This window comes from Channa argus, chromosome 23 (genome assembly GCF_033026475.1).
Source record: "Channa argus isolate prfri chromosome 23, Channa argus male v1.0, whole genome shotgun sequence".
Taxonomy (NCBI): Eukaryota; Metazoa; Chordata; class Actinopteri; order Anabantiformes; family Channidae; genus Channa; species Channa argus.
This window is the reverse complement of record NC_090219.1, coordinates 1,270,870-1,404,020: the sequence shown is the minus strand read 5'-3', so window position 1 is coordinate 1,404,020 and position 133,151 is coordinate 1,270,870. Positions and strand designations below refer to the sequence as shown.

The following is a 133,151-nucleotide window of genomic DNA, read 5'->3' as shown; positions in this document are numbered from 1 at the left end:
CCACATTCATGATGTCATCTTTCATCTTTTCAGCTGAAAACAGAGAAATTTTTTCGTATATGGAAGTCAGAGGGAAGTTTAAAAACATTAATATACTTTTACACCCTAAATGAAGTTTAAGTTGAAAATAGGCGAAGTTGCGCTTTAAGATGAAAAACTGTTTTGCAATTTGGCCATTTTGGTTAGAGAATGTGTTGAGTAAAAATAAATTTTCTGTATTCATATTGGCAGCTGACTTCTGATTAGAACTGAAACATTTCATCCTTTTATTCTTAGGTGAGAGAGCAGAAGAGAACCGTGAGGCATGTTGTTGATTGGGAATATGTACATTTTTTTTTTCTAAAAAGCTGGACAGAGGCACATGGAATGACGGTGGAGAGCAGAGCCAGTCAAGCTCACCAGGGTTCAAATAAGGCATGCATTTCTTCCTTGTTTCTGGCAGCAAACCTATTGCTATTTTAGTGTTTGTGTACCAGCAAGTGCAGCGTAAGCATAACAGCTTAATGGTTCAAAAGAGTCCTTTGCGAGAATCGAGGATATGACCTGGATGCAGCTTCCTCAGCTTAAAAATTAGAAGTAATTGCAAATCAGAAAGGATTTAAAGAAAAAAAAGGGTAAACCAGGTGTAGTGCATGGTTGGGTGTCAAAGAGAGTCTGTATAGTTGAATCAACTCTGTTTCCTTTACTTTAGGTTAAATTGTCACGCTTCTCTAAAGATTTCACAGGCTACGTATGATTTAATCCCATAATCCCTTACACCAGAAATTCACACAGAATTTAACTGGTTACACTATAGGTAACTGTGTCAGATCAGTATCATAAAAACAATTTGGAGAAATGGTAAAACTGATATTGTTATAACCCATATTTATTACATAATCATAAAACATCATATTGAAAGTAATTCAGGTACTCAACAAATGATGATGCCAGATAATATTGCAACAATCAACAAAAGTCATTTAAAAATTTGCAAATGATTGCACTTAGAGCATTAATCATACACCAAATACAAAGAGGTAACTATGCCCACTTGAAGTCAGCTGTGTTCCAGTGTTTGGGAAGCCAACACCTTCATTGTCTTTTGTCTCTTTTGCATGGCTTGCAGTAGATTTTAAGTAGTTCAAACAACTGAGTAGCATATGGACTGAGACTGAATAATTTTATAATAAAAGAGAAAAGAAAAAAACCTACATGTGATGCTTATCTAAATCCCCCACATTTCCACCTTTTCAACACATTATTTAATTGCTTACATACAGTAATAAGACAACTTATCATGGGTTTTGTCCAGCTCACTGCTTTGCTCAGTTCTGTTCCTGCATTTAGATGCCCAGCTCTTTTCTTACACACACACACACACCTGGCCCCACTTACCCCGATAAGCTTAACTTCTTCCTGCCACCTCACATACAATACCTGTATTCAGTCTGCAGTTAGTCACATTCATTCCTTGTCTGATCCAGCTGGCTAATGTTCATGCACTCATGCCGTTTTCCTCATCAGTTCCTCAAGCATTTCACATACCTTCTTGTGATTCTTGCAACTTAAAATTCCTTATTTGGCAACAGATTTTCCAAACAATTGGGGTACATGCTGCAATGATTGTATGACAAAGGATTTACTGGGGAAGTCTTGTGGACTTTTTACTCTATTTTGAACCCCTCCTTGAATTTTGTCCTCACCTTTGTTTCTGGTTCCATTGTTTGCCTGGACAAGTAAGTGAATCTGTTCCTTTTAAATCTCCTGAGCCTCAGCTATACTTATAGGCATCTGTCTAATACTGATATATTTTATTGTTGCACTGAGCTGCAATCAGTTTATAAAAGTGAGATGGTATTTGAAAAGCATTAGAAGGACTAAACACAGCAGAATTTATTGCCATGTGCTGCCTAAACATATTATACAATTACAAGCAAGTTGTACTTTGACTGTAGATGATACTTGACTGAATACTGTTGATTTAGGCGGTTGATTTTGAATAAGGAACGAGCATTTTAACCAAAGCAGAGTAGCAACAGTAATTTCAGTAACAAAATTGTGTAATTTGTAAGAGTGACTTTAACTTTCCAATTATTTTAACTAAGCTGTGCTATGACCCCAGCAACACTGCAGAGTGAAGCTGCAAGTTTGTCAGAAACAGGGCAAGACTGCATCAGTAAAGACTTATTATGCTAATGCTGTTTTTAAATAACTCAATAACTTGGCATCATTTCAAGAAGGTACCTACATGTGTATGTTTGTAATATGCTAATGCTAATTAGCACATCGGCATACCTGCAACATTAGCACTCAATTGACTAGACAGAATACAAATTAACTCCATTTATTTATTATCAAGCTCTGTATTAAGGGGGACCCAAGTGAAGAGATGGTGACAGGAAGTAACTCATAAACCAGTTTATTGTAAAGAAACCATCATAAACAAACAAAAATCGCTCGTAACAGGAGGGTACAAGGTAAAACAGGTAAGTAATAAAACACACTGGGCTACACGGAAACAAGGATATTAAACCTAGGGCAGGAACCAAAACAAACACTCGAAAAATGACTAAAAGGAGAGAAACCCCATAGGCCTAAACAAATATTCGGGAAAAACGACTAGGAACAGAATATGAAACGCACTAAACCTAGACTGCAAACAAACATACCACCAACCTTAAAATGAACACTCGAGAAAACAAATGAAACAGAATGAAAGACACACCAAGCCTCACACCAAAGTTGTAGGGAAACAGAGTCCAAATCACAGGAGACAAGATTACACGGATAATGACGAGGAACAAGTAAATCACGAGTGGGGTGTGTATACAAGGAGGGGAATGGTGATTTAGCCAACTATAGACCAATATCAAATCTCCCGTTTATCTGTAAAATCCTGGAAAAAGTAGTTGCAAAACAATTATGTGATCACCTTTACAGGAATAATTTGTATGAAGACTTTCAGTCAGGATATAGAGCTCATCACAGTACAGAAACAGCACTGGTAAAAGTCTCCAATGATCTTCTCCTCGCTTCAGATAATGGACTTGTGTCCGTACTCGTCTTACTAGACCTTAGTGCCGCATTTGACACCATTGACCACAACATTTTACATTTAAATTATTAGGAAACATTCCATAAACTTCCACTGCTATGCAGATGATACCCAGCTCTATTTATCTGTGAAACCAGAAGATACTAACCAATTAGTCAAACTTGAAGCATGTCTAAAAGACATAAAGACCTGGATGTCCTACAATTTCCTACTTCTAAATTCAGACAAAACTGAAATCATCCTCTTTGGGCCTAAAAACATGAGAAATATGCTGTCTAACAATATAGTTACTTTAGATGACATAACTTTGGCCTCCAGTACTGCGGTGAGGAACCTTGGAGTTATTTTTGACCAGGATTTGGCATTTACGTCACATATAAGACAAATCTCTAGAACAGCCTTCTTCCACCTACGGAACATTGCTAAAATTAGAAGCATCCTGTCTCAAAGTGATGCCGAAAAACTGGTCCATGCATTTGTTACTTCTAGGTTGGACTACTGTAATTCCCTACTTTCAGGATGCCCCAGTAACTAAAGAGCCTGCAATTAATCCAAAATTCTGCAGCAAGAGTGCTGACTGGATTAGGAAAGAGAGATCATATTTCACCTTCACTAGCTTCTCTTCATTGGCTTCCCATAAAATCTAGAATAGAGTTCAAAACCCTCCTCCTTACATACAAAGCTCTTAATGGTCAAGCTCCATCATATTTAAAAGATCTCATAGTTCTGTATCGCCCGATTAGACCACTTCGATCCCAAAATACAGGCCTACTTGTGGTTCCCAGAGTTTGCAAAAGTAGAATGGGAGGCAGAGCCTTTAGCTATCAAGCTCCTCTCCTGTGGAACCAGCTTCCAATCCAAATTCGGGGAGCAGACACCCTCTCTACTTTTAAGACTAGGCTTAAAACCTTTCTTTTTGATAAAGCTTATAGTTAAACTGCTCACTCAACCTGAACTAGCTTTTCTCTATACATTTACTTGTCACCATTGTATACCATTAATTCTATATCCTACAACCTGTACGATGCTTTGTTGTTGCTTTTTTGTTGTTTTGTTGTTGCTTTTTTGTTGTTTTGTTGTTGCTTTTCTTGTTGTTTTGTTGTTGCTTTTTGTTGTTTTGTTGTTGCTTTTCGTTGCTCTTTTCTTTTCTTTCTCCACTTTCCACTCACCCCAACCGGTCAAGGCAGATGGCCGCCCACCCTGAGCCTGGTTCTGCTGGAGGTTTCTCCCATTAAAGGGAGTTTTTCCTCTCCACTGTTGCCTAGGGCTTGCTCAAGGGGGATTTGTTGGGTTGCTTCTACATACTTGTGTAGTCTGGACTTTATTCTGTAAAGTGCCTTGAGATGACTTTGTTGTAAATTGGCGCTATATAAATAAAGTTGAATTGAATTGAATTGAATTGAATGAGGATCTGGCAGGGAACTCTGGGAAAAGCTGGACCTAAATAGTGAGAAGAACACGTGTAAATAATGACTGATAACGAAAGTTAGGCATAGCAAGGCGGAGAAAATGCTTCAAAATAAAAGTCCAAGGCAGGAAGTAGAACTGAGGGCCAGATGGTGACAATTATTTTTGTAGCTTAGAGCAGATGACGCAGCCATTAGATCGCAGGTTATGAGTCTGACCTGTATGTCAAAAATAATTTTTTATTTCAGTTAGTGTCACATTGTCGCTGTTTTAGTTAACATGGCAGTGACTTCACAGCTCCTGACCTGTGTCCACACTGCACCTTAAAAAGCAGTTTGATGGTCTGTCATATATTTAAAACAGAAACATTTCATAACGTTATCTCAGAGTAAACAGAGGAGACAGGAAAAAAGGTCAAATTAACAAATGGAACCAGCTATAAAATAAGTGACATATATTTTAATATATAGATAAACAGTAAAACTCTGCTCATTTAAGCAGTCAAAATCTCTTTACTGTGATTTGTTTTGAGGAGGAAAAAAATTTATGTTAACAGTTATTCACCCAAATGCTCTAGTTATTCAACCGCAGAACTACTTCCTTGTATAACAATGATATGGCAAAACTTTTGGAAGTAGCTCTGCATAAACCCAGGCCAATCAGCCAATCTGGCCATCACACTCCTGGCACCTCTCAATGCATTTCCATCCTTATCTTTAATCACACTAACCTGCTGCACATCCTTTCCATCTCTATCTCTCTGTCTCGCCAACCTGTACAAATCCACTTCTCCCTCCTTACTGTCAAACCTAGCATACAAACCCTCATATGCTCTTTGTTTGGCCTTTGCCACCTCTACCTTCACCTTACGCTGTATCTCCCTGTACTCCTGTCTACTCTCTTCAGTCCTCTCAGTGTCCCACTTCTTCTTAGCTAACCTCTTTCTCTGTATACAATCCTGAAACTCCTCGTTCCACCACCAAGTCTTCTTGTCCACTTTCCTCTTTCCTGATGACACACCAAGTACTCTCCTACCTGTCTCCCTGATCACATTAGCTGTAGTGGTCCAGTCATCTGTGAGCAGTTCCTGACCATCCAGAGCCTGTCTCAGCTCCTCCCTGAAAACTACAAAACCTTCTTCCTTTTTCAACTTCCCCTACCAATACTTTGCAGTGACTCTTTTAGATTACAACTTTGGCATAAGATGTAGTCCACCTCAGCACTTCTACTTCCGCTCTTATATGTCACCCTATGTTCCTGCCTCTTCTGGAAGAAAGTTTACTACAGCCTTTTCGATCCTCTTTGCAAAGTCTACCACCATCTGTCCTTCTGCATACCTGTCCTGAAGACCAAACCTGCCCATCACACTCTCATCACCTCTGTTCCTTTCACCCACATGTCCATTAAAATCTGCACCAATCACTACTATCTCACCTCTGGGGATGCGCTGCATCACTTCATCTAACTCACTCCAGAATTTCTCCTTCTCTTCTAACTCACTTCCTCACTGTGGTGCATAACCACTAACAACGTTGAACATCACTCCTTCAATTTCCAGCTTCAGTCTCGTCAAGCTATCTCACTTCAAGAACATTCCTCATAAACTACTCTTTCAGGATAACTCCATTTCTCTTCTTACCTGACCATGGTAAAACAACTTGAACACTGCTCCTAAGCTTCGACCCTTGCTACCTTTGCACCTGGTGCAAGACACAATATGTCCACCTCCCTTCTCTGCATCATGTCAACCAACTCTCTAGCCTTCCCTGTCAGAGTCCCTACTGTTAGTCCTACACTCTTGGCTTTCCTCGTTTCTCTCTCTCTATGGACACGCCTTCTTCCTCTCTTTTTTCAACCAACAGTAGCCCAATTTCGTTATTAACCCAGGCCCCGATTCGGTATGGAAGTAAGATTCAGCGTGGAAGTCATGATTCGCATGTTTAATTTGGCATGTGTTTTACGTTGGATGCCCTTCCTGATACAACCCCTATACATTTATCCAGACTTGTGACTGGCACAAGAAGACACTGGCTTGTGTCCCTTTGAGGTTGCATTACAGGCTAATCTGAGCAATCCGCTGTGGCAGACCCTGAACTCATGGGACAAGCCAAACAAGGACAGAAAAAAGGTTTTGAGCTGAATTGTTCTAAAATTGACTTGTTTTAGCGTTTGTATAAGGTTTGCACTAACATTTATATATGTGAGGGGATGTTGATCAGGATATTAAGAAAACTTTTAAAGAAGAAATTTTGTTAAAGAATTCCCAAGATTTCCACATCAATAACAACAGAAGCAACTAACTAGGTCAACTGCTGAAGAAGAAAATTTAGAACACGACAACAGTAATGAGTACTAAAAATGGTATATAGGTGTAATTGTTTGATGCTGCTGATGCCCTTCCAAGTTGGTTGTAAGGACATCCGCAGGTTTCAGAGTTTAGGGTGACTCTCTTGGTTAATCACTCTTGGTTAGTAACTTACACAATCTTTTGAAAAGAATTTGAAATGATCACTTTAACTTTTAATAACCCCACATTTTAATTGTATTAATCACTGTATTGCAATGCTATTTCCTGCTTCAGCTTGGAGAGCCCAATTTTTATTTTGTAAGGACAAGCCATATGGATATTGTGCTCATGTAGAATAGCTTTAAGCAGTTTTGTCATGAACTTTTTTTTTATTTAATTTTGTGATTTTCAGATATTTGACTGGAAACAATGCAACCAGTGGCTACAAGATGGCAAAGTGGGTCAGCATAAGTGGGAAGGTGCGAAGAAAACAACGAAGAAAACAACGGTCGATGTTTGTGTTTCTTTTCTCTTCAGGCAAGTGGACTCAAATGGCTTTGAGCATAGTCATATACTATACAAAAGATAATAACTTTTTTATCTCGGGGTTCTCAAATACATGTAAAACTATTTACTTTTAATAAAAGTTTTTTTTGCAGTTATGACTCCTGTTTTACTCAACAGATGAAGAGAAACTAATGCAATGTGAATTTTGGACCACTTTTGCATTAAGTTGTCATTTACTTCTGACTCTGTATTGTAAAATCTGCTAATGTAAAATGCAAAAATTATCTGTAAAAACATGTTTTGTGAGCTATTAACAGGTAGCTAATTTTTCTATATTTTTATTAGAATACAAGCTAAAGTTGTATACTAGATTACAATTAATTATTGTTGTTCTGTCAGAAAACAGTACATTGTTGTAATGTTAAATGCAACTAAACTCTGTAAAATAGATCCACTTTTATACTATAATTCTTATTCTGTATTACTCTCTTTATTACTACAATAATTAAGTGCAAAATTTACAAGGCTTTATTGGCAACTTTTTTGCCAATTACTGTAAATTCTTCAGGCAAATCGTTAAAGTGCACCATACAGGGACTTTCTTTACAGTATGAACCCCATGATGATGTCCATCAATCTTTAACCTGATTTTCAGTTCAGTGTCATGCTGCATGAATCACAAAACAATAAAAAACACATCAGTAATGCTAAAATTGAGATTTGATGAATGTCCTGGCAGTGCAGAGATTATGTCTTTACAAAATGACCTAAAATGTACTTTTGTTACATAGAGTATGCTGTCTACTGTGCACAGTAGAGAATGCATCTACTGTGATTGTTGTCCGAACGTCACTGCTTACAGTGCTCACAGGCAGCTGGATGTCCAAATCCTGGAAACTCAATGTGGTCTCAGTTTTTTCACATTTTTCCTTTAAGTAAACAGTTTCACCAGCATCTGCATATTCCTTAAAAACCTTTTTATTAATATTGTTAACCAAACATAAAAGAGTACTGCTCGAGCACACAAAGGATGATAACCTTATATTACAGCATATTGGCATCTGCATTTATTGATTATCATTAATTTTGTTTTTAGGCTACGATGAGTTTATGAAGTTATTGCTGCCTCTAATTATTCCATTGAAATGCAAATGTAAAATGTGGGGCTTATTTGAATTTCATTACAAATTTTTTCATGTATTTGTCATTGCATGGAAAACAATAGGCTGAACTGAAATTTCCAATCTGAATATAAAAAACTCCCAAATTCGAGATTTTGTTGCTTCTGAGGAAACTCAGGTCTCTTTGGGCGAAGCGATAATAAAACACTGGGACAGAATTTTATCCATGATACAGAAAGTGACCAACAATCAAATGAAAATGCTTTAATTAGGAGTAAACTATTTAAAGTAACAGCTGTTTAGCCACCCAACCTGGTTCTAATACCGATTTTATAAGCGCACATGTGCACAACAAGTAATTGATGAGAATATTATTTTATTTTTGTGTAAATATGCCAGTGTTAGCCAAAGGACGATTTTCAACTTAAGTTTTTGGAGATAATTATAAAGAGCTGTGTGTATGTTGTTCAGGTCTGCCGGCTTGCACCACTACATAACAGCTCCCTAATTTACCTGCTTCAGCCTGGTTAATAGCAGCACTCAGGTCTCCAGGCCCTGTATGTGTTAGTAACCCAGACTCACTATGAGGTTATGACCTCACTAAAACCGCTTTATACAAACCCACTCTCTTCCTGTACTTTACCTTACTATATTGCAGTGTGGATGGGATGGGAACCAAGGGCCACTTGGTTCTGCTTCTGTGTCAGAGTTAATTACAACATCAGGAAGATCAGACCCTCCATCACGGAATATACAAACTAACTCATTGTACAGGCGCTGGTCATATCTCGTCTTGATTACTGCAACGCCTTGTTGATGGGGTTACCGCTATCTACAATAAAACCCTTGCAGATGATCCAAAACATAGCAGCTCGCCTCATTTTTAATCAGCCAAAAAGGACCCATATCACAACACTCTTTAGATCTCTGCACTGGCTTCCTGTAGCTGCTCGCATCAGGTTCAAAGCTCTGTCTCTTGCTTACAGGGTGGTTAACTCAACAGCTCCTGCTTACCTCAACTCACTCATCCAAGTCTACAATCCTTGCCGTCTGCTGCGGTTTGCTCACGAATGACGTCTGGTGGTCCCAGCCCCGCACAGAAGACACCAAGCAAAACTTTTAGCGCAATGATCCCACAATGGTGGAACGAGCTAACAAACTCTGTACACACAGTAGACTCACTCCCAATATTTGAAAAACTGCTGAAAACAGAACTCTTCCACATCTTTCTATGCGCTTAAATCTATTTAAAAAATAAAAAAAAATAAAATAAAATTCCTTTCTGCTCTTGCATCTCATGAAATGTGAACACTTTTCTGATAGGACTTTGCTTTGGTGTTTTCTCCTTGACTTAGATTTTTGTTTGCCTTGTACCTCGATTGTAAGTCGCTTTGCATAAAAGCATCTGCTAAATGACTAAATTTAAATGTAAATTACACTACTGCTTTCTGTGTCCTCCACTCTTCTTAGTTAGATAGGTTTGACTGTGAACTCAGTTTTGAGTTTAATAGTTAATAAAACCATCATCAGTCAAGCTCTGATTATACAATTCCCAATGGAAACAAGTACCTGTATATAAAATGCAATGCCACTATTTTGTGGATCTAGAAATGTGTGACATTAATGCACATCACAGCTTCAGCATTACAAGAGTCTCACATTTCAAAATGTATTTACAGTAGTATTGTGCAATAATTCATTCTAACTTTTTCTAGAGGTTCTGAAAAGTGTCACAGTATTGTGTTTTGTTCCTCTTCATCTCACCCATCTCCATTAAGTCCTAACAGATAACATGGTGTGATGTAATTTCAAATTTTCTATTGTTAGCAGCTCCCTGATAACCAATTATCATAGACAATATCATGGAAACCAGATAGTTCTTCTCTTCTTGTCATAAGCAGACTTACCATTTGTCTTTTAGTGCAGGTTTTACTTCATCAGCGGCATTAACATGCTTACAGAGGGGAGGTCCAATTCGTCTTTGAATTAAATGAAAGGCCACGTAGAATTCATGGGGATGAGTTTAATTTGTGTTAACTGTGGGAATCACAAATTCATGGAGGGACTGATTCAGTTTTTAAGGGTTTGAATCGGGCTGTCCCTCTGACCAGGCAGACACAAATTTAGACTCTGTTCTCTCAACAGCAAAAGACTTAAAACCAAATTACACAGGTTCTTACATTTCTATTTTCTGTAGATACAAAATAAAAGTCCAAACATTCTAATTCCTTAGTTGCTCTTACTAAAAAACAACAGTGTCATTAGAATTATCGTATATACAGTGTTTACAGTACACATGTAGACGTACACACACACACACACACATTTTGAGGGAGTAATGATGTGTCTGTTTTCCTGAAAAGCTTACATAAGAAATTCAGTGGTCTCTCCCCTCACCTCTGACACACACACAAACACACACTGCATGTGTCATTATGGACTGAAGTGGGCTGATTTTGGCTCAGCCATTATCTTCTTACACAACCCACTACAGTGAAGAGAGTCTCTGTGTGTATGTGTGTGTGTATGAGAGCACATTACTCATGTGCTTATGTGCCATTTCAAGTCATTTAAAATTGCACACTAATAAAGCAGTATGCTCCATCTATCAGCCCTGTGTGCCCTCTTTTTCAGTGGGGCTAGTGAGCTTTATTATGAAGTGGGTTAAGTCTGAAACTGACTGATTGACTGATGCAATTGCTATCAGTTTAAAATCTAAAACACACACAAAAAAAGACTTCCTCACCTGCTGATTCCTATACGCTTTGTATAAAACCAGCATCCAAATTAGCAATGGCTTATTTTACAATATCAATTGATCTGAATAATTATCAGGATAATGAGGATTTCTCGCACATTTTTATGTAGAGCTTAATATATTTAACACTTACAGGTGTTGCATGTGTTTCACTCTATCCACCACATGGTGGTATGATAACCTTAGCAAAAGAATATACTCTATAGACTCTAGGGAGTATAACACACTGTTACACATTGAGTTAGAGCTTTCGTTACAGTCTATATAAACGTATTAGTTGAATTGTTGATGTCATTGTTATGTATCTTATTAATTTAACTTGAGGAAAAAAGTACAGTTTATTCTCCTTTAGGTTTTTCGTGTTCTTTTGTTTTTAGGCATAAACCACCTAGATGGTTGCCTATCGTGCCAGTAGTTGCAGCCTTACTCTTGAACCCAGGAGGCCTACACTTATTTGCATGTAGCTAGAAAAAAACATGCACATACAGTAAATGGGTTTTGTTCTGTGTTATGAGAGTAGTAATAGTCGATAGCAATCAAGGGTCAAAATTTCAAAGTATCAAATAGAAGTGTTTATTCAATAATATATCGTATTGGATCAGTACATGTGAAGTAGTTCACTCAATAAGTTAAAGAATTTCTGTGTGTATGTGATTTTCAGGTAACCTTTCCTCTTTGATTATACAAAAAAGAAGTAGATACTAAGCTAAGTGGCAGCATCTGAGTGGGAGATGACACAACACAAACAATTACTGATCTAATCTTTCTTGCACTAAACAAAGAACATGTCCAGTTTTGTAATGTTTCACACAAGTAATAATTCGAGGCAAATGATTATGAGAACATGATCATACATAATTAGATAAATTAGCAAGTGATTATAGTAAATTAAATCATCATCAATAGTCTAGCAATTCCATTCATGCTTGACATACAACTTAGCCCATTTAAAATACATTAATTACATTACTTAAAATACATGTTCACTTGCATCATGCAAAATTTTCTGTTTCTGCAGTGTAAGGTTCCACTGACTGTAGTGCAGACTTTAATAATGATCAGCTTGTTGTGCTGCAGCTCAGGCTGAGTTTAAATCCATCTGAGACTATAAATAGTCCACGTACAATTCCTGTGTTTAGAGCTCTATTTAACAGACAGATTTATATTTACCTCACACCTACAGTAATATTTTACCTGACACTTACACAGAGTGGGCCACTGTACAATCTCAATGACAAACAGTAAGTTTCTAAGTATGGTCATTAAGGTCCACCATTCCTCCTACAGAGAGCTATGCAACCACAACAGGGCAAAAGCCAATGTCTTCTTGTGCCAATCTAAAGTCTGGATAAATGCAGAGGGTTGTGTCAGGAAGGGCATAAGCTGTGAAACGCATGCCAAATTAAACATGTGGATCATGACTTCCATACCGAATCTGACTTCCATACCGCATTGGTTTGGGCCCAGGTTAACAACGACTGCCACCTGCCTGTTTATCTACAGGGTGCCATGGGAAATTTGGCTACTGTTGTTTGAAGAAGGAGAGGAGGAAGGCGTGTCAGTAGGCAATGAGAGAAGAGGAAAGCCAAGAGTATTGGACCAACAGTAAGGACTTTGAATTTTGGGACTATGACAGGGAAGGCTAGAGAGTTGATTGACGTGATGCAGAGAAGGCAGGTGGATATACTGTGTGTCCAGGAGACAAGGTGGAAAGGTAGCAAGACTCAAAGCTTAGGAGCAAGGTTCAAATTTTTTTACCATGGGTCAGATACGAAGAGAAATGAAGTAGGAGCTATCCTGAAAGGAGTTTGCGAGGAATGTTCTGGAGGTTAAAAGAGGATCAGATAGCTTGATGAGTCTGAAGCTGGAAATTGAAGACTATCACATTTAATCTTGTTAGTGGTTATGCCCCAGAGGTGAGAATGTGATGGGCAAGTTTGGTCTTCAGGACAGGAATGCAGAAGGACAGATGGTGGGAGACTTTGCAAAGAAGATTTTAAAATGGCTGTAGTGAACACTTCCTTCCACAAGATGCAGGGACATAGGGTGACATATAAGAGCAGAGGTAGAAGCACTGAAGTCAACTACATCTTGTGTTGACATTGTAATCTGAAAGAAATCAGTGCAAAGTATTGGTAGGGGAGAGTGTAGCCAGACAACTCAGGATGGTTGTATGATGACTCTTTTGGTGAGGAAGATGAAGAGGACTAAGGCAGAGCAGAGGACAAAGTGGTGGAAGTAGAAAAAGGAAGAATGTGTAGTTTTCAGGGAGGAGCTGAGACAGGGTCAGAGAGTAGACACGAGAACAGGGAGATGCAGCGTGAGGTGAAAGTAGAGGTGGCAAAGGCCAAACAAAGAGCATATGAGGACTTGTATGCTAGGTTGGACACTAAAGAGTTGGATATGTACAGGTTGGCAAGGCAAAGACATAGAGATGGGAAGGATGTCCAGCAGTTAGGGTGAATAAAGATAATGATGGAAATGTATTGACAAGTGCCAGGAGTGAGATGGAAAGATGAAAAGAGAAGTCTGAAGAGGAGAGGAGAATAGGTGACTGGTGTGGAGCAGGAAGGAGCAAAGATTAGTTAGAGTGAAATGAGGAGGGCGTTGAAGAGGATGAAGAGTGGAAAGGCAGTTGGTCCTGATGACATACTTGTAGAGGTATGGAAGTGTTTAGGAGAGGTGGCAGTAGAGTTTAGTAGGCAGTAGACTAGTTTGTTTAATAAGATCTAGGAGAGTGAGGGGATGCCAGAGGAATGGAGGAGAAGTGTACTGGTGCCGATTTTTAAGAACAAGGTGCTGTGTTACCTACAGAGGAATAAAGTTGATGAGATACACAATGAAGTTGTGGGAAAGAGTAGTGGAAGCTAGGCTAAGGGCAGAGGTGAGAATTTGTGAGCAGCAATATGGTTTTATGCCTAGAAAGAGTACAACAGATGCAGTATTTGCTTTGAGGATGCTGAGGGAGAAGTACAGAGAAGGTCATAGGTAGTTGCATTGTTACTTCATAGATTTAGAGAAAGCGTATGACAGGGTGCCAAGAGAGGAGCTGTGGTATTGTATGAGGACGTCTGGAGTGGCAGAGAAGTATGTTAGAATGGTGCAGGACATGTATGAGAGCTGTAAGACGGTGGTAAGGTGTGCTTTAGGTGTGACAGACGAGTTCAAGGCGGAGGTGGGTCTGCATCAAGGATCAGCTCTGAACCCCTTCTCGTTTGCTCTGGTAATGGACAGGCTGACAGATGATGCTAGACAGGAATCTCTGTGGACTATGATGTTTGCAGATGACATTGTGATTTGTAGTGAGAGCAGGGACAGGTGAAGGAAAATCTAGAGAGGTGGAGGTCTGCTCTGGAAAACAGAGGAATGAAGCTTAGAGGTGAGGTAAAGAAGGTGCAGGACTTTAAATACTTAGAGTCAACGGTTTAGAGCAACGGAGAGTGTGATAAAGAGGTGAGGAGGTGTGTGCAAGCAGGTTGGAAGGGGAGAAGAAAAGTGTCAGGTGTGTTACCTGATAAAAGAGTATCAGCAATAATGAAAAGCTGTTTAAGACTGTTGTGAGACCAACAATGTTGTACGGCTTAGTGACAGTGACACTCTACAGGAGGCAGAGCTGGAGGTTAAGATGTTGAGGTTCTCTTTGGGAGTAACGTGGATGGATAGGATCAGGAATGAGTACATCAGAGGGACAGCTCACGTTAGATGTGCTGGAGATAAACTTAGAGAGAGAAGCCAAATTGAGGTGGTTCGGACATGTTCAGAGCTGCATTCTCCTTCTAGTAATTCACTTCAAACAGAGGCTCAGTGGAACTGTTCAGTAAATCAGTGATCTCACTGTCAATATGAGACCAACAATTAAAACAAAACCCAGTTAAGAATAAAAGGGGTAACGGTACCAGATTCCACAATAGTTCTGTCTCAAAATCACATAATCAATGTGAAATTGATCATGACAAGTAACAAATATACTGTAACGCAAATCTGTTCCGTGGAATTGTTCCACTGACCAACATCTTTCAACAGCTTTTGCGATATTCTTTTACTTAGTCCTTAAAATTTTTCAACTGAAGCGCAGAGTTTTGCTTAACTTTCAGTCTTGTTTAACATTACATTTGCAATAGCGAGAAAAAGTGTTGCTATTGAGGCAAAACTTGAAGCTGCATCTACAAGCAGGGAATTATAACATTTATTGATGTTCTCCATAACATGATTCAGTGGCTTTATGGACTGCAACAACTGTGTTAGAGTGAGGCTGAAGTGTATACCAGTATGGTCATTACAAATCTTGTCCACTGAACACAGATTTATTTGATTTTTATTTGCTTTCCAGTTAGAGTAAGATACACAGTGTGCTTTTGAAGTTGTTTATAGATGTATCAAAGCTGTTCTCACTGCTCTTATGTGGAGGGGTGATGTCCCAAGCAAAGGTGCATATGGGGTCTGGGTCAGTCATTCCATCTGAGGATATGTCCCTGTGCTCAGTCTCAGTTCTTAAATCGGGCTGTTCTTTGGACTCTAATTAAGACAAAAGTAAAGTTTTGCATATTAATAAACTTGTCCCACAAAATCCATTTATCCACCAAATAGGCAGCATGCCCCATAATGTAGTATTAGTTTAAGTTTAGACTTAAAAACATTTCAATATTTTGGGAGCATCCTATCTCAATGTGATTTTGCAAAACTAATCATGCATTTATCACCTCTAACTTGGGCTACTGCAAAATCCCACTATTAGGACGTCTCAGTAACTCCCTAAAAAGTCTCTCTATAATGTACTGTAAAATACTGCTGTGAGAGCACTGACTGGAATTAGCATAGGATCATATTAGTTTATCTCCACTGGCTCCCCATAAAATCTAGAATAGAATTTAAACTCCTCCTACAAAGGCTTTATTGGTCAAGCTCCATTGCATCATTTTAAATACTTCATACTACAGTATTATCCAAATATACCACTCCACTTTTGAAATACATGTCTGCCTGCGGATTCTGGAATTTCCCGAAGAAGAATGAGAAGCAGAGTCTTTAGCTATCAAGCTCCTCCTTTGTGGAACTAGCTTCAAGTTCAGGTTTAGAAGGAAGACATCCTCTCTATATAAACTTATTGTTGGAGCTGGCTCAGGTGACTCTGAATCAGTTCTTAGTTATGTTGCTATAGATGTATCCTGCTAGTTTCTCCCATTTTTTGTCCCCACTGTTGGCTAGGGCTTGCTCAGGGGGGACTATGGAAGGTCTCAACATTATTAAGTTGAAAAGATGATTTTTGTTGTGATTTGGCACTTCATAAATTAACTATTTGAACCAGTCATCTAATTAGTCCTATTCAGTATTCACCTGATTACATCTGGCTAATCACAATCTTTAAACCCACTTTTCTGTTACTTACTGCACATCAACAGACTATTATCCTAACACACACCGCACAGTTTAAATGTTTCCAAATTTTATTATTTTTATACCTTTACTGCTCTGGCTGTTAAGGTCCTTTTTGTAAAGATGGGTCCCCCCATCCCCTCTTCCCATGATGCTGTCTTCTGACACCAATGGGTTCCCAAACAGGAAGTAAGTGGTCATCAGTCCTTTACCCTTGACCTCGATTTGCCCACGCTCTTGTATGTTGAATCCTACATCCTTCAACTCTCTAGGGGGAGGTAAGGTGAGGTGAGGGGATGAAGGTGCAGGGCACCCAGAAAGACAAAGAAGCATAGTAAGTAAAGTTTGGGGTTAACAATTACAACTGCTATCTCACTTCCCACTCATCTACAGGTGCGCTGAAACATAGTGGCTGCCTTGGATTTGTGCATGTGTGCTACAGCGCTACAGCATATATACACAGAGTCTTTGGCAAATTTTAAAAACTGGTCTTGATCTGATTGCTCAGTACCTGACCAGTAACCTGCATGCACACAAATGTGCACGAACACACACACACCTATATGTGGAACTGCTGAGGTGAATATGGTCAGGTACCCCATGACTTTCCATTCTGGAGGCTGTGTTAACTGTATCTCCAAACAGGCAGTAGCGAGGCATCTTCTCACCCACCACGCCAGCTAACACTGGGCCAGTATGGAGACCCACACGGATCTGGAATATATATACATATCATGTGAGCACATAACTACTGGCTGGAATGCAAGATAGCAGTGGTGTATACCATGACATAAACCCAAGTAGCAAATGTGATGCTTTCTGCAGGTGGTAGTATCTAAACTGTTTTATTAATTTGGAAGCTGAAATCTCTGACATAGAAGAACCTCACACACTCAAACAATGAGTAAACAATGGAGGCAAGGTGAACAATGGGAGAGCTGGCAGCCGACACACTCCTGCTTGAACATCCATATGTTCATTTCGAATTCATAGAATATTCATGCAAAACACTGTGTGCTTTAAATTATAAAACAAAATTGACAAGATTTCAAAATATCTCACCTGTATGGGTTCGCCTGTTACAGGGTTGGTGACCTCTCTGGCGGCTATCCTCATACCCAAAGCAAAGTTTGCCACTCTGTGAGCGTGGCTTTCTGTAGGGACTGGAACGCCACCCACCACCATATATGCATCACCAATAGTCTCAACCTTTAGGAAAACCAGTAAACCCTAAGGCACTTAAAAAAAATCCGGTATCTGATTCCCTAATATGAAATTCAAATGTACAATGTACCATACAATACACCCTTCAAATATAAGGAATGCTCTTCACTCAAAGAACCCAAGTTACATATCAAATCCAGACAATCTGGATAGACCTCCAGTGGGGATGATGACATGAGAGCTAATACCTTGTAGATGTCATGTACATTGGTAAGATGGTCAAACTTGGAGTACATGAGGTTGAGCATGTGAACAATTTCGATGGGCTCACAGGCAGCGCAGATGTTTGTGAAGGTTACCACATCGCTAAATAAAATGGTGCACATGTCAAACTCCCCTAAAAAAAGACAAGACACTTTAATAAAGCAACAGACAGATATGTGGACAGAGGCAGCTGGTTGATAAATGGGCAGACTCACCTGCCTGCACACTCTTCCCATCCTTGAGCTGATTGGCGATATGACGTGGGAGCATGGCATACAGCAGAGTCTCTGTCTTCTCTTTTTCAGCCTCTAGGTGCCGGGACAGGATTCTTAGTTCCTCCTGTAGACACACATAGACTATAGCATAAAATGTTGAAATCATTTAGAATTTTCTTTAGATATAAAGATATAAATCCATATACAGTAAACTATGGAAAGGGCTTCTTTTTAAAACATTTAAAATAAACTAAACCCAGAAAATTGTCCGCACTTATATAGCGCTTTTTTATCTTACCAGACAAAGCCCTTTACAATGTTGCTAAATAATTAATGAACAATGTTGCTTATATTAGATATAATATAATAATATATGACACACACACACTCACACACCAGTGACAGCAGAGCCGTCTTGCAATACAGTAGCATCAAATTGGGGTTCAGTTTCTTGCCCAAGACACAAAACAGGATTGACTATTGGGATTGATGGGCAACTGCTCTACCTCCTGAGCCACAGCTGCCTGAACTGAATTTGATATAATAATACGCTTTGGTGAACACTGCCGTTGTGAGACTGGAAGTTACATTTACTGTGGATTTACACTCACTAACTACTTTTTTAGGTATTAGCCCAACATATTTAAAATTAATGAGATGGCTGAAACATTAGAACCACCTCTTAATATAATGGCTGCCACTAACAATTATGACCTCAGTGATTACCACATACCTGCTTGTAACCTTGTACAAGATCTACAAGTTTAGAAATGACAAGAAAAATGTGAAAAATTCTCTTTCTCTCTTACTTTTTTCCTCTCAAGCTGGTTGGTCAGCTCCATCTCAGCCAGCCGTTGCTGGTTGAGGAGAACCAGGTCTCTGGTAACATCGTGGTTGGCTAGGTCAGCCAAGTGAAGGCCGACATCTTGAAGTTCCTGGAGGCTCCGTAGCTTTGGTGAACACAGGTACAGCATACAGCCAAGGGAATCCATCCACAACATCTGGCCTACAGATAAAATAAACACAGTCATTTCAGTGATCCCTGATCCTGTTCTTGGTTATTTGCAAGCGCTTGTCAATTTCCATCCATTATGCAAACCGCTTATCCTGTTCTAGGGTTGCAGGGGTGCTGGAGCCTATCCCAATTGTCATTGGGCAGAAAAAAACCCCAGAAAGGCCACAGCCAGCAAGTGGATTCATACCGAGAAACTTCTAGTTTCAAGATGGCAGCACTAATCCCACCACACCTGTGCTCTGATAGGACTTTGCTTTGATGTTTTCTCCTTGACTTAGATTTTTGCTGCCTTGTACCTCACTTGTAAGTCGCTTTGGATAAAAGCGTCTGCTAAATGACTAAATGTAAATGTAAATGTGCTGCTCCCCTTGTCCCTTTCCCTTCTAAAATAATTTTTCTCCAAGGGAAAAGATGTGGACACCAAAGCCTGTCCCTCATCACGATGTAATGCTGTGCAGATTCTGGTTAAGCTGATTTGATTGATTGTGGTGGTGGCTGGTTTCTAAAATGTTCTGAAGTGCAGTTTATAAAAACCCACCTCTTAGTTTGAGCAGGGTGTCTTTGTAGCTCTTCAAGACAAACTGACTGTTGATGAATTTCCTGATGCTCACAATAGTAAATGTCACCTAGCAAACAGAGGTAGAGAGGTCTAAAACAATGATTCAATGTACATGAGAAAAGACCTCTTTATACAGCAGATTTAAACTGCCTGTCCTATGTAGGATTCATGTTCGCACGAAATTGCATGGGATTAAGAAAACAATATATATATGTGATCCAGAGTTACTGTTTTTAATAATTTAATTGATAACACCCTTACAGTTTGCAGCCATATCAGAGTGATAAAAGGGAACTTCACAAATTTTCACCTTGTTTTCTATGGTTTTAGTTTTGTGAGTAAATGTACTTTAATGATTTTAAACTTCTCTCTGACATCCCTGTATTAAAATGTTTCTCTGCCTCTAGCTTAAAAACTCCAAAACAAAGTTTTTCATCAATAGGTGTTCAGATGATGTCATCAGGACCTCTGGAAAAGCAGGTTAACCACGATTACAACATCCATAGTATGAGCACCAAGAAATCATAATCTGAACTGAAGGTGCCTCCAAGTGATGTCATCTTGATGAGTTTTTCAGCTAGAAGTAGAGAGATATTCTATTATAGGGAAGTCAGAGGGATGTTTCATTTACATGTACTATCCACTAGAAACAAAAACAGCAAGTCAAATTACCGGAGGTGTCCTTTACGTGACACTGTATGTATATCTTAATTAACTGAATATATATGTATGTTCAGATTGAAATTTAAATTAATTAATAAAAATTACCAAATTGGTTCATAGACCCTATACTATGTCCTATATATCTTAAGGTATTGAAACAACAGCAATAATATATGTGATTCGGTTCTTCTCCAATTTCTTTTGTCTTTGTACTTTACTACACGCTTCTCTGCTTATGTTTACTGCTGTATGCTATATTGCCACACTGCCATTCCTCTGATTGTAAACTCTGGCTTTGTGATGTTTTTTTTACCTGTGGGTGTATAATGGTGAAGTACTGGTTCAATCTAGCACCTTTGGCCTGGAGACCTGGAACAAACTTCTGTATGTTCACTCCTGTTTGCCTCACTTTCAACTGACAGTCGAGGACAGAGCAGATGATTAGGCAGCAGAAACACACATGATGAGCATGAGTTTGGGCCAAACCAAAAATATTTACATGTTCATCAAAGACAATATGGAAGGGGAAAGCATTGCAGAAAGTTTTCTCTTCCATCCACAGCTTGTCTGGGTAGCTTGGAGTGAAGGTGGGCTGTGGGCTGCCTGGGAAGGAAAGAAAACTCAAGACATTGCACCACTGTAATAATTATATAGTAAAGAATGTCAACAGTGTGTTTCAACTGTTGTTTATGTGTAAACAAGACTCTTTTCCATTACCTTTTTGTGAGAGAACCACAGCTCTGTCCTCCTGCAGAAAAACAAAGTAAAAGTGGATCAAGAATCGATAAAGTGCATGTTATAAACAGAGTATATTAAAAGAGACCATGTACATACACCCACAGACACCCACCCATGTGTCACTTAAATCAGCCTGGGGCCCCATATTGCAAGGTTGGTTGATCTGTTGAACAAAAAAAACAACATGCTCCTTCTTCCCTGTCCGCTCGTCTTCCTCTGATTGGTTAAGAACCACCATAGTCACTTTGCTATCAAAAAACTCACTGGCAACAGCCTCCATAATACCTGCAACAAGACGGAATAATGGAAAGACAATAAACATGGACAGTGGACGTAAATAGCAGTCTACTGCAGAGTAACTTAACGTCTACACAAAAGGTGTAGTGTTAGCAGCCCATTAGCAGAGCCACAGCCACTTCGGGCGAAACAAACATCTGAAAAACGTGGATAGAACTTCTGCATAAGCACTGAACTTAGATCAGGATCAGGATCAATGCTGTACTAAGAATGCCATTTAGGGCGGTTACTTTACCAGGTACTATATGGTATAGGCCTTTCCTGTCCGAATAGTAATGAAGTAGCATCTTCCCATCGTCTGTCATCTCCACTCGGAAAGACGGCGCATTCATTTCCTTAAAAACAGAAGGTATGATATAGATTCCACCAAAAGGTACCGTTAATAAAATGCCTGGTTTGTATGGACTACAGCTATGTAGCTGCATATTTTGTGTACTTTTTAGTTACATTGTAATGTTTGCAGATATCTGGGGAAAATGCTCCTTGAGACCAGAATCTTTACTTTTCATCCAGCTTTCCTATATACAAACTGATATTTATAATGGATTATAACTGTAAATACCACTTATTTTATCTCTCATGTAGCCTCATGTCTGTAGATCCCCCTGGCTCCATGACTATGCAGTATCAGGTCCACATCAAACATGCCACATTTGCTACCAATATCATTTTTTTGTCATGCTTGTGTTGTTCCAGTGCACACAAAAAAATTAGCATGTGAATACCAAAACATTTGCAATTGGAACGATTTTCTGAGAGAACATTGTCTGGCAGAATTGCTAGGGTGTCGATATTTTTGACCATGACTGTATACACATGCATATATAACTATTATTATATTGTGATAGCAAGAAGAAACAAAATAATATTAATGTTAGTAATATCAATAATAATAGTAATAAGAATGATAATGATGATGATGATGATAAACAATAAGCTGATAACAGCAATAGCAAGAATTAAAATGATTAAAACAAGACATAATAAAATAACAATAATAATATTATGATGACAATAATAATGGTGTTTAAAAAAAAATAATTAATTTATTAATTAAAAGAAAAGAAAAAGTTAACAGCAACAATGGTAGTGATAGTTAAGTAGCAGGTAAAAAAAAAATACTATAACTACTAATACTACTACTACTGATAATAATAATGGACAACTACTGCTAATAATAATAATTTTGATGAAATTAATGAGTGATAGTACTGTATTTCCAAAAAGTCGTTTTAACTAAAACTTAAAAAAATGGGTTCCAGGTTTCAATGAAGTTTGATATATTGTTTTAGTATGTAGATGATGTTTACTCGATGATTATGTATTATGTGAGAATATTTGTCCTGTGACTGACATGTAGTGGCTTTTAGATTTCCAGTTTTAAATAATTAATTAGTTGGTGAGTGTTAGAGAGATGATTACTGGGTTTCTTGGATATAATCAACTTCTCTGATGGCCCAAGTTGTGTGGAAGTAATTATCTGTGTTGATTAATCCCATTTTAAACATTTTCCTTTGAGTGATGTGGGTTCAGTGCATTTCCTATATGTGTGTTATTCTCAAACAGGTGGGAAAGGTGAGAATCTGGGTTGTGCCATATTGGGGTATAAGGTGTTAGTGTTGATTTTGTGAGCTTTCCACCAGGCTTTCAGAGTGAATGAGATATGTATTTTCTTAAATTTTTTATTGTTTTGAACTGATTGTGGCACAAGTGAGATCTTAAACTGAAGTAGGTTTTTTTCTAGGTCCATCCATGAATTGTTGTAATTATCCATTTCACTAAGTATTACAGTTATGTTGCTAGGAAGTAGTGTTGGAAATTAGATATGAGGACGCCTTGTGATTTTTTTTGTTTTTACTGTAATGTTGACAGGGAGATTTTGGAGTTTCTGTTTTTTCCAGTAAAAGTTAGATATTAGTAAGTCAACTGATTTAAAAGTGTGGCAGCTGTAGGGAACATTGAGAACAAATAGCTGATTTGAGGTTAAATCCAAAAATATTTACTGTAGCGATTTGTCCAGTGAGTGAAAGTGGAAGGTTGGTCGAGTGGCTGACTTTTTTTAAAAATAGGGATATTGTTGAAATTGAAAAGCTCTGATGGCCTAAGGGAAATATTAATACCTAAATATTAAATATTGCCAATATATAAAACGAAAGATTTCTGTGCTGTAGAATCCCAGGCGTTTTCGAAGGGTCGTAGTTAATTTATTCTAATTTATAATGTAATTTTAGATTACGGAAAATGCATTCTTCTTCTTTTCCTTTCTGCTGTTCCCTTTCAGGGGTCGCCACAGCGAATCATGTGCCTCCATCTAACTCTATCCTCTGCATCCTCTTCACTCACACCAACTAGCTTCATGTTCTCTCTCACTACATCCATAAATCTCCTCTTTGGACTTCCTCTAGACCTCCTGCCTGGCAGCTCCAACCTCAGCATCCTTATAGCGATATATTCACGGTCTCTCCTCTGAACATGTCTAAACCACCTCAATCTGGCCTCTCTGACTTTATCTCCGAAACATCTAACATGAGCTGTCCCTCATATGTACTCATTCCTAATCCTGTCCATCCTCGTCAGTCCCAAAGAGAACCTCAACATCTTAAGCTCTGCCTCCTGTCTTTTCTTCAGCGCCACTGTCTCTAAGCCGAACAGCATCGTTGGTCTCATCACTGCTTGAACTGTCTTTCCTTTCATTCTCACTGATACTTTCATCAAACAGCACACCTGACACTTTTCTCCACCTGTTCCAACCTCCTTGCACACGGCTCTTCACCCCTTTTCCACACTCTCCGTTACTCTGAACCGTTGACCGTAAGTAATTAAAGTCCTGCAACCTCTTCACCTCACCTCTAAGCTTCATTCCTCTATTTTCCAGAGCAGACCTCCACCTCTCTAGATTTTCCTCCACCTGCTCCCTGCTCTCACTACAAATCACAATGTCATCCAGGCACTCCTGAACCTCCTCGTTCCACCACCAAGTCTCCTTGTCCACTTTCTTGTTTCCAGATGACACACCGAGTACCCTCCTACCTGTCTCCCTGATCACATTAGCAGTAGTGGTCCAGTCATCTGAAAGCACCTCCTGACCACCCAGAGCCTGTCTCAGCTCCTCCATGAAAACTACACAGCATTCTTCCTTTTTCAGCTTCCACCACTTCGTCCTCTGCTCTGCCTTTGTCCTCTTCATCTTCCTCACCACCAGAGTCATTTTACACACCACCATCCTGTGTTGTCTGGCTACACTCTCCCCTACCAATACTTTACAGTCACTGATCTCTTTCAGATTACAACGGCTACACAAGATGTAGTCCACCTCAGTGCTTCTACGTCTGCTCTTATATGTCACCCTATGTTCCTGCCTCTTCTGAAAGTGTTCACTACAGCCATTTCCATCCTTTTTGCAAAGTCTACCACCATCTGTCCTTCTGCGTTCCTGTCACCTATGTTCCCTTCACCTACATGGAAATCTGCACCAATCACCACTCTCTCACCGCTGGTGATGCCTGCCTCACTTCATCTAACTCACTCCAGAATTTCTCTTCTTCTAACTGACATGACACACTGACTGATTCGCATTTTTAATTTGGCATGTGTTTTATGTCGGATGCCCTTCCTGACACAACCCTCTGCATTTATCCAGACCTGGGACTGGACCAAAAAGACACTGGCTTGTGCACCCTTACAATTGCATTATTGTGGAAAATGCAACTGTATTAAATTTAATAATATTAAATGCTTCCTGTAGTGAGCTGTAGGGGTCCTGTAAGTCTAGTAGTGAGTCTGCATAAAGACTAATTTTATTGTGTGAATTTGTGTCCTGGATTCTTTAATTAAGCTAGCAGTTCTTTAAAGATGGCAAACAAAGACGGAGACAGTGGGCATCCTTGTCTGCTTCCCCGGTAAAGTATAAAACTCTTTGAGGTGACCCCATTTGTGATTACAGTGGCCCTGGGTGTAATGTTTTTATTCAATGGATGAACGACTCTCCGAACCCAAACCTGTGAACGGTTCTGAAAAGAAATGTCCAGTTAACTTTATCAAATGCTTTTCCTGTGTCTAATGATACAATTAAAGTTTTTGTTTGTTTTTGTTGTGAAATGGTTATTAAGTTAATAGTCTACGGACCTTTTCTGATGGGTTCCTGTTTCGATAAATCGTGTTTGGTCTGGGTAGATTAATAATGGGGTGGCTGTCTCTATTCTACTAGCTAGTGCTTTGGTAAAGTAATGGTAATGTTTAGATCTGTGTCGAAACTTGAGAGGGGGCAGTAACTGGAGAGATGGATTGAGTGTTTATTGAGTTTTAGTAAAAGGGTCATGATGGCTGTATTCACGTGTGCTGGTATTGTTGAGGTAGTTTTTATATCCGTGGTTACTCTGTAAAATAATGGTGACAAAATTTGCCAGACGTGTTTGTCTGAATTTGAATTCTGCTGGAAATCCATCAGGACAGTGTGACTTTTTATTGGGCATTTTAGTTAGTGTTATATGATGTTCATCGATGGCGAGAGGTGCATCTAAGCTGTTCACGTGTTGTGGGTGCGGGATACTGGCCTGGGACTGGGATAGACTGGGATAGCGTTGGCAAGTCTGCATCTTCCACAGAGGATATGCTGGTTGTGTTCATTTCTTCAAAGTGTTTTTTACAATGTCCACCAGAATGCACTTTGGGTAAACCCCAACTTCCTTGTTTGAATCACTTGATAGTTTACTAGAACCTTCTTAAAGCCAACAAAAAGCCCTTCATCATAGTCCCCCCCAAAAATCCTCCATACTTAGTTATTTGGATCTGAGACCACTTGCACAGCAGCTCTTTGCTGTGCGGTTCGTAAGAATGTAGAAGAGGCTTCCTCTCAGCAACTTGCAATTGCATTAAGACGACCCTCTTTGTCTCTGGTGAAAACACAACTATGTTTAGCTACAGGTTTGTGATACCCACCTTGTGTCTCTTACTGTGGGCAACTCTTGAAAGTAAGAGTCCAGAACCAGTGTTGTGCTTAGAGGTAAACCCTATTGTATTTAGTTGGGATCCCTCCAGTTCAAGAAATAATCCTGCCTCCTTCCCCACCAAAGATGTTACATTCCATATCCCTAGAATCAATCTATGAGGCTGGGAATCAGCACAATAAGGTGACATTGTCACTACACCAAGCTTCAGTTGCACCCTAAGCACTAAACACAAATTTTTAGCCCAGCACATAAAGGGCCCACAGGATAGCAGCTCCATGTAATGCCCATGTCCATGTAATGAAGCTTTATGATCTACCCTGGAACTACTTCGAATTAAATGGCTCTACCACAGGGTGCTGTTTCTAACAACACACCTCTCAGAAACACTGGGATATAAAACTTCACCACATTAAAGTTGTAATTCTTGGAGGGGATGTCTTTGCCAACACTGACATCACAGCCAGGTTTTTGAGTAGGGTAAATAAAAGCTGTTTACTAGCCAAAGAGCAGTCACTATAAGAATATTTGACAAAATCTTTGGTTGTTTTCTTTTAGTTATGAGGAGTAATTAGTTATGGGCACACAAACTGGCAAAATTACCCACAAAGGAATACCTGATAGGACAGAGCCAGGTAACTATGAAGAGCATCCAGATTTCCGATGAATTCAATGAGATTTCCTCCCAGTGTCCTCAACATCGTGTCATAGCCCGCTTGCTTACAGAAACTAAAAAAATGTTCTCCAAAAAGCTTCAGTAAAACATCAGCAGAGATATCTGCAACAAAAGACACATAAGAAAACACTGTCCAGATATCTAGATGGTATAAATGATCTTCTACTGTACATCAATTACGATTTTAAATTCTGGTCTCTCAGTCAACATGTTTGTCTGAATATAGTAATGGCAGCAAGCAATATTTAATTAAAGCACAGTCCCAAAAGTAACTATAGTGTGTATAATGAGACTCTTGACATGTCCTCAAAAAAAAAGAAAAAAACAATTCTTGTTATGGTTTACACGTCTGTGCCCAAAGGCCCAATGATTCATAAATTGGACATCTATGAAATTAATTATCACGTAGCCATGGCAGTGGAAAGTCTTCATGCTTTACAAAAGTGTAAGGTAACATAATATAACACAGTTCTTCAGTACAGACAATATAATTGGAAACAAAATGAAATACCAAACTATGTATTTAAAATTATTTTACTGTATAGGATTAAACAAACACTGAACCTGAAACTTTTACAACAGAAATAAAAGCTCCAAGCAAAAATATAAGTATTTACAATCATAAAGTGTTGGTCCAAATTAAGCTTGGAACAACTTGTATTTCCATTTAATATTTCTGTTGATTGTTTTCTGAACCCTGAATAATAAAACAAAGAAAAAAGCCCTTCTGTGCATTGGCATTTCCACTGGGAGTAACCTGTTGTAATTCAACAGGGACATTGTTAACACCTGAGTTAACACACACATACACAGACATGGGCTCACATTTTGGACACCTGCAAACTCTCTTTAATAATAATTATTAGTAATTATTTCAATAATTATTATTAAAATAATGTAGTCAATTGTTTATAACAATTTCTACATTTATGTCACTTAGTTTCTGAAGCAAATATCTGTATGTGTGTTCTCAAATGTATAAAAACTGTTGTGGTAAAAAGTGTGTACACAGGGAAAAAAGTAGGTCCCAGACAAATAACAAGGGAACACGAAATTTTTTATGTTATTTTGATTAATAATCATTATTTGGTCTTTAATCTTTTTTATACTTCTCTTTGTGAATAGATGTCTGATATTTTCACCAAAACCAAACTATAATGCTGCATCTCCTACAGTTCCAGACGTAGTAAAATTAGAACTTACCCAGCAGGGAACAAGCCTCCTGCACCAGGCTTAGGGTAAGAGCGTCATCATAAACGGTATATGTCATAAAGGTATCCTGAACCCCAGATAAAGAGCTATAGAAAAATAGACATATAGACAAATTTGCATTCACATTATCCCAATCATCATCCTGACCCTGACATGCAACCAGTCATTAAGTGTATGTGCCCAAACCTCAACTTATCCCAGGTTTCTTGGCCAAACCTCTCCATCACCAGAGACTGGAGGCAGCTGTTGATAAAACCGTACTGCAAAAGAAAAAAGCACAATTACTTTATAAAAGAATGAATGGATAGAAATGATTGGATAGAAATGTTCATTGATGCATCTTATGTAACACTTTGTATCATTTGCTGCAGTCTTGACGAGAAATAAAGCCCGACAAATATGCACCCATGTCCCCACTGTCACGCCATCTGGAGTATCGAAGTTCAACAACTTTAATTTGTTGAAACAGGAAGGTAAACTCACCATGTCTGTGCTTGGTGTTATCCTACTGAATTCTTCACCCACAGTGGTGCAGACTGTAAAGCAGACTTTATGGTGCTCTCTCTATCTCACCTGTACACAGAAGTCCATTGAGAGCCAAACTCACACCCCCTCTTGCATCTTGCCTCTGTACACCGGTTTCTGTATGCAGATTCTTTGATGCAGAACTTTTAGAAACTGTCTCTAAATCAGGGCAAATCAAATCAAAAATTATAATAAAGAAGAATTTACGAGATTGGATGCTGTTGTGTTAATCTATTTTATTAGTCAATAAATTTTTTTTAATAGTTTTCATTTTGGAGGGACACAATGTATTTTAAACAATTGTGATTATGGCAATTATGGTAAAACATGTCCAGTAATTAATACAAAATAAGGGTTAAATATCACTGTTGGTAAAGGTGGAGCTGATTTTAACTACTTTACGTGCTGACAGGTCGTTAACAATATTTTTATTATATCATTTTATTGCTAATAAAAGTTTATACCAGTTATTAAAGCTAAACCAGATGTTTGCACTATATTGCTTTTATGCAGTTAATTTCTTCTCTAGAATAACAGTTCCAAGCTAACCTCATACATTATGATATGTCTTAGAAATAAAAAAAAAAACAGTTAAGAATAAAGTAGTTATTAAGGTCTCTCATTGCTTTTATATTGAGTTTTAGTCAGATTCCTGATTTCTCTCCACGATGATTATACACTTATACAGTTTGCCCATTGCCTTACTGGGACACCTTTCTTTTCCTCCTGTTCAATAGACCCATTCCAAGCCCGAGTGATCAGAAAAAAAACTCATCATTGCTTTGTTAAACATATTTTTGATGCAGAAGTTCTATCAATCTCACTCCTTTTAAACTCCTGAGAACTCTGTCTCAACTTGTACCTTATACAGTCCCGTGGTATTAAATAATCATAATACGTGCGAAGATAAATCAAATTTGTCAACACAAAAGAGTAAATGATGGTTGAGCAGGAAACTGAGTGGAGCAGGGAATAAACATATGCAGAGACATTGCTTTAGTGGTCAGCAGTAGTGCTTCTGGCTTTACCAGGGGTACTATCAAATACATCCAGCATTGGTTGCACATCGGCTGGGAGATGGAAAGATATGTTACTGCACTTGAGGCTCCAAATGGTTGGTTTGGGTAGGATTATGTGCTTGCTTGAGTTCATTAATGTGTTGGAAAAGAATTGTGTGTTTTCACCTCCTGGTAAGAATTTTCATTCTTGATTAAAAAAGGAGCACAGTAGTTGTCCATGAAACAAACAGCAGTGTTTTAACTCCCAGTTCTGCCTGGTTACATGTCAAAGTATTCTTGGTTAAGACACTGAACCGTAAGGTCTTTTGTGTGCTCCTTACTTATAAGTTGCTGTGAATTAAAAGTGTATGGGAAACTTTATGAAGCAGCCACAAATGTTGTGTACACCGAAGTGCAGAAGAAGCTTTGCACCCTTTGGAGTTTTATAAACATGGTAACTTTGGTGACACTTCAAAGTCGATTCAATCACGTTCAACATGCGTTTTTAGCAAAAAACATCATTTTAATTTCTCTATTACATACCATAAACATAATCTTTATTTTGTCTTTACATATTTAGAAGGTTAGTTCCACCAAGTTCAACAGCCTATTGGATGAGAAACCTGTTAGGTGCAGGCTGAGCCACAACCATGATCTTAGGACCAACAAAAAAGTTGTTCACTAAGAAGACACAGTCATTTGCTGATATTACTTTTCATTTTACACTCCTGCTTTGCTCTCCATTGGTGAGGCAAAGAACAAAGAACTAATATATAACACACTAAAATGCTACAATGTCACACAGGTCACTGTACTGTACATACATGCCATTTGGTTTTAATATAAGATGGGCTTTTCACAAATCTAATAACCTGGCAAAAATGTATTTGCCAAGTCATTATGAACACAATGACTTAAAAAAGTGTGGTTTGCAGGTATAAAATTGGTCACTTCTAGCTTTTACTCAAAGATACTCCGTGGTATCTGAAGCCAAAACGGGTCTTTTTAGATTTTTGTTCGTTTCTTGAATAAAAATTATCCACTAAAGTGTAGTGGTTAATGAATGGGACAAAAATACGTTCCATCAGTGTCCCACAATTGAGGTGAGAGGACAATCAAACACTTGAACTGCGCTGATTTTGTTTAAGCCAAACTGTGTTTGTCTATGTAGAGAACAGGGGGCCAGTCGAAGCAGCAGTGAAGACAGGGCCAGTGTAGAGGCCTGGGCCATCGACAGGAACCTACGAACAACACAAACACAAAACAAATTTAACTCATCTTCTACTTTATTATTAGCAATGCATTTTTAAAATGCAAGATTTGACATGATAAGAAAGAAAACCAATAAGAAACAATACAACTGTTAATGACAAAGGGCTGACTTGTCTGGTTTTTGGTTAAACTTCATTCTCTTCATAAGTATTGAGTGAGGTCACTGTGCCCCTGAAGACTCAAAAACCTTTAAAAATGGCTTTATATCCTTCGCCTGGTCTTTAAGCTTAAGCAATTTTAATATTGATGTCTGCTTATATTCTTTGACATCCTGGCTGAAATGTGGGACTGTATTTGTTTTCACTGTACACTGAAGACATTTTGGTTTTTATTAAATTTCAGTGAAAGGTGATGCCAAATCATAATAATGCATATGCAGGTTGTGCAAATGTTCATTCATTATCAGAAGAATCAGAAGAACAAAAATGGTCAAAATGTGTATATAAAAGTTATCATAAATATTGAAAATTACTTTGGTGCAAAAGTTTGCATGCCCCATGATAAATTAATTTGATAAATTTTTGATGAAGGAACATTTTTGCTAGCTGAGTGTGCATTAAATATTATGTTAATTAAAAAAAAATCTTGTTCTTACTCTTGTTCGCTTTTTAAAATAATGGTATGCAAACTTTTGGACCCAACTCTAAATGTATTTAAAGGCTTCCTCTAATGACTGCATGCTGCATGGGATTAATCTAACCAGAAACAAATCCAGCTTTACAACGCGTCATTTTGGACCGACTTGCCAATGGCTTGTGTTCTTGTTTGTTAATATTACCTCTCCCAGAGCCTGCAGGGCAACTGTAGCTGCCATGGCCTTGGCATGTTTCTTATTGGGACTGGGTGTCTGGGGTTGATAGTCAATGCCATTTACTGTGACCTGAAACAACACAAAATATGGATGGATGAATCCAACCAACAGACGATACATTTTGATGTGTTGGAATATCTAAATTTGGGGTGAAGGTAAACCTCAAACATTTTTACAGGTCTCCTCCTAACTTCCTGTTGCTGTTATGAATCTCAAATGTCTTGAAGGATTCAGGCATTACTGCACTTTCTCTCAAAGCTCCAATATGTAACGAGCTAATGAAAAGAAGTAAAACTAATTAAAATGACCCACCTTGAAGAGGAAATTCTTACGGTGGTCAGGACCACTGTGATGTACCATGACAAAGTCTGGCTGCATTATCCGCCTCTTGTTGCACAACTCGATGAGAGCCGACACTGGGTGCTTCCCTGCACATTAATGAGAAGAATGAAATTTGAGACACGCAAACATCACAAGTAAGGGAAAATCTGAAGGAATTGAACTGATTTATCAAATATTCATATATGTGATTTGCATTAATTTGGTAAACTGGCTCTTTATCTTTATAAGCTGTATAATACAGACATTTTAAATGAAAAAAAAAAAGATCTGTCATTCCTGAAATTACACAAGAGCCAGGAGTGATATGAAGAAATTATATGAAGAATGATAATTCATCAGCTTTAATACTGCTTCTGGCTCCTTGCTGCTTACATTATAGAGTGATTAGGGGCAACTTTACTGCTTTTATGAGGCTGGGCTGGGTGGGCTACTGCATCATTACAACAACAATGAAGCTGCAGATGAGCTGCGACCAAGACCAGACGTCGGACCTGAATTATTCTTCATGACATAATATCAGACAAGTTATTGTTTTGTAACTTAAACATTATTCAGTGGAAATTTAAGGATAATATATTGTACTCCATTTATATATGTGTAAGTGCTGTTTGTATTATTATTATTTTTCATCATTATCCACTGATATTTATTGTGGGGAACAAGGACATTTTGTCCTTTTGATCTTATAACGCCAAATAAGGTCAATTTGATTTTTACGGCCTAGGGTGACACTGTAATTAAATAAATCCCACTTTAATGTTTCCTGAATCTTGACGCTTCCTGTTGGTACATGACAGTGGCTGGGAACTGACTGCAAACTGGTGGTTGAAAGTAATATTTAAGCAACTTCTACATCCACAGCATTAAATATTGTTACATTACTGTTACTATGTTGCTATGTGCTGCGTACATTTTGTATAGTAATTTATCCAAGGTATTTGGTTCTTGTGAAGGCTTCTGTAAATTGTAGACGACTTTTGTCAACATTTTGTGTGCACTCTTCACTCATCATGACACCGGTAATGTCAGAAAGCAGTTCTGCGAGAGAAAGATCATGCTAGATGCAAGATATATTCTGTGGAAGGTACTGTACATGGTGTGACTGTGTGTGCTGTATATTTTACCCATTAGGTCCTTGGTTACCACCAGTCCTCCTGTTTGCTTCTGTGGTTTCTCTCCTTCAGCGACTAGTCCTAGTACACATACACACACAAACTTAACATCATGACTACTTTCAGCATTAGTACCAATATTCTCTTCGTTAATTTTACACACACTAGCTTTATACTACATTTATACTTTAAACTTTATACTACAGACCAGTGACAGCTCCTATTTGTGTCTCAATAAAAACAGTGTAGTGTTCAATATGGAGACTTGTTGCTAAAGCATTTATATGTGCAAAATACCGTTTGATGCACTGGCATCCCAGAGAGCTCCAATTCTAACCTCTAATGTAAACTGTGTTCCCCCTCTCCTATATAAGACCTCCAGACTGACAGAGAAAAACTAATCATAAGGCTTCCATGCCATCTGTCACTTTTTGTATCTTTTATCATTTATTTCCTTCTGGGTCATTTAGTGGCTGCTTTTGGTCATCCTTTCTTTTCTTGTTTTGATAATCGTTTACATCTTTCTGGTCATATCTGAGCAAAGTCACTATACAGTCTTTGGCCCAGTGGCCAAGAGAGATACTATTGAATGACCTCAAAAAGAGCCAAGACATCTTACCCAAGACATCTGAACAATACCATTAAGCTGCAGCACTGTGACAGTGTTCAATAAAAACATGAATGACTAGAACTATTTTTGGTTTTTAGCCTATACACATTTTGTTTGTCTATGCTTGTGACTAGGGCTTAGTGAATCATTTTTTCATCGATTTTGCATTTAACAGAACACAATTGTCAAATTCCTTAAGCTGAGATAAATTATAGATACTTAAAAGAGGGGCACTCCTACAGACTTTACATGCAGCAATCTGCCCCCTCCCGCCTGCATAATTTCCAAAAAAAGTTGGATAAAAAGACCAAAAGAAAACAGAATTAATTTAGTTCAGTTTGTTGTCACAGTTTGGATTCTGAGGAAAATTACTGTCGGTGTGGGAGAGCGGCTAGTCATTTGGAATATTGATAACTTGATTTGCATTGATTTGCATCTTGCTGTTAGTTACCTAGCGTTGGGCAGAGAGGTAGCTTGGGGTAGAGAGAGAGGAAAGGAAAGATATTCATGGAGAGAGTTGGTAGGAAATGTTTGTCCAGGTTATGTTTTTAATGTACTGCATCTGTGTGTGTGCAAATGAACATGTGCATGACAAACATAAAATAGTGGTTTATATGATGACAGGATTCTGTGCTGCACTGGGTTTTTTATTTACAGTGATGGCCAAAAATATCAGCACCATTGCAATTCTTTTGGAAAATGCAACCCTTCTCTCATAAAATTGTTCCAATTCAGGACCTTGTCGAAATTGTAAGAAATAATTGCCATGGCTCTCTATCTTTTTGCATTGAAAAATAAATATAAATGAATATTAAATTGCAATTTAGATGACAATTAGTTATTCAGCAGGAAGTCATTCAAAGGGTTCAAAATGTTTTTTTCTACCTCGATGTGTGCTCACATAGACAGATGCAAGACTAAACTTTATGTGTGCAGTATTTTGTGGGCTCAGACCTTTGCGATCAACCTTGAAGTCAATAATGATTGGCTCGATGCTACCCTCACGGTTCCTCCCTAGACCCTCTCCTGTCTTCCAGCCCATCTTTCTCATCAGGAACTCCCCGACACCCCCTGATACTGGAGCTGCCTTGAGGAACTGGTCCTAAAAGAGATACAAACAGACACAGTGGGACCAAGGGACAGAAGGAAAAAAAAAAAAAAAAGGAAAAAAAGGTTATCAGTTAGAGGTAAAAAGTAATTAAGCGATGAGACTGAGGTTAAATAAGTACACCTTGGAACTGATTGCCAAACCTGACAGAAGAACCCTGGTCCTTAATCTAGGGCTAAATGATATAGAAAAATGATTTTTAAAGTCTATATTGCATTTGAAAATGCAATTTTCAATGGTTCCTCTATTTCTGTATTAATCAGTGGAAACAAACTATAAATGCTTGTCAAGTAAAATTTTTATAAACTACTATTTCATGTTAGTCATAATGACTGTACAATATGAATATAAATATATATATAATACTGTACAAGCATGTGCACGCGTGTATGTGTGTGCACACAAACACACACAAAATCAAAAGCATTCCCTCTACTCCCCACTTCCTCATCTGTACTGAAAATACCAACCAACAACAACATACAAACATGTCATCAAGGTTCCAGCTGACTAGTGTACGCCCAATTGCTTGCTCAGATTAAAGTTCTACAGAACTCAGAAAGTGAATTTTGACAGTAAACTACATTATATTAAGAGTATTTTGATTATAAAGTCTTCAAACACTGATTGGTGTCGGTGGGGCTTATTCAAATGCTAGAAGACATTTGTGGTTACCTTGTGTGTTCATTTCAAGCATCCTCTCATTTAAAACCAAAATATATGCAAATGACCAATTTTACTACTGTTTCGGTCTGACACTACTAAATGATATACAGCCATAAGCCACAACATTCAAATCACATGCCTAACACTGTGTAGGCCCCCCTCTGGTCCACGGCTGGAACAATATAAAGTCAACAGTAGGCCTATATTCTGTGTTTGAACCTTTTATTATGAAGAGATTGGTACTAAAATGCCATTGTAATCCCATCGTGAACAGCATGAAACCAGTCAGTAGGTACAAGTCAAGCAGTTTATGCACACTTTCTACAGCTTCTTTATGTATTCTGTTTGTGTCTCACCTTTTTAAGCCATGCTTGTGGCCCACTGTTGGACAGCTCCTCTGAGGTGAGAACCTGGGCTCCAGTCGAACCAGTGAAGAGACCAGGAACAGTGTTGGATTGGGCCCAAGCATCAACCTGCAAAAACAGGACATTTGTGTCAGACAGTAATAGTATAGCTGAACGTAAACACTTCACAAATATTATGTACATAGAAAGATAGAGAAGGTGGAAATGTGTTGTTATTGTCAAGTCAAACATGAAAGAAACAAGAGAAGCTCATCTAATGACGATGGCCACAGATTTCAGTAGTGAAACAAGAACTTGTGCTAAAGTTACTACAAAGCTAATACCTACAGGACACACAAATGCCACCACTGTGCCATTTCTCCTGCCTTCTCCCATCTCCTCTATCACAACTATTAGGGGGCTAGCCTTGTGTTTTTGCCTTCAGAACATGTCTGGAAAAGGCATGGAAGATGATCTGCACATAGAGTGTTTTTCTACCTACTTGTATTCAAAGCACTTTACACTGCTTCTCATTCACCCATTCGCACTCACACACTTACACTTCGATGGGGGAGCTGCTATGCAGCTGGTCAACACTCACCGGGAGCAACTAAGTTGGGGTTTAGTGTCTTGCTCCAGGACACATCACCATGTGACAGGAGGAGCCGGGGATCGAACCAACAACCCTGGGATTGGTGGAAGACTGCTCTACCTACTACTCCACAGTCGCCCTCAGGTCTTGATGGCATTTGTGCAAAAGCCTTTCTCTCAACCTTAATCCATGACAATTAATCAGTGTAGATCACATGACCTTAGGTTGGATTAACCAAAAAGTTACTGTACTCCTAGACTGTTTTCCTGGCTTTTCTTTTTAAGACAAAAACTGACTTAAAAATATTTTTTTAATTAAATCAAAATGCTGTTCATCTCCAACTAGGATCCCATATGCAATATCAACAAAATTTAGGATACCGAGCATCAAACAGGTAACAGTTTTGGCCATTTACTTACATACTTACTACCTACATACTTTTACATAGCATTTGCCTGACTTTTCCATTTTAACAATTTGTTGACAACCTTTGTTGATTTATGACCAAATACACACAAGAATGATATTCCTTAAAACTTTGGCAGTGCTTTGTGCTAAGTTCTAATAAGCAAACTGTAGCATTGCTGACAGTTCACTAATATTCTATATGATCTAGTATGTGCCTGCATACCTGCTCTTGTGCCCGGCTGAGCATGCAGATGGCACTAACATCATAGGGGTTTTCAGCCAATCTTCTCTGAGCTTTGATCCTCTCGGTTACAGCCTGAGAGATATCTACAGGCTGCAATGACAAAGAGAAAAGGGGTGTGAGAAATCTGTTTGAGAAAAAAAAAGAGAAGGAAGGTAAAGATGGTTTCTTTTAAAAATGTCAAACTTAATCCAAACCTCAGTAAGCAAATTCTTACAAGAGTTAGCTGAGGCCAACTTTATCTTTACAAAATCTTAAAAAAATGAACATGACTTACACCAATCACGCATAACATTATGACCACCCGTACAAATTAATGCAATCCAACAGTTGCTTTGCCACAAATTCTACTTTTACAAGGTTATAATTCCTCAATTTTAAGGTTCAAACTGTTAGAAAGGTGATAAATGAGTTCAAAGTGGATGGCGGAGTCATACTGGAGTGCTTAACATGACCATGTTTACCACTGTGTGGCATCCCCTCTTCTTTTTATAACAGTCGTCTGGGGACTGAGGAGACAAGTTGCTCAGGTTTAGCAATAAGAATGTTGTCCCATTCTTGTCTAATACAGGCTTCTAATTACTCAACTGTCTTAGGTCTCCTTTGTCTTATCTTCCTCTTTATGATGCGCCAAATGTTTTCTATGGGTGAAAGATCTGGACTGCAGGCTGGACATTTCAATACCCGGATCCTTCTTCTACGCAGCCATGATGTTGTAATTGATGCATTATGAGGTCTGGCATTGTCACGTTGGAAAATGCAAGGTCTTCCCTGAAAGAGACGACGTCTGGATGGGAGCACATGTTGTTCTAGAACTTAGAAATACCTTTCAGGATTGATGGTTCCCTTACCAGATGTGTAAGCTGCCCATGCCACACGCACTCATGCAACCCCATACCGTCAGAGAAGCAGGCTTCTGAACGGAGCGCTGATAACAACTTGGGTTGTCTTTGTCCTCTTTAGTCCGGATGACATGGTGTCCCAGTTTTCCAAAAAGAACTTCAAATTTTGATTCATCTGACCACAGAATAGTTTTCCACTTTGCCACAGTCCATTTTAAATGAGCCTTGGCCCAGACAGAACGCCTGCGCTTCTGGATCATGTTTAGATATGGCTTCTTTTTTGACCTATAGAGTTTTAGCCGGCAACGGCAAATGGCACAGTGGATTGTGTTAACCGACAATGTTTTCTGGAAGTATTCCTGAGCCCATGTTGTATTTCCATTACGGTAGCATTTCCTGTATGTGATGCAGTGCCGTCAGATCACGGGCATCCAATATGGTTTTTCGGCCGTGAACCTTATGCACAGAGATTGTTCCAGATTCTTGGAATCTTTGGATGATATTATGATGATAACTTCCACCTCTTTGCAATTTTTCTCTGAGAAACTCCTTTCTGATATTGCTCCACTATTTTGCAGCATTAGGGGAATTGGTGATGCTCTGCCTATCTTGACTTATGAGAGACACTGTGAGACTCTGAGAAGCTCTTTTTTATACCCAGTCATGTTGCCAATTGACCTAATAAGGTGTAAATTGGTCCTCCAGCTGTTCCTTGCACATTTAACTTTTCCGGCCTCTTATTGCTACCTGTCCCAACTTTTTTGGAATGTGTAGCTCTCATGAAATCCAAAATGTATATTATATATTTGCAAGGTATTTCAAAATTTCTCACTTTCAACATTTGATATGTTATCTATATTCTATTGTGAATAAAATATACGTTTATGAGATTTGTAAATTATTGCATTCCTTTTTTATTCACAATTGTACAGTGTGCCAACTTTTTTGGAATCGGGTTTATACACAAACACAGTGACAGGAAAATATAGATTATGTTATTTCTTTGGAATAACTTGTTCTTCTGCATTATTTGGTCAGAAAATGTGACCAAACCTTTTATATATATATATATATATAAGTCACAAATACAGGCAAACACAATGTGCTTAAGCAAATACAGGCAAACACAATGTGCTTAAGCAAATAACAAGCATATGGCCAGAAGAAACCAGGAATTAAACCACTACGACTGTAGTTTTTGGACCATTGTGGGCAGTGTGACAATCCATGTGACTCTCTGATCCATAGCCATCCAAACTGTATTTCAGCACCCCTGAAGGCTTTCATTTGGAGTATATCTACTGTAAAAAATAGGGGACAAAAGACAAAGTACTGAGGCTAATATAAAGCACCAGTGGTACTACCAACCTAAAGTTAAATGTAAATATCAACAATACATTTTATGTTTATCCAGTGAAAGACAACTTAATCTTGAAATTTAGACATTATCCAGACTTTAACTCAAGGGGGTGTCCCGTGTGAACGCAAACATCCAACTCTGGTGGCCCTTAGGATTTTACCCAGCCAGCTCCCTAGTGCAAAGTCCGCATCATCTTCAACCAAGCTCATTTGTGAAAAGAGGAGGTAATACTCAGGAGAATTCACCATGAGTGAGCACGCATGCTGATAACGTTCATTTCCTGCGACTGCCACGAAACCAGACAAATCTAAAAACCCAAAGGTGAAGAACTCACTCATTCGTACGAATAATGATGAACTAGAAGGATAACAGATTTGGGAACTTCTGTCAGTAAGGGCAGACCTGGAAATCATCAAACAAATACAAGGAACAGCACACGATCCTGTGGTGTACAACCAGATTTCACCAGATAAGCTTTTTGCGTCTTGTCCTGCCCCCTGCTCGAAGGGGCCCAATTATACAGAGTATTTCTTTACAAGTGAGAATGCATCTCACACAGGAAACTCCTGACAATGTCATGACCTGATCCTTCTGACACTCCCTAGAGTTCATGTCTGAAACAGGCTTAACACAAAGTTAATAAATAGATAATTCCAAACAGGCCACCAAAAAGGTCACTTTTTCTTGTCACTGTATACAGTGTATGCACAGTATATTCACAGTACACTTAAGACTCCTCACCTGCAGCAGGGGTTCAGGAAACACACTGTCATTATCTGCTGGCTGTTTGACAGCCTCTGTTTCTTCTGTTGATGAGGTGGGTTTTGCTGAGGTACCAGTGGTTAGAGACATTTTGGAGGCTGCTGCAGGTTTCTCCACAGTTTTCTCAACTGGAACCCATTCCCCATAGGCACCCAGTACCTCGCCCTCCTGAACAATTAACACATTACATTAATTATCAAAATGCTTTACTAAATACAGTTTGCAGCACTGGACTTTAAAATTGAAATTTTAACAATTTCAAAAGTTCCAGGTTTAATTAATGTACAATTGTTGTAACCTTTTTACGATGCTGGGACCCTGAAGAAACAGGAAACTCCTTGGCCATGCCTGCATCACTACGGACTGCTGGACGAATTGACGTGTTCTGGAGAGAGAGAAAAAAAAAAGATAGTGTTAATGAGGTTTTCATATGCATAAATAAGCTGAACAAACAATATGGCCATGGGTGTGGATATTACATTGATGCTGAAGTTGATGGCTTTTTGTTCCCGAAGAGATGATCCTCCAAAGGGTTTTCCATCATCTTCTTCATCTGAAACATGAGGCACTGCCACCGGTAGCTCTCCTTTACTGTCTACAATCATCTTGCATTTCTACAAACACATTAATATTAGAAAAGTTGATCTTATAGAATTATTTTTCATGTATTATGCCATTGAAGAGGCAACTAAAGACTACAATAGAGTTTGGGTACATTACATCAGTAAACTCTTTAATGCTAATGCTGTTGGCCTGCTTCACTACTTTCTTCTTCAATTCCTCCAAAGCAGCAATGTTGGGCTGGGCAGGAGCAGCAGGTGGCTTGTTGGTAATGGAAGGTAGTGGTAGCAGTGAAGACAGAGTGCCCATGTTAGACAAGGCGGCTGTCATGGTGGCTATACAGACACACAGAGAAAGAAAGCAATACCAGAGAACCCATTACATCAATGAAGTTGAACTACAGTAGCTTTTGAAAATTTAGATTTCTTCACTTTTAGTGTTATAGAAATGGACAAAGAGTACAATTATTAAACTAACAAGGATGAGGAGTTTGCTAGGGCACTCCAAAAATAGTGGTCTGGTTTTGCCCTTTTCAGATGCTGGACAAACAACTATGCTGCCTTGATTAACCTGTTAAAGTGACGGCTTTTTGTCATTCAGACAGACACACTTTTACGTTAATGTTCCTTCATAGCTTTACAAAGACATGCCCACAGCCACGTTACGGGAGCTCTTTATCTGCCATTACAAGATTATTTTAATTCCTGTTAGCAATTTTAGTTCAGAAAAACAAATTGCCAGTGTGGTGTGAAAAGTAATCGTCTAATCACTAAGAGTTGATAGTTAGACACTAGACTTCATTAACGTGAACAACAGGCTGTTTGTTTCAGCCTTGCAAACCTTTTATTACACAAATTTCATAAGGCAAGACAGTGATTGAAGACAGTTATGAATAGTGATTGAACCATTTACTTCAAGAAATGTTATACACCAGTATCACCAATATGATCAGCTGTTTAACATTATCTTTCAATACCCTTTAATTCAACTAAAAATGTTAGTCTCAGTGATTGGACTGATGGGTTTTACTGTCTTTTTGTTGGATGGTAATTACAGCCTGTGATGCAGTCGTCTTTGCAGTTCTCCAGCTGCTGGATACAGATGATTCTCCCACTGTACTTTTTTCCTTTTCATTTATTTCTATCAAATACGGGAGTTCCTTTAGATGTAGATTTTCAATATGATCTTTCCCTTTGATTTCTATGCCACATATGCTTTTAAATGCTCAGAAACTTTTTTTCAGTTTAAAATTTATTTTGTGGTGAATCATTTTATTTTAGATCATAAAAATGTTTTCATTTTATACATGATAATAACCCTTGCGTCTATCAGTTAATATGACTGCATGCTATTCATATTTGTGCCGTGTTGAAAGTGATTCAGAAAGCTTACTAGTTCTAAGTCTGCCATTGCAACTTTTTTGGGAAACCAGGGTTGTAATTCTGACATGAAACCGACATGTTCAGTTGACGTCAGATTAATAGAAAGCAGTGCATGTCTGAAAAGGGTTATATTTAGCATGGTAATTTTATCTATTGAAAATGAAATCTGCAGCAAAACTAAATGCTTAAAAAGAAGCAGGATAGCAAGGTATCAATAGTTTTTGAAAAACTTGTACAATCACTACAAGTCATGCAATAACTATCTTGTCTGCTCACTAGTTAAATGGAGCTGGGGCAGATAGAAAAAAAATTTAAACACAGGAAGTACTTCTTTTTTTGTATTGATGTATATTCCTATGAGTAAAAATTACTCCAATATGGAACAACACTGCTTTACACTTTTCGGAGAGATGAGAGGTTGGATCTCATTCTGACCACAACCAATCCACTCCAGAGTTTGCGGCGTCTGGGAATGGGCTGAGATCACATTCAGAAAAGGATGTCATTGCAGTTGTCCAAAAAAAAAAAAAAAAAAAAACACTCCAAGGCAGATTACAGCTTAACTAAACCAGACTAAACAAGGTAGGTTTAAAGATGGTCCAAAACAGTTTAAACAAAAACTTTACATACAATCTATAATTACAACAGGTTAAATTAAATAATCCCCCTTAAATCAACATGAGACCCTTTTAAAGGCCCAAAGTGATGATCTCATCACTGGATAGATAGACATTAGAATCAATAAGTAAGTATACAAAAAGTCAAAAACATACCAGCAGTCATACTAGCCATCGCTGCGTTCATGGCCATACTTGGGAGGGCCAAGGGGAGAACTGTGGATCTCAAGCTGGCAGGGATGGGTATACCTGCTTTGGCACACATGGCAGCAGCATTGGCCTTAGCAATTTCCAACAACTGCTCTTTGTCTGAGAAGACACAAAAAACATAAATGTACATTTACATAAGTGCAATAGAAATCAGTGAATTAAAGGATTTATTATTTACCTCTTTCAGAAGGTTTCTTCACATTGACCAGATTTAATTTTGTCTATACTATAGAATTGTTGGTGGTGTTTTTTTAAAGATTGAGCTATTAATGTAAAGTTTTACTAGTAAACACTACTAAAAATAGTAAAAAAAAAAGAAAATAAATAAAACACACAATACTCTACATCCAAAAGTACTACAGTTCACATAAAATGAATGACTGACTGCATATTATCTGACCCAGCTCACTGATGCGTTGAGGGCTGTTGCTCAAGCTGCAGTGTTTCCGGGAGGGCGATCTATTTTTCCGAAGAATGAGCACAGGGGAATGACTTGGCTCTCGTTTCCAGCGGTCCCTCTGGCTGTATGTAGGCCTCCTCTGACTCCTCGACACTGACCGCGTTCTTGAACATGACCTCCGCGATCTCCGACCCCCTGATCTGCACAAAAAATATGTTATTCAATTTAAATGTAGTATGGTTGGCACCAATGGACCATGGGGTGGATAAAGGGTGATACACGTTTCACTGATCCACTGTACTTAGGTTGTAGCTCCCCTGCATTTGTTTTCATGAATGCAGAATGCAGTAGTCTATCCCCGAGTCCAACTCCAGACTAATAAAATCTGTAAAATCACTCCCCCACAAGAATCAGAATGACAATACAGTTAGCTTTATTGACCAAGTATGCTAAAATATACAGTGGATCCAGAAAGTATAACTTTTTCCACATTTTGTTATGTTATGGCCTTATTCCAAAATTGATCAAATTTTTTTCCCTCAAAATTCTACAAATAATACCGCATAATGACAATGTAAATGAAGTTTGTTTGAAATCTTTGCAAATTTATTAAAAATTAAAAAAAATTCACATGTACGTAAGTATTCACAGCGCTTGACTGATACTTTGCTGAAGCACCTTTAGCACCAATTACAGCCTCAAGTCTTTTTGAGTATGATGCTTCAAGCTTTGCACATAGACTTTTGGACAGTTTCTCCCATTCTTTGCAGTACCTCTCAAGCTCCATAAGGTTGGAGGGGGAGTGTCGGTGCACAGGCATTATCAGATCTCCCCAGAGATGCTCAATCACAAGGTTCACAAAGTTGTCCGGTAGCCACTCCTTTGTTATCTTTCTTATCTTGTTGAAAGATGAACTGTCAGAACTCTCTTTAAATTGCGGCATTCATCTTTCCCTCGATCCTGACTAGTCTCCCAGTTACTGCAGCTAAAAATCATCCCCACAGCATGATGCTGCCATGGTACTGAGCAGGTGGTGAGCGGTGCCTTTGTTCAATCTTTGTTCTTGGTCATCTCCCTGACGAAGGCCTTTCTCTCTCGATTGCTCAGTTTGGCCGGCCGGCTCCTAGTAGAAAGAGTACATTCCAATTCCAATCGAGGATAATCAGTGGAAACAGGATGCACCAGAGCTCAATTTTGAGTGTCATGGCATGAATACTTGTCTGATTATATAATTTTTTTCTTTTTCTTTTTTTTTATTAATTAGCAAATATTTCAAACAAACTTCTTTCACGTATTGTTTGTTCAATTTTGAGGAAAATAATGAATTTGATCACTGCAGTATATGTCTATATTTAGGCAGTTCATAACACAGATTATCTTTGTTAAAATCCCAAAGTAAAATGTAAATTGAGTCCGAGCGTTGTTTCGTTAAACTGCGTCACTTAAGCCGGCCTATTGGTAGGATGTAAACACCAACCAGTACAAATGAGAAAAACTCTGGAGAACAAATTGGTGTACAGTTTACAGATAAAACCTCTAGGTTCAGGAAGCAGAGACTACCTCACACTGTGACATCAGTACACAAACTTTCATTGATATTTTAGTAGATTCCACAACCTTTCCCCATTAGTTTCGTTACATAGGCTACTCTGTGCAGGTGAACTAGTACAACTACAGAAAAGTTTAATTCTTTTGTTTTACCCAGTTAGTACATCAAAATAAATCAAACCTTTGAATTTTTCTGTATTCTTCCTAGATTAGTACTGCTAGTACATGCTGTCTCCTTGTGCAAGGTTTAAAGCTAAACACTGTCACACAGTGACACTGTAAGTAGGACAGAAGCAGAAAACATTTTTCAGTGTCAGAAGCAGTACATAAACAATTTAAAATCAATTCATATCAAACTTACTTGTCAAACATTGTTGCTATATTTATATTTAGCAAGGACAAAACAGGGTGGCCCAGTGGTGCAGTTGTTAACACCACCTAGCTTTTCTTCTTACCAACTCATTTCTGTGGTCGAAAATTTCTATTTTAATCGTCTTATCGATGTTTTGGAGCCTTAGTATAGTAGCAACCATTTATTCTGTGAGGTGTGAGTTGCACTGTACACACATTTCCGCTGGTTGGGGATCAACACAGCATCAGATAGACATTCGACATTGGCTTTTATTTGTGTTCAGGACATTTAGACTGGCATAAGGATGCCACTGATATAATATAAAATAATATTAATAAATTAATAATAATAATAATAATAATAATAATAATAATAATAATAATAATAATAATAATAATATATATAATAATATAATATTTAATGAACATAATGAACACTGTAAGCAAATATAAGTTTCTGATCTGAATAAGTATGAACCAATATGTAATACTATGGGTACTGGATTGGACAGGATCCATAAAACTCAATGAAAGAAAAAGCCCTACCTAGATTGTGATCTCTTTTTCCTTGTAGGGCTCCTGGATCTGGATCGCCTCCTGGGGCTTCTACATGGTGACTTGGACCTTTTATGTCTCTTTGATGACCTTCCTTCTTTGCTGCTCTGTGGGGATCTGGATTGTTTCCTCTTCTTTGATGGTGATTTAACGCTGGTAGCAAAGGATGTGGGGTTCTCTGCTCCAAGCTGAGGAAAACTGGCCTCAGTGGTCGTATTGGGTTCAGTAGATAAGGACTGCTTCAGCATGGACTGGCATGTGGTACAACCTGCAGCTTTATCGTGACACCACAAAAATGATGTAAAGGGTTGGCAGTATACTAAAAAGGCATTCACTATTTGCACACAGTTTATTATAATATTGCTCATTGCCATTCTACACTCAGTAATTTATATTGACAATCAAACCCAATTTTCCACATTTGTTGCATATTTTTTAAAGAATTTAAAAAAATACTCCATTTGCAAAGATTCAGATCATTTACTAATTTGTAGGTATTATATACATATTATATATTATATACGTATTATACATATTATAATTTATTTCACACACTAGATTTGGAAAGATTGTCCCATTCTTGCTGGTCCTTCCAGATTGGATAGGACACGTATGAAAACTGTAATCTTCAGATCTCTCCCAAGTGACAACTACAGCACCCCAGTTGGAGGCAGCAGCATATACGGTGCTTGTGGAATGATAATCACAACCAATAGTCAACTTCTCTCTAGAGAACACTGATTATATGATAATGTTTGGCAAAACTTGTACTTTAATTAATAACAAATAAGGGTCAAAGATCGCTGTTGGCAAAGGTGGAGCTAAATTTAACCACATTATGCACTGGTAGGTTGTTACCCATAATGATACATCAGCACTTATGATTTCATAATGTTTATATTAAAACATAAGATTGTTAAAATTAAAACCACCAGTCGGGGTTAATGTTCAGGCTGCACATTTGACTTCAGCTTTGTTTTACTGCTGGTGCTTTGTATCAGCCGGAGTACTTTGAAGTGCATTTTTGCAAAGAATCTGTGTTTGCATTAGCCCAAGTCATTTGATAGCAGATTTATTAAAATTCACGGCTGCTGACATACGGGTGGCTATGGATCAGGTCGGTAACACTACGGCACCACAGTGAGTGTAGAAAAGAATCACCCCCTTTTGAAGTTTTCACCTTTGAATTTTTTGCCAAATTGAATCATGGTTGACTTAATTTGGCTTCTTTTTTTATTATTATTATTAATTTACTAAAGAGACTCGTTCATGTCAAAAGGGAAAACTGATCTCTGTAAACGAATCCTAAATAATTTAAAATATAAACTGAAAATGTGATAAATGTGCAATGTGATGAATGTAACCCATTTAAAGCATCACTAGTGCAGCCTGTTAGTTTCCAAAGTCACACAATGAGTTAAATGGAGATCACCTTAGTGCAGCAAACGAATTCACATAAATACACATACTGCATATCTGGAAAGTCCACTTACTGTTGAATCAGCATCCTGGCCAAAATCTAGGAACACTTGAGTCTAGGAAATCTAGGAACACTCCAACTAATTGTGAAAAGTCTGAGGATAGATGCAAGAACATTTCCTAGTCATTAAATATCTCATGGAGTATATTAAATCATCATTAACAAATGGAAGGAATGTGGCAGGCATGAATTTGTCCAGAGCAGGCCATCCTTAAAACCGAAGGGCTTGTGAAAGAGGCGACAAAGAAACTTATCACTGCTCTGAAATAGTTACAAGCTTCTGTGGCTGAGATGTGAAAAAGACTACATATATCACAACTGCAGCGCAGGTTCTCTTCCAGTCTTAGTTTTTAGTGAGATAGTCAAAAAGCTCAGAGATTAGATTTAATATTTTTTTCTCTTTGTCACTTCCAGATATAGGTGTATTTATAAAACAATCCTTTAAAAACATTCACTGTATTTAAGCGATCTCCATTTAACTAATTGTGTCATTAGAAATCAATTGGAGGCATCAGTATTGATTGTGAGTGGAAAAAAAAGGGGGTAAATCTGTCAGAAAATACCAAACCCATCAACCATGATTTAATGTTGTAAAAAATAATTAGTGAAAACTTCTGAGGGGGGTGATTCTTTTCTTCACCCACTGCATAATCAAGTGTCAAACCTGAAAAACTGTGATAAGGCACTGTGTCACTTTTTCCTCATTTCATTTTTGGTCTTAGGAACAGGTTGCTGACCAGTGGTTAATTAATGCACAGCCACAAGTCCTCGTGCCTGCAAGGAGGACATGTGGTTAGTTTGCCACTAATAAAAGTCAAGGAAACAAGTAATCTTACATACAGAATATTATCAGTTATCAACATACGAGCATACGAGAATTTCCAGAAAAGATGGGATGCTGTGTAAATTATAAATAGGGGGAAAAACTATTTGTAACTCATTTAAAACCCGTACTTGATTGAAAATACTGCAAGCATTTGCTCTTTTGAATTTGATGCCAACAACGCATCTAGTAAAGTTTAGTAGGTAACCAAAACAATTAAAAAAATTTTTTAAAAACTTAAGAATTTGGGGATTTCATCATGTACAGTTCAAAATATCATTCAAACAATCAGATAATCTAGAGAAATATTTGCAGGCAGGACACATGGGCAAAAACTATTACTGCCAACTTTTAAAAAAACATTTCTGAATAGCTGTGATCTTCATGCCCTCAGGCAGGACTGTATTAGGAACACCTAAGAAAACCAAAAACACAGTCTGTCTCTAAGTGTAAGTTCTCTACACTATGGATACTACGGTAAATAAAAACATCTGGAGCATTTTTAAGTAGAAAATATAAGGGCCTGAACTGTTAAGCAGATAAAATTCAATATCAAACAACAATGGAATTTTTTTTTTAAATAACACAGAGTGCTGTTAAAATAAGAGATGATAAAACATAGTGGTAAACATGACCCTGGCACATTTTGTCATTTTTTGTTGCTGGCACCAAACACAAAATGAGCAAATATTTTTCAAAAAGCAACTAAATTTCTCAGTTTCAACATTTATCTGTTTTCAACATTTGATATTAGGGTATAATTTAGAAACAAAAATCAATTTAAAATATTTGCAACCATTTTACTGACTTATATTAATAATTTTATTATCTTTTAATTTTCTTACTTACACTTTAAAAAACTTCCCAACCTTTCTAGAAATAGGGTTTGTAATTTAAAAGACAATCTAAGTCATTCTCTAAATTAATACAAAAAAAAAATAAATCTCGTCTTGGCTATCTGTAGCCTGGATTAGCGTGTTTGTCTGTTCCACTGACCTCCACTGGTGTCAAAAAATTATTAAAAACACGCTAACTAGAAACACCATTCTACTGGATGACACATTTCTTCTCTCAGCTTTGATAAAATTAAACATCAGTTGAGAGCATGTGGGGCAGCGTCTGTTAAAAATATATGCTAACCACACATTTCAATCAAAGAACCATTCCATCCAGTGGAGCTGTGTGTCTGGCTAATGCCATTTTAATATTTTTTGGACAAGACAGAGGTCTAGGGCTAATCCAAGCTACAGGATCAAAAGCAGCCAAACATGTGTAGAGGATATTCAATGTTGTTTTAGACTGAAGAATTTAGACAATTCATTTGGAAAATTACCTGTTCCTCAAGGGCCCCCGTCCTTGCTAGTTTTTGTCATTACCCAACCAGTGCCCTAACTGCTGCTGATTACCTGGATCAGGTGTGTTGAGACAAGAAGTTCAACGTTACCAATATGTCTTGTCTTCACTCACCCGACTCATCTAAGATGGATTCTTCCAACTTTCTGATTAAATGAAATAATGTACTCCAGGTAATGTGTAGTGGATTAGTGCAGGGGTTTTTGGAAAAGTAGCAGGGCAGGGGACCTTGGAGACTGGGTTTGTGAATACCTTGTTTAGACTAACTATATAAAACATTTAAAAAATGAACACAGGCCATAATAGTACCATAAACACTGTAGCAAGATAAAAGGTAAATGTTAATAAGACCGATATTTCCATTAGTTTTACTGTGTTACATGAAGTTCTCAAACATACCTGCAGTGAATGCCTCAGGCACCCTGTTTACTTGGCTTGCAGCTGCTGATTCTGTTTTGTCAGGACCCATTCTAAACCACAGCCTTAGTCAGATACTAAGTGACAGAGTAAAAGCCCCAAAAAGGCAGATTTTTTTTTTGGTCAATAGGCCAAATGGGTCCACGGACTACACCTCAAAGAGAACAACAAAATAACCCTCTCTGCCTGGAAAAGTAAACACCCCATTGTTTTCTTCACTTGACTTGACAAGAGCATATAAATTTTGCCTGCCTCCTATCATACTGTACTTTCTTTTCACTTGGGTCATCTCTTTTGAATATACAACATCCGCCAAGAATCAAAGGATATAGGTTTTATGACAAATAGGTCATACCTAGTTTTTGTGTTGTATCCTCTGCTTTCCCCTCTGTTTTCTCTGCTGGCTTCTCAAGCGGGTCAGGGCTCTGCAGTTCTGCTGTGCTCTGCCCTCTCATCCCCTCTGCTATGACAGTTTTTCTAGTAGGACTGGAGGTTCGCTGAGGTGGCTTAGGGCCATGAATGAACCTTGTGGATTCATCCAAAGCTTCTTTCTTCTGGGAAGTGCTTCTAGCAGCCAAATCAACATACCGAGACAGGACAAAACAACATTGTATTAGCCAACCGGGGTTTTCACAGTTTTTGTTCATGCTGTGCATTGTAAGGTAAGTTAGATTAAGGAGTGTATGTATACTAGTACTGATGATGTCATCAATGAACATGGATTGACTTTTAGGTGTTTGCCTTTGAAGTATGGCTTTTAAGTTTGTTTAACCAGTTGTCAAGGAAACAATGTAGATATAAAGTTGGTGTGGAAAGTTTGTGCAGCTCAGCTATTGCAGTTATTGGAGCTACAGACACTTCTTTTGGACCTACAGACAGCTTTTGGAGCGACAAGATACAGCTGTTGAAGCTGCGAAGGTACACGGTTTCTTACTTTGTTTGGGGGAAATGATTTGTGAATGTGTAGTGTGGAACTTTGTTATCAGCTCAATTGTAGAACGTGGAATTTAATAAATGTTTAGTGTTTGTCATACAACGATCTCTGGAGTGGATAATCTTTGGAACACTGGACATTAGCGAGCCCTGCCTCTACATTAGTAAGAAACTGTGTACCTTCACAATCTGAAGAGGAAATGATTAGTGATCAATGCTGGTTTGAGCCAAGGGCAAGTTTATTCAGAACATTTTGTGACAATGTTGCCCTTTGGGTTAAAGAGGCACATCAGTGCTTAGAGTAAGAAAACAAGGCAAGTGACGATGTAAGCCCTGAAGATGTCTGTGGTGTATCCTCTAGGAGATCCAGGTAATCCAAAACAACTTCTGTTTGCTTTGTTGCATGTTCAGCTTCAAAAGTATGCCTTAAGGTTGAACTAGAAAGGGCGGCTTTATTAACTAAGGCTGAATCATTACAACAATTCCTTGTTAGAGGAACAAGAAGCTAGACTTAAGGTAGAAGAAGCTAAGCTTAAAGCAGAAAAAGGATAAAATTAAAGCAAAAAAAGAGAAATGAGTTTGCGTCTTTCTGCTGCTAATGCTCAAATTCAGATCTTGTAGAAACAAGGGCTCCGTGGTGTCAGGTGGCTCAAACATCAGCAATGACAGTCAACAATGAAATAACTTCCATACGAGATAAGAAGGAAGTGTAGGAACATGGTTTATGACATACAAGAGAAAAGGGAGTGTAAGGCTACATTTAAAGACCTTTTGGAATTTGTACACAAAGAAGCCATGGTCGCACCCCACCTTTTATTTGGGGACCTATGAGACAAACCTAAAGAAAATATGAAGTGTTCTTCTAGTATCAATCCAGCGAAAGCAGGTGGCAGTAAAAAGAGCTTCACCACCACTGCAAAGCAAGTAAATATTCAAATAGGTGTGAGCGTAAGTCTTAGCTCTAACAAGAAAGGCCCTTCCAGTACCATCAAAGACTTGATATGATGGAAAGGTTTGGTACATGTACAGGTTTGATACTTGTATCTGTGAATTTATATACAAGGAAAATTATGCAGGAACTTTGCGGGATGAGACCGGGATGGGATAAGACTGCCTGAACATCGTGTGCAAAGTTGGTTTTATTGAGTAAAACGTCTAGTGCAGTTGTGTGGGCAAAGTAAGAATTTCGTTGTACAGGGAAACATGCGTTCATCTGTGCATATGACAATAAACACTTTGAATCTTGAATCTTGAATCGTGTGAACTTTGGAACTCATAGAGGTTTCAGACTCTTTGCAGATGCTAGCTAGGAGGGATATGGAACAGTAATACTTAGTCCAGTGAAACAGCAGTAATCAAGTTCACACTGCATTTGTGTTGGGAAATGCAAGAGTTTGACCCCTAAAGCCCATGATCATCCCTTGTTTGGAACTTAGTGTAGCAACCTTGGCAGTACGTGTGGACAGAAAGGAAGGAGTTGGAGCTACTATTTGAAGACTCCATATATTGGACTGATAGTACAGCAGTGCTAAAATATCCAGGTTTTTACACATTTGTAGCTAATAGGGTGTCAGCGATTTAGCAGACCTCAACAGTCTCAGCTTAATCCTGCAGACTGTGCATCAAGGGGTCAGAATGTGAATGCTTTTCTGCGTTATAAACTGTGGATATTTGGACCTGACTTTCTTACACAGGCCATCAAGAAATTGCCAAAGAATCCAGAGCTGCAAGAGCTCGGAACAGCTGATCCTGAGGTGAAAAGAAATCTCACAGTGAATGTTCTTGCAGCTAAATAAAGCACAGATACAATGCAAAGTTCGACAGGCTGTGGCATGGCTCCTCAGTTTGAAGGATGTACTTCTAAATTTGTCCAGAAATAAAAAGGAACTATTGTAAATGGTCTGCACTTATACAGCACTTTTCTACCTATTGGCACTCAAAGCGCTTTACACTGCTTCTTATTCACCCATTCACACACACACACACACACACACACACACACGCTCTACCTTCCGGCGCCACAGTCGCAAAATGTAAGGGACAAAGCTAAGCAATGTCTTCAGCTTCAAAGAAAAATGCTGAACTACAAAACCAGAGAAAAAAACCTGTGGATCAGCAGTGCTTCAAGATGGAATACTTTGTGTAGGCGGTAGGCTCAGACGAGCTGCCATTCTGACTAAGGATCATCAAGTATCACAGGTCATATCGCAGGACTTCCACGAAAGAATAGGCCAAGGTGGCCGCAACCGTGTTTTGTCTAATTTATGTCAAAGGGACTGAATTCCAAATGGAATCAGAATTGTAAAACCTGTCAAAGATTACATAGCAACTGGGTGGCAACAAATGGGAGATCTCCAACCTAATAGAGTCTTCCCTGATGAACCATCATTTACCAGGACAGGTGTTGATTGCTTGGGTCCTTTTAATATTAAACAAGGAAGAACTACTGCAAAAAGATATGGTGTCATATTTACATGTCTGGCTACCCGAGCTGTCCACATAGAGGTGGCAGCATCTTTGAACACAGACTCGTTTATAAATGCTCTTCAACGCTTTACTGCAAGAAGATGTCAGGTACTGGAAATATATTCAGACAATGGTAAGAATGACTGAAGTCATCAGAAAGTAAACTTCAATTAAACATGGTCAATGATTTATTATGGAAACTGGCCGTTCCTTTTTTGATTTTGACAGGTAGGTGGGCTAAATATTTTTCTTGCTTGGTATTTACACTTTTGTGTAGGATATTTTATTTGTCTTACATTTAAAAGTAACATAGTTACATCATTTTAAATGATAAAATTATTAAGATAGTATGATAAAGATTCATGCACTTAATTGATGGTTTTCCTTCATACCTGGACCGGGTCCTGTTTGGCTGTAAACTGGAAGAGGTGCAGGTCCCAAAACTTGGGTGGTGGTTTTGAGAGCGAGAGCGTGATCTCCTCCTCACTGAGGAGGAATGTAAATGAGAATGGGAATGTGACCGAGAAGAAGAACGTCGACTCCTGCTGCCATGTCTTTCCTCGTCTCCTCTTCCTTTATTGGAGCTGTCCTGTTAGGAAGTAATCATGTCTTTAATGTCACTGACATATGTGGCATGAGTGCTTTTGTGAATTTAGAACTGGAGTCAACGTTCAGCATGATGTGGACATGGTCAACAATAGTGTTTTGATAACTGGAGAATATGTTGAGTGATGTAACTGTAAAGACTGCACTGTCTTTAGGCTTGTATTTAGGCTTCATCATTAAAACATGGAAAAAGATATATTAAAAAAAAAAAAAACGGATTTATCCAAGGATACATAGCCTAGCTAAATTATGCCAGTGAAAACAAATATTTGGTAAGAAATGCTAAAAACATTAAAAACATGCTGAACACTCTCTGACTGCTTAAATATATTACAGATCCGTTTCTAACAAGTCAGATTCAATATTCAACTTAAATTAAAAGGAACCTGACAGTTAATATTAGCAAAACAATCAATTGCTGAGCTTTTACAGTTTCTCTTTTTTTTTTAAACCTGTTTTGGGATGATATCTGGCAGCTCCTCTTGTCTGCTTGGCGATAAGCTTTGACCACTTCTGCTATCCCTCTGCTTTGACACGTATTCCAATTCAGAATCTGATGAGTACTCTTCATCTTTCCGCCGCCCCTTCTTTTTCTTCCTCTTTTTCGTTGAGTGCCGCTTGTGGCACTTGGCTTTGCTCTCCTTACCCCTACCTGGAGAAATAGTTTAGCAGCTTTGTGCTAGTACAGCTAAATCTTGTTGACATTAATGTATTCCTTAAATTATTATTTCCTTAAATTATGTATAAATATACAAACAAATTGGTTTGATAAGGCACAAAATACACTACACAACAAAAAGATTTGAGTAGATTTTTACCAAATCTAATCAATACATCGCTGTCTAAAAGAAGATAGAGACTTACCTTGCTCCTTATTCACCTCTGTTGGTGTGCCTCTACTGTGGAGCAAAGAGAAAAACTGAGTTTAGACACATTTCAAAAGTGGGAACAAGAACATTTTATTCTATAGCTGTAAGTTTTAAAAAGTAAACCCACAACCATAACCATATTTTGCATACATGCAGTTGTACATATTTGGCCCTTAATGCATAGAAAAACCAAACAGCTGTTTACACCTCATTTCTTCTTGAGGCCCCATGGTTGAACCTTTTAAACTTTTAAATGTTTTAATACCTGTCCAGTGTCTCTCCAGCCCCAAATGCTTTCCAAAAACTGGAGCCTCACAATTTATACACTTTGCTGAGTTTCATAGTTTAACATGAAAGATTATCAAAAAATTACCATTAATGGGCAACTGAAAGGCCAACAGAAAGCAGAACTAATAATTTCACTTAGAAAATTTGTCCTAACCATCTAATACAAAATCAACATTCTCCATCTTAACGTAGGCTACTTATTATTTCTAGAACAATTAGCAAGCTGTATAAAATCTACATCTAAAAAAAAATCTATAGTTTATTTCATAAAAAAAGATAATCAATTAATCTTGAGGAATCTCTATGCACAGATAATAATTTATATATTTATTCCACACACAAAATATATTTGGTTGCGTCTTTGTTTCCTTGATTTCTCTTTAGTTTTATTCTATGGTGCTATGGAAATAACAAAAGAAATCCAGACGCTCAGCCGGTGGATTTGAGATATATTTGGCTTCAAGAATTTGTGGGTGATTTTGTATTTAAAGCATTTGCTGTACATACAACTTGGTCCAGGAATCTGTAAAGTTATGTTAGTGTTACAATCCTCATTATTTTGGTACACATATCCGAATACAAAATGGATTTAGGTATGAAACACTCCAGAGCTTTAAGAGTTTAGAGGGTAATCAAAGGAACTAAACGGGTATTATAACTATTACTTAACTATTACTACTTAAACATATTCGGACAAACTAACATAATAATAGTTTTCCTATTATCAATAGTAATCTAAATGCAAACAGTCAATGATTAGTTACGAGTTCAATATGATTAAAACTGTCACATTAGATTTTGTTAGTTCAGAAAATGATAGTACAGACATTAAAGAGTAATGAGAGACGGTAAAAACCTAATCATAAAACCTCCACATTCAACTGCTTTCAGCTTGTCTCTTCAGGGGTTGGCACAGCAGATTGTGTTCCGCACGTTGATTTGGCATGAGTTTTTAGGCTGGTTTGTATGCTGGCCTTCGTGCCACATACCTCCCATTTTATCTGGGCTCGGGACCAGCACTAAGGTAGCCCTTGATGGCTGGGGTGGGCTGGGCCAAACCTGGTAGGGTGGGATTCGATCCGCATCCCAACCCAAAGCTCTATCCATTATTCCACCAGGCCCCCCTAAAAACTCCATATTACATCTTGTTTTTTCAGCTCCTTGCAATAACAAACAGGCATGTATGATTCATAAATGAATGTATTGTACTGCTCAGTATTGAACCCAGATGAATGATTCCTTAAAATAATACATTAAACAATCAACAATTAAGTGTTAATAATTGCCCGTCAACAATTACCCTTACTTTTATCTCTCACACTGCCTCAATACCCATAATTAGAGGTAATTTTATCACTTTTATTCAATGTAATTTCACTGGGGCACCTCAATTATTAACAGTATTCCTAATCACAATCAGGTAATTTAAGATTATCTCCAGTTCTCAAACATAATTAAATTATAGATGGATGGCTTCGATGTTTGCCATAGCAGGAGGCATTCAAACATAAATTCAGTATAAATCCTGTACCTCTATAATTACAAATACCCCTAAAACGAACATTTTGCATCAAAATTACCATGGGCCTGCATCACCCTAAAAACTGAATCAACGTTTCAGGTTGTGCTTTAATAAAGAACTGCTTAAGGATTCTCACATTTACATGTGTATCAAGGAGTGAGCATCATTTCTGGAAATAAACAACTCTCCAAATACCTCTTCAACACTACTTGGGGAAATAATTAAGGTGGTAATTGGGTGGAAGATCATTCTGTACTCATATCAAAACCCAGGAGAAACCCTGCAAAGCAAATTAGAAAAACATAATAATAATAAAAAAAAAAATGTACCTAGGCAAGAACCCTAAAGATAAAAAATTTCAATGGCTGACATTTCAACAGAAATTGTATAATTGAAAAAAGCGCCAAACATTTGAAATAGGAGGGTTTTACCCTAATAGAGATAAATCCTTTTTAAAAAGAATAAGGTATTCAACAGGAAAAGATACACAATATCTTTCTTTACTTTGTATATTCTCACTGAGGTGGTTTCAATATTGGATATGCAAACCTCATTTCCAGAAAGTTGAGACTTTAAAATTAACTAAAATCTAATTGAATATATACTTATATAGTTGTTCAAAATAACAGCAGTACAATGAGACTAACCTGAATAATCCAGGTTTTCTAGTATATTTTTTATTGCTTCGTGGCAAACAAGCTACCAATAGGTGCAAGACCCAGCATTCATGATATGCACGCTCGTAAGGCGTAATTGCAATTTGGCACTTAGTTGAAACGGGTGTGTTAAAAAAATAGCAGTGTCTGCCGTTGACTGTACAAACTCAAAACTATTTTGTACAAACGTTTTTGTTTCTAGGATGTAGCAATCCTGTGAATCACTAAACTAATATTTAGTACGGCAACAGTTTTTTAAAACTGCTTCACATCTCTGTGGCATGGAGTCAACCAACTTGTGGCACCTCTCAGCTGTTATTCCACTCCATGATTCTTTAACAACATTCCACAATTAATTTACATTTCTTGGTTTTGCTTCAGAAACAGCATTTTTGATATCAGCCCACAAGTTCTCGATTGGATTAAGGTCCAGGGATTGGGCTGCCCACTCCATAACATTAATGTTGTTGGTTTGGAACCAAGACTTTGCTCGTTTACTAGTGTGTTTGGGGTCATGTCTTGTTGAAACAACGATTTCAAGGGCATGTCCTCTTCAAGTATTTTCACATATGCGAACTGATCCATGATCCCTGGTATGCGATAAACAGGCCCAACACCATAGTCCCCATATCATGATGGGGATGTTTCACATGCTTCACTGTCCTCACTGTGTACTGTGGCTTGAATTTAGAGTTTGGGGGTCATCTCACAAACTGTCTGTGGCCCTTGGACCCAAAAAGAACAATTTTACCTTCATCAGTCCACAAAATGTTCCTCCATTTCTCTTTAGGCCAGTTGAAGTGTTCTTTGGCAAATTGTAACCTCTGCTGCACAAGCCTTTTTATTAACAGAAGGACTTTGTGGGAGATTCTTGAAAATAGATTAGCTTCACACAGACGTCTTCTAACTGTCACAGTACTTACAGGTAACTCCAAACTTTCTTTGATCATCCTGGAGCTGATCATTGGCTGAGCCTTCGCCATTCTGGTTATTCTACGATCCATTTTGATGGTTGTCTTCCGTGTTCTTCCACGTCTCTCTGGTTTTGCTCTCCATTTTAAGACATTGGAGATCACTTTAGCTGAACAGCCTATATTTTTTGTACCTCTTTATAAGTTTTCCTCTCTCCAATCAACTTTTTAATCAAAGTACGCTGTTCTTCTGAACAATGGGTTCAATTTTACACAATTGGGTTCAACAAGTTTCTTCAGGATTTCAAATGCATGTTTAACAAGTGCTGGCTTTATCCTTAAATAGGGGCCACCTGATTCACACCTGTTTTTTCACAAAATTGATGACCTCAGTAACTGAATGCCACACTGCTATTTTTTTGAACACACACCTTTCAACTAATTGCCCAATTGCACAGCCTTAAGAGCGTGCATATCATGAATGCTGGGTTTTGTTTGTTTTCTGAGAATCTACTGCACCTACTGGTAAGCAATACACGTAGTATTAAAAAATATACTAAACACCTGGATTATTCTGGTTAGTCACATTGTACTGCTATTATTTTGAACAACCCTGTATATACACACACACACACACACACACACATATACATACACATATATATATATACATATATATACATATATATACATATATATACATATATATATATATATATATACATATATATATATATATACATATATATATACATATATATATATATATATATATATATATATATATATATATATATACATATACATATATACATATATACACATATATATATACATATATATATATACATATATATATACATATATATACATATACATATATATACATATACATATATATACATATACATATATATACATATATATACATATACATACATATACATACATATACATACATATATATACATATACATACATATATATACATATACATACATATATATACATACATATATATACATATACATACATATATATACATATACATATACATATATATATACATATATATATACATATACATATATATACATATACATATATATACATATACATATATATATATATATATATATATATATATATATATATATATATATATATATATATACATATGTGTTTGTGACATAAAAACTCTCAATCAATAAAGGACCACTTGAGTCTGAAAATTATTTCACCCATATAAATGCAACATCAAGAAGCAGGTCAGCAGATGGTGCCAATTTCATTGTTGTCAATGAACTGCCACAACCCTGTTACTATCTAATGGCTGTTTTTAATTTTATTTACAAATTGGTAAAAAATTATCAGAAAGATCAGATCTTTTCATTGTGTCAACAAGCCAAAAACCCACGTTGTCAAATCTTATCTGCTCAACTTTTTAGATCTAATTTATATCAAATCTTTGGTTTTGTGACTACTTTCGGAAGAATCAGATAGAATTCATATTTGTTTTTAACATCTCACTTCTGTAGATCCCCTGCTGTCATTTGACAGGGTCGGCTGCTCATAGTCCAGTAAAAACCCAGATGGGAGCAAAACAGAGGTGTAAGATGAATGCAAAGATGTGGAAGTTTCAGCTTTTGTTCAAGGCAAACTCCAAAGACTCTTAACCGAGTAGTTTTTGAGGAAACTGTGCAATTTGACTGTTGCACAACTGACATTGTCACAGTAAGAAGGTGGCTCACATTAGGTAAATGGGTGGATGCATAGCGTTTTAGGATCCCATTGGTGTTCAAATTGTAGCTAGATGCATATCACCTAAAACATGTATGTGAACCATAAATGTAAACATAAAAAGATCAGAGAAGAAAATGAATCAGTATTCAGTATTAGGCCTATGAACGCAGCCTTTTCTAGTTGAGGCCTTGCCTAGAAGAACAAATTCCCTACTTTCTACTGAATAGTAATAAACATGAAAACATCTGTGATCAATTTGAAATTATGTCTTTAACCATTGATAATTATTATCAGAATAATTATAATTAAACTATTACTAGTGTGCACAGGTGAGTACCATGAGAAACTATGTTATTGTATCTCCAAAATCCAGAATTTGAAGCAAACATACATATAAACAACGTCCCTTTGCTATCAGATTACACAATAAAATGCAATAAATCAAGCACAAAAGCAGTGTTCACCACAGATAACACTAAATATCTGGACATGATCATCTCCCCAAACAGAAATAAATCAGCAATGAATTACACTGATGGTCCAATATTCCCTGCTATTTAACTGGAAGAACAGCAACACTGAAAGTTAAAAATTCACTTAATGACTCTGTCAATTAATACTTTCAGTGAGTCCAATAAAACCTACAGCCAAATGGTTCCAACCACTGATCTCTATCTCTACCAAGTAGTCATATGCCTTGACATTCTTCTTCTTTTCCTTTCGGCTATCCCCTTTCAGGGGTCACCACAGCGAATTGTGCCTCCATCTAACCCTGTCGTCTGCATCCGCTCATACCAACCAACTTCATGTCCTATCTTACTACATCCATAAATCTCCTCTTTGGTCTTCCTCTAGACGTCCTGCCAGGCAGCTCCAACCTCAACATCCTTCTACAGATATATTCCCAGTCTCTCCTCTGAATTTGTCCAAACCACCTCAATCTGGCCTCTCTGACTTTATCTCCAAAACTTCTAAGATGAGCTGTCCCTCTGATGTCCTCATTCCTGATCCTGTTCATCCTCATCACTCCCAAAGAGAACCTCAACATCTTAAGCTCTGCTACCTCCAGCTCTGCCTCCTGTTTTTTCTTCAGTGCCACTGTCTCTAAGCCGAACATCGCTGGTTTCACCGTCTTGAACACCTTGCCTTTCATTCTCGCCAATACTCTTTTATCACACGCCTGAAACTTTTCTCCACCCGTTCTAACCTGCTTGCACTCGCCTCTTCACCTCTTTTCCACACTCTGTTGCTCTGAACCGTTGACCCTAAGTACTTAAAGTCCTGCACCTTCTTCACCTCTGCTCCCTGAAACCTCACCATTCCACCTGGGTTCCTCTCATTCACACACATGTATTCTGTCTTGCTGCGGCTAAGCTTCATTCCTCTGTTTTCCAGAGCAGACCTCCACCTCTCTAGATTTTCCTCAACCTGCTCCCTGCTCTCACTACAGATCACAATGTCATCAGCAAACATCATATTCCATGGAGATTCCTGTCTAACCTCATCTGTCAGCCTGTCCATCACCAGAGCAAACAAGAAGGGTCTCATAGCCGATCCTTGATGCAGACCCACCTCCACCTTGAACTCCTATGTCACACCTGCAGCACACCTCACCACGGTCTTACAGTTTTCATACATGTCCTGCACCACTCTAAAATACTTCTCTGCCACTCAAGACTTCTTCATGCAATACCACAGCTCCTCTCTCGTGCACCCTGTCATATGCTTTCTCTAAATCTACGAAGACACAATTCAACTCCCTATGACCTTTTCTGTACTTTTCCATCAGCATCATCAAAGCAAATACTTCATCTTTTGTACTCTTTCTAGGCATGAAAACAATATTGCTGCTCACATATGCTCACCTCTGCCCTTAGCCTAGCTTCCACTACTCTTTCCCACAACTTCATTGTGTGGCTCATGAGCTTTATTCCTCCGTAGTTGCCACAGCTCTGAACATGTCCGTTGTTCTTAAAAATTGGCACCAGTACACTTCTCCTCCATTCCTCGGGCATCATCTCACTCTCCAAGATCTTGTTAAACAAACTAGTCAGAAGCTCTCCTGCCACCTCTCCTAGAGACTTCCATTTTACACAGAAACCAGTATCAGACGTGTGACATTTGGCGTTAAACAATAATGGTGGTTAAACCACAATGTGCCTTTCCTAATTTTGAACATTTACAACTGGATTCAGACTCAAACCAAGTTTGTGTGTATTAAGTAAAACATTACCATAAATCATTATGGTCATGGATTTACAAACGCGATTCCACAAAAGTTGGCACACTGTATAAGTTGGCACTCATAAACGTCTATTTTATTCAGAATAGATACATAGATGTAACATAGATGACATATCAAATGTTTAAACTGAGAAAATGTATCATTTTAAGGGAAAAATAATTTGATTTTAAATTTCATTGCATCAACAAATCTCAAAAAAGTTGGGACAAGGCCATGTTTACCACTGTGTGGCATCCCCTCTTCTTTTTATAACAGTCGTCTGGGGACTGAGGAGACAAGTTGCTCAGGTTTAGCAATAAGAATGTTGTCCCATTCTTGTCTAATACAGGCTTCTAATTGCTCAACTGTCTTTGTCGCATCTTCCTCTTTATGATGCGCCAAATGTTTTCTATGGGTGAAAGATCTGGACTGCAGGCTGGACATTTCAATACCCGGATCCTTCTTCTACGCAGCCATGATGTTGTAATTGATGCATTATGTGGTCTGGCATTGACATGTTGGAAAATGCAAGGTCTTCTCTGAAAGAGACGACGTCTGGATGGGAGCATATGTTGTTCTAGAACTTAGATATACCTTTCAGCATTGATGGTTCCCTTTCCAGATGTGTGAGCTGCCCATGCCACACGCACTAATGCAACCCCATACCAACCCCAGATGCAGGCTTCTGAACGGAGCGCTGATAACAACTTGGGTTGTCCTTGTCCTCTTTAGTCCGGATGACATGGCGTCCCAGTTTTCCAAAAAGATCTTCAAATTTTGATTCGTCTGACCACAGAATAGTTTTCCACTTTGCCACAGTCCGTTTTAAATGAGCCTTGGCCCAGAGAAAATGCCTGTGCTTCTGGATCATGTTTGGATATGGCTTCTTTTTTGACCTATAGAGTTTTAGCCGGCAACGGCAAATGGCACAGTGGATTGTGTTCACCGACAATGTTTTCTGGAAGTATTCCTGAGCCCATGTTGTGATTTCCATTACAGCAGCATTTCCTGTATGTGATGCAGTGCCGTTTAAGGGCCCGAAAATAACGGGCATCCAATATGGTTTTCCAATCTTGACCCTTACACACAGAGATTGTTCCAGATTCTAGGAATCTTTGGATGATATTATACACTGTAGATGATGATAACTTCAAACTCTTTGCAATTTTTCTTTGAGAAACTCCTTTCTGATATTGCTCCACTATAATTCGCTGCAGCATTGGGGGAATTGGTGATCCTCTGCCCATCTTGAGTTCTGAGAGACACTGCCACTCTGAGAGGCTCTTTTTAAAGCCAGTCATGTTGCCAATTGACCTAACAGGTGCAAATTGGTCCTCCAGCTGCTCATTAAATGCACATTTAACTTTTCCGGCCCTTTTATTGCTACCTGTCCCGACTTTTTTGGAATGTGTAGCTCTCATGAAATCCAAAATGAGCCAATATTTGGCAAGGCATTTCAAATTTTCTCGCTTTCGACATTTGATATGGTATGTATATTCTATTGTGAATAAAAAATAAGTTTATGACATTTGTAAATTAGTGCATTCTTTTTTTATTCACAATTTGTACAGTGTGCCAACTTTTTTGGAATCGGGTTTGTAGATTACTGCAGCATCATGTATGTGATAAAAATGGTAAGGTGGGGATTGAACCAACAACTATGGAAAACCGCTATACCTTCCTGCGCCACAGTCACCCACTAAAAAGCAAAATAAAATGGGAGGACTGTATTTGACAGAAACAACACAAACGCAGTGGTAATTGTTTAGAAGAAGTAAGACCAGGGCCTGGTTAAGCACAATAAGACTTGACTGCTTGGTCTAAAAAACTGATCACCTGCTTCAGCAGCCTTCAACCACTTGTAAGTCTTACAGGTTCCTTGCGAGTCTCCCTGTTTCCCCTCCAGCATAGCATTATGTCTCATCACTGAAACATGTTACTTAAAAAAATCTCACTGTAACTAATGATATATTTTACAAAATCTATGACAGCTTGACTCTGAATCATGTTGTAATTTCTGTTTCTCCTCCAGTGCAGGAGGGAGCGACTCAGGAAAAACAAGCTCAGGAGCAAGTCTTTATACAATAAAGCATAAATAATAAATATATATCAAATGTCATCAGAACTTCATTCTACTCTCTCAACCTCCTAACCCTTTTTATCATATATTTGCTATTTATACAGGAGGGGAGGCGACATGAAATACGCTGGTACTGAGTCTACCTTTATAGGAGGCTCAGAGAAGGATGACATCTGACAACTCACATTGGTTTGATACCTTGCAGAACAGTGAGGCATTGTACATCCACAATAAACCAGCCTTGAATGGAAAGTATATAGGGGCTGCACTTGTAGGCGCTTCATCTTAATGTCTGGGATCTGAAAGTACTAGTCACACATGAAGCATTCCTGCTGTCGGGCTAATGACAGCGCTGTCAGCTACACAATCGATCAACACACAGGACGACAGCAGAAGAGGCTGTTTGTGTGTTAGGTTCAGAATCCGTTAAAAAATATTTTTATAATATTATGGGAGTGAAACCACAGTGTTTTTAAATAGTTTCATAAGTCTTACCTTGACTGATGTTTGCTTTCTCCCTCCAGCTCTGCCCCAGATTCTGAGCTGCTCTCCTTGTCCTGGTTTCTCCTCTTCTTTTTGCTTTTGTGTTTTTTCTTCTTCTTGTGTTTTTTTTGTGAACCACTGCCCCTATCCTCTTTTTCTTTTTCTGAAGTTGCTTTTTCTGTTCCATCCTTTTCTGCTCCCACTTCCTCACCAGCGCTGGTTGACACACACAGACACAAAAAGTATACTTTTTCTAACTTTAAAAAAATATCCACTAATGAATCCTAATGAACGATGATATATGAAAATTCACTCAGAGGCCTTTCACTGAAAAAATGCAAACGCCCAGAACACACAGTGCTGCTGCAAATCTGAGTAGATTTTGGGTTTTACTAAGTTGTCCAGATTTAAAAAAAAAACAAAACTGTCACACACCTAGCTAGTTACATCTAGCTACGTGTTAGATGAATAGGAAATGTATTTTGTGCAAACAAATACTGAAATTTATGTTTATTATATGTAACTTAGTAAATGTCGCTAACTGCAGAGTTCTGTCAAGGGGAAAACAGGGTAATGTATTTGCAAGGCTTAATAGAGAGTTGTTAAATCTGAGCAGTATAACGTTACGTATTGCTGTCGAAAATAAAACATTTTATGCATGTAGTCATGGGTGCACAATGTATGCTGTGCTAGCTAGCTAACCAGTAAAACTCTATATCAGAAAATAACATTTTTAAACGCAGTTCAGTTAAACGCATTGTAAAATTGACTGCTTTATTCCTGAATGACTACCTTAACTATACTTACATCCCACCAGCCATACTATTACCCTACTACTTGTATCGCAACGTTTAAACGTGTAAACAAAACGATAAAGCTAGCGTTCGCTTGAAACGTTATGGTAAATGTAGTAACCGGGTGCAGTTAGTTGTAAAACTATTACGTGTGTTTAGCTCATTCACTAACGTTAGTTGTTTATTTATATCTAACTATCACAAGAGCAAATACAGAAAACGTTGACATACGATTTGTCTTCATTCTGGTCTTCAATTTCTCTGATTTTATTCAATATGAAATCTTGGAAAATTTGCTCTATGTTGGCCGCCATGTTTAAGTGTGCATCACCTTACCGATCCGGTTAGGAACTGTTTCGTAAGCTCTAGTGGTCCGGAAGCTTCTTTCAAAACCTTAGCGGAGACGTGTATGTCGCTTCCTACAGATATTTACAGCAAACAAAAAAGAAAGAGGAAATAATGCAGACATATTAAACTACTACTGTAAAAGTGGATAGGTAGGAGTTAAGTGTCTAACAAAATAGGCTTTTGACCGATGGAATCATGTATCCTGACAAGCAGGAATGCAAAATATTTTCCAATCAAAACTAAAGTAGTTTGTCTCCTTAGTTCCTAAACTCTTATTAAAAGAAGAGGCGATTCAAGTGGGCATAAATTCAAAATCTACCAATTTTCAAAAACAAGCAAATTTCTGAGTTTTAGCCACAGATGTGTATTTGTACTATTTATCAAAAATATATTATAACGTATATTTTAACATACATCAGTTTATTGCACTGCTAGTACTGCAGTGACAACCAATCTTTCAATGCTGTACACCATTATTAAAAAAAACATATTCTGTATTATTATTTAAAGCACCTTGATTGTAGATGATTGCTACTAATCAAGATTTCCATCTTCTCATCTGACACAACAACATAAAAAGTGTCTGGAAAACATAAAAGCAGCACCTAAAAATGTGTGGGTTTTTAATTATTATGTTTTTTTAAAAAGTAATATAAATGCACACTGAATATAAAGCCTCTGACCTGTGTCTTATAACATTTATTTCTGCTACTTTTTCCATTAGTTATAAAGTGGGCAACGAGGATTTTTAAAATTCTTTGCAATTCCCTTCCTCTTGATACAAATTCACAGTGATCAGACTAGTGTTTCTGCACAGAAAGCAGAATACTAGACACATAATTGATCTTTCAAAGATGATGTTTCAGTGTCTCAGATCACTCCAGATCACTCGGGCTGGAATGGGTTTTATAAACTAAGTGTACTTCTCACTCTGACACAGGGCTTAACAGAGTTTAACATTTTCGAATGATTAAAAGCGTTCTAATCAGTAAAGCACTTTTTACATGAAAGCTTTATACTGATTAAATGTTTTAGAAAGCTTTGTTTTTTCCATCAGTTCAGTATTAATGAAGGGGCAACAAAAGAGAAACATATAGTTAGACATACACCTTTTTTTGTGGTTCTGTACGTTCTAATTTGACTGAACAAAATCTGTCTGCCTGTATTTACCTACACTTGCATGCTGTATAAAAGCAGGGCGTAGGCATAATAAAGGTACATGTACAGTTTAACACTTGCATGAAAACACACTTTAAATGAAGCAATTGTCTGGTTGCAAATGGCTCTGTAGATTCCTCTGTTGCAACACAGCTGCAAACTCAATCCTGACCAATCACAGCCTCTCAGCACAGATGAGACTGGTTACTTGTGGTTGTCTCTGCAACTGTAATAAAACAAGGACCAGGGTGTAAAGACAGAACTTCTAATGAACACTGAGTAGACAGGTATTGTGAGTACTTTACTTTTGTTTGTATAATCTTCTTATTTACTTCTATATTAGTACTCTACAGTTATATCAGGGTGATCTCTAATGGTTATGTGGAAAAGCTCAATCTGTGTTTACTTGTTGAACACAGAGCACTGGTTGATTAATCCTGATGGCTCTTCTCTTTCATAGAAAAGACATTGCTTGTCTGTAGGATGAGTTGGGTATCTGTGTTTTTAATATTCTATGTAACAGAATAGATTCTTTAAATTTTCTTCAGTTTGATCAATTTAAACAATTTTTACTTTTTATATTCTAGAGTAAAAATGAGAACAGCAGTGTGTGCCATCCTTCTTTTGCTGAGCCTTTATCAAGGTATGTATTATTATTCACTTTCCAGAAAGTGCCTATGATAGTGACTGGACACAAGGTGAAGGCCAAAAAAAGAAATTTATTATAGCAAAAATATAACAAATAAACGTAAACAAGCAGAAGATAACCTAAAATAACTTTATAAATCTAATCAGTGATGAGTGTGTGCAGGAATGAGTAAAAAAATATTGCATATCGCTGAGGAAAGCCGGAATAATAGGAAGTAGAACATCGGGCCCAGGTTCCCTCAACCACAACCCACAACCGCCATAACTGCCACAGGGCCAACTGTGGTGAAAGAGGTAGGGCAGTTGTTGGCCAATCCCAGGGATTGGTTCAGTCCCTGACTCCTGACACAAGTCGAAGTGTCCTTGAGCAAGACACTGAACCCCAATTTAAGTGCTCCTGGTGAGTGTTTGCCAGCTGCATAGCAGCTCCCCCATCAGTGTATGAGTGTGTGTGATTGTGAGTGCGAATGGGTTAATTAGAAGCAATGTAAAGCGCTTTGCATACCAACAGGTAGAAAAGCGGGTATATAAATGTAGACCATTTACCATTTACTTTAATTGGCTCCATCTCCAGCTACCTGTAATTAGAACACAGAGCAACTCGAAGAGACAGAGGGCTGTCACAACGCCTTCCACAAAAACGGGACTTTAAAGGGAATACTGACTTCAAAATAATTACACTTAATACCTTATAACAATACCATGCTTTGCCCCAATAATAATTTGATATACATTACATAAACTGTTTATCTAAAAGCACAATAGCTTATCCATAAGTGACGCTCTGAGGTCCAACATCCCCTTTACAAATTCCCACCTAACTTAGAATTCAATTTAATTAAGGGGCAAGTACCAAGGAGAGCACTTTAGACCCTGATCATGTCCAAGCTTAGTTTCTACTGTATATTGTTTGTAGTAATATGCCAATGTTAAACCAAATAGGGCAAATGTCTATGCAGATTAACCCCATCTAGTGGTGCTAAGGTGGACAGGGAAGACTTTTTTGTTGTTTTTGTTGTTAAAAAAGGATAAATCCACATGAAAATCAGAGAGTTGTCTGAAAAGCAAGACATTTTGATTTTGAGAAAACAGAAAATGTCAATCACAAGCATTGTGGACCTTTAGTCATGGTAAAAACAAAAATTGTAAATGTCATGAAAAAGAAAGAAACTCATGGTGTACTGAGCAACATAAAAACAAAACAGGTCAACAAAGAAAAAAACAGCATCTGATGACAAAAGCATTGTAAGAGCTGTAAACAGTGACATCAACGACAAAAGGCACAGAGCAGAGCTGAAGGTATCACCATCAACTGTTTGAAGAAAACGTAATGAGCAGGAATACCGGCAAAAATGCAGCAAAACTTTTGGAAAGAAGCTTCATCATGCAGCAAGACAAGGATCCAAACCACTCACTGTCAACTCAACATAGAACTTTATCAGAGGGAAAATGAGGGATAGTTTAGACTTCAACCCTAGATTCTCAACACCTGGGAAACAGCGACCTCTTTCAAACTACTTTATTACCAGCGGGCACAGGCTTTTTATTATAAATGTGTAGTGATGCTGATGACATCACTGTGGCATCATCAGGTTCTTCCAGGCGGGGAGATTTTCAACAGAGGGAATCAAGGCTCATTGAACTTAATATATTGATAATATTTTAACTAATAAGTTATTAATAAATGAATAATTTCATGTCTACATGGTACAGTACATACAGATATGCGTGCTGCTTAACATGATTCTCTGAGCTGATGGCACAATCTGTTCAAACTTAGTTCCCAAGTACATACTGAACTGAGATTTACTAAACAAAAACATCAGTACTATTGCCAGTTGTGATATTCATCTACATCATACTAATTAACATATGTAATTTGATCCAAGTACTACTTGTTAACAGAGTGCACTGTGTGTTTTCCCAGCTGAGGCACTGAAGTGTAACTTCTGTATGTCAAAGGGGAGTAGTCTCTGCACCACTACCAGTATCCAGACCTGCTCAGAAGTGTCTAATGCCTGTGGTGATGTAATTTTGGCAGCACCTTTCTGTAAGTAGTACTTAGAAATATGATTTCTGCTGCTAATTTGCTTTTCATCACTCTTCTATCATTTGTTGCCTATTTGTGAGCAAACCTTTTTCCAAAAACAATCTAATTTCTCAGTTTCATTTGACTGATAGTCTTTACAATATCTACCATTTGAAAAGATCCAACCACGGGCAACACTTGCAGATATATGAACAACTTTATTGTTATGTGACCAACGTGTTTTGGCAGGTGGGATTGCGCCAGAGGTTCTTCTTCAATATCTGACATTTATAATAATTTCAAATGATTTGCAAATAATTGCATTCTCTTCATATTTACATTGTTACTAAAATGGGATTTGCACATGTATGAAGGTTTGCATGGAGGCTTTTACACTACACTCTAATAGCTGTAGTGGGTTGTATTATCTTTCTAGGATTTTCTAAATAATCTGATATGTTGGATTGTGTTTATTTAATGAGAGACTGATACTTGTGTTTCCACAGACAATGTTGTTTTTGTTTTAAGACAAAGATCACCCTAAAAATAATTTAACTTTGGAAGATGATCATTTCATGTAAAACCTTGTTTCAATATTACTGATTATAATGTAAAAGTGACATTGTGAAAATTGTGAGCAAATTATCCAGCCCTAGTTAACTGTAAATATTTTTATCTCTTTTTGTTTTATTGTCTTAGACTATTCATGGCGTATGTGTATGAACATGGCGGTGTGTCAGAGTTACGCCCAAACACCTCGTGTGTTCGCTCAATGCTGCAGCACTGACCTATGCAACTGAGCTCCTCTCCTACCTTCAGACTGTCTTCAGATGTGCAAACTCAGATGTTCAATATGGCCTCATATTGTTTCTGCACTGCTATCAGTGAAACCAAAGTCAGATTTTTCTAAATGTAATTCAAAAGCTGAATTTTTAGCTGTAATACAATGTCATCAATATTGCCTAATGACACTAGATGGCAGAAAAGCCCTGTGCTGAATTATGAGCATCCATCTCTTTCACTGTTGCTTGCATGCTTTTAAGAGCACTAATAAAAGAAAATGATAGTGATGAACAGTTTGATATCTGGGTTTTAATGCTTTTCTTATTCTTATGATGGATATGAATGATGTAGTAAAGCTTATCATTTAATAATGCCAAGTTATTTCACCTATGGTTTAAAAGAGAATTATCTGTCAAGCAAAAGCAATATGTTTTTACAATGAGAGGCATAGAGCAGCAGACACTGATATGAAGGTTGTGGGTTAATTGAGGTAAAAAGCTTTCTGCTGCTAAACCTTTAGGACAAAATTAATTTTTTATTTTTACACAGACATCTTTTTAAAACACATTTAATATAAAACATGAGAATCGCCCCAGAGGGGTTAACCTGTGGGGCCCCCAAAATAGCAACCATTATACTGTATCTTACAGTGGTGCTAAAATGGTTGGTAGTCTAACACTTTGTTAGACTGGGGCGACTGTGGTGCAGGAGGTAAAGTGGTCATCCACCAATTTCCCAGTTGCTGATTCGATCCCCGGCCCCATTGGTCACAAGTTGAAGTGTACTTGAGCAAGACACTGAACCAAAATTTAGTTGCTCCCAGTGAGTGTAGGCCAGCTCCCCCATTGCTGAGTGTGTTTGTGATTGTGAGTGTGAATGGGTAAATGAGAAGCAGTGCTAACACTTTGTATATCAATAGGTTGAAAACACTGTAAATGATGACAGTGGTTTATACTAGAACAGGTATTCATATATATATATATATATATATATATATATATATATATATATATATATATATATATATATATATATATATATATATTATATAAGAAAGAACATTAAAAAAACACATGCTTTAATTTCTATAGCTTGTAGTTTGTTTGGTGACATATAAGACTAGTAGGAGGGCGAAGGTGAAAGCCTTTGTCAGTGTGAACTAGATTCATATCAAACTTACTGAATCATTTGAAAAGCACTATTTCACATTTCTACTTCCTTGTGAGCAGCAGAACTTTTTGAACTTTTATCTGCTAAGTTCACACATGATCATCAGTACAGACCATAATAAAAAAAATTGAAAAGGATAAAAAAACAGAGGAGAGACAAACAAGTATGATGATGAAAATGACAGAATCATATTAACATTAAAATGTCATAATTTCATTACTGATTGAATGTATGTATTATGTTTATATGTGTTTCTTTCCTAATAATCAGTGTTGAGTGTTGTAATGTCATCTTGACCCATTGTTTAGTTAATTTTAGTTTTAATTGCAAAATGAAAAATCTAATATGATATTGCATACTGTATAGTAATGCAACTTAGACACAGTAGTCTGTGTTGTTGTTGAAATATAATCTTATTGTAAAAATCAGCCCCTACCTGACATGCTTCCATTCCAGGTGGACCGTGACTTATCTCATGAAACAGCTCACCTGTGTTTAACTGTTTTCTCTGCAGATGCTGATTGAGGTTGTTCTTCAATGCTTTATTTAGACTAACTTTAAGATTAAGGATTAAAAAAACTTTATTAATCCCAAAGTGAAGTAGTCTTGCCTTGTTACAGCTTATCTTTGCTCCAAAACAAAAACAATTAACAGTTAAAGGTCAAGCTAAAGTTTCTTGTTATTACAAGATAGCGTTGTTGCTACATTATATTAAATTACATTATAAGGCCTGGGATAGACAGGAGATCTTTCCAAGGTGTACCCAGCAGCTCACCCTGTTGGCTGTGTATTATGTTGTCATGATGACAATTGTCACCAGAACAGTAGAATACATTGGTAGAGAAGTGGAAAATCCCTGTTTAAATGTTTGAAAGGCACCTGATTATTGTTTTACGACTGGCCTAAAACATTGTCACACTTTAATCCAGCCTTAATACTATAACTAAAACTGTGGAAAGAACAAAAACTAAACAAATAGATTAGCAGCTTATCCACTACTGTTAATGTAATGTGAAACTGTCACCCTTTTCATTAAACACCTATAACCCGTCCTCCAACCTTAAAGCCCAGACAGGTCGTTTGTTTAAACCCTCTTACGCAACCCACTGAACCATTTGTTGAACTAACACTGCCGTACATAGATCTACGGGTCTGTTGAAATTGAACCCTTTTGGCACCAGGCAACAAACAGCAGATACAATGGAGCCACAATGGCGGACAGTATCACACATCCTCTAAAATTCAGGATTAAAACTCTGCAAACACTGGGACTGCACAGGATCAGGTTAGGATTAGGCACTAAATAAAATGGTTAAAGTTTGTAAGAGAGTCACAGTTTGCCTTAAAAATCAGTTCTTCCATCAGATCATGTGTCACATCCACCACCCCTACCTCTTCCAGACAAATGTATAAGAATTTAAATACTACGTGATAGTCTCTATCTTAACTATTCTTAACTATTCGTGCTGTATGTGTACAAACATGGATGAACAAAACACCTGGTGTGATCACTCTATGCGGCAGCACTGACTTCTACTCTTCAGACACGTTGCTCCGCTTGACCTGCTGCCAGTCAAACCAAACTCAGATTTTGTAAATCAAAAGATAAATTAAATTTATCTCAGCTGTGAATAAGTGAATCTTTAATTTTTTATCACTTTAAGACACTATCACACTAGATGGCAGAAGAGCACTGTGCTGGATGAGCATCCATCTTGGTCACTGCTTTGAGTGTGTGTGTGTGTGTGTGTGTGCTTTTTTCAAAGAGCATTATTAAAACACAATGACAGTGAATGGCATTTTGATATCTTGGCTTTGATGCTTTTGTTCTTCATATGATGGATTTAAATAACAATTGTGAATCTTATGACTTATTAAATTTCGTTATTTCAACTGTGGTTTAAAATCGAATTATCTGTTGAGCAAAACACATCCAAAAGCAAAATGTTTTTCAGACACAGCTCTGCAGCTCTGCTTACATTCCTTATGAGCTAAAGTCTTAGTGTATCATTTGTATTATTTAGGATCTTATCATGTGAACCAGATACAAGTAATGGAGGGATAAGGATTTTTTTTCTATGACTCTATAACTCTTTCTCATAGAAATACACTCATTATAACACACACAGAGTTATGGTACCTTGATTGTATTGTACTGTAGTAACAATGATAACAATTACTATCGGTATCTTTTTAAAGGATAGTTTAGGTACATTTATCAGTTATTTACAATGCTTACGAAGACCAATTAGACACTAAAACCAACATTGATTCTTTTGATTAGCACATCTGCAGCCTGCTGGCTCGTCTCCGCCAAAGACCTATGTTGTTTTCCAAAAACTATTAAAAATAAATCAGGCATCATGACTCCACTGCCTGGCATCTTTCTTCATTCTGAAAACCCATACCCCTTTACAGTGAATATTGTTCACACAGATTGGAGTCTCCTTAATTTCACCTTAAATGTTGCATGTGGGATTAACAGGATGCAGTACAAGGAAGTGCCAAAAAGCTTCATTCTGAAAACACGCAGGGTTTTGTAGAATGAAGAAATATATCACCCGGTGGAGAGGCTAAACATCCCTCTCCACCGGGTGATATATGTGTTTTTAAATTTTTGGAAACAATTGTTGTCCATGACATAGATTAATAAGATCATGCTGACAGATAGGTAGTAAACCTGAATAGAGAATATTCAATATTGGTTTTAGCTATGGGAATAATGGAAAATGTATTTACAAAATTGCCACATTTACTTACAGATACAGTGCCTTAAACCGCAGGAGGGCTAACGTTGGCAGCGCTAAATTACGTACCCTGAACACTATATATATATATATATATATATATATATATATATATATATATATATATATATATATATATATATATATATATATATAATGTGTAATTATACGTACGAACCGTAAAAGTCTGCATCTGAATCTGGTGCACAAAAAGAGCTTATTGGATGTAATGAATTCATAGAAGCTCACATGTGAACTGGAATGTTCAAAAGGAAATGTTTAACAGAGCGTGATTTCTATCATTACTGGCTGCTTCTTGCTCTAATGTGGTTGCCAGAGCTGATCTGTGCCACTCTAGTCAATACTTCAACAGATGTTCTACAATGTGTTTCAAAAGCTTTCAAAAGTGGCCTTTCGCTCCTATTTTTGATAGAAGCAAAATCGGGATGTTTCTGAAAACAGTAAAGTACTCACCCATCAGGTGATGACCTCCTTTTATCCCTCAGAGTGCTGGGCACTAAATTAGAAAACAAAACATCAGGCCAACTGTTGTTGAGGTGGTAGAGCAGTTGTCAGTAGTTTGAATTCTGGCTCTTCTTCTCACATGTTGAAGTGTCTTTAAGCATGACACTGAAAGTCAAGTAACAATAAAGTAAAAAAGCACTATATAAATTCAGAGCATTTGCCATTTAGACACAAGTGCTTATTGACTGAAATTTTAGTTTGAGGGAATAATCAAACGTTTAAGCAAAACCATAGGCGTAAAGCCAGGTACAAACATTTGTTCAACTACCATGTTTTGAAATCTGTGACATTCAATAATTTACTTTAGATTTTCTCAAATATATATAATATATCAAGTCTAGATGACATGGACATGTAGTGAGAAGTCCCAAAGTCTAGTAAAAGTCTACATAATCAAGTCAAATGTGAAGCCACTTTCTGCTGTCATTATTATGAGAATGTTAACACATGTAGTAAAATTAAGGTAGCAGTGATTATAATCCTAGCCACAATATTTTAAACTTAAACCCAACTGTCTTTATAAAGTGCCTAAACGCAACCAAACTGCTATGTTTGCACAGTTACAACTCAGCATTTCTCAATGTGCATGAGACAAAGTAAATGGTCTGCCCTTATATTGCGCTTTTCTACCTATTGGCACTCAAAGAGCTTTACACTGCTTCTTATTCACCCATTCACATTCACACCAATGGGGGAGCTGCTATGCAGCTGGCCAATGCTCACCAGGAGCAACTGAGTTGGGGTTCAGTGTCTTGCTCATGGACACTTTGACATGTGACCAGAGGAGTTGGGGATTGAACCAACAACTGCAAGATTGGTGGGTGCCCGCTCTACCTTCCTGCACCACAGTCGCCCCAGTCTAACAAAGTAGTGTTAGACTAGCAACCATTTTGGCAACATTGTAAGATGTGATGGTTGCTATTTTGCTGTTTTGGTATTTTGGATTCCAGCAGACACCTGTTTTCCTGGGAGAGGCCTTTTATCAAATGCTTCTGGTGGTTCCTATATAAGAGGGTAGGAACAAATGATGTAGATGGTCTTTTAGGTTGGAGGACATCTCCAGACCTGTTGTACATGTAATAAACAGAATACACGGGAGGAAATCACTATTCTTTGACTCCATCTGAATGACATTTCTTAAAAGGGGAATAAAGAGGGGAATACGGAAATGTGCTTTTATGAGGCCTAGTGTCTTTCAACCAAAGAACAACTTTGGACAAATAACCTGCAATTCCATATTAAATAATAGCCCAAAGCATGTTCTTCACATGTAACCATTTTAACAGAAAATTAGGTAACTGAACACTTCCATTAGTACACAGAGAGAAACCCTAAAAATGTGAACAGGAAATGACCAACATCTTTCTTTATGAGGTGTACTCCATTAAATGGGGCTTCCCTTTAGTTACTAGTGCCTAGGAGCAGTGTGGAAATACCAATCAGCTGTCCATGTGGAGCCTGTAGGACCCCACAGCAAAAACTAGGATTCCACTTACATAGAGGATAAAAAAGACAAACATCGGGAAACGTGATGGGAAATGTGCAAGAGTATAATTTCTATGGAGTTTTAGATTGATACCAATACAGATATGTCTTTGGATTGAAAAAATTCATTATGTCTTATTAAAATGGCTTTTTAGGAGAGCACTTTTGTGTGCTTGCTTTCTGAACAATTTCATTTAGCAGTCAAATCTTAGTTTTTATCACATCAGACAAGAAGCCTTCATATTTCCAGATCTTGATATCTGCATGTCGCTAAACATAACTAGTAACACTGGGAGTTCTAATTCTGGATAAGGTTAATCCTGTTATGTCAGTTCTTGGTGGAAAATCTGGATTTAATCTATCTTCTGAGATAACTATGCACTCTCATGGTACTTAAATAGACTAAACCATGTTGATCGTACTGTAAACAGCAGGAATGCAGTTGGCTAGGTCCTATTAATATCTGAGAGAGCCCCCAGCAGATGAATTTAAACCTGTAACTCAACAAAAGTGGCAACATCAGGAAAGATGGAGGTGAATCATTTATATAATCTCTGCACATTCAGAGCAACATTCCGCAAAATGGTCTGTAACGCTTGGTGCAGAGATTTCTTTGCAGATGAATTAATTTAAAATGACACTTTTATGTATGTATGATGTATGTTACATACACAGACACACAGGGTATCAATGATTGATTCATTATTCATTTTAAATAGGGTGGAAAAAACATATTTTTATAATGCACTACAGTACAACTCCACCACCCTCTATGACTTCAACAATAAAAGAGTAGAATTATCAACTTTCTGATAGTTTCAACCTAAAAACTGAGAAATTATAACATTGTAAAAGTAGAATTCATGGCAGAGATACTGGATTGTATTGCATTAGATTGTACAAGTTTACAATACCTCTTAAAGTCGTGATTGCGTGTATATGTGCTCCATGATGATGATAAAGTTTCCAATTTTATTATTATCACATCTTATTATGATCTCTCTGATTCCCGTGGAGCAAAGCAGCATATCCATTTTGAATGCATTTCCTGTTATGACACCATTGATCTTATTTACACTGACTAAACCTGCTAGTCTAAAAGGGCTTTAGAATATGAATATGTTGCTCAGCAACACTTTGGAAGAATCAACAGATCCGGGATCATGTCAAATCATCAATAATATTACCAAAGTTTTGGACTGTTTGGTGGTTTTAGTCTATATGGGAATTTTTGAATATACTGTTAGTTTATAAAATGACTAAAGTTATCCTTTAACTCGTATTGTCTTTCCTGATTAAACTGTATTTGACATTTTGAAAAAAAGTCCAGTTCCAGCTCAGGCAAACTGGCGTACACAAGTGCACACAATGAGTCAATTACATTGTCAAGCCGTTTTGTTTTTATTTGTGAAGCAGTGAGTCAAGCCCTCAGCAGGGAGCTCAGAGGGATTTTCTCCTTCCTGTTGTGGTTGGACCACCAGACCATCAGCTCCCCACAGATATGGAGACTTCATTAACAAATTATTTTAGGAATACCCCTAGAACAGAAAACACTTCGGAGATCTGGTTATGCTGAGAAGGATTCAGTCAATTGGGTCAAACACATGAAATTTAGTCGGTGAAAGAGAACACTTGTTGCCTTTCACTGTGTCAGACTGAATGTTTAGAGGTGTTATGAACCCAACTCTGTTTCTAAATCAGAGAGGTAAAAACAAAGGCCTGGGACTCTGAAGCCTTAGAGACAACACCACTCTGCTGTTTGAGAGCGTGGTCATGAATGCAGTGAAGCTGAGAAAAATAAGCATCTTATTAACACTGCAGGATGCAAGCGGGCCTCTTATGCCAGGCATGAGAGAGCTGACAATCGGAGGAGGATTTCTTCAGAGTTTCCAAAACGTCATGGTTTCTCCTTTCCTTAGGCGAGGAAACCAAAAGTGCCCTTCCTGCTTATGAGAGATATGTTTGTGGTTACTTTTATTAGAAAAGTCCATAAAAATGCTGTTGTTTTGTAGCTACCAGTGAATATTGCAGCTGGGATTCCCTAAAAAAATATATCACCTATGTCCCACTAAACGAAGAAAACATGCTTACTCTCCTGGAAAACATTTCACCCCATGTAAAATCACACATTCACTTACATAAATGTTTCCTCATCATTAATAGAGCAGAAAGAGGTGTGAGAAGGTGAGCCCTTAGGCTGCAACATCTGCCCAACACAAAACACAACCACCAAAATAGGCTATAAAGCTTACTGTAATATACAGTAAGTATCACTAATATTGTGGTTATACTACTACAAATGCATTCATATTGCACTCATAGTAGACTGAGTGCCATATGAAGGTATTTGCCAGGGCAATATTCAAGTCATTACCCCCGGCTTTTCTCATGATGATGGCTTTTACTTCCATCAAAGGATTTCATGGATTCCTAATGGAATCTTTTATTTGCAGTCAGATAAAAAAAAAAAAAAAAAAAACACAAAAAACACTCATTACATTTAGACATTGTATTCATAAATGCTACAGCTCAGTGGCCCCACTATGGTGGAATGAGCTACCAAAGTCTGCACGCTTAGCAGTGTCACTCCCAATACTCAACACTCTTCCTCAACTTCCTATGCACTTAAATCGCATCTCAAAATGAAAATATTTCATCTCAGTGAACTTTAGGTTTTTTCCCTGCTATGAAAGTCACTTTAAAAAAACTGTGGAAAATGACGCAGCTGTTTTTTTGGCATATTTATTAACTGTACAAAACTGGCATATTTGGTTCAGCCTCAGGGGATCAATGAAGCCCTCAACTGCATGTGTGAACAGTGCTTTTATTTTGAGAATCAGGCCTTGTTTAGCTAGTATTAAAATGCAAATCCCTGATTTTCCTAATTTACATGTTTATATTCAGGTCACCAAAACTTAAATTTACAGTAAATGAAACTTGCAGATACCTTGTTTGCTGTAACTTCATCACGCCTATCACTAACTGACATCACCGTTCTTTTCTTCCTTACTGATAAAGTTCTTTGTTGTCTTAGCAGTATGTTTTGAAACTATGGGTACATCTCAAGCCTTTTCCTCGCCGCTTGACCTCGGTTCCATTTCGAAATTGTTTCAGTCCCAAAGCCTCTTATTTCACTCTGAGGATCAAGGATGTCTGAGCAGAGATAAGTGAGAATACACTATATCATCCTTTGTAAATATCTTTAACTGAACCAACTCACCCCTTTATTGGAACTCTGTTGGTGATAGGATGTGGCTGCTGAACTGGGCTTATCTTAAACCACATCACAACACCAACACAGTTAATGACTGATGTACACTTATTTTATTTTCAAATCCAATATCTCATTAAAAGTTAAGGATCTGTTTTAACCTTTGAGCTGACTGACAAAAGACTATGATCAACTTTCGTCAGTAATATTTTCATAGACAGCAAATGTGACTGTCATCGTGTCACATACTGTATGAGGCAGAAACATTTTCTCTGTTGCATTGCATTTTATTTTATCTTTATAATGGTATGGAAATAGATGCAAGGAAAAGATGTCAGTGCAGAAAATGACGGGGCTTCTGAGGGACTTGGCATTTTGCTAATTCTGACCTGTCTTACTGCTGATGAGGTTTATATTTTGTGCTATGGCCTCTGTATTTCTGCTTATATATAAGTTTTCTTCTAATAAAAGATTTTGACTCCTTCACCTTTTATCTGTGGAGGTTGTTGGTGATGTGGATATATATAGGATGATGTTTTTGGGTTTTCCTTTCCTTGGACAACCTGTAGTATGATCTTTGCTGATTAGACCCATGGTTTCTCTCTTTTACAGGATATTCCAAACTGTTCCAGCAGCATTGATTTGGCCTTTTTGCCATAGTTCTATTCTTTGCTTATTTAAATGATCGTGTCCTTCACAGTTGTACTTAATATGTTTTGCAGCACTGTCAGAATCATCGTAACCAGATAGTTGTCCATTTTTATTCTCTCTCACGTCCTGTACAAAACTTTATCATCCTTTTCATTATGGGCATGTCTGACTAGCATTGCTTTAGTGTAATAGCATGTTTCCATGCTTGTGTGTGTGGTTTTATTTTCATTGTATTAGTTTTTTTGATTGGAAACACATAGAAATGGTTGCAGAAAAAACAAAACTGTATATGAATTTAAAATAGAAATTAACAGCTGTCATCTGTTAAGTTCTGTGTTTTATTGACCTACAGAACTATGCAGAGCTTTGCTTCTCTTATAGTCACTATGGCAACTAAAGGATTATACCATCTAAAACTACACTGTAAATATGTTTTTCAGTTTTATTTGCGTTTTGCAAATGCAAATATGTTTTCAATCCAATTCAACTTTATTTATATAGCGCCATTTCACAACAATGTAATCTCAGGGCACTTTACAGAATAAAGTCAAGATTATAAAGATGTATAGAGAGAACCCAACAATTCCCCCTGGAGCAAGCCATAGGCAACGGTGGAGAGGAAAAACTCCCTTTAACAGAAGAAACCTCCAGCAGAACCAGGCTCAGGGTCATCTGACTTGACCGGTTGGGTGAGTGGAAAGTGAAGAAAGAAAAGAAAAGAGCAACAAAAAGCAACAACAAAACATCGGGTAGGTTGGTAGGACCACTAGCTGCACGCTGGAAGACACACAGCTACAAAGCCGGGGACACCTGAAGAAAGGGACAGGGACAGAGAGAGGGGGACAGAGAAGGACAAAGACAACTACGAGAGACAACACACAGAGTTAATGGCATACAGTGGTGACAATTGTGGGGTGAGAGGAGAGGAGAGAGGGTCAAGAGGGGGAAAGGAGCTCAGTGCATCGGGGATGGGTCCCCCAGCAGTCTAAGCCTATAGGAGCATAACTATAACTAACTATATGCTTTATTAAAGAGGAAGGTTTTAAGCCTGGAGTTATAAGTGGAGACGGTGTCTGCTTCCCAAATCTGAACTGGGAGCTGGTTCCACAAGAGAGGAGCTTGATAGCTAAAGGTTCTACCTCCCATTCTACCACTGGAAATTCTGGGAACCACAAGTAGGCCTGCATTCTGAGATCGAAATGGTCTACTGGGATGATATGGTGCTATGAGGTCTTCTACATATGATAGAGCCTGGCCATTCAGAGCTTTATATCTAAGAAGAAAGGTTTTAAATTCTATTCTAAATTTAATGGGAAGCCAATGGAGAGAAGCTAGTGAAGGTGAAATATGATCTCTCTTGCTAGTTCCAGTCAGCACTCTTGCTGCAGCATTTTGGATTAATTGCAGGCTCTTTAGGGAGTTACTGGGGCATCCTGAAAGTAGGGAATTACAGTAGTCCAACCTAGAGGTAACAAACGCATGGACCAGTTTTTCGGCATGACTTTGAGACAGGATGCTCCTAATTTTGGAAATGTTCCGTAGGTGGAAGAAGGCTGTTCTAGAGATTTGTTTTATATGTGAGGTAAAGGACAAATCCTGTTCAAAAATGACTCCAAGGTTCCTTGCAGTAGTACTAGAGGCCAAACTTATGCCATCTAGAGTAACAACATGGTTAGACATCACATTTCTGAGATTGTTGGGCCCAAATAGTATGACTTCAGTTTTGTCTGAGTTTAGAAGTAAAACATTGTGGGACATCCAGGCCTTTATGTCTTGTAGGCATGCTTGAAGCTTTATTAATTGATTATTTTCATCTGGTTCCATAGATAAATATAGCTGGGTATCATCAGCATAGCAGTGGAAATTTATGTGTGTGTTTATGTGAAAAGTATTGTTCCTAACACAGAGCCTTGTGGAACTCCATAGCTAACATTTGCGTGCATGAAGGATTCATCATTAACATGAACAAATTGAAATCTATCAGATAAGTAATATTTAAACCAACCTAGTGCAGTTCCTTTAATCCCAATTTCATGTTCCAGTCTCTGTATTCAAATGTTGCGATCAATGGTATCGAATGCAGCACTAACATCTAACAGAACAAGTATAGAAACTAGCCCATTATTTGAGGCCATGAGAAGATCGTTGGTGACTTTTACCAGTGCTGTTTCTGTACTATGATGATAGTATAGAAATATGTTACACATTTGGAAGCAGAAAAGTCAAACACACATCCCTGGGTAGATGAATTACAGCGGAAAAAGGAGAAAAAGGATGTAATTATTGAAAACAGAAGAAAAAGTGTCAGGGATTATCCATGTAGAGACAAATATAAGGGATGGCAGAAAGGAAGGTGAGCCATGTACATTCTGTAGATCAGCTGTGCCATAAAGTTTAGTCAGGGCTAAAGAAATATATGTATATTGGAAAATATTAGTTATACAGTTAGTTGGTATGCTGGGAGGTATTTTGAGAGGTATTTTGGTGGCATACTTTGGGATCAGAATGACAGTGACCCCCCTCCCTCATATGGCATGGGGAGTTTGATAGGAATGAAAATGATATGAGGCATTGACTATAGTCCCAACAGTCACCAGATCATAACCCAGCTGAAAACCTATGAGAGATTTTGAAACAGTGTGAAATCTATTATATTATATGTTAAATAATTCTTTAAACTTTGAGTTTAAAGTCAGATTTCTTGTATGTGTTGTACTGTGATAAAAATGATGTTTGTCGCTAATTCAGGTTTCTATTTAGAAGGGACTCATGCCCAAGCCTCTGAGCATTCTGACCCTGACTGTGAACGCCTAGGTCGTATTGCTCCTCCCTTGGCTATATAATTTGTGCTTTTGCTGGATCTCCATCAGATTGACTCCCCATTACATCCTCATGTTCCATTGCCCCACGCTTGGACACCAGTAGCGGAGTCATGACGCACCCGATTGTATGGATTATTCTGCTCCTCAGCTCCGGTGTGAGTGCCAGCAGGAAGCAGCACGCAAAATCTGATGGTGATGATGAGTCTTGGCCGAATGTTTCCCGGGCGCGGTGCGCGTCGCGCTGCCTCAGTTTGCACAGTATTGCTGCGCTCTCCTCACCGCTGCAGGTAAGAGCGCCTGTTGTGTCTCCGGCCAATTAACTCCCGGAGACTATTTCATTTCCCCAAATTACGTTTAAATAATGCTTTTATGCCTTTAAAGTATAGTTACTGCTGGAAGATACTTTTAATTTAATTTTAAATCACGTTCACTTTATCGCAGACTTTTTAGATTGTTGTCAAATGGAAAATGCTAATTGTTAAAATAACACACAAAAACTTACGTCTAACTATGTATGTTTATGTTTTATATTAAGATTTTAAAAGTGCCTTTAAATTAATGAGGAATTTTGCACAGGTTTGGTACAAACTTAATGAGTCTAGTTCAATATCTGAAAATGTTTAAATATACATAGTTGGTAAATAATTTTTAAACTAAAACGTCACACAGACAGGACATCAAAACTTTTTGATGGAGAGGGAGTTCCTGCTCCTCACTTGTTAGAGTGATGGTGACATATTTTTTGTTCATTCACTTGGTCAACTTCTCTTGGCTTTTGTTTTAAATTCCAAACACTGCACCTCAGATAAGCAAAATCTAATGTCTCACTCTCCCTTTATGATCTAACACTACACAGCATGTAAGAGAAGTGAGACAGTGATACAGCATTTGGTGCAGCAGTGATGTCAAAACATTGACAACTGAATTGTGAAACACGCTCACAATGACCTAATTGATGTGGAAGGGATGGATTGGGGCGGGGGTGCTGTGTCCAGATCAGGATCATCTTTCTAAAGCTCTGACTGTGTTTCTTGTCAAGTCCAAGTGGTAAAGAGCATCTTTAAGGGCCTGTTTGCCTTGTGTTATGATTAGAGAGCCATAGGAATCCGATTCCATTACGAAATTGTATTCATTGCAGTACAAACACATTTCAAGTATTTCAAGTATAATAAAAGATATAATGTAATGTCTAAGAATCTTCTAATCACAATCAATCATAACAACTCTGAAGGGTCACTGTAATTGTTATGTAAAGCAGACAAAACCAGAGGAAAGGCTTGACACCAACACTAATTAAAAGTCCTGTAATTAAGTGAAATTAAACTGTAGCCATTCACACTTTGAACCATAATTTATTAAGCCCTCATTGCTCCTGCTCCTCACTTGTGTTTTGCAGCACTGTATGTGAAAACAGCATTAATTCTATTTCATCATTAAGTGAATGTCAGTTAAACAATTGCTGATGCTTTGCACAGTCAGAAAACATTTACCTGAAGGTGAGCTGGTCATAGAAACATTTAAACAAAGCATTTAATTTTCTCCTCTATTTACTGTAAGATGTCTCATTTTACTGCTATTTTACTGACTGTGAATTTATTTTAATATTAAACCAGCTAACAGAATCCTTTCTTGTTGCCAGCATCACCATGTCCCAGACAAAGTTCTTGTCACATGGTCAGACAACACGTTCCTCCCATCACATGTTGGAATCAAGGGGGACTGTGTCTGATTATTTCTCTGTAGAACCAACACTCGACTGTTTTGCACTCCTCCTTTTTTACACATACACAGTGATCAGGAAGTTAAGAAAACATTAAAATTAAAAATTATTATAGTGTTTAGTCTTAAGTAGTCGTTACCAGTATTGGGCATTGGGCCCGATCCTGCCTTTGTATACTTGTACTTGTAAACTTCTCAGATACTGCACATGATATCACGTTAACCTCCACAGGTAGGCAGAGATTGGAAAATGTCTGTGGTTTCAGAGCTTTTTAATTGATGAGGACAGAGGGAGATCTAAAGTAACCACAGCTTTACCACTGGTTTTGCTTTACAGTTATTTTAACTCCTTTTCCTTCTGTAGACTTAACAATCTGCATTGTTTGCATCACTCCATCCAGGATTACACCTGAAATCTGTGCTTTGTTCATCTTTTTAAAAGGTTTTTGCACTGTTGTGTGAAGTGTTTTAGTCTGTTAAAAGTGTATTGGTAGTTGTAAAGAAATGTCATTTTTAAGAGACGGGGTTGGCCTATCCCAATTGGTGTCTAATCAGTCACAGCCTCCCTTTATGTTATTGTTAGTGTTGAAAGCTGCTGCCTGGTCAGCTGCAATATTTTCTGAGTAGCTCCACTAAAGCACTGTTTGCTGAACTGCAGCTCACTTAGTCCTGATGAAGTTGAGAGAGAGGAAGAATAACCTGCCCTTCAATATTCCCCATTTGAAACATTATCTCAGCTCTTCATCAATCCTGCTCTATTTATTTATTGACAGAGCAAATGTCAATGTTTGAAAAGCCACATGCTCTAATTTCAGTCAGAAAACCACCAGCACCCACAGCACTCTGTAATCTAACAATGGTTCAGCCTCGATGTGTATTCAAAATCATACTTTTCTCTAATTATAAAATAGATGTCACATGCAAAAGTGTTAAATGATCATTTGCAAGTCTAATAAATCTGTACCTATATGTAGAGTGTTTAGATGGTGTTAAATAATCCAAGGTGAAATTAATAACCGTGTAATGATCCTGTGATGTGAAAGCAGCATAGTGTGCTGCAGCAGTCGAAATAAACAGTGCTGAGTACATATTTCAAAGCTCTTGCTCTTTTTTATGCAACACGCAGACATAAATATATATTAAGAAACTATTACATTAAATAAATCACTGATTAGAGCTTTGCTTAAACCTACACCACCAAATGTGTAACCTTTAATACATGTAACCTCAGAGATGCTGGGTATCTCTGAATCATTGCTTTTAGTTTGAAAACCAAAAGAGAAATTTTTAATTCTGGGTTTATTTACAATATTTACTAGAGGTCACTTAGCTAGAGAACAATTTCAGTATTGAACTTGGTTTGGACATGAGCTAACCAACAATAACACCTAGTGTCAATATAATTATAAAACCAAATTCTAGAAATGTCTAAATACATTTTATAAATTTCATTTCAACCTGTTCAGTTAGTAAACATAACAGCAACAAAATAAAATGAACTAAAATTACATCAGTTCTGCTTTGATGTTTTCTCCTTGACTTAGATTTTTGCTGCCTTGTACCTCAGTTGTAAGTCGCTTTAGATAAAAGCGTCTGCTAAATGACTAAATGTGAATGTAAATGTAAATGTAAATGGAGATAACCAGTATCAATTTTATTATTCATGTACATGCCATTGCACTGACTTGTTAAATCTGTCATATAACAGCATTTAAAAATACCTTAAAAAGACTTAATCGTCTTCATGATGACATGTCAAATAACTCTTAAAGCTCATGTGACAGCAGAGTTCATTCTGTGCTGCCAGTGCTTGACTTGAGCTGAATCAGAGGAAATGCATATGAAAACACACAAAGAGAGTCAGTACTTTGGGCATAAACAAAGCTGTCATGCTAATTGTAAGCATGATTGATGCATAATGGATTTTAACAGTGCTGGCTCACTGCAACCCCACTTCCACGGACCACAAAAAAGTGCTAGCACATACACACATGGAGTATTAAAAAAATAAAAAAGAAAGCCCATACTGAAGTCTCTTGTTGGTTCCTCAGTTGAAGAAGTCAGGAAAGTAGTCTCGGCTGTATTCTTCAAAGCTGAAGTACTCAACAGTGAAAGAGATGTCCTTCCAGTTCTTCGCTGTTGTTATTCCTTTGGGGGTCTCCAGAGCAAAATGTTTAATGGCAAGATTGGGCAGCAGGCCAGTATATTTGTACTTATTCTCAAATCCCCATTTCTGTGAATTTGGTACAACACACAGTAAGCATCAATATTTTTCATCTTCATTGATTAACTGCATTGATCCGGACCAGGCCTGTTTCACTGTACATGGCTGCAGTTGCCATTATTGCAAATTATAGTTTTCTTGAATCCCCAGTCTTCAGAGCTCCTTGTTAAGATCACCTGCCTGCCAACTGTAGTTTCTCCTGAAAATAAGTAAAGCCATAATTAGATAAATGGTCTGCACTTATATAGTGCTTTTCTACCTATTGGCACTCAAAGCACTTTACACTGCTTCTCATTCACCCATTCGTACTCACAATCACACACACTCTCATACACAGATGGGGGAGGTGTTATGCAGCTGGCCAACACTCACCAGGAGCAATTAAGTTGGGGTTCAGTGTTTTGCTCAAGGACCCTTGTGACCGGAGGAGCTGGGGATTGAATCAACGATTGGTGGACAACCCCTCTACCTTCCTGCGCCACAGTCGCCCAAAGTGTTAGAATTTGCATAGCTTGTTTACAAGGATCACCACCTTAGCCTGTGGTGTCGCCTCTAGGTGCCTTTCGGCCACATACACAGGGGCTAACCCTAACCCACCTCCTGTCAGCAGCCAGATAATTATGTTGTCTCCCTGTAGAGCCCTTTCAACCACTTCCTCCTGGTATGCATATAGATCCTTCCTCCACTTTGCTCCTATTTGCCTGTTTAACATAATTTTTTTATGTACCACCCTTATCAGAAACTGTAGAAAACAGTAATGTAACTTAATCTGGGACAACCATGACAAGAAATATTGCTCGCTTATCACCAAGCTAACTAAATATTAGTGCTACTACTACAAATTCCATTTTTACTGGACTTTGTGAATTCATTTGAAGGAATTTTAATGGAACAAGCCAATGCAGACTACAATTTATGTGGTATAAGCAACCAAATTACCCAAACAGAAAAACACCTCCAGATGATGTCATTGGGAGAAGTATTTTCTTTATTTGAAGAATTAGAGATATTTTAATCATGGAAAGGCAGAGAGAAGTAAAAATAATTAATAGTAGTCATATACTCTATGTGTACCCTTAAGGTAGAGTATAAGCAAGGAAGTTGCAAATCAGTAAAGATGCCCTTTAAGCATATAGCTTTCAGTATGATTTCAGCTGGATGACATGTCCCTTTACCATTTGAAAAACACGTACTGTACTTTATTTGGACTCATTAGGGGACCTTGTATACATATTTGTTCGAATAATATTTGGTGCCTTTTAGGTTCGGGATACACTTACAGTATTTGTCCAAATAATCTGAACGCAAGAAAAAAAAAAAACTGTTGTACAACTGTCTTGTGTGTTGATCGGTAACCCTGGATCTGTATTCATTGTTTTTCAGCAGTTGGCCTCAGATTCACAGTAGGCAACTATGTATGACAGCAAGTTTGAGTAACTGGAGAGAAAAAATGAGCAATTATCCAATTTGTTTTTAAGCAGAAAGTAACAGTGTGAACTGTTGCTCTCTGTAATGCTCTCCTCATGAACTGTAATTACATTGCCTCCCTCTGAGCTTTACAGTAACCTATTATTACAGAAATAAACTAAATTCAGCTTAATGCAATTAGAGTAACTTGTTCTCTTGTCTCATTTGTTCCTTTTTTTAGTCTGCTCTTGAGAATAATGGATCCTTGAGCTGGTGTCAAAACCATAAACAGTGTGCCAAGGTAGGTAACCAGTGTTCATTTTTGGGTTCAACATAACACCAAATTTAACCATGTAATGTTCACTTCATCTTACCTTGACCGTAATCATTCACTAGTTTGCTATTTTGGGTCAATGTAGGGTTGGGGACTAAGTTGAGAGCTGACATGCATCAAGATTAATTTACAGGTGCAGTGTGTGAGATTTACGTGGCTCTATTAGCAGAAATGGAACATACTTTTGATAATTGCATTTTATTATGTGTTGTCAGCAGAAAATAAAGATGTTTGAGTTTTCTGTGGTTTAGAATGAGCCTTCAATCTCTACACAGGAAAGCTAATCCTTTTTTACTGTTTTAAGCTGTCATGTAGCACAGGTATGTTTCCCAGAACAAACAGACAGATTTTGCATTTCCACATTGTGACAATGTTAGTTGTAGATTGCTTCATGAAAAGCACAGAGCTACTATGTAAATGCGACTTTCTGCTGTATTTATAGTGTTCATATTATGAAGACAAACACACTAAGAACCCATAGTGCAGAAAAATAAAAGAAAAAAACTTTTATTTTATTTTTATATTTTAATAAAACATACATACACTGAATGTATGTTTAACCCTGTTCTGGAAACAATATTAAAATGTATGTTAAACAAATAGAAATGAATCTCAAAATAAAAGGTTTCATTTAGTTGATCAGGCTGAAGATGGGAAGTAATGTGGTCTGTTTTCTGCTGTAATAAATCACTCTACCTTTGTGGGCGCGTGTGTGTGTGTGCGCAGATACATTTAGATACCTTTAGATATGTGTGCATTTTCCCATTTGCTGCAATCAATCACCGCACACCTGTGTGTTGTGTATGTGTCAACCTGTATGGATTGATACATGCTGGTATACAACCATTTATCACCAAACTTGGGTCTTTATATCCTGACATCCTATACATCACAGCAGTTTCCCCGCTAATACATCAACTGGGGAAACAGCAGACAAAAATAGATTAAATTCATGCTTGGTGAACTTTCGCCATATTAATATGTTCATATCATGGGCATAATAATGAGGGCACCTGTGGCGCAGATGGTAGAGCAGTCCACCAATCCTACATTTGTGGGTTTGATCGACGGCTCCTCCACTCCTCTATGTGGAAGTGTCCTTGAGCAAGACACTGAACCTCAACTTAGTTGATCCTGGTGAGTGTTAGCAAGCTGTATAGTAGCTCCCCCATCGGTGTGTGAGTGTGAATGGGTGAATGAGAAGCAGTGCAAAGCGCTTTGAGTGCCAACAGATAGAAAGGTGCAGACCATTCATAAAGCTTCCCCTGGTGACTTTTATGAAATTATATTCAGATAGTTTTATTTTCATCCACTGCGCATCTTAACCCTTGTATTTTTTTCTGATACTTAATAATATGCCCCATGATGACAATTGTGTTCTTGTTGAGAAATTAAGATATTAACCGGCTTTAGCAGCCTCTCACTTTGGGTCTATCTGATCCTAGTGATGTATAATTATAGTGACATGTTAGAACATTAAATGTCTCCCCAGCTACTTCATGAAAAAGTGAATGATCATTCATAGAGAGAAAGAGAGAGAAAGAGACGTATATCATAGATAGCATTGAGTCATAAACTTATTCTAAACAATATGCTATATAACCATTTTTCAGTGCTGGAAGGCATTGTGAAAAACTTTACACAGGCCTATATCTGCATCTTTAATTTTCAATTTAGCAAATTAAGTTGTGTCTCATAGTTATCTTCCATAAACCACAAGGACAGTGGTTTGACACCTGGCCTCTGCTGGCTTTTAAAGTATCATTACATGGAATCCTCAAGTAATAGTAATAACCTTAAATTTAGAGTCTATCCATAACAATTTCCAAATTGTATCATTAAAGTATAGCAAAGTACAGTTGCAGGTGGAGGTCAGTTGTACCAGACTTTATATTATGAATAAAATCAATTTTCCTCGTTTACATCCCCAGAGATAAGCTATTATTGTGAAAAAAAGATTCGGAATTTTAGAATATTTTTGAAAGTGGCTTCACATGGATCAAGAGTGTTAAAAAAGAAATTACTGGAATAAAACATTGTTTTGAGATGTAAATATGACTTAGAGATACCTGATTTTATCAGAAGTTTTATTACTTCAGCACTTGACCATTACTTTTATGTCATAAATATAGCCACACCTCAGGAAAACTTTGGAAACTGTCAATAGACATTGTCTATTACTGTATAAAGAAATGCAAGCTGAAATCTAAAGCTGTACATCAGTTCTGTGCTGAAACGCCACCAAGTTCTCTGGGCCTGAGCTCATGTCAGATGGACCGAAAGACAGTAGACATGTGATCTGTGTTCACAACCACATTTCAGCCTTATGCCTATGACCTTATGCCTATGAAATATATGGGATTTTTATTTGCACTCATTTCAAGTGTGCACACCTGTATTTCCCTTTAGTAGCTTTTAGCTTGAAGAGGCCTCCAAATTACAGTCATGTTTAATGGTGCTTAATTGTGAAATGAGAGGCTCTTAAAGCGTGATGTGAAATCAATGCATTCCTCTAAAGAATATCATTGTGTGCAATTTACTCCAGAGCAGCACGACCCTCTGGGCACTTAACTTTTCATCAGTGTGCTGCAACAGAGCTCTAAATGTAGATGCAGTGGAAGCTGTTGGAGCTGCTCTGTGATGACAGGTGCTCTCTGAAGTATTGCCACTGAACTCAGAACTCTTTCAAGTTGTCTGCACCTTCTTGATCAAAGGCCATAGTTTTTATTAGTGAAAGCTGCAGCTCAGCTACGTCTGCTCTGTCGTTAGCTTAGTTTAGATGCATTATTTGTTTAGTGGTTTATTAGTTGACTGCACAGCTGGTTATTCTGGTTTGGAATCTCCTGCTCGTCTCCATTGTGTGCAGACTCATTGACCTATTGGGATAGAAATATATATGTTTGAAGAGCTAATTCAGAGTTTTTCTCAACAGCAACTGTGACGCAGGAAGGTAGAGCGTATGTCCACCAATCTTGCAGTTGTTGGTTCAATCCCCGGCTCCTCCAGTCACACAAGACACTGAACCCCAGCTCAGACTCAGACCCAGTGAGCGTTGGCCAGTTGCATAGTAGCAGTGTGCGTGTGATTGTGAGTGCAAATGGGTGAATGAGAAGCAGTGTAAAGCACTTTGAGTGCCAAGAGGTAGAAAAGCGCTATATAAGTGCAGACCATTTAATTCTGCATGTCCGTGTCAGGTGATCTGTCACATATACAGCAACAAGCATTTTATTTATAACCATATTATTTCTTTCAGCAGTAATCTTCAGATGATCATCTGAAATTCCCTCTAATATCCCCCACACACACACCTACACCTACAGACACACACACCCTGAATAGGTCGCCAGTCTACAAAGGGACTGACACACAGAAACAAACAATTGTTTAATCTCACTGGCAACAGAGGCAGCCATTGGTGACCACTTATTACGCACAATTCAATACAATATAAACAGTGAATATTTTATGACCACATTTAATTGTTATGGTATTTGATTTAATTTTAATGACAGTTTTAGTGTGTGTGAAACTAAAAAGTCTGGGACATGAGTTGGTTCATTTGCAGGATTTACAATCCTGACAAGAATGTCCTAGTATTACTTATGATTATGGACCATTTTTCATTATTCCTGTTATTCTGCCTCTTCCACCTCATTATTAAAAGCCTTTTTCCCTACCATAAAATGTATACACTAATAAACTCACAAACAGGCTTTTCTAAACACTATTGCAAATGGTAATCGTGCATTTGTGGACACAGCTTCATGCATTATATTTGCTGGCTCACCGAGAAGTGCATTTGCCATTTTGTGCACACTCAGCTAAATCTAAAGCCCCCACAATAATGATTTCAAAGGCAAAGTCATTTGAGAAAAGAAAGCAGACATCAGAAGAGATGGTATGTACGACCACTGAGCTGATTGTAGCAGAAGGGACAGGTGGACCAATACCAGTGGTTGCAATGCATTTCTGCACATCCAGCCACATCATATGGTCCGCAGCAATGCAGTATCTACATGAGACCTACAGCTTACACTCAGTGCATAATTTTCAATCAAGCCTAAGTCGATTAAATAAAAAAATAGATCATAATAAAACACTTTATTCTTGTCTTACTTTCATTTACAGTGTCCTTATGGAATGTAAGGGATGAGTGCAGAGCAGACTGTTGCTGTTGAGCAATTCATTCACTATTTTATAACTATATCCTTATAACTTTATCTCTAAATATGTAAAATGCAGACTATGATAACAAAATGGCTCAAACTGCCAATGAAAGTTCAGCTGCATTTTTTGGCAGGCGTTTTTGTTTGCCTGCTTAGATTTGCATCCCCTCCCTCCATAGACTAGGTAAGTGTTGGATTGTAACGTGGCAGACAGCCCATAATATATGTTGGATAATTATTTTACAGAAGAACTGCATCCTCCATTATATTAACTATTAAGACTGATGCTTACATGATATTGCCATCTCCTTTGATTTACTTTGACATAAAGAGTTAAACAACAGCAAAAATGCTAAATCTGAATATGATTTCAGTGTATTTTTAACAACTCAGCTACAGTTTCTAATAGTCAGTTGTTTTGAATATTTGAACATATTGTTGTCTCTTTTATAGTTTATCAGATCTAAACTTAGTGAAATGAAAGATATTTTTCCCATCAACCATAGATTAGGTTAGCAGCACTGGTGGAATAGAAGTTGTGAAAGATATCATTTTGTTTTTGTTAAATTCTATAAATAGTTAGTTCACTATTGTGGCAGTCCCAGTATTGATACATCCCTGTCCAGCTCTTAAGCTCAGAGAGGCCTGATAAGAAGCTTGTTGAGGCAAAGCTGTGAGGCAGCCTATCACTTTGGTTCGTGACCATTTGGCCCCATGCTTTCCTCACAGACCTCGTTTTAATAAGTGCTTGTTAATTCTTCTGTCACTATCTCCTCCAGCAACACACTCCCACCCAATCACACAGTTTCACTGATTCAGCTCTCAAAAAACAGGTACACCAGCATCTGAGAAATGGAGCCATATTGTGTGTATGCACTGACATTGGAGTCTCAACAAGAACCCTAGACAATTGGCACCAAGTATGTTGTAATGACCTTTCAGTAGCACTTGGCAGTCATTAGTGGACTGATGACTGCTAATACTCCCTACTGTCTTGTTGTGATGTTTGACTAAGAGCCAAATATTAAACTCCTTTACTCCTCATCACCTCAAACTCACATTTTCAAACATATAGAACTAATTGTGAAATCTACTGGTGGTTTGTGTCTTGGGAAAAGCCGAGGTCTCGCCTGTGAATGTTTAAAGGTCTGGAATGCCTTCAAAGAGGATGCAAGTTGTTAAAACAGGAGGCTCGAGACAAACTCTGGGTCTGTTTCCTCACTGAGGGCCTTGTCTGGGCAGCGAATCAAACAGCATTGAGCACCAAAAGAACAGCATTTTGCATCGTCAGCAGAAAAATTATTCCCTCCATTAGTTATTCCCTGGTTGGTCATGGAGGAGTGGTCTGCAGCCACAGCCAAAAAACACACACATGCAATTTTACACTGCAGCCAATAAGCACAAGTCATTTTCTGTGATCTAAAGGAACAGCTTGGATCCCAAACCACCTTTAATTTGGTAACAAATTCTTCAGCTTACACAAAAATATCTGTTGTCTTCGCTCCTACTAAGGGGCCTTGGTGGCCTCACAAATCCCCCTCAACCACAGCAAAAAAAGTTTCTCCCTCAGTCAGCTTTAATTTTGGCATGGTGGAAGGGAATGCTTGAGTTACGCTTGAAATGGGGCAGAAAAATAACTGACGCTGAGGTACACTAGTAATGGCACGAGAGTGTGAACGTCAGTCTGGATTATTAAACAAATTCTCCACTGGAGACCAGGGAGTGGAGATGTGAGATGACAGGACTGGCACAGGGCTATCAGATTTGCTTCAAGACATTCTCCATTGTAGAGCAGAAAGGGCTGTACTGTGAGTGCACTCTGTAATCATATTTTTTTCCCCTTTTCACTTTCACATTATTGATACACTGGTGCAGTCAAGGGAGACACTAGAAAAGCATCAGGACAATATTATTAGTAATCATAACAACAGAGCATAATGTTTTGCGGGATCATTGCATTACAGGTAAAAGTGAGGCAATGTCCAACTTGACACTTTGCTGTTGCCATCTGGTACAAACCTATGAAAGACATAAAGTAGCCGATAATGATTTGACTTACACAACATTTTCATGCAATAATATAAATATGCCTTTAGTTTTTCTATTTTTCTCATCAACTGACTACTGGTGTTAGACTGTTTAGTTATTTTTCCAATAATATTACATTCTCAGGTCTTGTGCATTTTTTTCAACACAATGTATTGTCACTGATAGAACCTAAAATTGTATAATAATAATCATAATCATAATACACTTTTCTGTACAGTAGTATTTCCCCATTAACTAGCACATCTGTACATCAAATAATGCTTTATAATTAGGATTTCTGCGTTTTTTTTTTGTAGTTTTCTGACTAGCATTAACATACATGTGACATTTTCATGTGAATATTGTTATGTTAGACGTGAGGAAATGGTGGTTGTGGTGGTGAATTGCAAATTAGTGCTTCGTTAAATTAAATTTAATTAGTGCTGCTCTTTGTGTGTAAAATGATGGCCTCTTTCTGATAAGTTTCTTCATACTTTCTTATAACTGTTACACCTTCCACCTCACAGACACACACAACATGCATATATGTTTACTTATATCCATACACAATCTTCAGCAGCTGGTAAAATTAATCCCCATGATGAGTAACACAACCCTAGCCAGATTTTCTAAAGCCACCACATTGTCATATTTGGGACTATATTGTATGTGTTGCTTTCTGTTGTTTGTATCATATTGCGCCGATAATGACTTTTCAGGACATAAATAAAAACAATTGTCATGTTGTGCTCTGGCAGATGAGTGATGTAAGCAGTTGAGCCAGTTAAAAAAAAAATCAATTTGATATTTAATCACATTTAGTTAGTACAAATGTTTAATATTTTTATATAACTATTCTTATACAGACTCCAGGATCAGTTTTCTTGTTTCGGATGATGAAAGAACATTTGTACTAGCTGCTGGTACTGTTATTATCAGTAGTGAGTTTGCATCCCCTCAGATTAAAAAAGCATGTAGGGGATCTAAACTTAATCATATTTCCATTATTATTTGGTTTTGTGTTGTATCTTAAATTTTAAAATCGATATGTGCATTCTATTATTGTAATAAAACAAAGATCATAGTTTTCCCCTGTTGACAGCTGGTGCATATCTTCTTTACTATAATATGAGCGTCCAAACTCTTTAGACATATTCAGCACAGACCTCAGAAAACACATGTATGATCAGAGTGCTTCTCTAACTTTCAGACTTGTCCATGTCCTTGTGATTCAACTGTATGTTGCTCTCCTTCCTACTGTTTCTCACTACAGCATGAAATTACAATCAGTGCCCATTCATTCCCCTTGGCTGCCTCTGCTTGCTTGTGCAGGATTCAGCTTTATGGTATAGAGGGTGATGCTGGTAATTATAGACATGCTCCAGAAACAGCCTACAACATTCAGTTGTACTTTAGCAAGTGCAGGAGTTTGACTCTGGAGCTACCCAGGGGACACTTCTATGAGACTTTAAAGAACGGGTTCACATTTTTTCCAAGTGCATCTTGAAACACTAGTCAGGTGCCCACATTAACACTGAAAGAGGTTTTGTGTCCTGTAACCTTTCCTCCTATTAATACAAGCCTTTAAAGAAAACTCCTCTGAAACATAAAAATCCACAACTCTACATCTGTGCAAAAAGATTAAAAAGTTTATCTTGAGACTATAAAATGCTACAACCTTTCATGTTATTCATAACAGCAACTGTGGCGCAGGTAGAGCAGTTGTCCACCAATTCTGCAGTTGTTGGTTTGGTCCCTGGCTTCTCCGGTCAGGCAATCTCATCATAGGCAGCAGGTTTTGTTTTTGCTTTTTGTTGCTCTTTTCTTTTCTTTCTCCACTTTCCACTCAATCCAACCGGTCAAGGCAGATGGCCACCCACTCTGAGCCTGATTCTGCTGGAAGTTTCTCCCATTAAAGGGAGTTTTTCCTCTCCACTGTTGCCTAGGGCTTGCTTAAGGGGGATTTGTTGGCTTTCCTTTAGACACTTGTATATTCTGGACTTTGTTATGTAAAGTTCCTTGAGATGACTTTGTTGTAAAATGGCACTATATAAATAAAATTGAATTGAATTGAACTGAACTGGAAAACTGATTTCAGCAAATACCTCACTTGTAAGTCACTTTGGATAAAAGTGTCTGCTAATTGACTAAATGCAAATGCAAGTAAAACCTGTTTCACTGGTCACAAGAGGGAATCACTGTTGTTTGAAGACACATCTAATGCAAAATAGCATGTTCTTTAATGTCCTGATCAAACGTTTAGATATAATGATTACATACACTACAAGTAGCAGTTTTTTTTGCATATCTTCAAACAACCAGTTGCTTAGAGTGTCTGCAAATGTGGACATTTTGGATTTTTGCTGCATTGCAGTCATTGCTACAACTACTTAGCCATGCTGGGTGTATTGCATGTTTTTAAGTAGTATTTTGAGTGACTTGTTCCCCTAAAGGTGGGGACACAGCCCTACACAGACATCCCACCTCTTGCAGAGTTTCAGTGACTCTCTGCTTATTATAAGCAGCTTTCTCACACTGGCAAAAAATCTACAGCATCCCGAGGATCTGATATTTCCTATAGTTCATGTAGTCTTGTAGTTAGATAGTTACTGTGATTGTGCTAATTGATTTTATGTTTAAGTACCACAATGATGTATCACGAATGGTCTGCTCTTGTGTGTTTAACAATCAGGGACAGAATAAAGTGTAGTACATGTGCACCGCATAGTGTACCACAACACAATTACTGTATTATCACTAGCCAAGGTAATATTTCAGGCCAAACACCACTCAGGCCACTGACGCAGGGACAAGCTGAAAGTCCATGGAGCAAAAGAGATAAATCAGCAAGGAGTGAAATGTGAGAGCAGGTTGAATAGCAAAGGGACTGAAAAAATGAACAAAATGAAGTCCAGGTGAGGATTGGTGGGAGTAGGTGAAAGGAGAGTAAACAAAACAAATGAACTGCAGGAAGAAGGAGAGAAAATGTGTGAGAGAAGAAGAGAAAGAGTGAGAGGGAGAGCAGGAGAGAGTGTTTGTGTATGGCAGCAGTGAGAAATAATGAAACTAATAGATGGGGCTTATGGCTTTATAACGGGAACTTTCTCTATGGCTCCAATCAAAAGTTTCAAAAAAATAGCCTATCACCAATTTTATTTATGTTTTCATTGGGAGGCACAGATGTGTGCATCTAAATAATCACTAACACAAAATGTAATATAAAGCTCTTACATTCATATTACATTCAAACCATTAATCATCAATATAATTTGCTTCGCACATGGGTAGTTAAAATCCCTAAATTACTCATATTGTGTGTCTGTCTGACCTCGGGCTACACACACACACACACACAAAACACACACACACACCTGCAGATTAAAGATGCCACAGAGTAGCAGACAGGAGAGGCCTGCACTTTAGTTGCCTCCTGTATCAGTTTGTTTGCTTAATCTTGATTTTTCACTTGAACTGCTTCCATATTTCATTCTATCCATGAATGCATTAAACACCAGGCACATATTTGTATGGACTGCTGATGGCAGACAGTAATCAGACAGGTAAAGCTATCTTCAGTAAGACTTGCTTTGACAACAGTATGGTCAATGCTTAAGGCTTAAATAATAAAACATACAGTTTAAATGATTCACATCATAGCAGTTAATCTGTGGGAGAAGCCATATGCCAGTGAAACATTTTAAATTTTAGATATAGATTCACCTCCAAAACTCTATTCATTTTTTACCAACATCTGTGTCATTCTTCAACTTGTTGCTTTGACTTCCACAGTGCCTAGAGCCCTGCAAAGATTCCTGGGAGATAAAGAAGAAGAGCAGTTGCAGAGAGCTGTGTGAGGTACAATCACTGTATGTCTCTGTGCACTAGTTTTATGGTTTCAGAAACAGCCTAGGGCTGTCATGCTGAACTATTGATTTAACATAAAATCTGTTAAACAGACATTTTTTCTGCCAAATACAGTAATACTGTACCTTTTATGGCTTTCAATCTAACTAGATATCTTTTTTAACGTTATTGTATTAAAATCTGTGTTAATTATTTTCACATTAGTAGAGTAGAGTACTCAAGTCCATGTATATAGTATTATTATTATGTTTAGAAAGTTGGAATAAATAACAATAAAGCACTTTTAAACAAGTTCTATTCTGAATTCTAATCTATTTTATATTTCTATTATATATTCAATCAGTCAGAAAACTGACAAGGTGTGAACACTGGAATTGCTGCTGTAATCATTGCCATTATCTACAAGAGGGCCAAATACATATCAATAAAAATCAGAGACAGGACAGAGACATACCAAACCAACATCAAAGAACTAGTGGTGACAAACACCATCTGCTGTATTGCCCTATATCACTTATTGTCTCGTGCACATGAACACGTGACAAATTCTGCACCTGCAGTAGAACAAGGGAAAATCTAGGACTGCAGAGCTACAGTACAAACCATAATAAAAGAAGTGTTAGTGTAACATTTTCTCACCACTCTCCCTCACATTAAGACGGTTTGTACTTCTAATTGACATTGCAAATTAGGCTGTTATTACAATCGTGGTTTGTTCTCATGCACTGATTCATTTAATCAGAATAATGTCTTTCACAGGACAGCAATTTCAACATTTCTGTGTCAGCCAAAAACCAGCAGGCAGGGGTCTGACGAGTGCCAACAGTGCGGGACACACCACAAAAACTAGTGTGACAAAAAAACAAGAATAAAAGAGATAGATAGATAGATTGCCCAAAGTTTTACCAAAATCTAGGCTTAAACCATATATCATACATATAACTATTTGAAACATAGTAGTTAGACATAAGAAAGAGATAACATACACCAATCAGCTATAACATTTTGACCACCCTATTTAAAATGAATGAAGTGGCCAAAACATTACAACCTCCTCTTCTTATAATTCACTCCTGTATGACTCCACTTCCCACTTTATCTTAATAATAAACAGAGAGTAGAATTATCACCTTTCTGAAGGTTTGAACCTAAAAACTGAAACATCATTACCTTGTATGAGTTGAATTCATTGATGATTGATTTCATTCATTCATTGTATATGTGCAAATGTTATGCCTGATTGATACTTCCCATCATACAGTGATGAGAAAAAAATTCTACTTTTGTAATTCTAGTTTTGAATAATCCATTCATGATGAAAATTTAAAAATAAATTAAAATGTATGAAGCTTATTTCAGTGGGGACAGAGTGAGATGTTGCCTTTGTCATAATTTGGAACAAAATAACATCAGACACCAGATGCAGCTATCGCTCCATGTCCAATGAAGCACTGACTCTTAAAACTGAGCATTGCAATTGTAATCTCTTTCTAACTGTTGTTTGCATGACTGCAATTAGTATTTGAGTGAGCTCTTGAGTTGAGAGTTTTCCGAACTTGTTTTATCAAATTCAATAAAGTTGAGTTATGTTGACTTTTTCAACAAATCTAAAATTTGAGCTAAATAATGTTTTTAAGGCAGCAATGGATATTAAGTTTCATAGTTGAAGAAATGATTTACAAATTTAAAATTTACAATGTACAAATGTTGGGTATTTGTCTCAAGTATTGCAGAGAATGCTGGATATTGCATATTCATTGCAACCCTGTTTGTCTTTAGGAAAACTCATATACAAAATAAAAACCATCACCATATTAGTACAGTGTATTGTACATTTATTATTCAGAGAGAAAGCCTGAGTTTTTTCAAAAATGTAAATGAACAAGTGACCAAGTGAAAAACAAACATTCTCAGTTAGGTTTCCCTGCCTTCTATACAATATTTTTCATTAAATAAATGAATCCACTGGAAGCCCTAAGAGCAAACATTATCATTAGTATAATATACAATTAGGTCCTAGTGTCACAGTAAATAGTAAAATAACACACAGTAAAATAAGTTACCTGTTACCTTTCTCATCTACCCAGAGGGTGTTTCCTAAGAAGCACTGGGAGTGTGTGATCAGCTGCGAGTTCCTCCAGTCAGTGTTGGCGGTGAAGCAGGGAAGCTGTTCACCTCCAGAGAGAGCCAGTGGTTTTGCAGCAGCCTGTGTAGAAAGCTGTGATCACGACCACGAATGCTCTGCTCTCAAGAAATGCTGCTCCAACGGCTGTGGTCACACCTGCCAGGCTCCAAGAGACCTCTACAAAGGTAAGTGGAAGACAGGACCTAAACAACAAATAAATAAATAATGGCACAGAAAAAAGTTAACAACAATGAAGTCAAAACGAAAAAAAAAAAAAACTGTAATGGGACTGTAATGCTAAGTCCCAGTCTTTTCAGAGGTTACTGTCCCAGAACATTCACCCCAAGATCAGACCGTGCAATGCTCAGAGAGATACAAAATCCCTAAAAGCCATATTTTAGAACCTACAGGCCTGATTGTTAAATGTTAAAGTCCATAACAGCACGGTTAGAACAAGACTTAACAAGTTTATGTTTTAATTATTTTCACATTAGTACAGTTTATGTGGAAGGGATACCAGGAGAAAGGCTCATCTGTCTTAAAAGAACATGAAAGCAGGACTAAGGTTCACAAAACTGCATCGGAACAAACAACAACGCTTCTGCTACAGTGTTGTAAAGACAGATGAGGAAGCAGACATGATTTGGGCTTGTTTTGCAGCCACAGGACCTAGGCACCTTGCATTAACTGATTCTTCTCGAGGCAAATGTAATAGCTAAAGCTTGGTCGAAATTGGGTCACGCAACAGGACAATGATCAGAAGCAGAGCAGTAAATGTACAGTACATCAGAATAGCCAAAAAAATAAAACATTCAAGGTTTTAGAATGGCCTAGTCAACATCCAGAGTTCAACCCAACTGAAATACCGTGGTGGAACTGTAAAGGTCTGTGCGAGTGGTTGACACACGCAGGGAGGCAGGAATATACTTCACTCAGTTTGGGATTTATTTACAGTGAACCCAAAAACAGCAGCTCAAACTGGTTTTGTGAATGTGTGGAAAATACATACAAAAACAAAAACAACAAAATAAACCTAAAAGAGGTCAAACTAAATAAAAAAACTGAACTTAACAGAAAATAAAAACTAAGCTCGGCTCATTGCTACAGGGCAGCTATCAGCAGGTCTACCGCTGAACTGCAACAACAACAAAAAAAGACTTTCCTGACAAACTTCTGATACAGCCCTAAAATACCTAGAGCCCCTCTTACAATTAATACTTACTTATTAATACAATCAATTAAGACATTTTTTAAGTTCTTTTCTATAGAAAAAATATAAATGTTTTATGTATGTTAGTTAAATTCAGCTGTAGCTCAGTTGGTAAAGGCAGTTGGACCACAGGGTCAGTGGTTCAATCCCCGGGCCTGGCTATATGTCGAAGTGTCTCTGGGCAAGATGCTGAACCCCATTCCCCTGCAGGTCCAAGCCCGGTAGAAACTGGGGAGGGTTGTGTCAGGAAGGGCATCCGGCGTAAAAACAGTGCCAAATCAACATGCGGCCAATGATCCGCTGTGGCGACCCTGAAAGGACAAAAAAAAAAGAAAAGCCGGAAGGCAAAATAAATAAATAAACAAATTGTACAGCCTAAATTCCCCTTCCTATAATGACTTTTCAGACCTCCCACGTCCTGCTTGAGAGTCTGAATCTGTGACCTATTAGTACATGCAGTGGAGCCCACATGAACATTTGATAAGTATCACAGTGAAAACGTTTTTTACAGGATGTAGTAATGGGGATTTGGCCACACAACTAAACAACAAGAACTCCATTCTGCCGGCTAGATGTTAAAATTAATAGAATTGGTGGTACTAGTGTGTGATAACACTTTTGCACCTACTCTCTAGAAGGCATGAGCTAGCCCCAAGACAGGGACCTTAAAAGAACTGTCCATAAGCGAACCCCCCAAAACGCAATGAACTATATGACTGTGAAGACATACAGGAAAAAAGTCATACTTCAAGTTATTGATGCTAAAGGTGGATCCAAATGTTGTTGTTTTTTCTGTTTGGCTTCATTTTTCTTAAATAAATAATGGCAATGTAAAAACTGTTATATGTTGTTAATTAATCTCACAGTGAGTTTGTATTTGCCTAATACAATCACATGATTTTTATTATTAAAAAAACATCTTGGTACTTGATTGTACCATTACCTGCTTACTATTATTACACATCCCTTACTGTGACATACTTAAAGTGTCATAAACCTTCTGTCAACCCAAATAAAATGTAATGCCAGCCTCCCTTAGGCCCTAACTCAGAGAAATGAGCTGAAATCCTGCTGGAAAATCTCTTGCTGACAAACAGTATGTGTTGCTGTGAGTCTGAGTCAAGTGGAGCTTGGCCTACTTAGGCCTTCTTTGTCAGAATATGGATCAAAGAGAAGTGAGGAAACAGATTCTATTTGCTGGGAGCAATATGCTCAGGCCTCACATATGGTGACGCACATGATAGAAGAGAGGGATGATTTGGTGAAACTTATTTCGCTATTTAAAACATTGCACTAAGCAAAATGCTAATCCCGGAAGCCCCAGGGAACATTGATTAAGCCATCTGAGAGCTCCATGTTTTCCCTGCTGGGATACTTTAGGTTATATATCATATTTAAAAATTTTTTCTAGTAAACTCACTGTGTAGCTTATACCTAAATTGCGAGCACCATCATGTGTTGTTTGTTTTTTGCTAACAGGGTATCTTTCATCTCCTAGGTGCCCCTCTGAAGCCTAGGAAGGAGCTGAGCCTTAAAGAACTCTCCTCTGGTCAGCTGGAGGTGCGATGGTCTTCTCGCTTCAACATCTCAGGAGAGCCTGTTGTCTACATTCTGCAGAGGAGGTGGAATTTTGGCATTCAGCCCAGTGAAGACAGTGCCACTTCCTGGCAGGTGGTTGCACAGGTTAGTTCACTCCATATTTTGTATTCGTGTATGGAAGGTTACTAGCCCACCATACAAATATTTTAATTATGTCTTTTATCCAGAATTCTGATTTATTTTCTCTGATAATTCTGATTGTTTTTATTATGAAAAAAGCAAAAAATAAAATCAAATGTATACACATTTTCACATACTCATGGAAATTTAGCTGCACCCATTGTAACTTTGTTTTGCTCTGATGTTTTCTCCTGAACAGTCAAGTTGCACAGGAACCAGACTGTTTATCTCAACACATGTTGACAGAAAAATTAACACGTTAATAGAACTTTAAAACTTAGCTAAGTAAGAACTGAAATGAGTCGGAAAAACAAGACTGCAAGACGATTGTAAAAAACATTCAAATGCTATTTTTCTCAACATGAGCAACACAAGACATAGAGCCGTCTTGTGCCTTAATTTGACGCACCATCTGATTCATTACAGACCACAGATCAAGGAGCAAAGTTTTCTGATATCCGGCCTGGGCGCTGGTACCAGTTCAGAGTGGCAGCTGTCAACACACACGGGACCAGAGGTTTCACCACGCCAAGCAGACACATTCATTCCAGCAGAGGTCAGACAAACATCCGCTGCATGTGTGTGAAAGAGTGTGTGAGACAGAATTTGTTTCTTGTATCCTAAAATCACAGCTTGTGTTGACAGACAAACAGCACATGCCTTTCCTCATCTAGCGATAGGAAATACATAATCGTATATACTGAATAATGTGTATCCAATAATTACAGAACACAGTAGGTACCAGCAGCCAGTTACTTTGCAATTTTAGTTTCTATGCTATCATTTTTAACAGCATTCATTTGCAAACATTTCAAATAGTAACACCATCTTCTAACCTTCAGACCCTTCCAATCCTCCAGCTCCCTCTGAGCTGAGAGTGGCCAACATGAGCTATGGCCCTGGCAGGGTGGTGTCAGCCCATATCCAGTGGAGCATGCTTGCTGACCTGGATGTTCCTGTCCACCACTACAAGGTCAGCTGGAGCTGGACTGCAGGTGGACAGACCTCTGCCTCAGCCCTGACCAAGAAGAGGAAGTTAGTCACAGAGGTGAGGACTGACACATCAATCTGAAAATGTCCTGAAATTTGTTATAATATAGTTACATCCTCTAAAGCTTAAAGTCGAGTCTTTTCTTTGTAATTTTCATGATTTCTTTTCCTGGCAAGATATAATATTCAAACAAAATACCAGAATACTGCCTGTACTGCACTTTCATTTTTCTTACAAATATACTATACTACTACAGCTGAAGGATCATAAATTTGGTCTGAAATGCAACAATTAAGGATTTGTAATATGCAAACACTTTGCATTTGTAGCTATACATGAACTATTTATCCTGTACTTATGACAGCTCAGACCCATAGTGGGTACTGTAGCAGAGAATGTGAATTTGACTCCATGCCAAGCTAAGTACTGGGGTATGTAGGCACCATCTTAATAACAGTAAAAAATAATTTAATTTATAACACCCTTTTTAAAAAAACATGAGAAAGGATCATAAAACATGTAAACATTAATACTAAAAAAACAAACAAGGAGCCCTTATTTAAAAGGTTTCTTGAAGAGGTAAGTCTTCAAATCTTGTGAGATTTCCCTGCCTTTCTGTTGGTGAGCTGGAATTCTGACTTTCCGTCATGTCGATGAAAGATGTTGCTGGAGTAGATCAGAAAATAAGTGGCATTATTGTACTGCACCGTTAGGGGTACAATGGCTTATCACCTGAGCTGTACCCTTCACACTGGGTACTTATTTGGATCTTTGTAGATTCTTTTGAGGAGAGAGTAGATGTAACAAGGGGAAGCAATTTCCTTCTGCGAAGAACTTCCACAGCGTGACCATAGATGCATCACTGTCATTGTCATTGAGTAAGACACAATCACTGAATCATTTGCAAATGTAATTATATTTCTACCCTGATATTTAGATTGGCAGTCATTAGTGCATAATAACAAAAGTAACAAAAGGGGAGCCATTGGAAGAGTAACATAAGATAAAACTGAGGACTCTCATAAGATTTTCCACCAGGACCTACCTAATTTCTGAGAACTTTTCAATAAGAAGTCATCCAACCAACAGATAAGACCTAAGGCACTAGTGAGTTGGCCTGAAAAAATATGGGGTTATATATGATAAAGGATTGTCCAACTAACATAAAAATTGTTAGTATACTCAGATTGTTGTTGCTGCCAATTTAAATATTGTCATACCATTGACCTTGTAGCAATTGATCTGTCATTATTTGCTCAAAAGTTATGGTTTAGTAGGTAACCTACTCTATACTGGTGTAGAAATAGGGGGGAGATATGAGGGACATCTAGCAGCTGTAGACAATTTATCAGGCAACAAAATCACATTTGAGGCCATTGTATGTAGAAAGTAGAGTTTATATTTTACTGAAGGCTCTATTGAATAAAGTTGCCAGCTTATAGAAGGACTTTCATTCCAGTCAAAGGCATGTAGAAAAAACAGATCACACCCAAGACAATAGGGCAGACAGAAACATCATATTTACTGCAATAGAAGTGATTGAAATACATTTGGTGCCTCACGGCCTATAGTCCTAATTGTTCAGTTTGATAATTGGGCTAAATGTCATCATAGTTTGTCTTGATGCATGTCCAGCCTTTGATATCTGACCTTAAAGAATGCGGGCAGTTGTGATGTACATGTTAAGAAGTAAAAGTGGTACATGGCCTTTAGCATTCCTTGACTGTCTGCTGGTTTTAGACTTTATTTTATTAAAAGCATATATTATGAAAGTACAACAACTTCACTGTTCCTGTTCTGTGTAAACTTTCTTTTGTATATTGTGTTTACCTTGTTACCTGCATGTGTTTGTGTATACACAGAGCCAGGTGGAGCTGGAAAGCTTGCGGTCTAACAGGAGCTACAGTGTGGAGGTCCAGGCTGTGTCCTACTGGGGACAAACTCAACTGAAAGGACCACGAGCCATCCTCCACTTTACCACACAGCGCAGTTTGTTTTATTCATAATTAAAAAGATATTGGCCTATAGAGAGATATTTAAATTTCACTCTGTGCATGAGTTTTTCCAGAGTATCTACTTAAACTATTCTGCCTTGACCAGACAGAGAAATATTAAGACAGTTCCATATTGACAAGTAAAGACAGTGACAATGCCCAGAAGCTGTAAATCAAATTATTTTAAATGGATTCTTGTTAAATGCTCAAATGCAAATAACTACAGGTACAACATCCTGAATGACACTGCTCAAGGTAATGCTAATTACGTACTGTACCAACCCCATTTCCAAAAACATTGGGACTTTTCTATTTAAAATACAGTAAAAATTAAAAGTGTTTGGTAATTTGCTGGAACCTTTGTTAATTTGACAGAAGTACAAAGAAAAGATTTTTCAGTGTTTTCACTGATCAAGTCATGAATCAAACATGTACTCATCTGAACGCAAAACATTTCATCTGTCTTTCGATCCAACTGACATGAACTCGGGCCCAAAGAGCTCAGCGGCATTACTGCACATAACCAATGTACAGTACGCTTCCTCCTCGTGTAATAGTCCCCGCTTCACTTGCTTCTGTTTCATTCTCGTATTCTTACTAGCAAACACTATAGTTGGTGTATACATCATCTCAACTGGCCAGTTCCTGCTCATGAAGTTAAAATATATTTGTGTTGTTTTTTTAAAAAAAAGGCACCAGTGGTCCTCCAACAAACCCGACTGGTGATATTATGGATGTAGGGAAACCGTTCTACCAGGATGGACATCTCCAGGTTCACGTTTACTGGCAGAGCAGCACAGGTACAAACATTGTTTCACCTAACAATTGTTAACAACCTATCTTAAAGGCCAACAAAATTCTTTATAGCATTATTCAATTAGACTTTTTTGATAAAAAAAAATAAATAAATAAGTAAAACAGATGGTATCTGGGTGTACAAAGAGAAGTTCTTGTCAGACAAAAATACATTGTCTGGCATCACTGTATTTGTACTGCATGGTAAATCAAAACAATCCAGTTGCAACCACGCTCCCTACAGAATATTGTTTACTTGTAAGCGTTTTTAAGTTGTTCTTTACACACCTCCCTCCAATTATTGTTGTATCTTACTACACACAGATCATTTGCAATACAAAATTTGACAAAAAATAATTCTTCCACATACAGCATAACATGACATAGGTGTAGATAAGCACGTGAATAAAGCCTATAAATGAGTTTCTTTTTCATTTTAACAAGTCCTTAATGACAAATGAATACTGAGTGAACTTCTTACATGTAAGGACATTAACCAAGTGTGACAATTTGTACCAAGGAGGACCTAAATGAAGAGAATGTGAGAGTGAGTAACTAATAACCCAGTTTATTCTCTAAAAATTCAATGATAAAGAAAAATTGCTCCTAACAGGAGGGTACAAAGAAAAACACGACAGGTAACAGAAAACACCGGGTTACAAATGACACCACACGTTTAAAGAACCCTCTAACAAAAACGCAATCCACTAAACCTAAACTAAAACAGAAAACCAGACTAACACTAGGAAGAGACTAGGGATAAATGAACAGAAGCACACCAAACAAAATAAGACACAGATGTGAAACATAAACCACTAAACCCAAATGAACACATAGGAAAAGACTAAGGAAACTAACAAACACACCAAACCTCAGACCAAAAGTTGCTTGGGACTAGAGTCCAATTCACAGGAGCCGGGATTACTCGGGTCAGGTAAATTAAGAGTTCAATGTCTTGGCAAGGAGAGAGATGAGGATCTGGCAGGGAAATGTGGGGAAAGCTGGACCTAAATAGGGAGGGGAACAAGTGCTAACAATGAGGGATAATGAACAAAAAAGCTAAAGGAAAGGACTAAGAACAGGAAGCGGGGCTACAAAATAAAAGGGAGGAAGTGTAACTAAGGGCCATATTGTGACGCTAAGGTGCTTTTATTCTGTTGTTCGCTGTCTGTTCCCTGAATCAATGTTTATCATTACATCTTTTTTAGCTTGGCTGCTCACTGTCTTCTTATGCGTTTGTGTCCTTATTGAATTACCTAGGAATATAGTCTTAAACCCTTAGCTGTTAAAGCTATGTTACATGTTTCGGCTTATCCCGTGAGTTCAGTGTCGCAGCGGATCATTGTCCGCACGTTGATTTGGCACAGTTTTTAAGCCAGATGCCCTTCCTGACGCAACCCTCCCATCAGGCTTGGACTGGCACTGCACAGCTAGGGAGGGGAAGGGGCTGTTAGCGGTTCAGTGTCTAGCCCAGAGACACCTCGACATATAGCTGGGACTGGGGATTGAACCACTGACCCTGTGAGTCAGTGGTTTAACACAGCCGCCCTTAAAGCTATGTTACATGTATAATCAAATATTATCTTATGTATGAATAAATAATCATTAAAATTGATTTCCAAATGCTGCACATTACAGGTAAATGGATTATTCCATAGATTTGTAATTGTAAACACATTTGCTGCTTAGGGAAGTATCTTTCCACCCTACTTCACAATAAATGCCAATACAATGTAAAAAGTAAAAGCTACTTTTTTTGGTCAAATTAGCTTTTTTTGTCAGTTAGGGTCTGAAAGTTGAGTTCGGCTGAATGGAACGGCCCATCTCCAATCCTGACGAGATAGACCTGACTCAGTAATCTAGTGCATATGCTAGAACAACGGTTATTACAGAAGCTTATAGTGCATGTTTGGTAGCAGTGCACTCTTTTTGTTTGTGCAGACCCTTCAGTTGAATTCTACAGAATCCAATGGGGACCGGAATACTGTGGACACAACCATACCAGACTCATGGAAAAGACCAGCACACAGGTGAGCTATTAAAGTAAAAACAACATAAACATAATAAATAATGAGCATGTTACTGATTAGTTACAGTGCATATTTGTCTCATGCAGGAGAACTTTGTTAGCTTGCAGGGCTTGCTCTTCTCCTGTAAGTATAAAGTCCTTCTGCAGCCAATCAGCAAGAATACTCATCCTCCGGCAGAATGCATCAGCTTCTTCACTCCTTCCTGTGCCACCATCCAGGCCAAGAATCCAAATCCCATCCGCTGTCCTGAAGAAACACGTAAGACAACCGAAAACTCTGGACTTGATGATGTGACAATTTTAGTGTGGTGAAGTTGTGATAATTAGGATCTTCTTACAGCTAAAGTGTAACATCTATTGTACCAAAACAAACTACAGTAATTCTGAAAAACTAGTGATAAGATGGCTGCAAAGCCTTCCATTTTTAGTTCCATTCAATCAATGAAGCTTGAAATAGGGTTAAATCATTAACACAGTGTAAATACCGCATTTATTTCAGTTTATTTCAAGGTTTATTTGTTTCTCCTTTTTAAATATGGTGTTAATGTGCAGAATCACACTGTTAAAAGATATTTTTAAGGTGTTTTCCCACCTATTCCAAGTCCAAATGAATAAAGATTTGGCTCGTTTTCCCCTTGGTGTGGTTTGTTTGGGCAGGTCTGAACAGAGCAAACATACTCAAACTCTTTACTGTATGTGGTCTATGGTGAAAACGTAATCTGACCAAATCAGCAGATTTTCAATAAAAAAGGTGCCTTTACACTGTATTTTTCTTGTTTTTTTAGATGTTTAATGCTGCAGAGTTCTGCTCTGTATATTGCCCAGATATTCAGCATGGTTATAAATCTAAATTGCGAAGTTATTTTATGTAATGCATAGCATTTTGTCACTCTTGGGAATATTCATCGTTACAGAACATGATCTACTTCCTGTGTTTACTTTCATGTTCCTGCTACAGATCCATTTAATTAATGAGCCTAGCACAAGACTATTCTTGTACTGTAGCATGGAACGTTTATATCTGTAAAACTTTCCCACAAGTAACTTTTATTCTGGGAATGTCATAACAATGTAAAGTGTATTAAGTGTGAAAGCACAGCTTAAAACACTGGTAGGCATGTGCAGTGAGCCACAGAACATGGAAGCACATCTGTTCAGGTAACCTATGGATTATGCACTGTTTGAGCAATTTTCAGTAAAGTAAGTTGATTCGATCTTTGTGTCCAGTATTGAGCTCTCTTGGTAGAAATATATGTTATGTGTAAAATGTTTAACACTTGCTGAGAAACCATTAGTCTTTTTATCCTCTATAAGGGAGGTCATTGGCAGTTTGCCCATGCATCAGGCAGGCTCTGAATTTACTCATATGAACCTGTCCACTATCCCAGCACCTGGTTACATTTAACTCATTGTCTGTGCTTTTTCCAGTGCCCACTCAGAAGGTCATGGTGAAGGCAACAAACCTGACAGCTTTCTTTGAGGTCCAGGGCAGCAATGTCACAGCTATCTTTAGCTGGGATTTGTCCCGGGTTGGGTCCCAACAGCACCTGATTGGTTACAAGGTGACCTGGGCAGAGGTCATCCTCACTAACCACCACAACAACAACAAGCTGACTCACAACCTCATCTCCCAGTCCCAGATCCTTCCCCCGGTCAGTATAGGTACACACCATGTACATGAATCCTTTGAAATTTGACACATTACAGTAGTGATGAAAATAAACTTTTTATTTTGGTACACATTTTATTTAAAAATAGTTTAAATGGAGATTTTCTAGATATATAATTTCATATTTTCCCTATAATTGTTACCATCAAATGTATCAAATATTAAACATTTACTAATTAATCACGAATATGTCATTAGGTTCATCAGGTTTATTACATTTATTTTTTATTTATTTTAGACCAACAACATTTCAAAATGATACTGTAGCTTTATAAATAGAGGTCTTATCTAGTATTTTAAATATTTAGCTGTTAGATTAAATTAAATTTAATTCAACTTTATTTATATAGCACCAATTCACAAAAAAGTAATCTCAAGGCACTTTACATAATAAAGTCAAGACTTGAAGATATAAAGAGAAAAACAGCAAATCCCCCTTGAGGAAGCCCTACGCAACAGTGGAGAAGAAAAACTCCCTTTAACGTAAATTACCTCCAGCAGCTTGGGGTCAGTGGCCATCTGCCTTGAGCGGTTGCGGTGAGTAAGGACTAGATAACAAGGCAAACAATCAGGGGACATTTTAGGTCAAAATGAGGAATGTGCAAATTATATATAGCACCACAAAGTAAAGATGTTAAAAGTCAACTTCTTTAGATGTTGGTATCATTTTCAGACTTGCAGCAGACTAATATAAATCATTGTCTCTTCAATCTTCTTTCTCTAAAAAATGACTCTGTGTGCACTAAATCTGTGTGTTAATGTCGATACACATATGTATTTACCCCAAAGACAAATCCTAGGTCACACCTCGGTCAAACATTTTCAATCCTGTATGGTTTGCAGCCTCGTTATAATATCACACATCTTGATCATTTTACACTTCTGCATCTTCCCCCGTTTTCTTATCATATTCATCCCTCCCCCGTTTCTCCCAGGATGGTAATGTTCTGGTGGTGTCAGGCCTCCACCCTGCCAGTCTGTACACACTGGAGGTGCGGGTGATCTCAGCAGAGGGTGAAGGTCCTGAAACCAGCCGAAGATTCCAGACTCCCGGATACCAAAGCATCACAAGGCACGGTAGGAAATAAGGGAAATGAGGAAAAGAATTTTGCAATGCTCACTGGTGAACACCTTATTCCTTTAATTATCGTTTATTCAGACAATTTAGTGACATTCCCAGTATAATACGATCATGCAGAATAATAGAAAACACCAGTGTGTTTTTTAAAGATAAGATGTTGACACAAAGATGTAAAATGTTTGGCTTAGGGGGAAAAACAATGATCATTTGATTTTCTACATGTCAAAATATATAGCTCTTGTTTAAAAATAAAGATTTGTTTTAATCGTCTTAAGTTTATTTTACTTTGATTTTTAAATAAACTAATTTGTATTTTACTAACACATGTCCCCCTTTATTTAGGATCCAGGCTGAGGAAAGTGCTTCATAATCAGCAAATTATTGAAAGGCACTGAATCCAGATCAGCCTCTAAGTCTTCTGACCTCAGTGTGAATAGGAAATAACAGGGTAGTGATCAATCTCACTGGCTTCATGATCAAGAGGAATTCGCCATAACGACTGGTGACCATTTAATCTCTCCCTGCAATATGTTACAATAAACTTGGCTGTTACTGTTAAAGCCGCTACAAATACTGATTTTAACAAGGATTTACTGGCCTCTAACCTTACTTTGACAGAACAAAAAGTTTTGGCACAGTAATGGCTGGACTGCTTCACTAGTCAAAACCAGAGATTGTTAAAGCACAAAAGAGGGTTCACACAGCCAAATCAGTGATATTATACTATGGTGTAGTTCAACTTGTCAACAAAGTTAGAAATGTGCAGCTCTGATGCTAACATTTGAAAAAGAAAGCCATAAAGTACGTTCACAAAGCTGAACATAAATTAAAGACTATAAAATTAAACAATTGTTAATGGGAATCACTTCCAAAAAGAATCTCCTATCAACTGAGGTTTTTTTGGGTGACATCATCAGGTCACATGACCTGCCATGTTGGACCTGCCATGTTGGATGTATCACCATTTGTCCTGAAGTTCAGATTTTAGCTATTGGCACAAGCATCATTCACACTAGTTTACTGTTTTACACATGATATATGGATACAAAATATAAACATATATACAATGGAATCAATGAACAGTACTGTAGAAATTGTATCAAAAAAGCATATCATTAACAAATATAATTAGATTGGAAGTAATTTCGAAAGGTAATTACTTGGTTTACTCACAGAATGTAATGTAAGTAATTATTAACATCTTTACAAATTAAATCATAATAATAATTTATGTTGGCTCTGATGATGTAACACTGGCACCCATCCTAATTTGTAATAAATGTGGTCAATGAGGCTCTTATAAGCTTTTAATTGCTGAATTGTGTATATAATTTCGTTGAAGATCTAGTTGAGATTTTCATGTGCATGGCAGTCCTGTCCAATGTGTGTCCAATATGGCAGCCATAACAAAAGTATAATATGGCTTTGTGACCAAGGTGAGAAACATCTATGCAAACTACAATAACTACACAAATAACTAATTACTCTTGAACACAACAATGGAAACATTAGTTCAACTGTCTTAAATCACTGTGATGCAATACTAAACTCAAGTTTTTACCGGAGAGGTCAGTCCCAGCAGACACCAAAGACTTAAATTTAGAATTATTCACACTGTAGTGAAATTAACCTAACTGCTCAAAATTACATTCCTGTGTAACTAAGTTGCAAACACGATTATGTTTTTAAAGGGAAACTAGGTGGATTATGTTCTGATGCAACAAATTTTAATGAAAAAGTGCTACATTTATTAAGGAAAAGTAAGATGAAAAAGGATGACAGTCATATAATGTGCAGGGCTAGCTACCACAACGCTTTTTTTCACATTACAAAGATCAACTACAGAGCCCTGTGTGTGGTCAAGCTTAGGCAAGGAAGCCAATTTGGTAAAGTTAGAGAAAGGACTGTGTTTTTTTCTAAAGGTCAATGATATCTTGTGTGTGAAGTTTTATTAATAAGCCTATGTTTATTATCAACATATTTGAAGCTTCTTGCCTTTTACATAAACAACAACTAAAACTGAACATGACTTCTGTCCAAGCCCAGTCCAAACGTTTGAGTACCAATAGGAAAGTCAGGTTCAATTTGAGTATTAATTTCCTAGCCTGATAATTGAGGCAACAAGAAGAACTAATAAAGCATGAAGCAGTAGTGTCCCAATTAGGTGTAATGAAAGAAATTGAGTTTCCCTATGATTCTAAGACAGACATTAATCTAAGCCCCTGTTTGCGATAATTATGGATATATCATAATAGCATGTAGATACAGTAGCTCTACCAATGCTGGCTATGATTAGACAGGTTAAATAAAGAACAAAGTTTCATTGTAAAATCAAATGAAAACAGATTTTATACCAAATTTATCTCTAATGTCAGACTTTTCAAATCTGTAAGTCAGCACCAGCAGTTATTGATCCAATTGTTGCAAGACAACTACAACAGCACCCATTGTCCTCATATACATTATTGTTGGCTTAGGCTTTCAACACATCAAGTCAATAAGTAAATAAGCATACGTCATCTTTAAATTTCTAAAAGAGTTTAAAAGCATGCTCTTGATTGTTAATAGTTATTCAGATACCAAACTTGGTCTATTAGGGTCATTTTAATTGGTTTTCTGATTAGCATAATTCAGGAATAAAAAAGCAGTGTTGGATGTGGCATAATGTATAATATGATATGCTTCCGTAAAATGACATTTTCAGCCTGATTTATAAATAAATATTTAGCAGTGCTGTGAAAAATGTTTTGTGTGTTTCCTGTCGACTTAAGGACTAAGGTTTGATACCCAGCCCCAGTTCCCTGCTATCCTTTTGATGGACATGCATGCAAACACAATTGTGTCCATTGTGGTGTCAGTATTATTGAATGGTTTGTACCTTCAGTACATTTCAAACCTGAAAGAATATCTTCCTGCAGCTTATTAACTGATGTTTCTAACAGGTGACAAGTAACTCCCCTGTATTCTGTAAATACTGTATATACTGTTTGTCTGTATTTATTAGTTGTGGTTGTTAGTGTTAAATGTAATCCACCTGTACTGGATGTGTACTCAGTCTTTTGTGAACCTCTGAATGCCCTGTTCAAAGCTTTTTTTTGCAAACTAAAGATTATTTACATGTCACATTACATGCCTAATAGTAGCTTCTGTTTAGCTTTTAATTACCAGGATTTGCCAGCTACAATACACTTCATGCAATAAAACATTGCACACACAACAACAATACTTTATTCATAATTTTTTTCAAAGTGGAACTGGAAAATAATTTTTAGACACTTTCTATCAGATCAAAGCTATTTAATAATATTCCTTATGTCTTGAATACTAATGTATGTTGATGAATTACTGACATGTATGTTTTTTCCTATAAATTAAAATACAATGAACTGATAATTATTAGGTTTGACTATGTTCATTATTAATCACATATGGCATATATGGAAAATTTTCTAATAATTAATAACAAAATGTCAGCTAACTCTTGGGAAAACATGAGCAATGTTTCCTGGAATATAGAGGACCTGAATCTTTTATATCACAGATTTCAAACATATTATATAATATGAATATATATATATATATATATATATATATATATATATATATATATATATATATATATATATATATATATATATATATATATATATATATATATATTCATTAACTTAAATCAAATTATGTGAAATTTATATCAACAAAGAATAACAACATACTTTATTCCTGTACTGTGACCTGCAATTGTCAAGATATAGAAAAACCCCTCATGGTTTAATCCCTGTGTGACAAATACACCACAGAAGCAAGTGGTTATCCAACATCCAATAAATCTGTAAGATTAATAAAGATTTAACACACAGTGATGTTTAATACTATTGTGGCAAATATATCACAAGTTTGACAAGGCTGTTCGCATACACATTTGTACCTATTGATGTCACAGGTACTATTGGATGCTGCAGAAGAGCCACATTTGTCGCAGTGGGAACAACAAAGTCTGATTTCAATGCTACAGGTACATTTTAGCATCAGTATAGGATGCACTACCATTTGACACAATAGTAATGACTACATAAATACAAAAACTGTGTTAGGGTTAGGGAAAACTACTTTAGGGTAAGGTCACATTAAGAAACGACATTGGTCAGGGTTAGGAGGAAGCACTTAAGGATAAAGTTATGGTACAACATAAATTACGTAAAAGCAAAACTCTACAAACTTTGACAATGACACACATGTTCTTCTTTAGTATATTAACGATCACCATGTTGTGTTATGATCATTATCAAAACCCTGGTCTCCTGTGTAAAAATCCCGTGACTTCTTGTATAATCAACCACCCTGTCCACTTCCCTGCAACACTTTCTCTCTTTATATAGTACATCATTGCTTTAGGCCTCAAATATTGAAGCGTCAGGGTTTTTTATACTACACCGAAAGCTCAGAGCGTGAATGATCGACACAATCAGATACCCTAAGTGTCAGCATGAAATGCAAAGAACTAGACAAAGCAACGCTTTTTGATGCCTCGAGAATGAGCATGGGCTGGCGGCAGCTTCTCTGCACTACACAGTTTTTTAGGTGCTTTTTGTTCACTACATAATGTAATTGCAGCAAACACAGGACTTCAAACCACCTACCATGCAATATTTTTTAAAGAATGACAACAGATGCTGCATGTGCTTTAAAACAAAATCACTGATGCCCTGGGGAGATTGATTTGAGAATGTCTCGTGCTAAGGCTAGCTTGATTACCAAAAATTCCATATGGCTTTAAGATGGAGTTGACAATAACTGACTCTTCAGATTTATAAAGATTACAAGTTAAAAGTAAAAACATATTATTGATTTAATTTCCTAGAATTTTTGCTCTTTTGTTCTCCCTGATCAGTAAGTTTTTATTTTTTTCCAGTATCCCACTGTGACCTGGGTCTGTTGAGAGAATTTATAAAGATGGTGTATATACTGTAAGGTTTAATCCTGTGTGGAAATTCCATGAGAAAACAAAGCTCTGCACTCTAATTCTAGCTCCATTGCTCTTGAATTGGTGTGCAAACAAAAGGTTTGAAGGAACCCCTGGGGAAACAGTATAGTAATAAGGGTGAGTTGTCTTCTACTCAAGCACACACACACACACACAAAACTGAGCAACCCTCACAGCTCAGCAATGATTGCATTATGCCACATTCCCATGCATATCCACATATATGTGTGTTTGTTGTATACATTTTCATCATGTGCATGTGTATCACAGGCATACACAGGTAGACAGAATAACACCCCAGACAAAACGCTTTCTGTAGTCCTGGGATACGTATAAAGAATATAAATCCACAAAGTAGCTCTTTTGCTTAGTTGAACATATCAATATCAGCAGCAGCTATGTTTGGTCTCCTTAATGCTCTGCATATGTTAATGAAATTCAGATGTAGTGTATCTCTATGATGGAGTATCATCTGAAACAAGAACGGAGGTTTTGCTGGAGGCTGCACGCACAAACACTGTGCAGGGAGTCCATTTGGAAAAGGAATAGCTCAGCCTGGAGCACAACAAACACGTTTACCAAAGATTTATGACCATTTTAAGGTTTTACCCCTGAGGTTCTCCAAGGAGTGAAAAAAATATTACACAAGTAATATTCCTGTTATAAGTAAATGTTATTTTTTTCTTGTATGTCATCTAGCAAAAATAAATTAACTAAATTTAACTAATTAAATAAATTAACTAAATTTAAATTTGTTGTAATATTTTCCTTAATGATGTCCATTTTTTAAAAGGCCATACAAACTGCTGTATTTGACACTAATCCAGTTGTCAGGGTCTTGTTGCACTTCCTGTCCCTGGACTTTTATTTTGTGGCCCCTTCTCCTTACTTCCTGTCCTTGGTTCTTTTCCCCAGCTTTGCCCTCGTTGTCCCTCATTGTTTGCACCTGTTCCACCCTCTATTTAAGTTCAGTCTTCCCTTCACTCCCCTGCCAGATCCTCGTCATTGTTAATGTGGGCTCTGCCATCGTGGTCACTGTCTTCATCGTGGGCATCATTGTCTTCATCGTGGGCATCATTGTCTTCATCGTGGGCATCATTGTCTTCATCGTGGGCATCATTGTCTTCATCGTGGGCATCATTGTCTTCATCGTGGGCATCATTGTCTTCATCGTGGGCATCATTGTCATCATTATTACCCTCACCAACTCCACAGTAGACTCTGGACTTTTGGTAAAGCCTGAAACTTACGTTTCTCGAACTCTTGGGAAATCTGGACTCCTGCATCTTGGACTTTGGTATCCTGGACTCTGTGTTTCCTGTGTGGTTTTGGTCTGAGGTTTTGTCTTTTGGTTAATTCAGTATTTTTGGTCTAGTCCCTAGTTTTCTCCGCTTGTTTTATCCTGTTTTTTTCATGTTTAGGTTTGCTTGTGTGCTCTTCAGTTTGCCAGTGCTTTATGTTGAGTTTGTTTGTGACTGCCTCCCCATAGTCCTTGCGTTTATGTGCTCTAGTGGTTTAACGTTTATCTGTGCCTTAGTTTATCAGTAGCCTCTGTTAGTTCTTTCTCTAACTTGTCCCCTGAGCCCGAGCTGTGTTTATTTCTGGTAATTCGGTTCCCCTCTTGTTTTCAAGTTAACTCCTTTCGTGTGCTGGTCCTGTTCATCATTTACATCTCTTTCAATAAAAGCCCCTTATTTTGCAATCCCTTTCACGGTCTCTTTACTTGGTCCCTCCCTTAACCAAAAATCTTTGACACCAGTACAGTTACATTTAAAGGTTTAAAAACACTCATCATGCAGATGACTCTGTAAGCTTTAAATGACCTGATGCTACCATTATTGGGCTTAACAGTAGGTACAGTTTTCTTAGGGTTTAATATCTCACTTTTACTTCTGGTCATTGTGGTCAATGTTATAATTTGAGTTGCTTCTGTTGGCTTCATCAGACCATGACCTTCAGCATGCACTTTGACTGTTTGCAGTCAACAGTATAGCAGCTGGGATGCTGGTCAGCGACTCCGCCTTCGAGAGAAGTTGCGAAGCTCTGACTTCTGAAGGGAGTTTGGAGTAGAGTCGCTGCTCCTTCACATTGAAAAGAGCCACTTGAGGTGGTTCGGGCATCTAATAATAATGGCTCCTGGGTGTCTCCCATTGGAGGTCCAGCTGGTAGGAGAACCTGTGGTAGACTCAGAACACTTGAAGAGATTATATAGCTCATCTAACCTAAGAATGCCTTGGAATCTGGCCAGAAAGGTGGAAATTGTTACTGGGGTGAAGGGCTTGTAAAAAGCCTTACTAAAGCTGCCGTCAATTACCCAACGCTGGATAGGCGAAAAATAAAGGTAAATAGACGCTTATAAAGGTATGGAATGTATGCGTACAGTATGCTTAAAGATGTACATTTTTGTAGGATGCCAGCTTTTCAGTCCATGGTGATTTCAAACTCACTTGACTATAAACAGTGACACTTGTGTTCTAGCAGCAACTAGTTCACGGCAGACACGTCATAGTGGTTCCTGTGTTGTGCCTGAACCAATGTTCTCTCAGCTTAGTGTCACTTGGAAAGTGGCTCCACCTCCTAATAAGATATAATTATGTAGAATTGTAGGATTTTTGTTTAAAGTTAATCCTGTGATGCAATAAAATAAACAAAAGCAACAAAGTAAAGATAAACTTGATCAGACAGTGCACCACTTACACTAATTACATAATGTGTGAGTCAAATGGTTAACGGGGACTGTTTCCTCCATGCTTGTTTCCGAAAGCATGAGCTGTTCAATGTTAAAGACACATATATTGCTGATTGTAAATGTTTAAAATCCACTTCTGGTAAGTTCTGGTTTTATGTATATGGTGATGGACACTGTAAACCCACTATAAAGTCTGGTCTTCAATTCCTTGTGGACCAAAAATGTGCTACATTAATCACCTGATAATAATAATGATAATGATGTCTATAGTTTTTTTTTTTTAATTGGTCGTGTTGTGCATAAGTTGATTGTAAATGTGTGGAAATAATAATAATAAAGTGGTGCTGCAGAAAGGATTAGTTTCCTCTGCATAACTGACTTTTTTGACCAGTGATGCATGCAAGGGCAGTATTTACAGTATGAAGAACTATTTTGGTCCTGTGACACTTGTGGATGTCTCATATTGTTTGTTGTAACTGTGTCACCCACATAGAAACTGTGAATTTAATATTCTGCATTCTTCTGTATTTTCTTATGATAGTGCACAGGTCCCACTGGTTCTTTCAAATATGACACAGTTCATGATGGTGTGAGTGTTCACAAGAGCACTCAGAAAAGTAGGCCTTGGTTGAAAGGACTCCTTCAGGACTCCTGAAGGCGATGTATTACTTTCTTCATGAAACATCCCTTGTGGAACTTCATTTAAAGGAACTGGAATTAAATGAAGACCCACTGTGCAGAAGCTGGCATTGGTCTCAGTAGGAAGTGTTTCTGTGTTTATCGTAAATACATTCATTTGATCATGACTCTGACTTTAATGGGATCACACAGATCATCGCACTTTTCATTCAGGCATTAATTTAGGGATTTTGTGATCACATTTTACATTAATTACTCATAACATTATCTGGAATGGTGCTCCAGCTTTGCTCTCCTGCATGCAGAATGTTTAAGTGTTCTGCACATTGTGATTTGGCCTGTCTTCACTTACGTAGGCAAGGCAGTAACAGGACAGAGAAAATTCAAAATTATTTTTTTAAACCCTGAAATGGAAATTTGCTGGAATGCGCCTTAGCCTATGACATCCTTTCTGTTTATCTGTTTCTGTGTCTTCTCACACATCCTCCACACACTGAAGCCAAACCAAAACTTGTCTTTAAATGTATTCACTGATGTATGTATCACTGTATTTTATATGCAATACAGGTATCTCAGACTGTCTGTGCCTCAATTACAACATTTTGTGTACTGTATATGGTTGCTATTATCTTGACGTGCATGTGTGCAGGTGTGGTCTTATTCCATCCTTCAAGCTCAGGCCATCTATCAGAGGCCTGGGAGCTTGAGGGTCCCGTGCAGTATCTTTGCTGTTCCTAGGACTGCACACTTCTGGACAGAGATCGCAGATGTTGTTCCTGGAATCTGCTGGAGTCCCAGTTTGGGGGTCACAGCCCCCAGTATTCTTCTGGTGAAGTGGATATTTGGTCTGTTTGTGGTAGTTTCGGCTTAGTAATCACAAAGCATTCACACCTTTGACCTAACACAAATTAGTTTGGTTTCAACGAGGGGACGGTTTCAGCTGTAGCCAATTAAGACCATATATAAGGCACCTGTTGGGCCGGAGTGTCAGCTCTTGTGTTTAGGCCTTCTTGTGTGAAGACTGAGTCCACCGAGCGAAGATATTGAAACGCACTTTATTTCTAACTTCTTTTACTTCTTCTGTTTCTTTCCTTTGCATCACATTACCCTTTCTACTCCGGAAAGCCTTTTTACTTTGTTTTACCATGTGTTTTCAGCAGATTCCTGTTCTCCTCCCCAGATGCAGGACATGGGGTCCTACTAGAAGACGACATGTTTTCCACCTGCGCAGTCTCACCTGGACTGCCGGAACTGCCAGTCTGCAGTGAACACAGCCGGCTTCATTCCAGCTTTTGCTAAACAGTCAGCTGTTCATCTGCTTGCACTTACATAAACATGGATCACGCCACAGAACACAGCCACCCTGGCTGCACTCTCTACCCATTTTTCCTTCTCTGAAACTCCTTGCTCATCAGGTCGGGGGGTGGCACTGGACTTCTAATCAATGACACCTGGAAGTTTTCCCCGACAGCACCCCTCAACAATCTCTCATCTGTGGAACATCATGCTGTTAGGATCAGCTCCGAATACAGTCCAGGTGATTGTGATATATGTCGACTATCAGGCCAGCTGAGGAACTTCTGCGATGAGCTTGATGTGTTGCTGTCCCACTTCCCTGAAGATGGCACTCATCTCATCGTCATGGGAGACCTGAACATCCACCTGGAGAAATCACGGCTGATGTGCTTGCTGTTCTAAACACATTTGACCTGAGTCTGGTCTCCACTCTTCCGACCCACAAGGCTGGCAACAACCTCAACCTCATCCTCGGCCGGAACTGCACCACAGACAACATCTTGGTCAGACCCCCTCCTCCCTCAGCTTCTAATCCGTGGCTCACCAACTGGATCCGTGAGCAACGCACCAAGCAGTGCTGAGAGGAAGTGGTGCAAATCATGGACACCATCTGCCCTTACTGAGTATCAGAATCTGCTTGGATCTTTTTCACACAGTGTCACCAGGGCAAAGACTGAATACTACCAGGAGAAGCTCAGCAACACCTCAGAAACCAGAAAGCTGTTCTCCACTTTTAAATCACTCATCTACCCACCTCCGCCATCAACCTCTTCACTGCTGACGACTTTGCCGACTTCTTTACTAATAAGGTGGCAGCACAGTGGCACAGTTCTCTCTTCCAGATGATGATATCCGGTTAACTTCTTCCAACACTGCTTCGCTCTCCTCATTTTAAACTCTGACTAAGGATGACGTATCCACCCTCCTCCTCTCTAACCAGCCTGCTCTCTGGATCTGATTTCTTCCACTCTCCTTCAAGCAGTTGCACCTGCACCAATGCCAGCTATTACACAAGTTTTCCTACCTCATTAAAGCAGGGCCAGATTACCCCACTGCTCAAGAAGCCTTCTCTTGATTCCTCTATTGTGGAGAATTACTGACCTGTCTCCTTTCTTCCATTTCTGGCCAAGTCAATGGTAGAGCAGTCTTCAATCAACTCTCAGACTTTCTTATCAAGAACAACTTGTTTGTTTTTATGTAATTTATCTTCTAACGTAACCTTACCCTGAAGAATTGATGCATAATCCTAACCAATGTATGTCTCTTAACATAACATCACACTAAAGTAGTTTACTAGATGTACCAGTATTGGCAAGGTATTTCGGAACAAATATCTTCCAATTGTTATGAAATGCACTGTCAAAAATTGTTAACCCAGCTGTCTGCAGTGAAAAGAGGCTGAGATCAGAAGTTCCATAGAAATGACTCATTTTCTAACAGTGCATACGTTGGCTTAAAAATAAGTCATATACTAATTTTTAATACGGGCATGGGCAGTCACAGTGGATAGGCTCAAGGTAACACACTGTGAATGAATGTCGACCTCTGTCAATCTGAAATAACCTTCCATTAATATATCACTGCTGTGGAAATCTCAGGGAATGCTAAGTGGCTGAAGGCACAAACCTCTCACCATGATTTGCATGTCCCCCAGGTGAGACGGAGAGAGGACAGCTTTTCAGAGATGTAACAACAAAGACAAAGAGCCTCAGTCTCTTCAGCCTCGGGTCATTGTGCAAGTCCTTGGCCAGCAGAGTGAGCCACAGCACTGACAATCTCCTTGGACTCATTGATCTGTGCATTTCTCCTCACATAAATCCAGCTCAGTGTTGTTGTAGCCTATTTATTAGATTATGGCTACTAATTCTCTTTGCTAGGGAAACAATATAACCTAGAGTTACACATTTATACAGATGCTGGTGAATGATGGAAATATTTTTGTCCTTGCCGGCATGTCTGCAGATAAGAGTCCGAAGCTGTTAAGTGACTTAACTGTGATATCGAGCTGACCCTTAAAAATTTCCATACAAATAGAACACACATGTGCAAATTTCAGTTCATCCGGGAATTTGTAATGTTGTGATAGCAACTATAAATACATACATGTGACCTTGCAATTTAAAACATCATAAAAACATTGCATTACTTTGTTTTGTGAATGGTGTCCTGAAATCATCCATTTTAGACTGCAACAATCACAAAAGCTAGAAAAAATCTTGGAGGGACTGAAATGTGCACATATAGAGTAGGTACACATGAAAAGAAACCCCACAGTTGTATGTAGTAATCCCCCCCAAGATCCCAAGGATGGGCTTTTTCATGAAGTGCTGTCAGACATTATTTCCTTGAGCTGATTTGTGTTCCGTGGATGATCCAACTTGGATTAAGGTCCTCTGGGATTCAAAGAATCACTATGTAGCACTAAGGGAGGGAAAGCGGGGGCATAAAGGAGACCCACAATAAAATCAGATTTGTGCAGTCACCTTTACAAATGAGCAAAAGTACTTTGGTGGTACAGGAAGGGTATAATTATTTGCTGACAGAGACAGAGACATGAATTACTGAATGGGCTCATTAAGAACATTGTCCATTTTTTGTTTCACAGGGCTCAGTACACAAAATGACCAAAAAAGATGCATACAACAACAAAAGATACAAAAGGGTTCACAAATAATAAATGACCTTTAAGCTATTCAAAGTACGTAATAATTCAACACAGATGTGAAATGTCCAATATAGACAATGAAACAAAACACTATAAGAAGACAAAAATGACCAAACATACCTATAAAATTACAAAATAACAAAAACAAAACTAACAAAACAAATATAAAATGACCAGAAACAGACTCAAACCAACCAAACATGGAAGCCTTCCCCTGTCTGTGCCCAAGGGCCCTTTTTCAGATCTGCCCTGGACTAGAAGAACCTAAAGGAAGAGCTGCTCACATCAACCATGAAGGTGATGTAGAAGCTGTCAAATGCAAACCGTTATTTTTGGCCCACGCTCATACACATGTTCATGTTTATACCCAGCTCTTCTTTAGTGGCCCCTACACATTTTTAGCCCTCTAGTTCCAGTTTGTGTTTTTCATGGTATCACTGCCACAGAGCTCTGATTCGGTTTCACAGGATGATAAATCTCCATTGACATTGAAGAAAAAACTCACGTGGGTCTTTGTTACCACAGTTTTTAAGGTATTTCTAGAATCCTGCAGTGTCTTTAGGCAGTAGGAACACTGAAGCAGATAAGTAAGTACAGAAAATGGACAGCTGGATGAATAACTGGCTCAATTAAAATGACAACACAGTCAACACATCTGTGCCTGTCATGCTGGCACTGCATCATAAATCTCACTTTAGGTTTGGTATCTAATTTATTCTGTGCAGCCCTAGTTTGCAAGTGTTCAGTTAAGTGTGTCTATAATGTGAGGAGTAAAATGACTGAAAATATCTTTGTAAAAGATAATGTGTAATTAGGAAAAACTATATCTATTCATGCAAGTAAAGCTGTAACCTGCCATTTTGCCACACTGAGCTGAACCTTGCATTAACTTGTGCTTGCGCACAGGCCTGCACAGTAAAACACAGACAAGTTTACATGCTGATTATAAATGTATCATTGATATTTCTGACACACAACGTGCATCAGCTCTGCTTGCAGTGAAATGTCTATTGTATGATATAATGATCAGTTGCAGATATTGAGCTGACCCTTAAAAATTTCCAGACACAATATACAGTGGGGCAAAAAAGTATTTAGTCAGCCACCGATTGTGCAAGTTCTCCCGCTTAAAATGATGACTGAGGTCTGTAATTGGGGCGACTGTGGCGCAGGAAGGTAGAGCGGTTGTCCACCAATCTCACAGTTGTTGGTTCAATCCCCGGCTCCTCCGGTCACATGTTGAAGTGTCCTTGAGCAAGACACTGAACCCCAACTTAGCTGCTCCCGGTGAGTGTTGGCCAGCTGCATAGCAGCTCCCCCATCGGTGTATGAATGTGTGTGTGATTGTGAGTGTGAATGGGTGAATAAGAAGCAGTGTAAAGCACTTTGAGTGCCAATAGGTAGAAAAGCGCTATATAAGTGCAGAACATTTACCATTTAATTTTCATCATAGTTACACTTCCACTGTGAGAGACACAATCTGGAAAAGAAATCCAGGAAATAAGTATTTGGTCACCTACAAACAAGCAAGATTTCTGGTTCTCACAAACCTGTAACTTCTTTAAGAAGCTCTTCTGTCCTCCACTCGTCACCTGTATTAATGGCACCTGTTTGAACTTGTTATCTGTATAAAAGACAACTGACCACAGCCTCAAACAGTCAGACTCCCAACTCCACCATAGCCAAGACCAAAAAGCTGTTGAAGGACACCAGGAGCAAAATTGTAGACCTGTACTGGGCTGGGAAGAGTGAATCTACAACAGCAAATCAACTGTGGGAGCAATTATTAGAAAATGGAAGACATACAAGTTCATCGATAATCTCCCTCGATCTTGGGCTCCACGCAAGATCTCATCCCGTGGGGTCAAAGTGATGATGAGAACGGTGAGCAAAAATCCCAGAACTACACGGGGACCTGGTGAATGACCCGCAGAGAGCTGGGACCAAAGTAACAAATGTTACCATCAGTAACACACTACGCCGACAGGGAATCAAATCCTGCAGTGCCAGACATGTCACCCTACTTAAGCCAGCACATGTCCAGGCCCATCTAAAGTTTGCCCGTGACCCTGTGGATGATCCAGAGGAGGATTGGGAGAATGTCATGTGGTAATATGAGACCAAAATAGAAATTTTTGGTAACAACTCACCTCATCGTGTTTGGAGGAAGAAGAATGCTGAGTTGCATCCCAAGAACACCATACCCACTGTGAAGCATAGGGGTGGAAACATCATGCTTTGGGGCTGTTTTTCTGCAAAGGGGACAGGAGGACTGGTCCGTGTTAAGGAAAGAATGAATGGGGCCATGTATCGTGAGATTTTGACCAAAAACCTCCTTTCATCAGCGAGAGCATTGAAGATGAGACGTGGCTGGGTCTTCAGGCATGACAATGATCCCAAACACACCGCTCCGTAAGAAGCATTTCAGTCTCCAGACCTCAACCCTATAGAAAATCTGTGGAGGGAGCTGAAAGCCAGTGTTGCCCAGCTACAGCCCCAAAACATCACTGCTCTAGAGGAGATGCATGGAAGAATGGGCCAAAATACCAGCTACAGTGTGTGACAACCTGGTGAAGACCTACAGGAAACGCTTGACCTCTGTAATATAACCTTTGTTGACAATGACAAAGTATTTAGTTGAACTTTTGTTATTGACCAAATACTTATTTTACGCAGGAATTTATGAATAAATTCTTTAAAAATCCTACAGTGGGTTTTCCTGTTGAAGTGTACCTATGCTGAAAATTACACACCTCTGTCATCATTTTAAGCGGGATAACTTGCACAATCGGTGGCTGACTAAATACTTTTTTGCTCCACTGTATTTATACTGTTAATTTCAGTTAAACAAGATTCTCTGATCAACAAATACCTGTTACATGTTTAACAGTGATTCATGAAAAATCCACCAATCAGCAACAATATTGAACCCACCTGGCTCTGGTGAACAGGCCAACTTTCATTGACTGTTTCAATCCAATATCAAGTTCTCATTATGCATCTATGTTCAGAACACAGTGCAGTGCTGCTTGGTGCATATGTCCACAGATTGGTCAGAGTGGCCCTGCTGACCCCTGTCCGACTAATTAATGTGCTGTGATTAATGTGTAATGTTCTGTACAGTTCGATCAATTATGATTTTTCAGGCTCTCACTGCACTTGGTTAAAGAGTTTTATAATATCCTTTCTGTGATCGGGTGTAATATATAAACAGCAAAGGTCCGAAGCTTGACATAAACATGTATTTAAATTCTGGCTATAAGGTTGCAGCCTGTTTTCCAGCAGCAAAAAAAACATTCTGATAGCTGTGGGGTGGAATGAACTTCAATAGCACTTCTTCATACACTGGGGGTATAACAGTCTTGTCTTGAAGGAGCCTCCACAGTGCGGTGAAGGTGGTGGGAGGCGTCATCCATCATGGATGTCAGTTTGGCAAACATCATTCTGTCCGCCACCTCTTTGTGGGAATCGAGGGGGCAGCCCAGGACAGAGCGGGTTCTTTTATTATTTAGCCTCTTTCTGTCTCTGTCCGTGCTGCCACCCACCCAGCACACAACGGCATAGAAAACTGCAGAGGCCACCTCAGTGTCATAGAATGTTTAGGGAGGTGCCCAGCTCACACCAAAGGACCTCATTCTCCTCAGCAGGTGGAGATGACAGTTCCGTTTATTGTTAAGGTACACACCCAGGTGTTTAAGTGTGTCCACACATTCAGTGTCTGATCTCTGGATGCTCACCGGTGTGATTTGTGGGGGTTTCCATCAGAAGTCAATCACCAACTCCTTTGTCTACTCGTGTTTAGGAGCAGTTTTTTTTTTCACACTGGTCGACAAAGTAAGTGATGACTCACCTGTATTCTTGTACATGTCTCTCGGACACACAGCCACCAATGACAGTGTTGTCTCATAGCTTCTGCAGGTGACAGTGGAGCGAGTTGTACTTCACCAGAGCTCACTAGATGAGCAAATGAGCTGTTTCATTATGAGTAAATGAGCCTTTCTAAAAATTTAAAATGATACAATATTTCAGTAGAGCCCCTGAATAGAATATAAGCCCTCATTAATGCATACATTTATCTCTTAAAGGATAGGGAATATCATGAGCTGGTTTAATTCAAGATTCAAGAAGCTTTATTGTCAGTCCACCATATGTACAAACATACAATGGACTGTCATATGGTTCTTTTAGGTCCATGATGTAATATCAGGTATGAAATATAATGCAAGACACAGAACCTAATGCATAATAATCACAAAGATGTATACTCTAGAAACAGAATTCTGTGGCCACCAAAAGTCGTAACAAGTAGGCACCAAGTGTGAATCAAAGTTCATGAACAGCAGGCAGCACAGGTATGTGAATGCACTAGTCTATAGTCAAATCAAATCAAATCAAAGTTTATTCATATAGCACTTTTCAATAACAGGTTGACCAAAGTGCTTTAGAGTAAAAATAATAAGAGATTTGAAATATATAAAATGCAGAAATGTAATTAAAAATAATCTTGGACCAGTCGAATTTATTGTTGAGTAGTCACAATAACATGAGAGCATATACAACCAGTGGAAAGGAGAAAACTCCAACAGTTGACAAACAAAGTGAGGCTCAGGCAGAAGAAATGAGAATCTTGTGAGAATGTGAGCACTGCTGGTGAAAACAGTGAATACTTTTTTCTGAGTGTAACAAACCCTGTAAATTCACTGTTTTTACTGTGAGAATTTGATCCATCTGGTGCAATATCATCTATCATCCGTCACCTCTTATCTCATGTGGGTCACAGGGAGCTGGAGCCTATCCCAGCTATCATTGGGTGAGAGGTGGGTACCCCCTGGACAGATCGCCAGTCTATCGCAGGGCCACAGAGAGGCAACCATTCACAATCACGTTCAATTTTAGATTCACCAAATAATCTAACATGCTTGTTTTTGTCTGACTTGTCAAACGTCTTGTTCATGCCAATTACAAAGCTGAAAGTGGTGCTGTAAGATGGATTTGTTAGCTTTATAATGATGCTTACACTCATGAATTACTTGGAATTTCTATGGATTGAATTTAAAGATGCAGAGCAAAGCTTTTACTTTTGTTTTCTCCACCTTTAGGCGTTAACATATTCAGATCCTCTCTTAAGCCTGTGTTTTGGTCTTTCTCTCTCACACACTCTCACAAACTCATACATGGACACACACTTCCTGTGTCTGCACCACAGGCGACTGTTGGTTCAATCCCCGGCTCCTCTGGTCACATGTTGAAGTGTCCTTGAGCAAGACACTGAACCCCAACTTAGTTGCTCCCGGTGAGTGTTGGCCTCCCCCATGATGTATGAGTGTGCTATAAACGCTTTATAAGTGCAGACCATTTACCATTTATGCAGTAAGTAAAAAATCAATATGTCTTACAGATCACAGCTGATGCAGAGCTGAAGGAATATTTTTAAGAGCCCTATAGACATCCATTTACATGTCTGTGCACACAGGGCAGCTGTGGGCAAGCCAACACTGAGATCAACAGGCCTTATCTGTGTTCAAGACATCCTGAAGGTAATTGAGAAAAATTACACATCAGCAAGGTGTGAGATTGATTTCACAGCTATAAATGTTTAAAAGCAAAAGAGCCAAGTCCTCAGAGTGTGGATTGCCAAAACTGAATGAAAAGAAAATATTAAATTCACTGCTTCAAGGCACAAAGAGACACTTGAGGTTCTACAACGATCTGCATGACAGGGTTTAAATGGTCTTTTGTACAGTAATATTCAGTAATCTGAGTATTCAAATCAGAGTGGTAAGGTACTGCTTCATCAAATAGAGGTGAAAATATTGGACAACTGCAATAATGTAAATATAAAAAAAAATGTATCATAAATGTTAATTGTACGTGATCTCTTTACTGAAAATTTTGCATTGACTTTGACTTGCATTGAGCCCAAGGTGGACTGTCTTGTTTTATCTGACCAAATGTCCAAAACCAAAGCAAATTCAGCTTATACTTAAAGACACAGCATGGTTGTCTGAGTTTATTTGAAAACATGTTAAAAGAATTGATTTAGTTTTATTGCCAACAAAGGGATTTCATTGGTTTTATGCACCAGAAAATAGTTTTACACTGAAATCCAGTTATTTATGAGAAAGTCCCCTGCCATGTGTACCAAATCACCAACCCCTTATGAATGGGCACTGAGCGGCTACACCTGCCCTGGATGTCTCTTGTGTCCCCCCTAAACCACCCAAGCCTCCTCTTGCATGTTAAAACTGATGAAAAACCTTTTCTCACTGTAATGCAGCTGTGGTTTGAGGGGCTGTGTATAAAGATTTGAATAGCTAATTTGTAAAATCTTTTGTCTTCTGCACCTGATTGCATTAAGGAGAAGCAGTGAATATAGTGGCAGGTAATCATGCTGGAACCTGACTCAAACTCATGATGCAAAACATGTTCATTCAGGAACTATAAGAGTGCAAAGTTCACCAAGGTAAACATTAGGGAAACTCAAAGTCGTCAATAAATCAGATTCAGAAAAAGCTTCTGGTAGCCTCTTATTCTCCAAAATATCCTCCAAAAATATTCTATGGAAAAGCCTAAAAAGCAACAGAAACCTGAGCACCCAGGTTGGGAACCAGCAAAAAATGAATAGACAAGTCACAAATTGGGTTCAGATTAGTCACAGGCTTGATATGAGACAGATTAAGTTGAGTGTAAATTCAAACATGACTATGTGGTTTCAACAATCTGGCAACTGGGGAAGGTGAGGAGTGGATTGATAGGGAGGTTATGACTGATGAAGTGCAGGTGATAAGGGCGTGGCAGGGTGCAGAGTTGGGAAGCAGGATCTGAAAGTCAAGGAGGAATACATAGGGTGAGTAAACAGGAAATTAAAAACTTAAATCAGAGCATAATTTTCCAAATCAAAAACAAAATAGTAAATAAAAAAATTTCGGCGTATCCCGTGAGTTCAGGGTCACCGCAGCAGATCATTGTCCGCTTGCTGATTTGAAACATTTTTCTTTGTGACGCATCCCTCCCCAATTTCTACCGGGCTTGGACTGGCACTGCACAGCTGGGTATGGGAATGGGCTGTTGGGGGTTCAGTGTCTTGCCCAGAGACATTTCGACATATAGCCAGGACTAAGGATCGAATCACTGACCCTGTTGTAGTACGTGGACCACAAATGGGATCAGTCATACTAATTTATGCAAGCAACACAGAGTGATCCACTGAAAATCTTACTTAATTAAACAGATTATTAGTATTTTTTTCCAAGTATAAATTTGGATCTTTAGATTAAAATTTTTATTAAAACTTTAAGTGCACTAACACTCAACTACTCCTGGCAAGAGTTTGAGAGTCTATATACTAAATAAGATATCGCCTAAATTTAAAATAACTTAAAGTGTATTCTCCAACTGCCCCAGACAAATTATTCAACACTGTCTCCTTTTAAGTCTCTCCTCTTTCTGATGCAAGAAACAGGCAAACATCACTTAAACAATGGTTTTTATTCTTTGTTCTGCATCTTTAATCAACTTCTTCCTGTCTAAACAGTGACATTGTCCTGTAAAATATGGTTTTGTAGGTTGTTTGTACTAGTAACAAAACATCTAACAGAAACATTCTTTGAAACAATGTTTGAAAAAAAAAAAGAATTTATCTGATAATGTTTTTACACCCTATTTACCTGTCTACTTCAAATCAAATGTGAGTCACAGTTTTCCCTATCATTCAGTGTTACAGCTTGTCAACCTGCCAGTAAAATTCACATAAGCCTTATTATACCTCTCTTTTCATCCACAGTAGGAATAGTGGGACACTCATAATAGAAGCATCTGTTCTGATATGCTCATCAGTCATTAATCAAAGTTTTCATGTTCTAAATGATGTCTAACACTGTCAGTTGTGTTAGCTGTAACCAATTCAACCTGTCAATGTTGGCAACAACTAGACATCTGCTCCACAGAATAATGAAAGAGGCACACAGAGTCGCAGTTACATGTTCAATGTGAATCTCTTGCTTTTATAGACCTCGACTAGCTTCACCTTTGTCTTTGTAGTATTTACATTTGAAATTAGGTTTTAAAATTATTGCAGCATCATTGTATTCACTTATACTTTGTACACAGTGTACCAATATCTCTGGAAATGGGGTTTGTAATCATAAAAATAGTAATAAGATGAAGTAACTTTTCTCCTGTAAAATATGGTCAGGAAAACCAACCAACATTAATTAATTACTGTGGGGCGCCGTGTGGCAGCTGTAGCAAACACAACACCATCCCAAAGTGTCCTTGAGTGGAGGCCAGCTGCATAGCAGCTCCCCCACTGGATCTGAATGTGTGTGATTTGTGAATGTGAATGGATGAATGAGAGGCAGAATACCATTTAACAACACCTGTTTGTTTCGTACCTATCTGAGACCTAACTTAACCCTGATGTCTTTGTGCCTAACCATAACC

General features: G+C 38.0%; 3 protein-coding genes across 5 annotated transcripts; 1 reads left to right on the top strand and 2 right to left on the bottom strand.

Annotated features, from left to right (window-relative positions):
* Positions 1 to 15,447: 15,447 nt before the first annotated feature.
* Positions 15,448 to 28,297, bottom strand: gucy1b2 (guanylate cyclase 1, soluble, beta 2). Its single transcript, XM_067493944.1, has 15 exons — positions 28,231 to 28,297; positions 26,969 to 27,129; positions 21,641 to 21,740; positions 21,221 to 21,393; positions 21,088 to 21,115; positions 20,870 to 20,973; positions 20,684 to 20,785; positions 19,687 to 19,774; positions 18,943 to 19,139; positions 18,134 to 18,257; positions 17,903 to 18,051; positions 17,553 to 17,699; positions 17,050 to 17,204; positions 16,577 to 16,758; positions 15,448 to 15,632 (listed from the first exon to the last, which is right to left on the bottom strand). The coding sequence occupies exons 1-15, from the start codon at positions 28,295 to 28,297 to the stop codon at positions 15,448 to 15,450; spliced, it is 1,962 nt and encodes a 653-aa protein (XP_067350045.1).
* A 792-nt stretch (positions 28,298 to 29,089) lies between these two features.
* Positions 29,090 to 65,866, bottom strand: LOC137108650 (protein SON). 3 transcript variants are annotated; one of them, XM_067493501.1, is made up of 20 exons: positions 65,736 to 65,866; positions 64,723 to 64,926; positions 54,799 to 54,833; positions 54,387 to 54,586; positions 53,721 to 53,917; positions 50,285 to 50,496; positions 45,848 to 46,130; positions 43,412 to 43,602; positions 42,949 to 43,101; positions 40,953 to 41,128; positions 40,712 to 40,846; positions 40,531 to 40,617; positions 40,212 to 40,400; positions 37,251 to 37,361; positions 36,040 to 36,156; positions 34,864 to 35,011; positions 33,312 to 33,380; positions 32,158 to 32,273; positions 31,813 to 31,914; positions 29,090 to 31,003 (listed from the first exon to the last, which is right to left on the bottom strand). In XM_067493501.1, exons 1-20 carry the CDS (start codon positions 65,816 to 65,818, stop codon positions 30,926 to 30,928), a joined length of 2,886 nt encoding a protein of 961 aa, XP_067349602.1. In that variant the 5' UTR covers positions 65,819 to 65,866; the 3' UTR covers positions 29,090 to 30,925. The 3 variants fall into 3 exon arrangements, with proteins under 3 accessions (XP_067349602.1, XP_067349601.1, XP_067349600.1); XM_067493500.1 differs by having other exon boundaries at positions 43,403 to 43,602; positions 50,285 to 50,493; XM_067493499.1 differs by having other exon boundaries at positions 29,092 to 31,003; positions 43,403 to 43,602.
* Positions 65,867 to 74,570: 8,704 nt separating this feature from the next.
* On the top strand, positions 74,571 to 115,829 carry anos1a (anosmin 1a). The gene is made up of 14 exons (XM_067493670.1): positions 74,571 to 83,368; positions 88,673 to 88,732; positions 98,749 to 98,814; positions 100,911 to 101,133; positions 103,657 to 103,841; positions 104,304 to 104,433; positions 104,720 to 104,925; positions 106,731 to 106,857; positions 107,555 to 107,662; positions 109,599 to 109,687; positions 109,774 to 109,945; positions 111,115 to 111,338; positions 112,291 to 112,432; positions 112,779 to 115,829. The coding sequence occupies exons 1-14, from the start codon at positions 83,192 to 83,194 to the stop codon at positions 112,829 to 112,831; spliced, it is 1,962 nt and encodes a 653-aa protein (XP_067349771.1). The 5' UTR covers positions 74,571 to 83,191; the 3' UTR covers positions 112,832 to 115,829.
* The last annotated feature ends 17,322 nt before the right edge of the window (positions 115,830 to 133,151 follow it).

What these genes read in the sequence shown, in the direction of transcription:
- LOC137108650 (XM_067493499.1), bottom strand. Translation starts at nt 65,818, where the DNA reads ATGGCGGCCAACATAGAGCAAATTTTCCAAGATTTCATATTGAATAAA. An exon ending in GCATTAAAGAGTTTACTGAT is followed by an intron (nt 40,847 to 40,952) that starts GTAATGTACCCA and finishes ATGTGTTTGTAG; the next exon opens with AAATGCAAGATGATTGTAGA. An exon ending in CCATCAACTTCAGCATCAAT is followed by an intron (nt 40,618 to 40,711) that starts GTAATATCCACA and finishes CTCTCTCTCCAG; the next exon opens with AACACGTCAATTCGTCCAGC.
- gucy1b2 (XM_067493944.1), bottom strand. Translation starts at nt 28,297, where the DNA reads ATGACATATACCGTTTATGATGACGCTCTTACCCTAAGCCTGGTGCAG. An exon ending in GGAGGCTTGTTCCCTGCTGG is followed by an intron (nt 27,130 to 28,230) that starts GTAAGTTCTAAT and finishes CTTTTGTTGCAG; the next exon opens with ATATCTCTGCTGATGTTTTA. An exon ending in CACCCTGCTCAAACTAAGAG is followed by an intron (nt 19,140 to 19,686) that starts GTGGGTTTTTAT and finishes TTTTATCTGTAG; the next exon opens with GCCAGATGTTGTGGATGGAT.
- anos1a (XM_067493670.1), top strand. Translation starts at nt 83,192, where the DNA reads ATGACGCACCCGATTGTATGGATTATTCTGCTCCTCAGCTCCGGTGTG. An exon ending in ACCATAAACAGTGTGCCAAG is followed by an intron (nt 88,733 to 98,748) that starts GTAGGTAACCAG and finishes TGACTTCCACAG; the next exon opens with TGCCTAGAGCCCTGCAAAGA. An exon ending in CCGCTGTCCTGAAGAAACAC is followed by an intron (nt 109,946 to 111,114) that starts GTAAGACAACCG and finishes TGCTTTTTCCAG; the next exon opens with TGCCCACTCAGAAGGTCATG.